Source organism: Periophthalmus magnuspinnatus, chromosome 19 (genome assembly GCF_009829125.3).
Source record: "Periophthalmus magnuspinnatus isolate fPerMag1 chromosome 19, fPerMag1.2.pri, whole genome shotgun sequence".
NCBI classification, from domain to species: Eukaryota; Metazoa; Chordata; class Actinopteri; order Gobiiformes; family Gobiidae; genus Periophthalmus; species Periophthalmus magnuspinnatus.
Genome location: NC_047144.1, coordinates 23045962 through 23155381, shown reverse-complemented (window position 1 = coordinate 23155381; position 109420 = coordinate 23045962). Strand labels below are relative to the sequence as shown.

Below are 109420 nucleotides of genomic sequence, written 5' to 3'. Positions count from 1 at the left end.
TGCACTTTTGTCTCGTCTGTGTGTTTCTCTAAATGTTCTCTGTCTCTGACCTGCCTTAGGACAACAGATGTAAAGTAGCTATTGTGCTAATTCTGGCATATTTACATTGATGCTGTTTGTTGACATGTTGATTAATATGCACTGTCCTAATTTAAATAAATAAATACATAATTTTTATTTTTTTTTATTTGCAGTGATGTAGCTAAAACACCAAAATATTAGTTGTTGTTTGTTTTGTTTTTTTATTGTGTGGCACTAGGCTACTTGTATTAACATGCATTTCACTGCTTCAATAAAATTTGAAAAAGTGAACATTGCAGTGCATTGTGGGCGATTTCAAATGCTCCACCCAGGATTCACAGGTGCATCCTGGGTAAATGAGGTGACTGGAGGAGTTGTGGCTGAGGGCATGAGGGCTTTGGGGGAGCTCTGATGACGTGGATCCCTCTGAAGTGGTTCAGATGCAGAGGATCCTGCATTTGGGACACACCCGTTAACGGTGGGAACTCCAAAATTAGCCACCAAAAAGTTACATATTGCGGTTTTAATTGAAGGTGGTGAAAAAGAAAAAAGGTGGTGAAAAGCAAAAGAAATAGATGTGCAGATTACCGTGGTCCACTAGAGGGAAGAGTTTTATTATTTTGCTGGAGTTGAGCTTTACAGTAAGAAACATGCATCTGGGGTTTTCTGGTAATGAGGCTGTGTGTCAGATGCCCTCCCATCCTCCTGTCTCCCTGTAGTGTTTGACTGAGATGGGGCAGATCAAATGTCTCTAGTTAATGTGCAAATGTTGCGATGTGTCAGATGCCCTCCCACATGTCCCAGCGGGAAAATACAGAAGGAGAATGGACCATGTCGCTGATAGAAAAGATCAAGGAAATCCAAGACAGGACTAAACCAGGACTAAAACAGGATTGAACAGGACTAAACCAGGACTGAACCAGGAGTAAACCAGGACTAAACCAGAACTAAAACAGGACTGAAACAAGGACTAAACCAAGGACTAAATCAGGACTGAACAGGACTAAACCAGGAGTAAACCAGGACTAAATCAGGACTGAACCAAAGAATAAATCAGGACTAAAACAGGACTAAACCAGGACTAAACTATGACTAAATCAGGACTAAACTACAACTAAATCAGGACTCAACCAAGGACTAAACCGGGACTAAACCAAGGACTAAACCGGGACTAAACCAAGGACTAAACCGGGACTAAACCAAGGACTAAACCGGGACTAAACCAAGGACTAAACCGGGACTAAACCAGGACTAAACCAGAACTGAACAAGGACTAAACCAGGACTAAACCAGGAGTAAACCAGGACTAAACCAGAACTAAAACAGGACTGAACCAAGGACTAAACCAAGGACTTAATCAGGACTAAAGCAGGACTGAACAAGGACTAAACCAGGACTAAACTACTACTAAATCAGGACTAAATCAGGACAAAACCAGGACTAAACCGGGACTAAACCAGGACTGAACCAGGACTAAACCAGGACTGAACAAGGACTAAACCAGGACAAAACCAGGACTGAACCAGAGAAGGACACAGTTTGCTGTTGTGTTTCAGAGTAAATCTGTTCTATAGAGGCAGAAATGACGTCTTTGAAAATTGCTAAACCTCCAAAATGAAGAAACTTCCTCTGAATAGAAACCTGAACCACCACTACTTAACAGAACCACAACAACCACCGACCCGACCAGGTGAGAACTAAACCAGGACTAAACCAGGACTAAACCAGGACTAAACCAGGACTAAACCAGGACTAACCCAGGGCTTAACCAGGACTGAACCAGGACTAAACCAGGACTAAACCAGGACTAAACCAGGACTAAACCAGGACTGAACTAGGACTAAACCAGGACTAAACCAGGACTAAACCAGGACTAAACCAGGACTGAACTAGGACTGAACCAGGACTAAACCAGGACTAAACCAGGACTAAACCAGGACTAAACCAGGACTGAACCAAGACTAAACCAGGACTAAACCAGGACTAAACCAGGACTAAACCAGGACTAAACCAGGACTAACCCAGGGCTTAACCAGGACTGAACCAGGACTAAACCAGGACTAAACCAGGACTAAACCAGGACTAAACCAGGACTGAACTAGGACTAAACCAGGACTAAACCAGGACTAAACCAGGACTAAACCAGGACTGAACTAGGACTGAACCAGGACTAAACCAGGACTAAACCAGGACTAAACCAGGACTAAACCAGGACTGAACCAAGACTAAACCAGGACTAAACCAGGACTAAACCAGGACTAAACCAGGACTAAACCAGGACTAACCCAGGGCTTAACCAGGACTGAACCAGGACTAAACCAGGACTAAACCAGGACTAAACCAGGACTAAACCAGGACTGAACTAGGACTAAACCAGGACTAAACCAGGACTAAACCAGGACTAAACCAGGACTGAACTAGGACTGAACCAGGACTAAACCAGGACTAAACCAGGACTAAACCAGGACTAAACCAGGACTAAACCAGGACTGAACCAGGACTTACATTTAGTTGCTTAAAAGTGGAACTGTATTAAATGTGACCTCATTATTTTTGTATTTTGAATTACTGGAGTAAAACGGGAAGATGAAAAAAGGAACCACAGAACTTTTTACAGTTTTGACATCCTAGAAACCACAAATGTTTGTATTATATTATTTAAATGAGTTTAAGCTGTTTTCAGAGATATGTGTTTGTAATGTTGATTTGAGTGACCTTTGATCTAAAACTAGGACTAAACTAGGACTAAACTAGGATTAAACCGGGTCGAAGCCAGGACTAAGCAAAGACTAAACCAGGACTAACCAAGCCTAGACCAGGGACTAAACTAGGGACTGATCATCACACCAATCTTCTCTCTCTCTCTCTCTCTCTGTTCTCAGTCCTCATGTCGAATCAATCCGGATGCCCTCCCGTGGGGGTCCAGCTGGAGGCCCAGATCCTGCCCCCGGTCCTGGGTCTGGATGTGATCTTAGGTCTGATCGGGAACTCTGTGGCTCTGTGGATCTTCTGCTGCAAACTCAAGACATGGAACCCAAACAACATCTTCCTCTTCAACCTCCTCATCGCAGATTTTATGGCCCTGGTGAGAACTAAACCAGGACTAAACCAGGACTAAACCAGGACTAAACTAGGACTAGACCAGGACTAAACCAGGACTAAACCAGGACTAAACCAGGACTAGACTAGGACTAAACCAGGACTAAACCAGGACTAGACTAGGACTAGACCAGGTCTAAACCAGGACTAAACCAGGACTAAACCAAGACTAAACTAGGACTAAACTAGGACTAGACCAGGACTAAACCAGGACTAAACCAGGACTAAACCATGACTAAACTAGGACTAAACTAGGACTAGACCAGGACTAAACCAGGACTAAACCAGGACTAAACTAGGACTAGACCAGGACTAAACCAGGACTAAACCAGGACTAAACCAGGACTAGACTAGGACTAAACCAGGACTAAACCAGGACTAGACTAGGACTAGACCAGGTCTAAACCAGGACTAAACCAGGACTAAACCAAGACTAAACTAGGACTAAACTAGGACTAGACCAGGACTAAACCAGGACTAAACCAGGACTAAACCATGACTAAACTAGGACTAAACTAGGACTAGACCAGGACTAAACCAGGACTGAACCAGGACTAAACTAGGACTAGACCAGGACTAAACCAGGACTAAACCAGGACTAAACTAGGACTAAACTAGGACTAGACCAGGACTAAACCAGGACTAAACCATGACTAAACTAGGACTAAACTAGGACTTGACCAGGATTTACAAAGGACTGAACCTCACCTGTTAGTAGAAAAACGTACCTGACTTGTCTGTAGTGACAAGGATCATGTAGAGCGAGTTAAAACAAACATTTCAGGTCAATATGACGAGCTGTTACTGAGAGACGGGAGACAGTTTTTCAATAGAAAGTGAACTGAAGCCAAGTTGATGGAGCTGGAAGTGCACTCATGCTCACTTCCTGGTTAGAACACAGTGGTTTTCAGGTTAGCTACGTCCAGAGACTTGTACAGTCTATGATCTAGAAGGAATAATCAGGACCAGACCAGATCTAACCCGGTCTTGGTCCCGGTCTCTGGTCCAGGTGAGTCTTCCTCTCCGCATCGATGCTCTGGTCCGGTCTTTCTGGGTCTTCGGGGACGGACTCTGCAGGATTAACCTCTTCCTCATGTTCTCAAACCGCTCGGCCAGTATCGCCATGATGACTGTGGTCGCCACCTACAGGTACCTCAAGGTAAGTCACCCTCACTCCTCATGTCTCTCTCTCCTCTCTCCTCTCCTCTCCTCACAACTCCCTCCTTCTGTGTTTCAGTTAGTCCACCCGCTCTCCTTGATCTCCCGCTCCCTTTCTCTCTTTGCCCCTCCTCTCTCTCCTCACATCCCTCTCTCTCTCTTCCACCTAGTCCATTGTCTTTCCTCGCTCTCCCGTTCTAGTCTGGACCAGAGGTTTGTGGTTGCTCCTCCCTCTCTCTCTCTGTCCCTCTCTCCTCCCTCTCTCGTCTTCACTCTCTCGTCATCTCTGCTGTGGTCTGGACTTTGATGGTTGCTCCTCTCTCTCTTCTCTCTCCTCACATCCCTCTCTCTCTCTCTCTCTCTCTCTCTCCCCACATCCCTCTCTCTCTCCTCACATCCCTTTCTCTCTCTCTTTCAGGTAGTCCACCCTCTCTCCTCCCTCTCCCGCCTCTCTCGTCTCCACGCTGTCATCATCTCCGCTGTGGTCTGGACGTTGGTGGCAGCTCCTCGTGTTCCGATGCTTTCCCTCAGCCACATAAAGGTCCTTCAGAACCAAACCCAGTGCTTCTTCTTCACATCGTACGGCGAAACGTCTGCTCTTCGTCTCGGGCTCGTGTCGTCTCATCGCATCATCACCGTTCTCGAGTTCGTTTTCCCGTTCTCCATCCTGGTCTTCTGCTCCATAAGGATCTCCAGGTTCCTCAAAGCCAGAGGAACCGTGGGAGACCAGAAGGTAGGATTTTAAAAATGCAAATGTTATACGAGGACTGAAGCACCAGTAAACCAGGACTAAACCAGGACTAAACCAGGACTAAACCAGGACTGAACAGGGACTAAACCAGGACTGAGACTTAATCAAGACTTAACCAGGACTTGATTGTTGTCGGTCGACAGGATGTTAATATATAAGATTAATATGACAAGTTTGTGGAGCCCTTCTTGGTTTAGTCCTGATTTAGTCCTTGTTTAGTCCTGTTTTGTCGTGGATTAGTACAGGATCAGCCCTGGTTCGGTTAAGGTCTGGTTTAGTCTTGGTTTAGCCCTGGTTTGGCCCTGGTTTAGTTCTTGTTTTGTCGTGGATTAGTACAGGATCAGCCCTGGTTCAGTCCTGGTTTAATCTGGGTTTAGCCCTGGTTTGATTTAGTTCTGGTTTTATCCTGGTTCATCCTTAGTCCAGTTCTGGTTTAGTGCTGGTTTAGTCCTGGTTTAGTCCTGGTTTAGTCCTGGTTTAGTCCGGGATCAGCCCTGGTTCAGTCCTGGTTTAGTCCAAGTTCAGTCCAGATTCAGTCCTGGTTTAGTCCTGAATTACCTCTGGTTTATCTCTAGTTTAGCCCTGGTTTAGTCCTGGTTTGGCCCTGGTTTAGTCTTAGTTTAATCCTGGTTCAGTCCTGGTTTAGACTTGATTCAGTCCTCTATCAGCTCTGGTTTAGTCCTGGTTCAGTCCTGGTTTAGTCCTGGTTTAGTCCTGGTTTTGTCCTGGTTTTGTCCTGGTTTTGTCCTGGTTTAGTCCTGGTTTAGTCCTCTTTCAGTCCTGGTTTAGTCCTGGTTTAGTCCAGGTTTAGTCCTGGTTTAGTCCTGGTTTAGTCCTCTTTCAGTCCTGGTTTAGTCCTGGTTTAGTCGTGGTTCAGTCCTGGTTCAGTCCTGGTTCAGTCGTGGTTCAGTCGTGGTTCAGTCCTGGTTCAGTCCTGGTTTAGTCCTGGTTCAGTCCTCTTTCGGCCCTGGTTTAGTCCAGGTTTAGTCCTGGTTTAGTCCTGGTTCAGTCCGGGTTTAGCCCTGCTTTAGTCCTGGTTTAGTCCTCTTTCGGCCCTGGTTTAGTCCAGGTTTAGTCCTGGTTTAGTCCTGGTTTAGTCCAAGTTTAGTCCTGGTTTAGTCCAGGTTTACTCCTCTTTCGGCCCTGGTTTATTCCTGGTTTAGTCCTGGTTTATTCCAGGTTTAGTCCTGGTTTAGTCCTGGTTTAGTCCTCTTTCAGTCCTGGTTTAGTCCTGGTTTAGTCCTCTTTCGGCCCTGGTTTAGTCCTGGTTTAGTCCTCTTTCGGCCCTGGTTTAGTCCTGGTTTAGTCCTGGTTTAGTCCTCTTTAGGCCCTGGTTTAGTCCTGCTTTAGTCCTGGTTTTGTCCTTGTTTAGTCCAGGTTTAGTCCTTTTTCGGCCCTGGTTTAGTCCTGGTTTAGTCCTCTTTCGGCCCTGGTTTAGTCCTGGTTTAGTCCTGGTTTAGTCCTCTTTCGGCCCTGGTTTAGTCCTGGTTTAGTCCTGGTTTAGTCCTCTTTCGGCCCTGGTTTAGTCCTGGTTTAGTCCTGGTTTAGTCCTCTCTTTTGGTTCTGCAGAAGGTGAAGCGGGCGATGCGTGTGTGCGTGGTCATCGTTGGCGTGTTCGTGCTGTGTTTTATGCCCACGAGCGTGACCACGGCGGGCATCTGGATCGTCCAATCACAGCGTCCGTGGAACTGCACCGCGTTCTACACCCTGACCCAGCTCACCATCGTGTCCTTGGGCTTGAACTTCCTGAACTCGGCTCTGGATCCTCTGCTCTACGTCTTCTCCAGCTCCAACTTCAGAAAGGCCCTGGTCCAAAGTCTGCCCCAGTGTCTCCAGAGAAGAACCAAACCAAAACCAGGACCTGGACCAGGACCTGGACCGAACCAGAGCCAGAGCGAGACCGGGTCTACAGCAGCGACCCAGAGTACCTCACAACACGAGCTAATGAGCATCAACTGAACCAGGACTAGACCGGGACTAGACCAGGACTAGACCAGGACTAAAGCAGGACTAAAGCAGGACTAGACCAGGACTAGACCAGGACTAAAGCAGGACTAAAGCAGGACTAAAGTAGGACTAAAGCAGGACTAGACCAGGACTAGACCAGGACTAGACCAGGACTAAAGCAGGACTAGACCGGGACTAGATCAGGATTAAAGCAGGACTAGACCAGGACTAGACCAGGACTAGAGCAGGACTAGACCAGGACTAAAGCAGGACTAGAGCAGGACTAGACCAGGACTAGACCAGGACTAAAGCAGGACTAGACCAGGACTAGACCAGGACTAAAGCAGGACTAGACCAGGACTAGACCAGGACTAGACCAAGACTAACGCAGGACTAGACCAGGACTAAAGCAGGAATAGAGCAGGACTAGACCAGGACTAGAACAGGACTAAAGCAGGACTAGACCAGGATTAGACCGGGACTAGACCAGGACTAGACCAGGACTAAGCAGGACTAGACCAGGACTAAACCTGGACTAGACCAGGACTAGACCAGGACTAGACCAGGACTAAAGCAGGACTAGACCAGGACTAGACCAGGACTAAAGCAGGACCAGACCAGGACTAGGCCAGGACTAGACCAGGACTAGACCAGGACTAGACCGGGACTAGACCAGGACTAGACCAGGACTAGACCAGGACTGAACCAGGACTGAACCAGGATTAAACTAGGACTGAACCAGGATGAAAGCAGGACAAGACCAGAACTAGACCAGGACTAGACCAGGACTAAAGCAGGGCTGGACCAGATCTAGACCAGGACCGAACCAGGACTAAACCAGGACCGAACCAGGACTAAACCAGGACTAAAGCAGGATTGAACCAGGACTCAACCAGGACTAGACCAGGACTAAAGCAGGATAAAAGCAGGAAAAGACCTGTACTAAACCAGGACAAAACAAAAATTAACCCAGGGCTAAACCAGGACAAACCAGGACAAAAAGAGGACTGAACCAGGTCTAAATCAGGACTCAACCAGGACAAGATTAGAACTAAAGCAGCACCAAAGCAGGACTAAAACAGGACTAGACCAGGACTAAAGTTTCTTGTGCCATTAAAGCTCATTTCTCCTTTAGTCCTACCGTAGGACTAACTCAATCTAACACATTACTGCTCATTTTGGTGCTTTTTACAATAATGATTTAGTTTTCTTTGTTGTTGTTGTTAGTTTTGACACTGGACCTGATTTTTATGATCTCACAAAGGCCTTATTCTGTTTTTTTCCCCTTAATTCCGATTTAATATTGTCGTTTCTTTTGTTTTAATTTAACCTGTTGTTTCTGAACTTATGAAGACTTTGATTATTGATAAAGTTTTATACCGTCCCTATTGTTACGACGATACTAACATTTTAAACTCGATTTTGATACTAAGGAATAGACTCGATACTTAATACTATGATGATAATAAAATGATAATAGAGACAATAGAATAAGGTTTTCAACATTAAATAGTAGTACTTTCTTTTACATTGCTAGGCGTCCTTTCATTTTTTTTTTCAATTCAATTCAATTTTATTTTTCCACAATGGTCAATGTTATATAAGGCACATACACACACAGAGCATCATGCACATTCAAAGTTATAAGTCGCACTCTTTTTCATAGTTTGTCCGAGGGTGTGACTTATACTCAGATGTGAGATGTCAGACTCTTTGACTCTCACATGACTAACACCAGACACGTGTTCAGTTCTGTCTGTGCTTCATGTAGCTGAATAAATATAAATGCGTTGCCTTATTATTATAATTATTATTATTGTTACTTGACTTTAAAGATAAAATGTGTGTTCTTGGTCTCAGATTTTGGAAAATAAATTTCCCCAAAAAAGTGTAGTCCAGTGCAACTCATATATGTTTTTTCTTCATTATTATACATTTTTTGGCTGGTGTGACTTACACTCCAGAGCGACGTATAGTCCAGAAAATACAGTATTTCTGTTTACATATGTATGCCAGTATATGAACAACACTGTGAAAAACACGGACACCCTAAGACGCTGTGTAGTTTATGAAATGAGTCCATCACCTCTGTGCATCAAACTATTTGATGGTTTGGCAGGTTGTTTTACTTTTGGCATTTGAGTTTGACACACTGGTTTATGAAAAATAAATTAAAATTATTATTTATGTAAAATAATTATATATATGAATAAAATTATATAAAAGAGAATGAAAAATATATATATATCTGTCTTATATCTGTGTAATCCCCCAGTGTCCAGTAGGTTCATAGTGGTCCATGGTTTATATTAGTCTATGTGTTTTATATTTGTTCTGATGCAGCTCAAGATCATTCTAAAACTATTCAGGAAAGGTTCATTTCTGTCCTGTGAATGTGACTTTTTTAGTATTGATTCCTGCTCAAATGAGCACATAGTTTCGATACTAGTTTTGCTATTGATTAATATCAGATTTTCAATGCTTTTCACAACTTCAGTACCTGTCAGTTTACATTTATTGACTAAATTTAAAATAGCCCACAATTATGACTCAGATAAATAAATAAATAAATACATACATACCTATTAGTTCACATTTATTGACTAAACTTAAAATAGCCCAAAATTATGACCCACATAAATAAAAAATAAAAAAACAACAAATAAATAAATCTGACAGTTAACCTTGGAAATGAGTAAAAAAAATCAAAAAAAATATTTTAAAGCGTTATGATTTAAAAACATTAAACTGGCTGTGTAATTCTCAGGTCAGACACCAGATGGCGCCCTCATCCCGGTCTGAATCTGCTGTAATTTTGTTTATTCCACTGGGAGTTTTATTTTTGAAATGTTTAAAGTTTAGCAGCTAACCACGCAGGGAATGGTTCTAAATAATCTGTTTTATCTTATTCTGCAGCACATTTAAAAAAGTTTATTTGCTAAATTTGAGGCTCCTGTGTGAATAAAACTGCTCTTTTTACATGTCACGTGGTTAAAACTGGTCTGAGGTACTGGTTTTGTCCCGGGGCTGAGTTTAGTCCGGTTTTGGGTTGTGGTTTTGTGACGGTCTCTCTGTCGGTTTTGACGCCGTGCCGAAACAGGTCAGGATTAACGGGATTATCTGGAGTCGCGTGGCCCTGATGCACCTTGTCTGGGTCTAACGGTTCTGACGCGGTTCAGATGCGGCTGTGGAGCGTCAGGAGCGGGGAATGAAAGGTGCTGGGGCGGTCCTGGGGCGTTTCTGCAACTGTTGGACTGAGCAGTGACTTGGAGAAGGGTTTGGAGCAGCGTTTTGGAGCAAGGTTTTCCTCTGCGCGGGAGAAACGTGTCCCGTCGGTCAGAGTCGCTTCAGAGTCGCTTCAGAGTCGCATCACAGTCGCTTCAGTGTCACTCGGTCTTCACCTGTCCCGTTCGTCTCTGGACTGTTCCCTCCACGCGCTGCCTCTGATTGGACCATCACAAACCGTCTCTAAAGATCATTGGATCTTTTTTGGTTGTTTTTCTGTCCTCGGCTCTGGATTGGCCGCGTTTTGGTCCGTTTTTAAAGCGTGTTATCCCTGGTGGGATGCCACTGCTGCCTCGGGACGCGGACCGCTTCGATGGGCTGTCGCTGCTGTACTGGTGAGTCCTTCTGACCCGGGCTGAACCGGGCTAAAACAGGATAAACAGCACTATAACGGGATTAAGAGCGGATTAAAACAGGGACACTATCAGGAGACTGAACCAAAACTGCACATTTGGACTAAAGACTAATAATAAACAAGAGAATCAGGCTGAGGAAATAAACATAAAACCTCAAAGATAAAACCAGGACTTGAACTGGTTTAGCCCCGGACTCAACCAGGACTTTTCACATTGGTCTTAATTAGATTTATCATAGATTTAAAACAGAACCAGCTCTGAACTAAAACTAAACAGAACCAGAAGAACAAACTAGGTCTAAACCCAGTCCAAAACAGGTCTAAATCCAGTCCAGAGCAGGTCTAAACCCAGTCCAGAGCAGGTCTAAACCCAGTCCAAAACAGGTCTAAACCCAGTCCAGAGCAGGTCCTGTCCTCTGTGTGTGTTTGGGTCTATTTAAGGCGGACAGTTTAAGGTGGACTCTGGTCTGAGGCGGTGCAGCTGTGAGTCCAGATGTTGAGACTCTGCACATCAGGGTCAGAATTATGAAAGAAATATGGCACATTTCAGCTGCCAAAACAAGGACTAGACCAGGACTAGACCAGGACTAAACAAGGACTAAACCTGGACTAAACAAGGACTAAACCAGGACTAAACAAGAACTAAACAAGGACTAGACCAGGACTAAACAAGGACTAAACCAGGACTAAACCAGGACTAAACAGGGACTAGACCAGGACTAAAGCAGGACTAACGCAGGACTAAAACAAGGACTGAAGCAGGACTAAAGCAGGACTAAATTAGGTCTAAACCAGAACTAAAACAGGACTAAATTTATTTTTATTTATTTTATTTATTTATTTAGTAGGACAATGTACAGTTACATTAAGCACAATGGCAAAGATGCTTTACAGCTACCTCAGGGACTAAAGCAGGACTAAACAGGGACTAAACAGGGACTAAACAAGGACGAAAGCAGGACTAAACCAGGACTAAACCAGGACTAAAGAAGAACTAAACCAGGAAAAAAAATGGACTAAACCTTAGACAATCTTGAATTCTGGTTTTCCTTGTTTAGTCATGGTTTAGTCCTGTTTCAGTCCTGGTTTAGTCCTGGTTTAGTCCTGATTTAGTCCTGATTTAGTCCTGGTTTAGTCCTGATTTAGTCCTGATTTAGTCCTGGTTTAGTCCTGGTTTAGTCCTAGTTTAATCCTAGTCTATCCCTGGTTTAGTCTTGTTTTAGTCTTGGTTTAGTCCTGGTCTAGTCCTGTTTTAGTCCTGTTTTAGTACTTTAGTACTTCTCTAGACCTAGATTAGTCCTGCTTTAGTCCTGGTCTAGTCCTTTTTTAGTCCTAGTGTAGTCCTATCTTATTCCTGGTTTAGTCCTGGTTTAGTCCTGGTTTAGTCCTGATTTAGTCCTGGTTTAGTCCTGGTTTAGTCCTGCTTTAGTCCTTGTTTTAGTCCTGCGTTAGTCCTGCTTTAGTCCTGGTCTAGTCCCTGTTTAGTCCTGGTTTAGTCCTGGTTTAGTCCTGGTCTAGTCCTTGTTTAGTCCTGGTTTAGTCCTTGTTTAGCCCTGGTTTAGTTCTTGTTTAGTCCTGGTCTAGTCCTTGTTTAGTCCTGGTTTAGTCCTGTTTCAGTCCTGGTTTAGTCCTGGTTCAGTCCTGGTTTAGTCCTGGTTTAGTCCTGTTTCAGTCCTGGTTTAGTCCTGGTTTAATCCTAGTCTATCCCTGGTTTAGTCTTGTTTTAGTCTTGGTTTAGTCCTGGTCTAGTCCTGTTTTAGTCCTGTTTTAGTACTTTAGTACTTCTCTAGCCCTAGATTAGTCCTGCTTTAGTCCTGGTCTAATCCTATTTTAGTCCTAGTGTAGTCCTATCCTATTCCTGGTTTAGTCCTGGTTTAGTCCTGATTTAGTCCTGATTTGGTCCTGGTTTAGTCCTGGTTTAGTCCTGATTTAGTCCTGGTTTAGTCCGGCTTTAGTCCGGCTTTAGTCCTGGTGTAGTCCCTGTTTAGTCCTGGTTTAATCCTTGTTTAGTCCTGGTCTAGTCCTTGTTTAGTCCTGGTCTAGTCCTTGTTTAGTCCTGGTTTAGTCCTGGTTTAGTCCTGTTTCAGTCCTGGTTTAGTCCTGGTTTAGTCCTGGTTTATTCCTGGTTGCTCTGATGGAGGTATCAGTATTGGATAAACTTCGTCTTAAAGTCTTTAGGTCAAAAGGTCGTCTTTAAAGGCTCTGATCCCTGTGTAGTCCTCTCAATCCATTTACACTTCAGATCCGAGCCACGATCCTGGACAGGAGTACCTACCTGGACCCTTCTCCAGAGCCTGGTTTAGTCCTGGTTCCGTGCTGTTTTAGTCCTGGTTCAGTCCTGTTATAGTCTTGGTATAGTTCTGGTTTAGTTCTGTTTTAATCCTGGTTTAGACCTAGAATAGACCTGTTTTAGTCCTGGTTCAGTCCTTCTTTAGTCCTGGTTTAGTTCTGGTTTAGTCCTGGTTTAATCATGGTTTAGACCTAGTATAGACCTGGTTTAGTCCTGGTTAAGTCCCTGCGTCTGTCCTAACTTGAAACAGTATCACGTGACTCTCAAATCTAGACGATCTCTCTCCTCCAAAACTCTGTGTCAGTCAGAACAAAATATATCACTTCTTTACCTGAGATACATAAAAGTTTAGTGCTTCTGTTGTTGACTCGTAAGCCGCCATGTTTGTTTTGACACAAATGGAGCATGTGTCTCTCTGATTGGTTAATCCACCTGTCAATCATGTTATCTGGAATCAGGGAGACAGGTCACGACTTCAGACCCACTCGTCTTTGAGTAGTTTTGTCAAAGTGTGTGGTTTTGGCCGGACAGGTAACGTTTAGTCCTGGTTTAGTCCTGGTTCAGTCCTGGTTCAGTCCTGGTTCAGTCCTGGTTCAGTCCTGGTTCAGTCCTGGTTCAGTCCTGGTTTATTCCTGGTCTAGTCCTGGTATAGTCCTGGTTTAGTCCTGGTTTAGTCCTGACTGTACAATAACAATGCGTGTGTTTAATCTGAGATAATCCTCTGAGCTGCAGCTCGTTACCTTCACGGCTCCAAAGGACAAACGCCTAAATATGATTCAAAATGTCAACATTATTTAAAGTCCTGGTGTGAACTTTACACAACAGGTTTTCATGTTTTTTAATTCTGACTTGGTTTCATGGGATCGTCCCTTTGTTCAATATTTAGAAATCAGAAAAATGGAAAAGAAAATAACAAATATACAGAACAACTGATATTGGCCATAAAAAAACCTGTATCAGTCAATCTGCTGTGTCGATATCAGGCATCGTCAGACACTTAAAGTCTAAACATTTTCTTCCTCTTGTCTGGGGCCGGGTCACAGGGTCCAAGCAGGGACTCTCAGACTTCCCTCACCCCAGACACGTCCTTCAGCTCCATCAATGGGACGCCAAGGTTGAAGCCAGAGAGACATAGTCCCTCCAGCGTGTCCTGAGTCTTTCCTGGGGCCTCCTCCGAGGGAGGCCTCCAGGAGTCCCCAGAGCCAGTCTCCATGTCCGGAGAGCCGGTTGTCGAGGCCCCGTCTTCGACTGCCGCTCAGCTCTCTTCACATTCGTCTTTCATGGATCCTTCCCCAAGTGGTGGGTCCATGGTAGGACGGCCCCACATCGCTCCTTCAGGCTGAGGCCGGCTGGGCCCTGTGGGGAAAGGCCCGGTCACCAGATGCTCTCTGTCGAGCACCCTCCAGGATGGAGCCGCAGTAACGCCGGGTGACATAACTGACCTTGATTGTGTGCTCAAAAAGAAAAGGTTCTGGACCGCTCTTAATCTGCTCCGTCCCCCTGGACCTGTTTGCCATGAGTGACCCAACCAGGAACCTGAGGCCCCGACAACAGAGCTCCCAGGATCATTCGGGTGCTCAGCCCCTCCACCACGTTCAGGTGGCGGTTGGAGGAGGGGGACACAATCGTATCGGAACTGAAAAAGTTGGATTGGTGCTTCCCACATTTATCTTGACTCCAGCGGGACATGGACTGAGCTGAAGATGAGACTGAATCATGAGTTTAATCTGCCTTTTGTTTATAACACATTGTTTCTGTATAAATAGTGTTTGCGTGAACTCCCCCTGCAGGTGTATTCTTGTGTGTGCAGTTTGGGTCAGATACACAGAGATATGGAATAGTTCCAAAGGTTTTGGCCACGCCCCCTTTTAGTCGACCAATCGATCATCAGGACACGTCTTTAATTGACCAAAGATTTACCGTCGACCACATCCCCAGTGTGTTTTAGTTTAGCTTTAAATGAAAAATCAAACCTTTTGTCGTTACTTTTGTGCTGCTTTATATTGATTTCAGTTTCACCTGAATCATGTAATAACATTTATATATTTCTCTGATTTAAATCTCAGGATGATGATGGGTCCTCACGGCGTCTCTCGGACCGTCCACAGACTCCAGTTCAGCGACTGCAGGAAAGGACTTGGTCAGGACATGATTTAAGCATTTATTTTTATCACATATACCTTTATTTTCTCTAGTACCTTTTATTTTTGACATTTTAACTTGTTTATCACATTAAAGTCTCTGTACCTGATCTTAAAAACGTGATTTTAAACATTTTTGCAGTGGTCCAAAGTCATCCCTTTTACCTTATGCGTTCTGAACATCCTAATGATTCACCAGGATGAGTTTATAAGAGCTTTTTGTACAACTTCCTGCTTCTCGGACAGTAAAATGCTTTATAATTAGATGCAGACAGGACACAGTGGACTTATTTTGACCTCAAGAGCTGTTTTTACAACATATCTGTGCTGAGGTAAGACACATTTTCCTCAAAACACATGGAAAAAATCAGGTAGAGGCTCTTTAATATTACGTAATAGTATTTTACTCATTTCTAAATACTGAAATGTTTAATTACGCTCTTTATTTATCAGAGTTTATGTTTTATTGGTTCATTTAGAAACGTTTTTACTGAGAATTGGCTCTGTGCACGACGGTAGCGGCCAATCAGAAGCTCAAACATTTCCCATTTAATGTAAATTCTGTGAGGTTTTTGCAGAGTTGCGCTAAAATCCCTAAATCCTGACGGATGAGGCAGCGCACAGGGAGCTGACAACACGTTAAACACTTTACAAACGCAGGGAAAAGAGCTTCTTTTAGAGAGGTACGGCTTTGTGTGCCAGGGCTAATGCTAATGCTAATTTCATTTGTTCACAGTTAAATAAAGGCACAGACTGAAATAATTGACACCAAAAAATAACTGGATCATCCTTACAGCAAATTCACTTCACTGGAGAATTTGGGAATCGTTTTGCTGCTCAAATCTGATACAAAATAGGTGGATTTGTGTGAAATGTTCCGTGTTCATGTGACTCTGGAGGCTTTAAAATGATTTTGTAGTTTATTGACCTTATTTACTGTCAAGATCGGCAATTCTACTCAAAAAAATACAACCAAAATGACCATAGCAGAGCTCCACAGCAACTTCTCCAAAAAAAAAAATAGAAGAGAAATGGATAAAAGTTAGCATTAGTATTAGCATTAGCATTAGCATTAACCTTGACGAGGCATGGGACGATAAACAATAATATCGTTTATCGTGATAAAAAAGGTTGATATAATCGTTCGTGGCAATTTTTATATAATCGTGATAATCGGCAACAAAGATAATCGCCTTTGCGTCACCGGAATGTGCAGAGAAAAAGAAAAAAACAACAAACGTTTGCGTGACGATCTCCTCTAGATGCTGCTGTTTTCAGTTATAACAATACGATACTTTAACTTTGCTTAAATATATTCACTCCTACAATGACAACAACATCTCCTACAACATCTTTTCCTTAAAATTGTAATTATTCATATCCGGGACATTTTTAAACTGTCAGCAACAATAGTTATCGTGAAATAATCGTTAATCGCAATTATTTTGACCGTGATAATCGTGACACCAAATTTCAGTATCGTCCCAGGCCTGTCCCGAAGAAGCAAAGTTTTCCTCACTTTTGTAAAGCGTTTACACCGACGTGCACAGATCCAATTATCCTGTTTAAGTTGTCTTTAAAGCTGCACTACGTAACATTTCTGCCACCTGCTTGTCTCCGTGGAGATGTTATAGCTTTGTCTGGATTGCCCCACACTTGTCTTTCTTGCATTTATTCAGTTACTCTTGTTTTTATTGCTCAGAAACACCTTAAAAACATGGATGTATCTGACTGTTTGAGTGGGCTCGCCTCTCCGCAGATCTGACCCGGAACGTGGCCTGGTGGAGTCCGCTTGTCTCAATGGAGATGAGTTTAAAGTCATATAGTGTGGAGTAGTGTAGTCAAAGGAATAACGTCATCATGGACAGAAGTAGGTGGCAGAGCCTTCGTGAGAAAAAAGTTCCGTACTGCAGCTTTTAATATTTAATGGTGATATTTGGAATTTTGGTTTTCCAGGTGTGAAGATCATCGGAGGGTTCAGGGAGCAGACGGGAGAGGACTTTGGAATCTACGTCAAGAGAGTCGTTTCAGGAGGACTGGCCTCTGTGGACGGTACTAAACCGGGACTAAACCAGGACTAAACCAGGACTGAACCAGGACTAAGCAAGGACTAAACCAGGACTAAACCAGGACTAAACCAGGACTAAACCAGGACTGAACTAGGACTGAACCAGGACTAAACCAGGACTGAACCAGGACTAAACCAGGACTGAACTAGGACTGAACCAGGACTAAACCAGGACTAAACCAGGACTAAACCAGGACTAAACCAGGACTAAACCAGGACTGAACCAGGACTGAACCAGGACTAAACCAGGACTAAACTCAAATTAAACCAGGACTGAACCAGGTCTCTGTTTCAGGTCGGTTGAGGTCTGGAGACTTGATTCTGGACGTGAACAACATCAGTTTAATTGGAGCCACAAACGAGAGGTGAGTCACAGAGTTTATACTCACTGTAGTATTTGAAGTGTTGGCTTATTTACTATTGATACTTTGCAATGACATCACACTGGGGGTGTTGTACATGTATGTCTGGTGGAATGTTTGGCAGCTATCACAGTGACACAATGCACTGTGGATGACACCAGCAGCAGAGTGAGGGAGGTGTGGTCATTACTGTTTTAAATATACCCTATGGTATAATTATATTTATGTATTGATTACATATTATTACTTTTTTTTTTTTACTTCCTGTTTCCAGAGCGGTGGAGATCCTGAGGAACGCGTCTCTGTCCAATAACATGACTCTGCTCATCTCCAGGGACGACCAGGCCAGGTACAGAACGTTAAAGGTTCTATTTCAAGCAAACTTGGCTCTCGTTTTAGGCGGTTAAAGTGCGGTTTCCTCATCAAAAAGAGTCACGTTTTGTTTTATTCACATATTCTTAGTCTGTCTACGTCTCCAAAGTTCAGAGATGAGCAAGTCCAGAGCTGAAATGATCCAGATGATTCTAGTGAAGGTGTGTGGAGTTTAAAAACACAGTGGTGCACTTCCTGTATCGCCACATGATGACATCACAAGGTGGAACAGAGTGTTTTCACTTTAAGAGAAAAACCTAAATATGCAGGATTTGTGTGTTTAAACATGTGTGAATGAAACAAACAAAAAAACACTCCAGGTTTTGTGATGAGGAAACAACATTAGAACAGATCAGAAACATAAACTGTTGATGAGATGGGATCCTGGTCGGGAGTACCAAGAGATCACCGGTTCTGTTTTTCAGCCTTTTTTAACACCTGTATATACTTTAAGAGGTAGTGAGTAGTATTTAGGTCAGACATGGTAAAACTACGGCCCCGGGGCCACACACCGCCCTTTGGGCTTATGAATCCGGTCCGCTGAACATGACCAAATGATATTAAAATCAGTAAGTTTGCCCACCCCTGATTTAGATTGATTCCTGCATGTTTACCTCATCCTATACTGTCCTGCATTTGAGGCTTGAGTGATCTGAAAATGTCTGTTTTCACCTACCCCTTAGCCCCGCCCACTGCTCTGGTTAAACCTGCATTCGACCCATCCCTCCATGTCTCTGGGTTAAACCTGTCAATAGCAGTGGGACCCATCTCCAGATCTTGAGCTTGTCTTGGTCAGGACTACTTCAGCTGGAGGGAGGGACTTTTCCACATAGAAAGGCCCAGGAGTCGAACCAGTAACCTCGCTGTTGTGTGGCAGATGTGGCAGATGTGGCAGATGTGGTGGTTGTTGTTGTCGTTTAGCTGCGTCATGCTCAGGTCGTTACCTTTGTTTTGCTGAGTCGCTCTGGCTCAGACCTGAATCTGTCACAAAGAGTTTAGCCGAATTTAAATCAGCAAAGTCAGAGCGACGTTTGTCCAAGAGATTTAACATCAAACTGAACCAGAACTAAACCAGGACTAGACCAGGACTAAACCAGGACTGAACCAGGACTGAACCAGGACTAGACCAGGACTGAACCAGGACTGAACCAGGACTAGACCAGGACTAGACCAGGACTGAACTAGGACTGAACCAGGACTGAACCAGGACTAGACCAGGACTAGACCAGGACTAGACCAGGACTGAACCAGGACTGAACCAGGACTAGACCAGGACTAGACCAGGACTAGACCAGGACTGAACCATGACTGAACCAGGACTGAACTAGGACTGAACAGGGACTAGACTAGGACTGAACCAGGACTAAACAGGGACTAGACTAGGACTAAACCAGGACTGAACCAGGACTAGACCAGGACTGAACCAGGACTAAACAGGGACTAGACTAGGACTAAACCAGGACTGAATCAGGACTAGACCAGGACTGAACCAGGACTGAACCAGGACTAAACCAGGACTGAACCAGGACTAGACCAGGACTAGACCAGGACTGAACTAGGACTGAACCAGGACTGAACCAGGACTAGACCAGGACTAAACCAGGACTAAACCAGGAATGAACCAGGACTAAACAGGACTGTACCAGGACTAGACCAGGACTAAACCAGGACTGAACCAGGACTGAACCAGGACTAGACCAGGACTAAACCAGGACTGAACCAGGACTAAACCAGGACTGAACCAGGACTGAACCAGGACTAGACCAGGACTCAACCAGGACTGAACCAGGACTAGACCAGGACTAGACCAGGACTGAACTAGGACTGAACCAGGACTGAACCAGGACTAGACCAGGACTAGACCAGGACTAGACCAGGACTGAACCAGGACTGAACCAGGACTGAACCAGGACTAGACCAGGACTAGACCAGGACTAGACCAGGACTGAACCAGGACTGAACCAGGACTGAACTAGGACTGAACAGGGACTAGACTAGGACTGAACCAGGACTAAACAGGGACTAGACTAGGACTAAACCAGGACTGAACCAGGACTAGACCAGGACTGAACCAGGACTAAACAGGGACTAGACTAGGACTAAACCAGGACTGAATCAGGACTAGACCAGGACTGAACCAGGACTGAACCAGGACTAAACCAGGACTGAACCAGGACTGAACCAGGACTGAACCAGGACTAAACCAGGACTAAACCAGGAATGAACCAGGACTAAACCAGGACTGTACCAGGACTAGACCAGGACTAAACCAGGACTGTACCAGGACTAGACCAGGACTAAACCAGGACTGAACCAGGACTAAACCAGGACTAAACCAGGAATGAACCAGGACTAAACCAGGACTGTACCAGGACTAGACCAGGACTAAACCAGGACTGAACCAGGACTGAACCAGGACTAGACCAGGACTAAACCAGGACTGAACCAGGACTAAACCAGGACTGAACCAGGACTGAACCAGGACTGAACCAGGACTAAACCAGGACTAGACCAGGACTAAACCAGGACTGAACTAGGACTGAACCAGGACTGAACCGGGACTGAACCAAGACTAAACAAGGTCTAGACCAGGACTGAACCAGGACTAAACCAGGACTGAACCAGGACTGAACCAGGACTAAACCAGGATTGGACCAGGACTAAACCAGGACTAAACCAGGACTGAACCAGGACTGGACCAGGACTAAACCAGGACTGAACTAGGACTGAACCAGGACAAGACCAGGACTGAACCAGGACTAAACAAGGACTAGACTAGGACTAAACCAGGACTGAACCAGGACTAGACCAGGACTGAACCAGGACTGAACCAGGACTAAACCAGGACTGGACTAGGACTAAACCGGGACTAAACCAAGGCTAAACCAGAACTAAACCAGGACTAAACCAGGACTAAACCAGGACTGAACCAGGACTAAACCAGGACTAAACCAGGACTGAACCAGGACTGGACCAGGACTAAACCAGGACTGAACTAGGACTGAACCAGGACAAGACCAGGACTGAACCAGGACTAAACAAGGACTAGACTAGGACTAAACCAGGACTAGACCAGGACTGAACCAGGACTGAACCAGGACTAAACCAGGACTAAACCAGGACTAGACCAGGACTAAACCAGGACTGAACCAGGACTGAACCAGGACTAAACCAGGACTGAACCAGGACTGAACCAGGACTGAACCAGGACTGAACCAGGACTAGATCAGGACTAAACCGGGACTGAACCAGGACTGGACCAGGACTAAACCAGGACTAAACCAGGACTGGACCAGGACTAAACCGGGACTAAACCAAGGCTAAACCAGGACTAAACCAGGACTAAACCAGGACTAAACCAGGACTGAACCAGGATTAGCCATGACTGACATAATATTTTCAAATCTAAAATACTTTCTTCTTTATGTAATCTACTGTGTGTCAGATGCCCTCCCTGTGAAGTCTAGACCTTTATAAACATGTTCTGTTCTAAATGTAGTGATGTGGACTTGTCCTTGAGTCTCCTGTGACAGAGAGGATGATGGGAAATGAAGTCCGTCTGATCCGGGCTAAAAATATCCCAGAAAAATCCGCTCAATCCCAAAACATCAAAACATCACCTTTGCATTACACAAACTGGAGAGAGGGAGGGAGGAGAGAGGGAGGAGAGGGAGGAGAGAGGTAGGAGAGAGGGAGGAGAGAGATCGAAAGAGAAGAGAGGAGAGCGGGAGGGAAGGAGAAAGAGAGGGAGGAGAGAAGGGAAAAGAGGGAGGGAGGGGAAAGAAGAGAAGGGAGGAGACAGAGAGAGAGGGAGAAGAGAAAGGAGAATAGAGGGAGGGGAGGCAGAAAAAGAAATAAGAGGGAGAGAGGAGAGAGAGCGAAAGAAGAGAAGGGAAGGGAGGAAAGAGAGGGAAGGAGGAGAGAAAGGAAGGAAGTAGAGAGAGAGGGAGGGAGGAGAGAGAGCAAAAGAAGAGAAGGGAAGGGAGGTGAGAGAGAGAAGGAGGGAGGAGAGAGCGAAAGAAGGGAAATGAGGAGAGTGAGGGAGGGGAGGCAGAAAAAATAAATGAGAGGGCGAGGGGGGGGACATAAGGAGGGAGAGAAAAGAGAGGGTGGAGAGAGAGGAAGAAGAGGGAGAGAAAAAAGAGGGAGGGAGCAAAAAGAAAGATGGAGAGAGAAAAAAGGAGAAAGAGAGAGGGGGGAGGAAGGTGAGAAATGGAGTGATGAAAGAGGGAGGGAAAGGATGAAAAGAAGAGAAGAGGAGGAAGGGAGGTTACAGGAAAAGAAGAGGGGAAGGGGGAGAGGAAGAGCGAGGCAGATGTGAGGGGTAAGAGATAGACTAGAGAGACAGAACGATGGGAGAGAGAAGGTCAATGAAAGAGAGATTAGGAAGAGAGGAAAGTAGCAAAGAAAGACAGGAATAAGGAGTGAGGGAGGGAGGAGAGAGAGAAGAGGGGGAGGTACTGAAGGGGAGAGAAAGAGGAGGGAGAGAGGGGAGGGAAAAGACCAGAAAGAAAAAGAGAGCTAAAAGGATAGAAAGAAGTCAGAGGATGCAGTGATGTCTCCTCAGTGTTTGAGCTGTGGTTTATCCATTGACCACAAGAGGGAGCCAGACTCCAGTCATTTACACATCTGTGCAGTTTTAAATAAGCATCACTGTTTCTTTAGAGCAGGGGTGCTCAGACTTTTTCAGTATGTGAGCTACTTTTAAAATGATCGTGTCTGAAAGATCTACCACCTAATACAAAAATGTTAAACATATATTGATTTGTAAATGTATTATGAATTCTTACATGTACAGTGCATTTTGATGTACTTTGCACAACATCATGAGATAATACTGCACAACACAATTTAACTTCTTACATGTTCATAATTACTTGAATGATGATTACTGCTCTGATGACACTGAATGGAATCAGTGAGGAATGCATAGTTCGGGCAGAAGCTTCTGACATCAGGCCAGGAGTAAAATTGCATTTTTCGTTTGAAAGCGATAACAGAGCTAATCATGTTGATTACGGTTTTGTCTTTTTTTTATAGCCATAAAAATCATATTAAACGAAGTATCAGAATTTACTGCATTTTTTCACACAGCTACTTCTATTTTACACATCCATCCGTATTTTTTCTTTTACGCATCGAATAAATGACTGGGAAAATCCCCGCAGCCCCGCGCTCTCATTCGTCACCTTCAGGACAACAGAGGCAGATTACTGTAAACATGGTAAAATATTTAGATAGCCCCATGTCTCCGCTTTGAGACGCCGTTTGAATTTACATGAGAGCACAACTAGTAGTTACGCTGCTGGAAAGTCCACAACCCGCTCTATCAGCGACGATAGGATCCGACGCTATAGGGTTAAACTAAGTCGCACTTGTTTCTGCGTGTGCAGCACCCATGATGTGACCTAGAGTCAGGTGTAATCTGACTGTTGTCCTGTATATTAGTCATGTGACTGGATGGATGACGGGACGTGATCTACACAAAATGCCTTCGCGATCGACGTAATGAACACCCCTGCTTTAGAGGTATATTTATTTTAATTTCAGGTTTTACATCATTTTAAACACAAAAACGTGGTATATTTCAGAATCAGAATCCTTTTACTGCCATCGTTTGTGAACACAGTTCACAAACTAGGAACTTATTTTGATGATAAAGTGCAACATAAAACATAAAACACACTGATATTATAAAGTGTTCATGAGACAAACTGCAGAGGGGAAGAAACTGTTCTTATGATAAGAGGTTCTGGTCCCAATGGACCGTAGCCTCCTGCCAGAGGGAAGTGGCTCAAATAGTCCAGGGTGTGTCAGCTGCTCTACGGCCTGCTCACCCCCGAGTCCTGGAGACGTACAGGTCCTGTAGAGATGGAAGGCTGCAGCCAATCACCTTCTCAGCAGAGGCACAATGCGCTGCAGTCTCTGTCTGTCCCTGGCCCCAGTGAACCACACAGTGATGGAGGAGGTGAGGATGGACTCAATGATGGACGTGTAAAACTGCACCATCATCTGGACCGTCAGCTTGCGTTTCCTCAGCTGCCACAGGTGGATCATCCTCTGCTGGGCTTTCTTGATGAGGGAGCTGATGGTCGGCTCCCACTTGAGATCCTGGGTGATGCAGGTGCCCAGGAAGCGGAAAGAGCCCACAGTGGTGATGGGGGAGTCCGTCAGGGTGAGGGGAGGCAGGGGGGCTGTGACTTTCCTGAAGTCCACAATCATCTCCACTGTCTTCTGGGCGTTGAGCTCCAGGTTGTTGCTGCTGCACCAGGACACCAGCCGGTCCACCTCCCTCCTGTAGGCAGACTCATCGCTGTCCGAGATGAATCCAATGAGAGTGGTGTCATCCGCAAACTTAACCAGTTTGAGTCGTATAAATATATTTGTTAAGTTATGAAAGATACGCACAAAAGAGAGACGATTCCAAGTGCTCAAAAGGTTTTTCTGTCTTAAATGAACCGTAATAAGTATAGTTTTTGTGTCTTGTTTTCTGTTTCAGGAGGGAGTTTGTGGAGCTGATGGACAAATACAGCTGTAGTCACATGACCTGTAACCCCATCGTACGCTCCTCCCCTCCGCACATCTGCACCGGTAACGTCCTAATAAAATCACAAATAAAAATCACCAAAAATCACCAAAAAAGATTCATAATTTGTTTCTCCTCAGATATTTCATATTTGTTTAATTTGTATAATTCTGAATCATATAAATATTTAAAGGTACAGGATGTGCTTGATTCCATGGAAATAGAAAGTTAAAACCACTCTTTGAAACATTCTCCATGGAAACAAGCAGGAAGAGGCTATACTCCAGGCCAAATAAGAGTAAGGTTTGTGGAGATGCAAGCCCGCTCATAGTAAGGATGCAAGATTTTCAGTGCAATAAAAACATGAAGAAAAATTAAAAAAAAAAAGACCAAAAAAAACCCTTCTGTTTATTTTTTTAGTTAAAAAGTTACGTACTGCGGCTTTAACTAAACCAGATCTTCTTCTCTTGCAGCTTCCAAAGTGACGGACAGCTCCTCATCTTCATCCAGATCTGAGTCTCCTCAACTCCTGAGTCCCAACACCTCAGTGTTCAGGTTAGTCCTGGTTTAGACCTCGTTTAGTCTTGATTTAGTCCTGGTTTAGTCCTGGTTCAGTCATGGTTCAGTCCTGGTCTAGTCCTGGTTTAGTCCTGGTTTAGTCCTGGTTTAGTCCTGGTCTAGTCCCGGTTTAGACCTGGTTTAGTCTTGATTTCGTCCTGGTTCAGTCCTGGTTCAGACCTGGTTCAGTCCTGGTTTAGTCCTGGTTTAGTCCTGGTCTAGTCCTGGTTTAGTCCTGGTTTAGTCCTGCTTTAGTCCTGGTTTGTCCTGGTCTGTCCTGGTTTATCCTGGTTTGTCCTAGTTTGTCCTGCTTTAGTCCTGGTTTAGTCCTGGTTTGTCCTGCTTTAGTCCTGCTTTAGTCCTGGTTTGTCCTGGTTTGTCCTGCTTTAGTCCTGGTTTAGTCCTGCTTTAGTCCTGGTCTGTCCTGGTTTATCCTGGTTTGTCCTGGTTTGTCCTGCTTTAGTCCTGGTTTAGTCCTGGTTTGTCCTGCTTTAGTCCTGCTTTAGTCCTGGTTTGTCCTGCTTTAGTCCTGGTTTGTCCTGGTCTGTCCTGGTTTATCCTGGTTTGTCCTGGTTTGTCCTGCTTTAGTCCTGGTTTAGTCCTGGTTTGTCCTGCTTTAGTCCTGCTTTAGTCCTGCTTTAGTCCTGGTTTGTCCTGCTTTAGCCCTGTTTCTCTGTTGCAGTGACAGTGTGATCCAGCTCATCTGTGTGTCAAAAGCGTCGGGTCTCGGCCTCGTCATCAGGGGCGGGGCTAACAGACTTGACGGACCAATGGTGTTCATCCAGGAAGTGCTGCAGGGTGGAGACTGTCACAAGGTGCATCATCTACACATGTACACCCCCCCCCCCCAAACTAAAGGTCCAGGTACTGACCACGCCCCTGACCACAAGGGCCCATAGGTGCTCACGATGCAGGCGCGCAGATGCACCGATATTTATAACCGATATTCAATATTTGTCTTGCTGCTATGTCCCATGTTTAGCTTTTAATAATGACATCATGTTTAATATAATAATGACATCATGTTTAATATAATGACATCATGTTTAACTGTCCCTCTCTCCTCAGGACGGCCGGCTGCAGGCGGGCGATCAGCTGGTGTCCATAAACAAAGAGTCTCTGATCGGAGTCACGTTTGAAGAAGCCAAAGCTATACTGTCTAAAACTAAGAGCAGGTGAGTCAGATGCCCTCCCACATGTTCAAAACTGAGAACCAGTGAGTCTCATCCATCAGGCTCAGGTAAATCAGATGCCTCTTATCCTCTGTAAAACCAGGCCAAACCCCCCGTACCAGGTGTTCCCTCTGTGTGTCAGATGCCCTCCCTGTGTATCAGATGCCCTGCCTGTGTATCAGATGCCCTCCCTGTGTATCAGATGCCCTCCCATCGTCTCCTTTTCTCTTTCAGACCAGACCCGACAGTAGAAATCACATTCATCCGTCGTCGTTTCTCTTCGGGCTCGAGCAGCGGCCCTCACAGCCCCGTGTCCTCTGCCTGCGCGGGGGCTTCGGGGACGGGCACGGGGCCGGGATGTGTGGGGGGCACTGGAGGGTCCGGAGGTACAGGGGGACCTCCTGGAGCTTTACCCCAGAACAGGCCTTTCTCCCTGGGACAGCCTCAGCCTCAGACCGCCTCCCCACAGACTCCAGTCTTCACCAAGATCAGCAGGAACCCCAACTCTGAGACTCTACCAGAGGTCAACATCAGTGAGGTACTACTACTACTACTACTACTACTACTACTACTACTAATACTACTAATACTACTGATACTACAACCTGATGTTTAAAAAAATAAAAGTGTTCAGCTCTTTTCTCATGCACAGCTGATACTTGGATGTACTTTTAGGGCTTGATAAAAAAATAAAAATAAAAAAAAAAGAAACAAACTTGAAACTCGAAGCAGAAAACTACAGACTTCACTTTAGACAATAGATACTTCTACTACTGTGACCTCATGAATACTATTTTTCTAGTCCAAATACATGTAATAATATCTGTACTCCAAGATAAAAGCTATAATGTGTCTAATGTGTCTAATTTATCTTGTGTTTTCAGGTGAGAGTGACCAGCACAGAAAAAGAGAACTTAACAAATACAAGTAAGTGAAAAATGCTGATATGTATGTAATATATAAGTTATGTGTATGTTATATATAAGTTATGTGTATGTTATATGTATGTTATATGTTATGTTCAGTCCTTCTGTCTCTCTACTCAGATCTGGAGCGAGTGGAGAGGGACCAGAGAGAGACCAGAGACCCGCAGCCTGACACTCAGGTGAGACACTGCCCCCCTCTGGTGAACATCTGCAAGTGTCACCAGCCCTGTCCATGTGTCCTCAGTGTCCACGCGGGGGCACCTCTAACTCACACAGACCTGTTCTAGTGTAGTGTCCTGGAGTTGTGTTTCATTCACACGTGTCTAACCTGACTCTCGTGTTGATATATGTGGCCCTCTGAGTTCTACACATCGATCTGGGACAGTGATTGGATGATTTGATTGGAGATTTCAAACAAATACTGCACTCTGATTGGTCAAAGTGTCTCAGACTTAAGTTAAATCCCTTTGAGAGAAAAGCACAGACATTTTTCCTCCACAAATGTACAAACTAACATCTTTCCTCCATCTGCACATTTTGCACAAACTAAATAGTTGTGTTTTTGCTAAAATAGACTGAAACGATCTGCTTGCGTCGCCATGTTTTTTTCGCTCGGTCAGCGCTCAAACCACAACGCTGCCCTGTGATTGGTCAGTCTGTCCAACACTAACACGGCTCACATGTTCCACTAATCCTGCAGATTTAGCCTCACAACATGATTTTAAAGGTGCCCTATGTAACTTTTCTGGGAGAGGGTCAACATATACTTGTTTCATGGAGATTATATTGTTTTGGTTGTAATTTCTTTGCCACAATTGACATGTATAAACTGTCAAATTGTCCGTGTGTGAGGACAGACGAGTTCGATCTCCCGTCAAAATAAACATAGACCATATTCTGTGCATAATTATATCAAAACTTTTATAAATCTCAGCTAAATCAATCCGCTTGAAGGGCCAGATACTTTGGGCTCCCCTTAAATGATAAAACAGGCAGTATCTTTAGAGTCTTATGTAATGATTCTAACACCAGTCCAGTCACATCGATGTGTTTGACTGCGGCGCTGGTGGCATCAAGTTTGGACCAATCACATCGCTCCAATGATCTCAGCTTTGTGACGATCAATAACTGTCCACTGATAGTGAGCTGCAGTCAGGACTAAACCAGGACTAAACCACGACTAAACCAGGGCCAAACCGGGACTAAACCAGGACTAAACCAGGACTAAACCAGGACTAAACCAGGACCAAACCAGGGCCAAACCAGGACTAAACCAGAGCCAAACCAGGACTAAACCAGGTCTAAACCAGGACCAGGTCTCATTCTGGGTCTCACCTCCACAGTGCCCCCTCTCAGACTCAGATGATACAGAGGAGATGGAGAGACTGAGGAAGGAGCACATGGAGGCTCTGAGGGACGTCAAGAGGCTGCAGGTGAGTGATCGACGGGTGGAGGCAGGTGTAGTGGCATGAAGTTCCTTTAATCTGCTAAACTGACTTTTCTCATTGTAACCCTGTTCTAATGTTCCGCAGTGGGCTTTAACCTTGTTTAGTCCCAGTTCAGTCCGGGTTTAGCCCTAGTTTAGTCCTGGTTTAGTCTTGGTTTAGTCCTCGTTTAGTCCTAGTTTAGTCTTGGTTCAGTCCTGGTTTAGTCCTGGATTAGTCCTGCTTTAGTTTTGGTTTAGTCCTGGTTCAGTCCTTGTTTAGTCCTGGTTTAGTTTTGGTTTAGTCCTAGTTTAGTCTTGGCTCAGTCCTGGTTTAGTCCTGGTTTAGTCCTGGTTCAATCCTGGTTTAGTCCTGACTCAGCCTCGGTTCAGTTCTGGTTTAGTCTCGGTTTAGTCCTGGTTTAGTACTAGTTTAGTCTTGGTTCAGTCTTGGTTTAGTCTTGGTTTAGTCCTGGTTCAGTCCTGGTTTAGTCCTGGTTTAGTCCTGGTTTAGTCTTGGTTCAGTCTTGGTTTAGTCTTGGTTTAGTCCTGGTTCAGTCCTGGTTTAGTCCTGGTTCAGTCCTGGTTTAGTCTTGGTTTAGTCCTGGTTCAGTCCTGGTTTAGTCCTGGTTTAGTCCTGGTTTAGTCTTGGTTCAGTCTTGGTTTAGTCTTGGTTTAGTCCTGGTTCAGTCCTGGTTCAGTCCTGGTTCAGTCTTGGTTTAGTCCTGGTTTAGTCTTGGTTCAGTCTTGGTTTAGTCCTGGTTTAGTCTTGGTTTAGTCCTGGTTTAGTCTTGGTTTAGTCCTGGTTCAGTCCTGGTTTAGTCCTGGTTTAGTCTTGGTCTAGTCCTGATTTAGTCCTGGTTTAGTCTTGGTTCAGTCCTGGTTTAGTCTTGGTTTAGTCTTGGTTCAGTCCTGGTTTAGTCCTGGTTTAGTCTTGGTTTAGTTGTGGTTCTAAGGTTTTTATGTACTATACTAAGATGTAATAATAATAACAATAATAATAATAATAATAATAATAATAATAATAATAATAATAATAATACAGTCGTGCCTTAAACACTTTGATTTTAACTCCATCATAAAAATAAACATTTATAAACCACAGATAAACATGGACAGTAAAGTAAGTAGTTTGTCGTCTTGTGGTTGCAGGAGCAGCTGAGTGAGTCTGAGAGAGCACAGCGCCACCTGGAGGAGGAGCTGGACAAACTGAGACAGGTAAAACCCTTTTTATACAATGATCATAAAGCAACAGAAACAGAGACCGGTTTGGAGCCGACGGAGGGGAGTTGCAGGGTTTACACTCTACTGGAGGAGAAGAGGAGGAGATGGAGAGGCTAAGGAGGCTGATGGTTCTGTTTCTGCGGTGGAGAAAAGAGGGAGAGCGAGTGCGTTTATGTGACTTGAGACGTGATTGGCTGAGAGGCAGAAGTAGAGGGCTGTGAATGGCTGAAAGTGACAAGAGATAGAAGTAAAAATTGTATGTGAGGTTTTGATTTTAAACTCCATAAACTTAGGTAAAGATGTTCAAATCAAATATAACTCATAACAATAACCTTGATGCGTTTCTTTTGTTCTCAGGAGGTGCAGAAGGGGGCGGAGCAGAGCCACGCCCTCAGGTCCCAGGTGGAGGAGGCAGAAGAAGCTCAGAAACAGACCAGAGCGATGGAGATGGACTATGAGGAAGTCATCCACCTACTAGAGACAGAGATCGCAGAACTAAAGACCCACAAGGACCAGGTCTGAACCAAGAACCAGGACTAGACCAGGACTGAGACCAAGGCTGAGACCAAGGCTGAGACCAGGACTGAGCCAGGACTGAGCCAGGACTGAACCAGGACTAAACTAGGACTAGACCAGGACTGAACCAGGACTAAACCAGGACTAAACCAGGACTAAACCAGGACTAGACCAGGACTAAACCAGGACTAAACCAGGACTAAACCAGGACTAGACCAGGACTAGACCAGGACTGAACCAGGACTAGACCAGGACTAAACCAGGACTAAACCAGGACTAAACCAGGACTAAACCAGGACTAAACCAGGACTAAACAAGGACTAAACCAGGACTAAACCAGGACTAAACAAGGACTAAACCAGGACTTTTCTCACACTGCTGCAGGACTCTTCGGTGTTGGACTCACATAGCGCCCCCATGTGGCTGTCTCTGTGTTTTGTTTTACATGTGCTCTGTGTTTCTCCAGGACTCTTCGGTGTTGGACTCACATAGCGCCCCCATGTGGTCGTGTCTGTGTTTTGTTTTACACATGTGCTCTTTTTTCTCCAGGAGTCTTCGGTGGACGACTTGAAGAAGACTGTGGCTGTTCTCGAGTGTCAGCTCAGAAAAAGTGACTCAACCAAAAAGAGCTTAGAGTCGTGCACCGGGAAACTGCTCAGCTTCATCGACGTAAAACGATACTTTTATATTTTTTATTTTTCTATTTTGAACCTCCATTTTGCTTTAATTTAACTTTTGTATTTGTCTTTTTCTCAGAACGTTCAAGAGTTTCTGTTGGAAAACCATACTCCTCTGAAGAGCAGCAGGTAACAGTCTGAGCTCACAGCCTGGAATGTTTTTAAAGACGCACGGTGTAACTTTTCAGGTGGAAGATCTGCCACCTGTTTGTTTCCATGGAGATGTAAGTGCTGATACAGGGACACAGGAGGACGGGAGGACATTGTAATAAGTTGACTGTAAAACCCCGTCTTGACCCGGTCTTGACCCGGTCTTGACCCGGTCTTGACCCAGTCTTGAGTCCAGAGTCCTGATGTAAACCAGCTCAGGTCCATGTGTTCTCATCTCGAGGTACACGGCTCCTTTTTCACAACATCAGCACCACCGAGTCTCCATGGCAACCCCATCCAGAGCAGAGCATCACCCAGAGGAGCAGAGGAACAGAGAGGAAGGAGGAGCAGACCTAAAGGAGCAGAGTTAAAGGAGCAGAGCCAGAGGAGCAGAGCCAGAGGAGCAGAGCCAGAGGAGCAGAGCTAAAGGAGCAGAGCCAGAGGAGCAGAGCCAGAGGAGCAGAGCCAGAGGAGCAGAGACAGAGGAGCAGAGACAGAGGAGCAGAGCTAAAGGAGCAGAGACAGAGGAGCAGAGGAGCAGAGCCAGAGGAGCAGAGCTAAAGGAGCAGAGCCAGAGGAGCAGAGCCAGAGGAGCAGAGCTAGAGAAGCAGAGCCAGAGGAGCAGAGGAGCAGAACCAGAGGAGCAGAGACAGAGGAGCAGAGTCAGAGGAGTAGAGACAGAGGAGCAGAGACAGAGGAGCAGAGCTAGAGGAGCAGAGCCAGAGGAGCAGAGGAGCAGAACAAGAGGAGCAGAGACAGAGGAGCAGAGTCAGAGGAGCAGACAGGTGGAGAGGAGAGGGTCAAGGGCAGAGCAGAGGAGCAAAGGAGGGTCAGAGGAGCAGATGTTTAACCCTTTCTTCTCCGTCTTTGTTCAGTTCTTTAGATGTGAAGCAGAGCGGGTCACTAGGGGGCACTCCTCGGGTTAAGAGAACTTCCTGGACAGCGGCGTCTTTGGCGTTGGAGGCGAAGGACCTGAGCCGAAGTGTGCGCTCTGTCATCGAGGCCGACTGTAAGTGACACCGACAGAGTAAAGCTGCACTGAGGGACTTTTCTAGTAGATGATCAGCACCTGCTTGTCTCCATGGAGATGTAATATACTGTACTGTAATTCCTTTGCCATCAGTGTAGCACAATACAATACGCAACTTATATATCTCCATGGAGACTGGGGTTGTCAAAAGTATCGAATACAGGTCAGATCTGTGGATAGGCGAGCCCATTCACACTAAGAATGCAAGTTTTTCCAAGAGTTTTTTGTCAATAAAAACAGTTTTAGTTGAATAAATTAAAGACAGATCAGAGATTAGTGTCGCCTCAGTACTAAAATTCAAACTCGATTCTGATACTAAGAAATAGACTCGATACTCAATACCGATTCCGATACCACAATAACACAAGCTTCAGGAAAGTTTCATTTCTGTCCAGTGAATGGGTCTTTTTTAGTATCGTTTAGTATTAGTATTTAGTAGACTTTTGGGTCTTTTGACAATCCTTTTACAGATTAATACCAGACTGTGTAACAATCAATAACATATATCTACATAAAGTATCCAGGTGGCAGTCCCTCTACCAGAAAAGTCCCATAATACACCTTTAAATCTCCTTTCACCCTGTTTTCTCCTGTTAAACTCCATGTTGTTTTTCCTGCATGATTTGCTCTAAAACTCGCCCGTCTCTCTCCGTTTTAGCTCTGACCTTCTGAGACACCACTGCAAAAGCATCTTCAGACTCCTCCACCCGTCTGAACCCGTCTGCACCCATCTGCTCCTGTTGTTTACAGTTAAAACTAACAGAAACTCACTTGTGTACCTTCAGTTTCGGGCTGCTAAGTTTGAGTTTGAGCGAAGGTTGAGATCTGTGGTTATCCTCGTATCAACTATGTCCATTGTTTTTCTGTTTTGGGGTTAAAAAGACTCAACACCACCCGCAAAAACGTCAATTTACACCATTTAGATTTAAAAAGTGCAAGTATTTTCTTCGTCCGCGTCTGGCTCCTTCTATTTGGTAAAGAAGAATTCTGTTCAAAGTTCACATTTTGGACGCGTGTAGAAGAATTGACAAAAAGACTCAAATCAGGGCTGACAACTAATACAAGAATGAGAACAGGTTTGTACAGGTATAAACTACAGAGTTAGATGTTTTTATGCAGAGTAAACCCCCATGGAGACACAGGAAGTGCATCTGACACACAGGGACACTTTAGAAGATGTTTATACAGATTTAAACTACAGGATTAGCAGCTTTTAATGCAGAATAAACCCCCATGGAGACACAGGGACACTTCAGAACATGTTTGTACAGATCTAAACTACAGGTTTAGCAGCTTTTTATGTAGAATAAGCCCCCAAGGAGATACAGGAAAGGCATCTGACACAGGGACACTTCAGAACATGCTTGTACACTTCTAAACTACAGGGTTAGCAGTTCTAATGCAGAATAAACCCTCATGGAGATACAGGAAGGGCATCTGACACACAGGGACACTTCAGAACATGCTTGTACAGGTCTAAACTACAGGGTAAGCACATTTCTATGCAGAATAAACCCCCATGGAGACACAGAAAGGGCATCTGACACACAGGGACACTTCAGAACATGCTTGTACAGATCTAAACTACAGGATCAGCAGCTTTTTATGCAGAATAAACCCCCATGGAGACACAGGGACACTTGAGAAAATGCTTGTACAGATCTAAACTACAGGATTAACAGCTTTTTATGCAGAATAAGACAGGATACTACTTTGTATGCGCTGCCATCTTTGTTTTCACATGTACGGACCATACCCCTCTCTCATTGGTTAATCCACCTGTCAATCTCACCCAGACTAGACCCGATCCCACACGTCTCTGTAAAATAATAAATAAGTCAGGGCTTTGAGTTTAATCACAATCAAATGGAAATGATCTCTGTGCTCAGCGGCAGACGGCGAGTTACAGTCAGAGGGATGTACTGCGTGTACTTTTGTTGTTATTTTAGATTGAACCAGTGGTGGATGAAGTATTTTGTTAAGTAAAAATAAAGATACATAGGTGAAAAGTTACTCAAGTAAAAGTACAAGTATCAAATCAAAAAATCTACTTAAGTAAAAGTATTTAAGTACCCATAAAAAACCTGTAAAAAGTAAAAGTCTTGTTAATTTATTAGTGTTAAATGTAATGATATATATATATATATATAAAAACAACAGTTCAACAGTTACAAAACAAATCAATTTCTTTTTTTTTTTCTTTATATTTATTTTTGTTTCCTTAAAGCCGAAAAAAACTCGGTAAAAACAACCCCTCAAATGATAAGAAAAGTACTTTTTACCTTTCAGTCCTGTCCAAAAATGTAATGGAGCAGAAAATCCAGATACTGCTCTCAAATGTTGTGAAGTAAAAGTACAAAGTATCCACTGTAAAATGTACTTACGTAAAGTACAGATACCTAAAAATTACTTAAATGCAGTTGTTTACTAATTTTAATGTTGTGACACTGCCTGATCTGTCACGATTCAGGGATTTCAGCGCAAATTTGCAAAATCCTCATAAATCGACAGTAGCTCAGTCGGCACGGAGTTTGTCGACTGATCCACAGGTTGACGGTGCAATTCCAGCTAGCTCCCAATGGGTGAATCGTTCCTTGATGTAAAGCTTTTTGGATGCGTTGATAGTTGAAAAGTGCTATTACCTTTTAAAGATTACTGCACATTATCGCAGAAACTTCAGAAATGGTTTCGCCGATCCTCTGTCTGACCGGAAACTGCTGTCTGCCGCTGTCCACGAAGATGTTTTTGTGGCTGAGGTTTTCGTTCGATCTAATATAAACTTTACGTATCATGAAATCGTTTATCGGTGAATCCCGTAGCCCTCCTCCTCTTATTCTTCCTCTTCCTCGTTCGTCTCTCAGTACAACCAAGTATCACAGACTCATAAAACACAATAACAGTTAAACGTGTCACGACTCACGACTCTTCTGTAGCTTTAGTTTTGCTTTAGATTCAACTTTAACCATTTCCAACTCTGCAATAATCACAATAGAAGTCAATCATCGTCGTATTTACAAAACGGAGAGTGGGTTTTTTTCAGAAGTCGGGATTTATTTTGGGTCAGGAAGCTATTTTTGTGAGAGATTATTGTGAGAATGTACGCGGACTTTGAAATATAGATTTTTTTGAAAGGTTTGGGGTAGATTTGACTTTTGTATAGGTGGATTTTTGTTGTATACATTTTGTCATAAAATGTGTGAAAATATAAACTGCAGTGTGTCGTTTGGTCTGTGTCATTTATCACTGTGTAAAACTGTCTCAACGCTTCGAATTGCACCATTTTCTGAGCGTTTAGTGAAAAAATCCTTGAGTTTTGTTTATTTATACTGACAGAAGACGTTGAACTTTGTGCCTGTTTTTGTTTCATAGACCAAGTAATGACAGAGATATTAACCATAAACCAGGTCAACAAACATGTTTAAAAAGGCGTTTTTTAAACTTCTCTGGCGCATTAACTGCTCCCACGTAACATATTTAGATCACCATGTTTCCTTTTATTGTTTTGAAAATGCTAAATTCACCCAAAACAGTCGAATTAACATGTTTTATTAGTTTCACTTTCAATCCAATCCACTTTATTTATACAGCGCATTTCACAAACAAATGTAGTTTCCAAAGTGCTGCACAAATACATTATAAATAAAAAACAACTAATTAAGTAAATCAACATTTAGACAAGAATAAAATAGCAAAATTAAAATAATAAATATGTATATAAAAGCAATAAAACAATTACCAATAAAACAATAAAATCAAATAAAACAAGCAAATAAAATCAATAGGAACAAATCAATAAAAGACAGAGGACCATACGACTCATGCAGAGTTAAAGGCCACAGAGTAAAAGTGGGTCTTAAGACGAGACTTAAAACTCTCCACAGTGGAGCTGTTTTGACGTGAAGAGGCAGAACAATCCAGAGCTTTGGACCGGCCACAGAAAAGGCTCTGTCTCCTCGTCTTAAGCACCACGAGCTGGAGCTGGCCCTCGGACCTCAGTGTGCGCGCCGGAGTATAAATTTGGATGAGGTCTGAGATGTAATCTGGGGCCGGTCCATTCAAGGCTTTAAAAACAAACAATCAAATCTTAAAATCAATTCTAAAATGAACAGGGAGCCAGTGCAAAGACACAAGAATTGGAGTGATGTGTTCATGTTTTATATTTCCTGTTAAAAGTCGGGCAGCAGCGTTTTGGACTAACTGCAAGCGATAAAGTCAGTTTTGAGGGTCTGAAGCAAAAATCCACACATGGGCCCCGTCTAATATAAATTCATAAGAAAAGGGTCCAATTCTGGGCCCCTAAAACACTGGGGCCCCCGGATAACAGACCCCTTTCTCCCCATCCCATATACGCCCCTGGTCACACAACACAATCAGATGCATCCCACTAATGAAACTACTGCACATCACATCAGGTTTGTGAAGTCGTAGTGCAGTTTTGTATCATGTTTTTGTTTATTTATGGAGGATTGTCGTGTGGGAGCGTGGGTGATGTAGGATTGTGGGCGGAGCTTTGTACAGAATCGTACAGCTAACCGTAAGAAAGGTTTGCATAGAGTCCAGGGGATATCGCTAGATTATTCAAACATGCATGGATGACGTTTAAATCCTCCATAGACATGTTTTTGATGAAGGAACGACGTTAGAACATTCGATTTTGTGTAATACCCTGTAAAATATGGTTTATCTCCTCGCTCTCCTCCTCTGGTCTTGTCCTCTTTTTCCTCTCTTTCCTGTGTTGTTCTTGTTCTCTTTATCGTTCGTAGATTCCTGGAGCGTTACGTAAGCCGCTCAAATGTGGGACAGATTTACCTGAGAAGAAAAAGACACCGTCGCCCCGGGATACGGAGGAGAAGAGAAAGAGAGAGAGAGGAGAAAATGAGGCGAGAAGAAGAAAGAGGGGGAGAGGAGCCTGGAGACAGAGAGAAACCAAGACAGAGAGAGAGAGAGGAGAGGGGGAGAAAGGGGGAAAAGAGGAGTGATGGGGTGAGAGAGAAGAGGTAGAGGAGAGGGGGAGGAGAGAGAGAGGAGCCTGAAGGTGAAGTTAAGATAGAAGGAAAGAAGAGGGAGGTGAAAGAAAAGGATGAGAGAGAGAGGAAGGATAGAGTGAACCAGGTCTAAACCAGGACTAAACCAGGACTAAACCAGGACCGAACCAGGACTGAACCAGGACTAAACCAGGACTGAACCAGGACTGAACCAAGTCTAAACCAAGTCTATACCAGGGCTAAACCAGGTCTAAACCAGGACTAAACCAGGTCTAAATCAGGTCTAAACCAGGACTAAACCAGGTCTAAACCAGGACTAAACCAGGTCTAAACCAGGTCTAAACCAAGACTAAACCAGGACTAAACCAGGTCTAAACCAAGTCTAAACCAGGTCTAAACCAGGTCTAAACCAGGTCTAAATTGGGTCTACACCAACCATAAACCAGGAATAAACAAAGACTGAAACCAAGACTAAACCAGGACTAAATTGGGTCTAAAGAATAGGAAGGAGAGAAAAAAGGATGAGAGAGAGAGAGCAAGAGAGAGAGATAGGATGGAGTGACAAGAGGAGAAGGGAGAGTGGTGAGAGGAAAAGAGAGGAGAGGATTAGGAGAAAAGGGGGAAAGAAAGAAAGGAAGGAAGGAAGGAAGAGGACAGAGGGAGGAAGAGGGATGGTAGAAGAGGAGAGGGGCAGCGGTGTATGATAAAGTACTCCAAAAATACTTCAAATATTAGAGTTTGGGGTTCAGTCCAAACATTAAGCTGGAGTAGTGGGTTAAGCATCCTCCCATGAACCAGACGGTGGTCTGTTTAAATCCTGGCTCAGCCTCTGTGGTTGTTGTGTCCTTGGGCAAAACACTTCAACCTCATGGCGTCGCTTCAGTCATATAATAAAGACACACAGGAGAGGAAGGGCATCTGAAGTAAAACTGTTTCCTGTGACCCTCAGCTCTGCCGTACGGATGGGAGGAGGCGTACACCGACGAGGGAGTCAAATACTACATCAAGTAAGACATGTCAGATGCCCTCCATGTGTGTCAGATGCCCTCCCATCCTTCTCGCTCTTATGCATCTCCACTTCCTGTTTCAGTCATGTGACCCAAAGCACTTCCTGGACACTCCCTGATCCTGAACCAAAAACTTTATCAACCAAAGAAATGACGACACTCCCCGAGAAAGAAAGGAGCTCTGTGGAGACCGAGATGTGAAGTACTACTAGAACTACTGTGAAAAGTACTACTACTACCACTGACTGCTCTTAAAGGGCCTTATATTCTGCTGTTTACTGTTCTGCTCTAATGTTGTTTCCTCATCACAAACAGACCTGGAGTTGTGTTTTGTTTCATTCACACATGTTTAACACACAAACCCTGAATATTGAACTGAGTTCTCTCTCTCTTCTCAGCTGACCTAAAACAGGAAAAGTTTAGTCTGATTTCACGTCAGACAGTGAGAAAAAAATGTGTCTTTTTATATAGTGTAGTAAACTTCTGGTTTTTACTGTAGAAATGATCCCGAGACATTTTTTTAAATATTTTACATTTTTATTTTACACATAAAAGTTCTATAAATGGGAGCAGTTTCTTCCATAATGTCCTTTGATGACAAATGTTTTACGCAGCGACAAAGCAGCTCTGGAGTCAACGTCACATTTTCATTTAAAAAAACATCTTTATTCACAGGAGCATGTGACGATACGATACAGTCCTCCCACAGCGCCCCCTACAGTCCTTTTCAGATTCAGGGCTTTCCATCAGACTTAAAGCAGCAGTTCATAAATCAGAGCTGTTACAGGTTCTTTCAGGTCAAGTCTGGCTCCGCCCCCTGGCCAGGTGAAGGTTCCGCCCCCTCGCACGGTGATGTTAGAACCTGGTCAACGAGTTTCTGAAGGTCTTTGTTCAGAAAAGAGTGTCCAGTGCCAAAGTGCTCCTGAAGGAAAGATGAGTCAATTATATTAATATTTTTGTTTTGTTTGTTAAATTAAAAAGTGTTAGGGTGTTTGGGGGTCGGGGGTCAGGGGTCAGAGGTCAGGCTGTTATTTCCTGGTTTGTCCTGGTCATTTCAGCTCAATTTCAAAGTTGTTTGAAGATTATTTCTCGCCTGTTAGCTTTATTGACCTTATTCCGGACGTTGCCGTGGGCGTCGCCATCGTCATTGAGGTCGTAATATTTTGCAGACAGCTGTCGATCTTAACAGTAAATACGTTTTATGGGGACAGAGCTGTTTAAAGCCTCAGTGTCGACATAAACATTTCACACTTGACACAAATCAACCTACTTTTTTAAAATTCTCCATTGAAATGAATGAGAATCCTGCTTAACCAGAAGTGCCACCACAAAGAAAGTGCGGTTTAGTGTCATTTACGGCAAAAGTGGGCGGGGCGGAATAAGGTCAATTGGAAAAAAGAAATGGGGGAGAAGAGCAGAGATGACACTAAGCTCAGAGAGACTTAAAATCACGACGCTGAGGCCGTACAGAGCCTGGTAAAGACGCCATGTGGTTTAAAATGTGAGTTTTTCCAAGGACCTGTTTCCTCCCAGCTGCTGATTGGCTGGACAGGCTCACCTGTTTCCTCCCGGCTGCTGATTGGCTGGACAGACTCACCTGTTTCCTCCTGGCTGCTGATTGGCTGGACACCGGGGGGTTGAAGCTCATGTCTTTGATACTGTAGTCCTCAAACAGATCCTCGGGCGGTCTGCGCGCACACACAGAGTCATGTTATTCCACTGTCATAGCTCCAAAACTACTGCAGTCATTATATTATCGTCAAGTGTTGTGTTTTAGTGTCGTGTGGCTCTCACCTCCTGCTCAACTCTGCCCTCAGGGACTTGGAGCCCTCAGTCGGGGCCCCGTGGCTCAAGTGAGAGGCCAGAGTCTGGACAGTCGGGTGGAAGTGTCTCTGAAACAAACACAAAACAGATATTTGAGCTGAAACGTCACAGCCTGTGGACATCTCTGCAGTCCTTTAGGCTTTAGGGGGAAGTTTCAGCTCAGTTTTGCGCTTAAATTTGAGGTGAGTATAGTCCTCATCGTAAAGAGACAAAAACATGAAGCGGACAAAAGTCAATCTGAACAGTGAACTGCTACTGCCTCTTCTATTCTCTGGATTTTAACAGCACCTGAGTGTCTGGTCCTCTGTGTCTTTTATAGATTTATTACATTTTTCATTATTATTTTCTAACTGGTTTGACTTTATTTATTGTTTTAGTGGTTTAATATTATTTCTTAAGCACTGGTTTTGTTTGTTTGTTTTAATGTTTTTTTTCTGTGCAACACTTCAAAACATCAGAGTTTATAAAATATGCTATCTAAATAAAATGGACTGGATTGTAACGGCGCCGCCTGGTGGTTAGATGCACGGCTAACTGCTCCTGTAGCGTTTCACCCGCAGAGCTCCGTCTCACCTGTAGAGGGCGGAGCTCCCACAGTGTGGTGTTGTGGGCATGGCAGTGCTCGGGTTCGTTGAGTTCTGGGAGGAAACAGCCGCTGCCCTGGACCTCGGTGTCGAGCAGAGCATCACAGCGTGGGAACGTCTGAGAGACAGAATTCAGGATTTAATTTTTATTTAAAAAATGAACAACACTAAAGAGACATTTGGGCCAAGAGAGTTCAACAAATGTATACTCTCTCACACACACATACCTCACACAAACAGGGCTGTGGACATATTTGAGTGCAGAAATATTTCAACCTTCTTTTTGTAAAGTCACTGAAGCTCTGAGGCTAATACATCCCAGCCCTAACTGTAGGAGACAGGTAGAGGGGTGCACAGTGTGTTTGATGTGTGTGTGTGTGTGTGTGCGCGCGATTGGTTGAGAGCCAAGGGGGCTGGGCTCACATGGGCAGGTGCGCGTGCACGTATGTGTGAAAAGGCGAGACTTGCTTGGGGCACAGGGTAGTGAGTCAGGGCTGGGTAGCCGTAATTTTTGTTGACCGCAAGCTTGGTTTCCATTTACCTATTTTGCCATAACCTGTTACCTCCTTGTATGTCAATCCATGTTCTACTTTCTCTGCTGCGCTGCTGAATCCTCCGTATGCCTGCGTGCTCGCCAGAATAAATCACCAACAAGCGCATATCTGATCTCAGCGTATTTGTCCTTAATAAACTTCCAGCGCGTCACAAATCTACAGTTCAGGACCCACTTTGGCTCTCACCGCGGCTTCAAGGTTTGCATAGGGAAGCCGCTACACTAACAGTAGAGTGATGTAGAACACTCGTTTAACCCTTTGTACCTGCAGTAACGTCCTGTTAGTGGCCAATATGGCGACACTAGCGTTGGGCAGTGTGTGCAGACTGAGCGTGCTCAGACGTTTCAGGTACGACATCACTCTCTGGAGGGTCACGTGTTTCCGTCGTCGTGGGAACATGGTGTCCACACAGCGCAACGCGATCAGCACGTCTTCGTTAGTGGAGCCTAAAAAAGAAAAAAACATTTTATGAATCCTCCATTTCTGCTCGAGAACTCAAAGGAACTCAAGGGAGAGATAAGAACGGTACAAGAGAGCGATGACAGAGTGATAACCGAGTAATAAGAATAATAACAGAGTAATAACAGAGTAATAATGGGTCTACAGTGGTCTGAAAAGCACAATCTTCAGAACAGACTTGGTATGACACGAGTATAACACATGACACAGGTATGACACATATAAAGAGGTGTAAACGGGTGGAGACCTGCGTGCAGCTGCAGCAGGACTGAGTACAGCTGAGAGTAGAACTTCAAAGGGTCGATGGTGAGGACATCTCCTGAAAAAGAAAATGTAAAAATAAAAAAACAGGATGATTAAAAAACTGAAATGTCAAATTACAAAGAAGTGAAGCAGACGAGAAAACAAGCGAGGAGGGAAGAGGGGAATAGAGGAGGAGGAGAAGGGGAGAGAGTGAGAGATCGAGAGCTGCTGACCTTGTCCTGATAAAATGGTGAAGACCGTCTGGATACAGTGGAGACTCTCTCGATTTGACAGGTCCTGAAAATAAGGGACATTATTCTGGATCCTCTGCTCCATCTGCATCCTTCAACCCTCTACACTGCATCCATATATTCTCTGTACTCCCCTGTCCCTCCTCCTCTGTCCCTCCTCCTCTGTCCCTTCTCCTCTGTCCCTTCTCCTCTGTCCCTTCTCCTCTGTCCCTTCTCCTCTGTCCCTTCTCCTCTGTCCCTTCTCCTCTGTCCCTTCTCCTCTGTCCCTTCTCCTCTGTCCCTTCTCCTCTGTCCCTTCTCCTCTGTCCCTTCTCCTCTGTCCCTTCTCCTCTGTCCCTTCTCCTCTGTCCCTTCTCCTCCGTCCCTTCTCCTCCGTCCCTTCTCCTCCGTCCCTTCTCCTCTGTCCCTCGAGTGTTCAGAGTGAATACTCACTCCTGATTGGATGAGCTGCTGCAGTACAGTGACGAGGTCATCGAAAAACTCCAGATTTATCAAATGAGCAAAACTGAGGAGAAAAAGAGAAAAAAGTGTGATTGGACAGCAGGAGTGAGTGACAACTGGATGGACCAATCAGATGGCAGTACTCACTGGGCCAGCCCCTCCAGGACGACCGGGAGCAGAACAGACTTTTGGGATTTTTTCAGAATGCGAAAATAGATGACGAAGATCACGTTTAAGACCTCAGTGTGCTGCAAAACAGGCTCTGGGTTAGACTAGGTCCTGGTCCAGTCCTGATCCAGTCCTGGATTTATAAAGACATGTCTCACCAGTTTAAGTTTCTTCTCCTTCGACTCTGTGGCCTCAGCCTCCAGCAGCTCCTTGTGCAGCTTGTCCTCTGCCTTTTTCCACTGCAAAAAGAAAACTGGATAAACCCAAAACTGGATAAACCCGAACCTCGATCAACCTGACCCTTGACGAACCCAAAACTCGACAAAAGACAAAACTCAACTAATCCAAATCAAATCAAATACCCCTAACACAAAAAACATTTGAATGAAAGAAACTAAATGTACAGAAAAAAACACTACAAAAAAAGAAAATGTTTTGTTAAAAAAACTGAAACACACAAAAGGTCAAAGTTCATGAGTCGTTCGGTTCAAAACACGACTTGGGACAAACTAAAGCTGCGTCAGCCTAATTTTGTATTAGGCTTTACTCCCAAAAGTTCAGCCACATGTCCCCTCTACACCCTTTCACCCCACCCTCCTCACTCTCCGCTATTTCTCTTCCTCTGCACCCTCTCTCCTCCACCTACTTCCTTTCCTTCCTCTGTACCCACCCCTCCTCTGTACCCTCTCCTCCTCCTCTGCTCCTCTTACCTTCCTCTGCATTCTGGACAGGTTCTTCTTTTTGTCCTTGTTGTTCATAAATTTGTGTTTTGGCGCCGTGTCCTCGATGTCTCTCTTCATCTGCACCTCTTTGATCCTGAGAGACAAAAGGGTCTGCAGCACCTGGAACACAGAAGAATCAGATGCCCTCCCAGTCTCCTGTATGCCTGAATGTCAGATGCCCTCCCCGAGTGTCAGATGCCCTCCCGTCTTTACCTCTGGTCTGAGTTCATAGTTGTGACTTTTGACGAGTCCAGAAATGACTCTGACCGCGGCCAACGAGGCTCCGCCCACTTTATCCTGAGCAAAGAGGCTCCGAAAAGCTCCACAGACCAGATCTGAGATCTGCACCAAAAACAGGGTTTAGACTCGGTCCAGTCCCGGCTTAGACCTGGTTTAGACCTGGTTTAGACCTGGTTTAGACCTGGTTTAGACCTGGTTTAGACCTGGTTTAGACCTGGTTTAGTCCTGGTTTAGTCCTGGTTTAGTCCTGGTTTAGTCCTGGTTTAGTCCTGGTCTAGTCCTGGTCTAGTCCTGGTCTAGTCCTGGTCTAGTCCTGGTCTAGTCCTGGTCTAGTCCTGGTCTAGCCCTGGTCTAGCCCTGGTCTAGCCCTGGTCTAGCCCTGGTCTAGCCCTGGTTTAGTCCCGGTTTAGTCCCGGTTTAGTCCCTGTTGAGTACCTCTCTGTCCTGGTTTAGTCCCGGTTTAGTCCCGGTTTCGTAGCTCCTGGTCTAGTCCTGGTTCAGTCCCGCTTTAGTCCCGCTTTAGTCCCGCTTTAGTCCTGGTTCAGTACCTCTCTGTCCTGATGGTTCATCAGTGGGACTAACACTACGATGATGTTGTTGTGGAAGTTGAAGTGAGACAGATTCAGGAGCAGCTCACACAGACACTTGACTGAGACCAGAGCCAGACCACGATACGAGTCCAAGGACACGGTCTGCACTCGCTTAGTCCGGCTGCCCCTCCAGTCTGGGACAGAGGGACAGAGGGACAGAGGGACAAAGGGACAGAGGGGGGAAGACACAGAGGAGCAGTCATTTGGGACAGAGACATAAATCAGTGACGCTGCAGAGTCTCACCAACACCAGCAGAGGGCGCCAAACACTATGCACCGTGTGTGTGTGAGTGTTTTTACCTGCGACGATCTGCTCGAGGTCCTCCAGGTAAAACTTGTACTGACTGAGCAGCCCCTCCTCAAACTCTCGGAGCGCCTGAGTCTCCTTTTTCACCTGAAACGATGGGGTACGTTTAACCACAGACGAATACAAAGCGGCAGGTGCAGACTAGCGCGGAGGCAGTACCTTGGCGCTCTTCTCGGTGGTGCTCAGGGGTCGGATTTTGTAAGTGGGAGTGATATCTTTGAAAACCTCCATCAGAGAAACCATCACGAGCTTCTTCACCGTCACCGCGATGGAAGGGTCGGGTTCAGAGAGCATCGATCTGAGCTCCTTTAGACGTTTAATCTGAAATACAATAAAATACAAATATTATATCGCTTTTGTACATTTGTTTTTAATCCAGCGTAATGTTCTTTTTCCTGCAGTCACTGATCTGCAAAGCTAAAGTAGACTCCATATTTACACTGGTCTTGTTTAGGGCTGGGTAACATTAAGCAGTTGCCGATACGATACACACCTCGATACATAGGACACGATACGATACACACCTTGATATATAGGCCACGATACGATACACGCCTCGATATATAGGCCACGATACGATACACGCCTCGATACATAGGTGTTATTCATCCACAGTTTATACGAGCTCCACATTTACATTTACCCAGAGACATGTGCAGTTTAACGGCTCTGAACGATCACAACATATCGACTTAAAACACAACTGTGATGCAGAGACAGAGGCAGGGACAGAGACAGGAGCAGAGACAGGTGCAGAGACAGGAGCAGAGACAGGAGCAGAGACAGGTGCAGAGACAGGTGCAGAGACAGGTGCAGAGACAGGTGCAGACTCACAGTTGTGTGCGGGTCGGCGATCACGGCCGAGGCCAGTGCTGCCATCTGCTGTTTCCTCTGTGTCAGGCGTAGCTCCCTGTGCTCTGGGCTCAGGTCTGCCCCTACAGGACAAGAGGCCACATGACACCAGGGAGTGACAGTCATGAATCATAAAGAAACGTTATGTAAAACTAAAGCATTATTCTGTTTATATAAAACTAAAGCATTATTCTGTTTACATAAAACTAAAGCATTATTCTCTTACCGGGTTGGTCAGTGACTTCCTGCTCCTGCTGTGGCTCCTCCTCCTCTTCCTCCTCTTCCTCCTCCTCCTTTCTCTCTATCACTGTGCCAGAGAGTGATAGAGTTTAGTTTTATTGATCATTGATTCTTGCTTAGATTAATGAGACGCTTGCTAAATGTAAGAAATCCTGTGGGGGAAGTAAAGTAAAAAATGAAAACAAAAAGTATTGATCAGAAACCGTGAGTATCGAAGCCAAACCAATATTCATTCTGGCATCGATGTATCAATACTTGCACCGCCCTAATTATTGATTGTTTATTATTTCATTATTTTGGTCTTAAAATGCTCATATTAACTCGCGCTACATGATCCTGGTGTTTTTATTTTGCTATTTTGTCTGAGAATCAAGATTTGAACATTAATAACAAATCAGACGCCTTCTTTCCCTGAGGTCACTCCCGCTCGCGTTAGCAACAGGTTTCATTGACAGCGTTGCTAAGCACTCACTTCACTTCAACAGCCTCACTCCGGATTGGCTCTTTGGTTGCTATGATACTCCCGTTCAAAATTCCAAATGTGTAACTCGGCTCTAAATTCGCTGCTATAACTGCTAGCGACGATGAGCTTCGCTTGACTGGAGAGCGCCACCTACAGACACTTTGATTGGTTTATACAGTCTGGGAATTTCATAACTGTTACTTAACTGGGTCAAAACTTTTCTAATGTAAAGAGATATTATTAAAAATATTAGAAAACACCTTTATTTTGTTGAAATCATGTTTAAATTGTCAGAAAAAATGTGTTTCTTGTGTAAATTGTGATGAATTTTCTGTGTGTTTTTTATCTGTGTAGAATAAAATTTTCTACTTTCTGTAATTTTCAACGTATTTTTAACTTTTCTTTAAACGATTCTTGATTGGTGTAAACTATTATTTATATTTTCTACAGGTTTCGAGTGAAAATTAAAGAATCACGTGTCGTTCATGTTCACCTCTCTCCACAGACTGAGGGACGACTCCTCTCTTGTCTTTTATCGGCAGGAGGTGAATCACTTCTTTCTCTTCCGTTTTGGCCATTTTCCGTGGGACTTTTTCGAGGTTTCGCAGAAGCTCAGACTTTCTCTTTTTGGTGCTGTGAACCGGAGCGCTGCAGAAACAAGAGGAACAAGGGACTGAGGAAGAGGAGAAGAAGGCGAGGTGAAGGACTGATGAAGAGGAGATGAAAAGAAATGAAGACAAGATGAAGAGGAGAAGGTGAGGTGAAGACTGATGAAGAGGAGATGAAAAGAGAAGAAGAGAAGATGAAGAGAAGAAGAAGGTGAGGTGAAGGACTGATGAAGAGGAGAAGAAGGTGAGGTGAAGGACTGATAAAGAGGAGATGAAAAGAGAAGAAGAGGAGAAGTACAAGAGGTGAAGGACTGATGAAAAGGAGATGAAGAGTGAATGAAGAAGGGATGAAGAGGAAATGAAGAGGAACAAAAGTGGAGGTGAAGAAGATGTGAAGGCAAGGTGAAGGACTGATGAAGAGGAGATGAAGAGTGAATGAAGAAGGGATGAAGAGGAAATGAAGAGGAACAAAAGTGGAGGTGAAGAAGATGTGAAGGCAAGGTGAAGGACTGATGAAGAGGAGATGAAGACGTTGTGGTGTCGGGTGTGGTTGTGTGGGGGTCACCTGGAGGACAGGTTGTGGATTGTGAGATTAGGATGGAGGTATGGTTGTGTGGGTGGGTGTGGAAGTGTATTGTGGGGTTGGTTGTGTGTTGTGGGGTCGGTTGTGTGGGTGTGTATTGTGGGGTCAGTTGTGTGGGTGTGGTTGTGTGTTGTGGGGTCGGTTGTGTGGGTGTGTATTGTGGGGTCAGTTGTGTGGGTGTGGTTGTGTGTTGTGGGGTTGGTTGTGTATCGTGGGGTTGGTTGTGTGTCGTGGGGTCGGTTGTGTATTGTGGGGTCGGTTGTGAGGGTGTGGTCGGTTGTGCGGGTGTGGTTGTGCGTTGTGGGGCCGGTTGTGTGGGTGTGGTTGTGCACTGTGGGGTCGGTTGTGCGTCGTGGGGTGGGTTGTGTGTTGTAGGGTCGGTTGTGCGTTGTGAGGTCGGTTGTGCGGGTGTGGTTGTGTGTTCGGTTGTGTGTTGTGCGGGTGTGGTTGTGTGTTGTGGGGTCGGTTGTGTATTGTGGGGTCGGTTGTGTGTTGAGGGGTCGGTTGTGCGTCGTGGGGTGGGTTGTGTGTTGTAGGGTTGGTTGTGTGTTGTGGGGTCGGTTGTGTATTGTGGGGTCGGTTGTGTGTCGTGGGGTCGGTTGTGCGTCGTGGGGTCGGTTGTGTGTTGTGGGGTCGGTTGTGTGGGGGTCACCTGGAGGACAGGTCTCTGGTGATGAAGGACGCTCTCTGGGCCATGTCCTTCATCTGCTGCAGGTCCTCCTCCTCCAACATGTCTGAAGGCAACTCCTCCAAGAACTGCTCCTCCTCCTCCTCATCTACAACAGAGGAGACATGAGAGCGCCTCCTACAGACACTAACAACAAACTGCACCTCCAGTGTGTGGCCACGTGTGTGCAGCCAAACCCCGTCTCAGCGCCCCCTACTGACTACATACATCTAGGTTGCCAGCTGTCGCATTCCAAACAAACAATTTGCTTTACATTTTAAAAAGATGTCCCCTCTCTCTACAGCTGCAACTTTAAAATGTTCATATTAACCCGTTCTACATGATCCTGGGGTTTTATTTCAATATTTTGCCCCTAAATCAAACATGGCTTTATCTTCATCACACTTGCCTCTGATTGGCTGATTGGTTGCTATGACGCTCTCAAAAGCTCTGAATCACGTCTCAGACCACTTCTTTATACTTCTTTATACTTCTCCATCAGCGGCCGTGAGCTGATTGGGGACATGTAAACTACAGTTACAGCGGCGGGACAGTGATTGTCTCGTACCTGGGCGTTTGGCGAAGGTGAGCAGTTCCTGAGGTTTGCTGTTGGCGGTGCTCTTTAGGGCCTTCCTCAGTCGTTTCTGTTCTTTGCGCTGTTTCTTTGCGACGTTTTGTTGCTTAAATGTTTTGTTTTTCAGTTTGTTTTCGAGCTTCACTCCCGACGTCTTCAGTAGCTTCCTGAACGAAGGACGGCGTTTCTTCGAGCGCGGCTGAAACAAGAGTTTACATTTGTATTAATCAGATATCAAAAAGAAAACAGTTCTTATTAGTCTAAACATAAAGTGATTTAAGTGCACAACAGCCTTTTCCGTGTCACCTGCAGGAGTGTGTTTGTGTGCACCAGATGAATCTCCCAAGTTGCATGGAGCAGAATGACAGAGATTATTGATCAAACTGTTCACCTCTTTACTGGGGTCAGGGTTGGAAAACTATTAAACTGTTTCTCTCTCTGTCTGTCTCGCAATAAATGCTGTTTTCAGTCTCTGCTCTGGTATCGGCTGATATCGGGCATTGGCAGATACTTAAAGCTGTAGTGTCAGAATCGGTATCGCAACTAAAACAGTTGGATCAGTGCATCCCAACTCAAAGCCTCATAAAATATATATATAGAAGTATTTGTATTTGTAGAAGTAGTAGTAGCGGTAGTAGTAATAGCAGCAGTAGCAGTAGTAGTGGTAGTAATAGTAGTATCATCTATTGACAGTGACCCATCTCTGCGCAGGTTCCTCAGCTCCAGTCTCTGTTTGTGCTTTTTTAAAGTGCATTTAGTTTCTATTCAGCGCTTTGGACAAATGACACTGCACAGACAGTCACACACAGACAGTCACACACAGACGGTCACAGACAGTCACATACAGACGGTCACATACAGACGGTCACATACAGACGGTCACACACAGACAGTCGCATACACTCACACGCATACACTCACACGCATACACTCACACGCATACACTCACACACAGACAGTCACACACAGACGGTCACAGACAGTCACACACAGACAGTCACATACAGACGGTCACATACAGACGGTCACATACAGACGGTCACACACAGACGGTCACACACAGACAGTCGCATACACTCACACGCATACACTCACACGCATACACTCACACACAGACAGTCACACACAGACGGTCACACACAGACGGTCACACACAGACGGTCACACACAGACGGTCACATAGAGACAGTCACATACAGACAGTCACACACAGTCACATACAGTCACACACAGACAGTCACATAGAGACAGTCACATACAGACAGTCACACACAGACAGTCATAGTTTGTGTTTTCACCCTCCTGACGCGTCTCAAAGCAGCAGTGATCACTAAAGTCTATGAAACAGGTCACTGACAGAGAGAGAAGATACTTAAAACAACCTGAGGAATAACCCACTGCATAGCTTTAATCATAACTCATAATAAGTGTCTAAGTGTATGTGAGCACTCACCGGCCCCATGTCTGCCCCGAGAAAGAGCCTCAAACTCCGACAAATAAGAGCAGGAAACACGAGCAAGACCCGGAGGAATATGATATGACAGATATAAAGGTGTGTATAAATATTAAAACAGATCTACAGATGTTTAAATATATTAAATCTGCGGGAGAAACGCGTGAAAACAGAGGCACCGGAACCACGAGGATCTGCTCCTCCCTGACCCGGAAACACTTCACAAACACACAGCGCCCCCAGCGGTGAGACGGGAGAACTGCATGCATCAGTTTATTTATGAAATATACAATTTATAATATTATATTCTATTTATAACATTTAAAAAACTGATGTAAAGGGACGTAAAGGTAACTGCATGCATCAGTTTATTTATGAAATATACAATTTATAATATTATATTCTATTTATAACATTTAAAAAACTATGGAAGCCCGTTTCCAAAAAATAAAAGCCCCACAGAAAGTCGAAATTACGAGTTTTAAACTCGTAATTATGAGTTTAAAACTCGTAATTATGAGTTTAAAACTCGTAATTATGAGTTTAAAACTCGTAATTATGAGTTTAAAACTCGTAATTATGAGTTTAAAACTCGTAATTACGAGTTTAAAACTCGTAATTAGGACTTTTAAAACTACTAATTATGAGTTTAAAACTCGTAATTATGAGTTTTAAAACTACTAATTATGAGTTTAAAACTCGTAATTAGAACTTTTAAAGTCTTAATTGAGCTTGTAGCACACTGCAACTGAGTGTACAGAGCAGAGGAGACAGGAGGAGGACTGTTATGTTTATCACCTACATACTTTTAAAAAATGAATAAATTAAGCTCCAGTAAAGTTTCTGGCGTCTTGAACAAATCAGTGGGCCCTGAGTGCTGTTCTGACCACTCATGAGCTGTGCTCTGTGTCTGTGAGCGCTCGTTTTCCTGGTCTGAGCAGAGTGCCAGCTGGTCACAACCCCGCTGGTTTATTGAGGAAATTATTAAAATACCAAATTCATTTAATCAAAATTGATAAGGTTCACTTTTTGTAAATGTTACATTCCCAAAATTACGAGTTATAAACTCATAATTCATACTTTTAAAAGTCCTAATTACGAGTTTTAAACTCATAATTAGTAGTTTTAAAAGTCCTAATTACGAGTTTTAAACTCGTAATTACGAGTTTTAAACTCATAATTACGAGTTTTAAACTCATAATTACGAGTTTTAAACTCATAATTACGAGTTTTAAACTCGTAATTTCGACTTTCTGTGGGGCTTTTATTTTTTTTTTTCATGGCGGAAACGGGCTTCCATAAAAAACTGATGTAAAGGGACGTAAAGGTAATAAATAAACATCTATCCGCTGGTTGTGTCACTTTTAACCTTTTACATAAACGTAAACAAATGACAAACCCAGTGCAAAGTACTTTACTGTTATCGCAGTTTACGACTTTATTTAAGTCACTTATTTATATTAACCCAATTTACAACGAGCGAATCATTAACCTTTTATGTCCTTGTTCCCCTCAATAAAACCTCAGTCCGGTGTAACGCGCAGATCTGCTCCCCGAGAGAAACACAAAGGTCAGTCTTTATTCTTTTCAACAAACATTTAATATTTGTAGCTGTAGTGTAAAAAAAAATCGACATTTAATCAACTATGATGTACTTGTTCACGACACAGACAGTACATGTTCATGGTTCTTCTTCAGAGGCCCGTCCCGCAGTGACAGGTTCCACAGGGGCGCATTTTCCTCCAGAGCACCGGGCTTATCTCCGCGCGCACGCCGAGCAGGAGTCACTTTGAGCGGCCATAGAAAACTCTCTGCTGCGCTGGAGGTTTCACACTTTTCTTCAGTCTGAGGACGGACTCCGGTCTGTGGCTGTCCCGGGACACTCTGGAGCTACACCGTTTATCTGCGGGGACCTGAGGCTCATTCATACGGTCCAGCGGTGCTTGATCCCCGCGCACGCCGACCTCAAGGAGCTGCGAGCGGGCACAGGATCCACGGCTCTCTGCCAGCTCCAACCACAGCTCCAACCTCAGCCTCTCTGAGGTCTGAGTGAACTTTAACAGAGCAGATTCCCCCTTAAGGAGTGTGCGAGCTCTGGGTTTATGCGTGAAAACTAACTGAGCCGAGCGGCGTTCAGCTGAGAGAGTGTCCGAGCAGGAGGCACTTGGAGCGGACTCAGAGCACCGCGCGTCCCCGCTGTAGCAGCGTTAGCCTTTAGCCTTTAGCTCTGTTAGCTCCAGGAAGATGCAGTGTGTGAAGATAATGAGGAAACGACCCCTGGACCTGGAGCCCTGGGACCGCTGCAAAACCGTAAGACCTGGTTTAGACCTGGTTTAGACCTGGTTTAGACCTGATTTAGTCCTGGTTTAGACCTGGTTTAGTCCTGGTTTAGACCCGGTTTAGTCCTAGGTTAGTCCTGGTTTAGTCCTGGTTTAGTCCTGGTTTAGTCCTGGTTTAGACCTGGTTTAGACCTGGTTTAAACCTGGTTTAGACCTGGTTTAATCCTGGTTTATCCCTGATTTAGTCCTGGTTTAGTTCTGGTTTAGTCCTGGTTTATCCCTGGTTTAGTCTGGGATTAGCCCAAAGTTATGTCCTCTGTTATTGTGATTAAATGCACTGTAACAGTTAATGTTCATTTTCATGTTCATGTTTTCTTGTCTCCTAATGTTTCCTTTTTTTAATTTTCACATAGCAGCTTCTTTTTTGTTTACTCTTCCCATGTGTTTCAGAAGCGCGTTTGTTTGGGGGCGGAGCTTGTGGCTGATTGTCCAATGGAAACTTGCGACAGTTCAAATCTGACCAATCAGCTGCAGCCTCAGCTGCACGTGCAGGTGAGAAGCTATGGGATTTACTTTGGGTCCAAGGCAACTCTGGGGTAGACTGAGCCAGATTCTGCTCCTACAACCTCATAATAAACACTCTTTCTAGAAAATAAATGTGATTTTCAACATTTTCTATTCGCATGTGTCTTATATCTGTGTAATCCCTCAGAGTCTAGTGGTCCAGTCCATGGACCACTAGGTTCATAGTGGTCCATGGTGCAAACTAGTCTATGTGTCTTATACTTGTTCTGATTCAGCTCAAGATCATTCTAAAACTTCAGGAAAGGTTCATTTCTGTCCTGTGAATGTGATATTTTAGTATTGATATCTGTTCAACTTTGACAACCCAACCAAGGATCCAAAAAGAAACGCATATCTTCAAATTCTTCTGTGCCATTCTAAAGTAAGATAAACTAATCTTTTCCTGTTGCAGCTCAAACCCAATTTTGGCCCCGGTCTTGGTCCTGGTCTTGGTCCTGGTCTTGGTCCTGGTCCTGGTCTTGGTCCTGGTCTTGGTCCTGGTCCTAGTCCTGGTCCTGGTTTTGGTCCTGGTCTTGGTCCTGGTCTGGTCTGTCAGCGCTGCCTCAGAGGAGAACCTGTACGGAGTAACTTTAAACATAAATTACATTTTAAAGGTGCACTGCGTAACATTTCTCTTGGAGCATACTTCACCTGCTTGTCTCCATGGACATTACTGCTTTGCCTTGAATGTCACGCAGTGTGGCATTAAACGTATCTCTCCAGCCCTTTTTATCAGAGGTGTTTTTATGCAGTCTTACTGTGAGCAGCATTGCCTCTGCATAGATCTGACCTGTACCTCTGCTCAGTGGCACCACCTTGTTTCCATGGAGGTGAATGAGTTTAATGCTATACTGTAGAATATTTTCGGAGAAGCTATAATATGCACTCCACCAGAAAAGTCACGCAGTGCACCTTTTAAAGTGCTTGTTTCCATAGAAATGTTGTTTCTGTGGCGATAATATTCCACAGGATGGCTTTTCTGTCCCTAAGGAGAATGTTCCACAGTATGGCTTTGACTTTCCAATTCCATGGAATCATGTAGTTTACTTTCCACCTCCAGAAAGTTCCATACTGTTGCTTTAATATTACAAACATTTGAACTTAATTTCAGTTTGTCCCATGTTTCCACCTCAGGGGCACATCAACCACATCCTGGGACTCTAGCCAATCAGACGACAGCTCTGAGGGACGCCACGCCAGACTGACCAATCAGACGACAGCTCTGAGGGACGCCATGCCAGACCGACCAATCAGACGACAGCTCTGAGGGACGCCACGCCAGACCGACCAATCAGACGACAGCTCTGAGGGACGCCACGCCAGACCGACCAATCAGACGACAGCTGTGAGGGACGCCACGCCAGACCGACCAATCAGACGACAGCTCTGAGGGACGCCACGCCAGACCGACCAATCAGACGACAGCTCTGAGGGATGCCACGCCAGACCGACCAATCAGACAACAGCTCTGAGGGACGCCACGCCAGACCGACCAATCAAACGACAGCTCCAGTGTGGTTCTCCTCGGCCCCAGTCCTTTGCTGATCTTCGCCTGGGCTCATTTTTACGATGTAACTTTAGTTATTTTGAGTTTAATTTGATTTCTCAGTTTAAATGAAGGGACAAACCTGAAGCCAGTGCCTTAAGAGTTCAGACCGACTGTATGAACTCAGACATAACATTATAAAGTTTTATAGAGACTGTTCTGCAGTAAAACGTTAAACCTGCAGTGTTCACAGCCGAGATCTGTATGTTTCAAATGCACATTTTAAATCCACGCAGGAGTTTAACCTGGATTTCAGTCTTTACTCACGTAGAGTGAAACCCAGACATTTAATTCCAGACATTTCAGAACATGTTTATGGACTAACTACCGGGTTAGCAGCTTTTACACAGAAGAAGACCCCATGGACACACAGGGAGGGCATCTGACATAAATTGTATATGTATTAAGATTTTATAAGATAACATGTCAAACTGTAATTTTTATTTTTATTTTAGTAAAATGCCTTTGAGAGAAAAGGCAGAAACACTGTTTACATCTGAGAAGGAATGTCCAGGGAAGAAAATCTGTTTACGATTCAAACGAATGAACTGAAAAAAGTGAACCTGAAGTGAACTAATGCATTAGTGTCCATGGCCTCTGATGTTGGCATTTTTACTTGAATATTCCTGTTCACATTGGTTTGTTATGGACTTGCACTTAAGACCTAAAAGGGAACCTCGTTAAACCTTTATGCAAATCAGAGACAAAGCTGCAGCCAATCACAGAGCAGCTTTCAGATAAAAGATTTGTGCTTTTTTGGACATAATTTTGGTGTTTAAATTAAAGTTTTTTTTAATTGTCAGACTTTGCACCGTCCAATCGCAGTCCTACCTTCCTCTGAGCTGACGCCTGATTGGCTCACGGCTGTGATGTCATTCCACACTCCTTTGATAATTTCAGAAGAACTTTGAATGTAAAAATAAATGTTAGATATTTTTGTAGATGTATATTTTTGCCTGAAGCAGCTTTGTACAAATTCAAAATAAAAGCCATGATTAAAGAATTCTTGATGTGATTCCTAATTATTATGGAATAAAACAGATTTAGTTTTAATGAATATGAATAACAAAAGGAGACTGAGTTTAGATGCTTTTTCAGATGCTGCGGTCCTCTCTTGTCTGCAGCTGTTCCTCGAGCGGCCACTAGAGGGAGACAGTGAGGCGCACAGTGTGACAGGTGCAGTGTGCAAATGATGCCACCAGAGGGCGCTGCAGTCTGACAGATGAGGCTCAGGCGTAACGTGGACTGTCAGCACATGTGTGACCTCTAACATGTGAACAGATGTGTTATTATAATATAAACACGTGTGTGCGAACATGACCATGTAATGTTTAATATTCATCCTTATTTAAAATATTATTTTGTCTTTAGGGAGTTTATCCGCCTGAGGGGGGAGAATGGTACTTATCACCGGGGCCAAACTCTCCTCAAGTGCACAGACAGAGGTGAAGTGTGCCTCCTGTCCCATTTCAGCCGTACACGGAGGAGTACCCTTCGTCGGGCGGGTACTTCAAAGGGTACAGCTTTAGGGAACTTTGAACGGTACATTTGGCGAATTGGAACACACATGTCGGATGGGTCCAGTGCATTTTTTTTTCTACGGGGACGATAAATGTGATTTTTAGTTGCATTTGACAGGTTAAACTCATTTGACTAAAAGTTAAGATTATTATATTTAAGATTTCCTCCCAAAAAAGTTAAACTTTTTTTTTTCATTTTTTGGACAATTTTCCTGTTTCAGTTTTACTTCCTGGTTGTCATTCCATATCTGTTACCTAGCAACCATGTTCTACACTGAGACAAAACCCCTCGAGTGTCTGTCCTCTCACTGACAGTATCATGTGACAAAAAATATAAGAAAAAAAGTAAGATAACATTTATCCTGTTTAAATCATGTTTAAAGGTGTGTTTAAAATGTGTTTCTTGTGTAAATTGTGCCGAACCTTTGGACAGAATTCTGTGACGTCATCAATGTGGGACTCTCTAAAATAAAACTCTACTTCCTGTAATTTACAACATATTTTTCATCTTTTCGTCACAAACAGCTTTTTGATTGGTGTAAAACTAGGCTTCATTTTTATTTACAACAGGATTTATCTCACCAACGTAAGTTCAAATTAAACTAAATGAACTCGATTTAAAAATGTAATTTCAGTTTCTCATTTTCCTGTTAAAGTTGCAGTTGTGTGCGCGTCCTGTCGGGGGCGCTGTTTCTCTGTGAGCCTCAGACTGAAGGGAATCCCCGGGGAACCCCCTCCAAGACGTCATCGGAAACGCAGAGGTTAACGCGGGATGAGAGGAAGAAGAAGAGAGGAGGAAGAGGAGTCAAAGAGAGGAGGGAGGGGGGAGAGGAGAAAGAGGGGAAGAGAGGAGGGAAAGAGGAAATAAGAAGAGGAGGAGAAAGGAGAGGTGGAGAGACAAAGGAGAGGAGGAAGCGGGGACGAGAGGAGGAGGGAAGGAGGATGGAAAAAGGAAATAAGAAGGGGAGAAAAAAGAAGAGTAGGCGAGACAAAGGAGAGGAGAAAGATGGGAAGAGAGGAGGAGAGAGGGAAAGAGGAAATTCCAAAGGGAGGAGAGAGGAGAGGAGAGACAAAGGAGAGGGGGAGAAAGGGAGAGAGAGGAGTGGAGGAGGAAGATAAGAAGGAGAGCAGTTGAGGATTTAACCAGGACCCCCTCTCTCACTGTCTAACTGTCTCTTTCTCACTCTCTCTCTCTGTCTCTCCCCTCTCTTTGTCTCTCTCTCTCTTTCTCTCTCTGTTGATTGGACGGCTTTCTCTGCTCTCATTGGTACTTGTCGTCTGCTCTTGATTGTTTTCTGGCCATGGCTCCTCCCCTTTTCTCCTCCAGTGTTTTACTTTCACTGCATCCCCCCATCATCCATTAGACCTGCTTTAGTCCTGGATTAGTCCTGATTTAGTCCTGGTTTAGTCCTGGTTCAGTCCTGGGTTAGTCCAACTTTTGGATTTTCTCAGTGACTTTGCACATGTCTCTGGAAACTGAACATTTCCAGAGGAGATCCAAAACCAGAACTAAACCAGGACTAAATCAGGACCAAACCAGAACTAAACTGGGACTACACCAGGACTAAACCAGAACTAATCCAGGACTAAACCAGGATTAAAAAACAGGATTAAATCTGGTCTAATTCAGGACTAAACCAGGAGGAAACCAGGACTAAAAGAGGATAAATTATGACTTGACTCTTAAATTTGGCCTTCCATTTCATTTTAAACTTCCTTTTTAGCCCCTCCCCCTGGCTCTCTAGCCCCACCCCCTGATGACATCACGGCTGACGTCACGTGACCCCTGAGGTTTAGTCCTGGTTCAGTCCTGAGGGTCCAAGATCCAGGGACCAGGATCTTTGGGGAAAACCTCACAGCGAGATCTCTCCGGACCAAATCGGGACCAAACCAGGTCTAAATCAGGTCTAAAGTTGGACTAAACTTGGACTAAACGTGGTCTAGACCAGGACTGTCTCTGGTCCTATTTTTGCTCTGGTTCTTGGCTCTTTTTTGCAGGGTTTTCGGGCTCCTGGGGGCCGATCGCTTGGGGCCGATCGCTTGGGGCCGATCGCTGGAGACGATCTTTAGGGACTGAGCCTCTGTGGATTTTTGAGTTGCTCCAGATTCCACTTTTTGTTTGACTTTTGGTGGACTTTTTAAATATATTTAAACATTTTAAACTCTTTTTAAATCCTGTTTTCTTTCATTTTTTCTCTGCCGAATCGTCCTCGAGGATCTGCGTCTGTTGGGACCAGGATCTCTCCGGATTTCACTTCAAAACGTCTCCAGTTTTGTTTTTTGCTTTTTCAAATTTAAAACATTTTTATTAGACTTTTTCAGTCAAATCTCTGTCTTTTTGGCATTTTTGCTTCATATTTTTGTGTCAGAATCTGCCACAGAGGAAACTGCTCAGGTCACTCTCATTTGTGGTTTTTGAAACTGATTTTTAACATTTTTTTATTTTAAACATTTGTAAAGATTCCCCTCATATTTTTCCTGTTCTTTCTCATCCAGAGCAGATTCCGCTGCGGCTGAAGAATTCTTTTGGGAAAACTCTCGCCCTCCGTCTTTTCACTCTTTTTACTTTGTCATTATTTTCATTTCACATTTTATTAAATTTCACACTTTTTATTTGAAATATATTGAGATTTTCCTCTGGAGGAGCAGCGAGGAGAAAGTTTTGTCTTATTTTCTGAGACTGTTACAGTTTTGGAAAAATAATGCTAAAATATTTTTTAATTCTTTAAAATCAGAAAAATTATGATCTGAATTTGACTGATATTTGACTTTTTTTTTTTTTACTTTCATTCAACATTTTCTCATGTTGTTATTTTAAAAGTACAGAAACAGGTCAGACTCACACAGACGTCTGCAGACTCTTAATATTCTGTGTGATTCATGTTTTTGCTTTTTGCTCAGTTTCACTTTTATTTTCCTGAGGTTTCTTTCTATTTTTGTTAATTTTTCCTTTAAAAAAATCACATATTTTTTGGACAAAATTCTGTGTCCGCTCTGACTTTTCCCCGGAGTTCTGCTACGGTTTCAGACTTTTGTCTACGGGAATTTTATTTGTGCTTTTTCCACAAATTGTTTTGCTTCTTGTTTCTTTTTCCAGAATAAAATCTACATTAAAACATTTTAGTTTTGTTCAAATGTTTTACTTTCAATATCCCTGATTCTCTCAGACGTTTCACACTTTTGATCAAATATTTTGGAGAAATTATTATTCTTATTATTTACAGTGAGATATTTTTCCTTTTGAATTTTTGAGTAAAATTCTTGGTGTCACATTTTTTTCCTTGTTTGAATTTTTCTTCTGGAATTTGTCAAATCCACATTTTACTCAAAACATTTTTCCTGTTTTTTGGGATTTTTTTTTTTTGTCTTTCTCTGGTCCACTTTTGTCTCTGGTCCTGGTCTTTAGTCCTGGTCTCTGGTCCTGATCCAGTCTTGAGATGTTTTCTGTCCCGGAGCCTGTGTCTCGAGGAGGAGTGTCGTCTCTGAAAGAGGAGCCTCTGAGCGTGCGCTCCTGGATGCACTCCAGTGGGGTCCTGGACTCCAACACAGCAGCACAAAGGTACAAATATATTATATACACTCTTATACATACATTTATATACTTATATTTATATATACAATGTGGACTCTAACACAACAGCAAAAAAGTAACAACTATTATATGTACACACATTAATAGACAGATATATATATATATATACTCTCAGACTTTCTTTTTTCATGGGCGCCCTGTTCAGATACAGGGAAAATACAAACAAAAACAAACAAAACAAAAAATAACTGCGTAGGTCCATTTAAACGTTACAAACAGGAGCAGGTGTGAGTGTAAATATCAGATTATTAAAGTGCTGCAGTGACACTAGTGCATCCAGTTTTACATGTCCTTGAAATATATTCCATTTTTGAGAAGCAAAAATAACCAAAAGCTTTTTCCCCATTTCAGTTCAAGTGTGGCCAGTTTTTAGACAAAGACATGTCATGAGATCATGTGTTAAAAGTTCAATACAGTGTCTCACTCCACCAGAGTCCTGGACTTTAACACAACCTTGAAATGTACAATCATTATATATATACACACACATTTAAATACACACACACACACACACACACCCACACGTATAGTACATATATATGTACGCATGTATGTGTGTGTGTGTATATATATTTATACACACACATATATGGATTTAAACAAATCCGTGTGAAGTTACACTTATTACACATACACACATTTATATTGTCTGCATTTAATAAATATTCTATAAACTCACACTTCAGTCGCTGTCACTGCAGGAATAAATATAAATATATAATATATTAAATATATATATAATATACACACAAGAAACATATAAAACTAAATATATAAATAATACACCTGTGTATAATCATGTCTAAACACACACATGTGATAACACACACAAGTAAACAACACACATGTAAACACGCACATGCAAGCAAACAAACACACACACACACACAGGTAAACACACACAAGTAAACAACACACATGTAAACACGCACATGCAAGCAAACAAACACACACACAGGTAAACACACACAAGTAAACAAACACACATGTAAACATACACAAGTAAACACACACATCAGTAATCAAACACACACATGTAAAAAACACACACATAAACAACTAATAATAATAATGGCTTACACTTGTAATGCGCTTTACAGTCTTGTCAAAGCCTCTCAAAGCTCTACACTATAGTCATTATTCCTTCATTTCCACACTTGGTGATGGTAAGATACTATTGCAGCCACAGCTGCCCTGGGGCAGACCAACGGAAGCGAGGCTGCCAATCTGCGCCATCGGCCCCTCCGACCACCACCTGTCATTCGCACCACAATAGACAACTACAATGTGGGTGAAGTGTCTTGCCTAAGGACACAACGACAGAACTGGAGCGGGACTCGATCCTCCGACCTTTGGGTTGGGGGACCAACACTCTAACCACTGAGCCACTGTCGCCCAACTCACATATGTAATGAACACACAAGTAAACAACTCACACATATAAGCGACTTACACATGTACACAAACAGACACGTGTTATTATGTCGTAACAGTCAGAGGAAAACAGGTTTATACGTCACATTTATATAACAGCACATTTATAACATTTAAATCACATTCATAACATTTATAACACATTCATAACATTTATAACAGCACATTTATGACACATTCATAACACATTTATAACAGTACATTCATATTGTCACATTGTTATCGTCACGTTCGTATCGTCACGTCCGTATCGTCACGTCCGTATCGTCACGTCCGTATCGTCACGTCCGTATCGTCACGTCCGTATAGTCACGTCCGTATCGTCACGTCCGTATCGTCACGTCCGTATCGTCACGTCCGTATCGTCACGTCATGGTCATATTGTCACATCATGTTGACATGACGCGACGATACGAACTTGACGTCACGTTTGTATTGTCGCGTCCGCATCATCACGTTTGTATCATCACGTCCGTATCGTCACGTTTGTATCATCACGTCCGTATCGTCGCGCTTGCATCGTCGCATCCGCATCGTCGCATCCGCATCGTCGCGTTTGCATCGTCGCGGTCGTATCGTCGCGGCTGTATCGTTGCGTCCGTATCGTCACATTCAGACTCAGCTCAAACTGCGGCTCGTGAACCCAGATCTCTGTTTTTAAACCTGATGTGGAGCTCGTGGAGCAGCGTCTGAACTAAAACATAAAGTCTGTACTCATGTTTATAATATTAATGTTTATTTATTGGAGCTACAATTAAAGAAACACATTTTACTGTTACTCACATAATGAAATAAATAATAAGAATAAAAATAAGTCAGAGCAAAGTGCCTGAGACACAAAAGAGACACTTTGCTTTTACTGTCAAAATGTAACTTTTTATAAAAATCACAAAATATTTAAATTTGAGCTTTTAAACATTTTTGTAAATGTAAAATTAAAGTGAATATTTCAGTGAATAAAACTGTAAAACTAATTCAGACTGGCCCCTGTGCACATCGTTTTTTACACTATTCTCACTGTTAAATGGACTTAGACAGTTCTTATAAAAATATATACATATAAATAAAAATATAAGAACTGTGTGGAAAAAAAAGAAAAGAAAATCTTTTAGTTTTATTTTCTGTTTTGAATAACTGAGAAAAGCTGATTCCATCGTGAGTTTATATTTCTCCTCAATTTAATTTTTTTTAATTCTGTGGCATTCGATTGAGAGAAAAGGAGGAGGTTTGTGCGTTTGTGAAGACAATACACACCTGACCCCAGAGGATCATGGGAAACAGAGTCTGCTCCAAACTCTCAGCAACAGGAGACACAAAATGAGCTCACAGTTTAAAATCAGACAGTTTAACGACATTTACATCAGCGACAAGGTCGTTCTCCCGCTGCATTTATCCAGCGCACCACGACATCTGGGAGGGCATCTGACACACCGCGACATCTGGGAGGGCATCTGACACACCGCGACATCTGGGAGGGCATCTGACACACCACTGCACATTAACTAGAAACATTTGACTTGGATTTTATAAAGACAAAACACAACATGAAATACTGACACAACACTCACACGACGCACAAACTGGACACAGCTTTTCAGAATAAAAACACCAAAACATTATTATTATTACTATTATTTACAAAAGACATCGAACAGGGTTAGTCCTGGTTTAGTCCTGGTTTAGTCCTGGTTTAGTCCTGGTTTAGTCCTGGTTTAGTCCTGGTTTAGATCACAGTCCGACCTGTTTTTTGAGACAATAATTCTCTTTGAGTCGAACAGTAAAATCCAGTGAATATTTTCTTGTTTCTGAGCCGGAGCCGAAATGTTTGTTCTGTGTCAGTAAAAATCTGTGTTTCCTTTCAGATTATTTTCAGTAGTTTAATTCTTCAGTGGGTCCGACTCAAACTTTATAAATAATAATCCTGGTATATGTCAGTACTGTGTATACACTGTGCATATACTGTGCGTACACTGTGTATACACTGTGCATATACTGTGTATACACTGTGTATATATTGTATACATAAACTGTATATATACTGTGTGTATTACATATGTGTGTGTGTGTGTGTGTGTGTGTTTAGTGCTCTGTGTGTATTACGTGTGTGTGTGTTTAGTGCTCTGTGTGTATTACATGTGTGTGTGTGTGTGTGTGTTTAGTGCTCTGTGTGTATTACATGTGGGGGTGTGTGTGTGTGTGTGTGTGTGTTTAGTGCTCCGTGTGTATTACGTGTGTGTTTGTGTTTAGTGCTCTGTGTGTATTACGTGTGTGTGTGTTTAGTGCTCTGTGTGTATTACATGTGTGTGTGTGTGTGTGTTTAGTGCTCCGTGTGTATTACGTGTGTGTGTGTGTGTGTGTGTGTGTTTAGTGCGTATATTTCCAGCAGTGTGGGGTTTGTGCTAAATCGTGTTAAATAATTTGTGTATAAATAACCCTGCACTGGTTAAATGCAGGTGTGTTTTATTTTCAGATGTGTTTATTTTTCTCCGTGTTGTGTGTTTTATTTTCAGATGTGTTTATTTTTCTCAGTGTTGTGTTTCGCTCGTGTTCACTTCTCGTTATTATAACTGTTGTAGTTTCTCATCTGTTTTCAGCGCTGTTGGTTTGGGTTTGATTTGGATGTGGGTTAGTTTTGGGGTAAATACTAATACTTGTACCTTATGTATTTCCAGCGGCGTGGGTTTGGCTCACACTCACTCTCTGGTTTAATACTGTGTATTACAGTTTTTTATTACTATACTAATACTTGTACCTTGTGTATTTCCAGCGGCGTGGGTTTGGCTCGTGCTCACTTCGAGAAACAGCCTCCGTCCAATCTGAGAAAATCAAACTTTTTTCACTTTGTTTTGGCGCTTTACGATCGTCAGGGGCAGCCGGTGGAGATCGAACGCACAGCGTACTGTGACTTCATCGAGAAAGAGAAGGTACTTCACAAGCACTACACAAGTACTGCACAAGTACTACACAAGCACTACACAAGTACTGCACAAGTACTACACAAGCACTATACGAGCACTACACAAGTACTGCACAAGTACTACACAAGTACAGCACAAGTACTACACAAGTACTACACAAGTACAGCACAAGTACTACACAAGTACAGCACAAGTACTACACAAGTACAGCACAAGTATTAGTGAAACTCATCGTTTTGAGTTTTCAAATAAATAAATAAAATTGTTTCTGTTTCAGGAGGTGAGCGGAGAAAAGACCAACAACGGCATTCACTACAGACTGCAACTGCTCTACAGCAATGGTACCTCTACTACTACTACAACTACTACTACTACTACTACTACTACTACTACTACTACTACTACTACTACTACTACTACTACTACTACTACTACTACTGATACTACTATTACTACTACTACTACTACTACTACTACTACTACTATTACTACTGATACTACTACTACTACTACTGATACTACTACTACTACTACTGATACTACTACTACTACTACTACTACTGATACTACTACTACTACTACTGATACTACTACTACTACTGATACTACTACTACTACTACTGATACTACTACTACTACTACTACTACTGATACTACTACTACTACTACTACTACTACTACTACTACTACTACTACTACTACTACTACTACTACTACAACTACAGATACAACTTCTCTACAACTTCTCAACTTCTCGATACAACTTCTCGTCTTGTGCACTGTATCACATGTACAGTTAATCATGTTTTATAAATATAAATGTGTGTATATATTTACAAAAGTGTAGATGACATAATGTAAATATCTGTATCAAACACATCATATGTGTGTACACAGTCCAGACATGTGTCATGTGTTCTGTATCATGTGTTGTGTGTCATGTGATGTGTGTCATGTGTCGTGTTGTGTGTCATGTGTCGTATTGTGTGTCATGTGTCGTGTTGTGTGTCGTGTTGTGTGTCATGTGTCGTGTTGTGTGTCATGTGTTGTGTGTCATGTGTCTTGTGCGTCGTGTGTTGTGTGTCATGTGTCGTGTGTCATGTGTTGTGTGTCATGTGTTGTGTGTCATGTGTTGTGTACACACTTTACATTATCATTTTGTTTTTAGGCTCTGTACAAAACAGTTTTTTTACTTCATAAATACGTTTGTTTCAGGCGTTCGGACGGAGCAGGACCTGTACGTGCGTCTCATCGACTCCATGACCAAACAGGTGAAAAGAATCAGAATCAGAATCACGATCAGAATCAGAATCACACTAATAACTCTGTTCATCTCAACATCTAACCCTAAGTCCAGACAAAGTTTACTCACTCTTTCTCCTTCCCTCCTTCTGGTCTCCTCTCTCCTTTTCTCTCCTTCCCTCCTTGTCTCTCCACTCCTCTCCCTCTCTCCTTGTTTCCTTCTCTCCTTCCTCCTCTGTTCTTTCGTCTTCAGCCGATCATTTACGAGGGGCAGGACAAAAACCCAGAGATGTGTCGTGTTCTCCTGACTCATGAAATCATGTGCAGGTAAATGTGACGACTTAAGATTCATGACATGAAACATTTGAACACAGAGTTTGTGTAAATGATCCCGTCACACCAAACACAAACTTTTTAAAAACATGTGCGACGTAGTCCTGGTTTAGTCCTGGTTTAGTCCTGGTTTAGTCCTGGTTTAGTCCTAGTTCAGTCCTGGTTTAGTCCTGGTTTAGTCCTTGTTTAGTCCTGGTTCAGTCCTAGTTTAGTCCTGGTTTAGTCCTGGTTTAGTCCTGGTTCAGTCCTGGTTTAGTCCTGGTTCAGTCCTGGTTTCGTCCTTGTTTAGTCCTGGTTTAGTCCTGGTTCAAACCTGGTTTAGTCCTGGTTTAGTCCTGGTTTAGTCCTGGTTTAGTCCTGGTTTAGTCCTAGTTCAGTCCTGGTTTAGTCCTAGTTTAGTCCTAGTTCAGTCCTGATTTAGTCCTGGTTTAGTCCTGGTTTAGTCCTGGTTTAGTCCTAGTTCAGTCCTGGTTTAGTCCTGGTTTAGTCCTAGTTCAGTCCTGGTTTAGTCCTGCTTCAGTCCTAGTTCAGTCCTGATTTAGTCCTGGTTTAGTCCTGGTTTAGTCCTAGTTCAGTCCTGATTTAGTCCTGGTTTAGTCCTGGTTTAGTCCTAGTTCAGTCCTGATTTAGTCCTGGTTTAGTCCTGGTTTAGTCCTGGTTTAGTCCAGATTTAGTCCTGGTTTAGTCCTGGTTTAGTCCTGGTTTAGTCTTAGTTTCTGTGACGAGTGATTTAAGTTTTAATGATTTAAAATAAACACAGATTTGTGTTTTTCTTCCAGTCGTTGTTGTGATAAAAAAAGCTGCGGCAACAGAAATGAGACGCCCTCCGACCCAGTCATCATCGACAGGTGAAATACTCATTATATTATACAGTATTTATACTACTACTACTATTACTGCTTCTGTTAAAGCCACTACTGCTTCTACTACTACTACTACTACTACTACTACTACTACTACTACTACTATCACTGCTATTCAAACTACTGCTACCACCAGTACCAGTCCTCCCAACACCATCGTGATGTGTTTGTTTTCATTCTTTTCTGATCCTACTCTCACCTATGGTCCTGGTTTAGTCCTGGTTCAGTCCTGGTTAAGTTCTAGTCAAGTCTTGGTTTAGTCCTGGTTCAGTCCTGGTTTAGTCCTGGTTCAGTCCTGGTTTAATCCTGGTTTAGTCCTGGTTCAGTCCTGGTTTAGTCCTAGTTCAGTCCTGGTTTAGTCCTGGTTCAGTCCTGGTTCAGTCCTGGTTTAGTCCTGGTTTAGACCTGGTTCAGTCCTGGTTTAGTCCTAGTTCAGTCCTGGTTTAGTCCTGGTTCAGTCCTGGTTTAGTCCTGGTTCAGTCCTGGTTTAGTCCTGGTTCAGTCCTGGTTTAGTCCTACTTTAGTCCTGGTTCAGTCCTGGTTTAGTCCTAGTTCAGTCCTGGTTTAGACCTGGTTCAGTCCTGGTTTAGTCCTAGTTCAGTCCTGGTTTAGTCCTGGTTCAGTCCTGGTTTAGTCCTGGTTCAGTCCTGGTTTAGTCCTACTTTAGTCCTGGTTCAGTCCTGGTTTAGTCCTAGTTCAGTCTTGGTTTAATCCTGGCTTAGTCCTGGTTCAGTCCTGTTTTAGTCCTGGTTCAGTCCTGGTTTAGTCCTGGTTTAGTTCTGGTTCAGTCCTGGTTCAGTCCTGGTTTAGTCTTGGTTTAGTTCTGGTTCAGTCCTGGTTTAGTCCTGGTTCAGTCCTGGTTTAGTCCTGGTTTAGTCCTCGTTTAGTCCTGGTTTAGTTCTGGTTCAGTCCTGGTTTAGTCCTGGTTTAGTCCTAGTTTAGTCCTGGTTTAGTCCTGGTTCAGTTCTGGTTTAGTCCTGGTTTAGTTCTGGTTCAGTCCTGGTTTAGTCCTGGTTTAGTCCTGGTTTAGTTCTGGTTCAGTCCTGCTTTAGTCCTAGTTTAGTCCTGGTTCAGTCCTGGTTCAGTCCTGGTTTAGTCCTGGTTTAGTCCTGGTTTAGTTCTGGTTCAGTCCTGGTTCAGTCCTGGTTTAATCCTGGCTTAGTCCTGGTTCAGTCCTGTTTTAGTCCTGGTTCAGTCCTGGTTCAGTCCTGGTTCAGTCCTGGTTTAGTCTTGGTTTAGTTCTGGTTCAGTTCTGGTTTAGTCCCAGTTTAGTCCTGGTTCAGTCCTGGTTTAGTTCTGGTTCAGTCCTGGTTTAGTCCTGGTTTAGTCCTGGTTTAGTCCTGGTTTAGTTCTGGTTCAGTCCGGGTTCAGTCCTGGTTTAGTCCTGGTTTAGTTCTGGTTCACTCCTGGTTTAGTCCTGGTTTAGTCCTGGTTCAGTCCTGGTTTAGTCCTAGTTTAGTCCTGGTTTAGTCCTGGTTCAGTTCTGGTTTAGTCCTGGTTTAGTTCTGGTTCAGTCCTGGTTTAGTCCTAGTTTAGTCCTGGTTCAGTCCTGGTTCAGTCACGGCTTAGTCCTGGTTTAGTCCTGGTTCAGTCCTGGTTTAGTCCTGGTTTAGTCCTGGTTCAGTTCTGATTTAGTCCTTGTTTAGTTCTGGTTCAGTCCTGGTTTAGACCTGGTTTAGTCCTGGTTTAGTTCTGGTTCAGTCCTGGTTTAGTCCTAGTTTAGTCCTGGTTCAGTCCTAGTTTAGTCCTAGTTTAGTCCTGGTTTAGTCCTGGTTCAGTTCTGGTTTAGTCCTGGTTTAGTTCTGGTTCAGTCCTGGTTTAGTCCTGGTTTAGTCCTGGTTTAGTCCTGGTTTAGTTCTGGTTCAGTCCTGGTTTAGTCCTAGTTTAGTCCTGGTTCAGTCCTGGTTCAGTCCTGGTTTAGTCCTGGTTTAGTCCTGGTTTAGTTCTGGTTCAGTCCTGGTTCAGTCCTGGTTTAGTCCTGGTTTAGTTCTGGTTCACTCCTGGTTTAGTCCTGATTTAGTTCTGGTTCACTCCTGGTTTAGTCCTGGTTTAGTCCTGGTTTAGTCCTGGTTCAGTCCTGGTTTAGTCCTAGTTTAGTCCTGGTTTAGTCCTGGTTCAGTTCTGGTTTAGTCCTAGTTCAGTCTTGGTTTAATCCTGGCTTAGTCCTGGTTCAGTCCTGTTTTAGTCCTGGTTCAGTCCTGGTTCAGTCCTGGTTCAGTCCTGGTTTAGTCTTGGTTTAGTTCTGGTTCAGTTCTGGTTTAGTCCCAGTTTAGTCCTGGTTTAGTCCTGGTTCAGTCCTGGTTTAGTTCTGGTTCAGTCCTGGTTTAGTCCTGGTTTAGTCCTGGTTTAGTCCTGGTTTAGTTCTGGTTCAGTCCGGGTTCAGTCCTGGTTTAGTCCTGGTTTAGTTCTGGTTCACTCCTGGTTTAGTCCTGGTTTAGTCCTGGTTCAGTCCTGGTTTAGTCCTAGTTTAGTCCTGGTTTAGTCCTGGTTCAGTTCTGGTTTAGTCCTGGTTTAGTTCTGGTTCAGTCCTGGTTTAGTTCTGGTTCACTCCTGGTTTAGTCCTGGTTTAGTCCTGGTTCAGTCCTGGTTTAGTCCTAGTTTAGTCCTGGTTTAGTCCTGGTTCAGTTCTGGTTTAGTCCTGGTTTAGTTTTGGTTCAGTCCTGGTTTAGTCCTAGTTTAGTCCTGGTTCAGTCCTGGTTCAGTCCTGGTTTAGTCCTGGTTTAGTTCTGGTTCACTCCTGGTTTAGTCCTGGTTTAGTCCTGGTTCAGTTCTGATTTAGTCCTTGTTTAGTTCTGGTTCAGTCCTGGTTTAGACCTGGTTTAGTCCTGGTTTAGTTCTGGTTCAGTCCTGGTTTAGTCCTAGTTTAGTCCTGGTTCAGTCCTGGTTTAGTCCTGGTTTAGTCCTGGTTTAGTCCTGGTTTAGTCCCGGTTTAGTTCTGGTTTAGTCCTGGTTTAGTCCTGGTTTAGTCCTGGTTTAGTTCTGGTTCAGTCCTGGTTTAGTCCTAGTTTAGTCCTGGTTTAGTCCTGGTTCAGTTCTGGTTTAGTCCTGGTTTAGTTCTGGTTCAGTCCTGGTTTAGACCTGGTTTAGTCCTGGTTTATTTCTGGTTCAGTCCTGATTTAGTCCTAGTTTAGTCGTGGTTCAGTCCTGGTTCAGTCCTAGTTTAGTCCTGGTTTAGTCCTGGTTTAGTCCTGGTTTAATTCTGGTTCAGTCCTGGTTTAGTCCTAGTTTAGTCCTGGTTCAGTCCTGGTTTAGTCCTATTTTAGTCCTGGTTTAGTCCTGCTTCAGTTCTGGTCTAGTCCTGTGTTTCTGTAAAATATATATAAAATATATACTATGTCCGTCTGCGCTGCCATGTTTGTTTTGTCTGGATGCTTCACCTTTGGCTCCGCCCACAACACGATGCAGCGCTCTGATTGGTCCAGTGAGTTTGAGAACACCCCCCTCCCAATAATGAACTACTCCTCTCCCTCTCGGCTCTCTCTCCTCCTGTCCTCTCTCTTTTTCTCCTCCTTTCCTCCTCCAACCCACCTTCCTCTCCTCCTCCTCTCTCTCTCTCTGTGTCACCTTTCTTTCTTTCTCAATTCATCTTTTGCTGAAGCCTCTTTTTTTTTTTACTTTTTAAAAATTCTAATACATTTCCGTCAGGTTCATTTAAGCTGATTTGCAGCAGCTGCTCTCGTCCAATTAGAACACGGGGATTTATTAAACGCTCGTCTTCATTAGAACTCAGGAACTCTTATGTCTTGGTTTGGTTCTCTTCTAGTCCTGGTTTAAGCCTGGTTTAGTCCTGCTTTAGTCCAGGTTTAGTCCTGATTTAGACCTGGTTTGGTCCTGGTTTAGTGCTGCTTTAGTCCTAGTTAAGTCCTGCTTTAGTCCTGGTTTAGTTTTGGTTTAGTCCTGGTTTAGTCCTGGTTAAGTCCTGGTTTGGTCCTAGTTTAGTCCTGGTTTAGACCTGGTTTGGTCCTGGTTTAGTGCTGGTTTAGTTCTGGTTATGTCCTGCTGTAGTCCTGGTTTAGTTTTGGTTTAGTCCTGATTTGTTCCTGGTTTAGTCATAGTTCAGTTCTGCTTTAGTCCTGGTTCAGTCCAGGTTTAGTCCTGGTTTAGTCCTGGTTTAGACCTGGTTCAGTCCTGGTTCAGTTCTGGTTCAGTCCTGGTTCAGTCCTGGTTCAGTCCTGGGTCAGTCCTGGGTCAGTCCTGGGTCAGTCCTGGTCCAGTCCTGGGTCAGTCCTGGGTCAGTCCTGGTCCAGTCCTGGGTCAGTCCTGGGTCAGTCCTGGGTCAGTCCTGGGTCAGTCCTGGGTCAGTCCTGGTTTAGTCCTGGGTCAGTCCTGAGTCAGTCCTGGGTTAGTTGTGCTATAGTCCTGGTTTGTTTTTGAATCATCAGTCTGGATATATTCCTCTTTCAGAGCCTGTACCTTATTTTGTCTTAAAAACATGAAAAACAGAACTAGTTCATTTCAAACAGTTTGCAGTGGTCTGTAGTTATTTCTCACTGGCCTTATGTCATTCAGAGCAGCCTGAATATTCACCATGATGAGTTTATAAGAGCTTTTCACAACTTTCAGAGACCAAAGTGGAGTTTTGTCGTTACCACCTCCAGACTCCAGGGAAGGAGAGAGTAGACGAGGAAAGGAGACAAGGGAAGAGTAGAAGAGTGAGTGTGTGTGAATAAAGAGCAGGGGGGTTAGTTATATAGTTATAATACTTTATACGACTGTGCATGTGTGTACGTGTGCACTGTATGTGTGTGCACTGTATGTGTGTGCACTGTATATGTGTGCACTGTATGTGTGTGCACGTGTGTATGAAAAGGGGTGGGGGGGTGGGGGGGATGATTTTGTGCACGTGAGAGCCGTAAATCCCAATCACATTTTCTGCCTCATGGAGCTTAATAACTCCACACCACTCCATTATAGACAGACGGAGGAGGAGCATGCACGAGAGGAGTGTGCACGAGAGGAGTGTGCATGAGGAGTGTGCACGACATGAGAGTGCACGAGAGGAGACAGACAGCGGGGACGTGTACGAGGAGACAGTGGGAGATCGTGGAGTAACTTCTTCTGTCTTATTTTTTATGGCAGGTTTTTCAGGGTTAGGGTTAGGACTAAAACAAGACTGGTCCTCTGGTCTCTGGTCTCTGGTCTCTGGTCTCTGGTCTCTGGTCTCTGGTCTCTGGTCCCTGGTCTCTGGTCTCTGGTCTCTGGTCCCTGGTCTGGTCTCTGGTCTCTGGTCTCTGGTCTGGTCTCTGGTCTGGTCTCTGGTCCCTGGTCTCTTGTCTCTGGTCTCTGGTCTGGTCTCTGGTCTGGTCTTTGGCCTGGTCCCTGGTCTCTGGTCTCTGGTCTCTGGTCTCTGGTCTCTGGTCTGGTCTCTGGTCTCTGGTCTCTGGTCTCTGGTCTCTGGTCTCTGGTCTCTGGTCTCTGGTCCCTGGTCTGGTCTTTGGTCTGGTCCCTGGTCTCTGGCCTGGTCTGGTCTCTGGTCTGTTCTGGTTTAACTTGTCTTGTTTTTGTTTCAGGTTTTTCCTAAAGTTCTTCCTGAAGTGTAACCAGAACTGTCTGAAGAATGCAGGGAACCCGAGAGACATGAGGCGATTCCAGGTACTGCACTTGTCACACCTGTCACACTGCACCTGTCGCACCTGTCACACCTGTCACACTGCACCTGTCACACCTGCCACACTGCACCTGTCACACCTGTCACACTGCACCTGTCTCTGGACTCCCAGCATGCACCTCTGTACACCACACTCCTCAGACTGTAGTGTATGTCTTTAGACCATAAGCTGCACATAGAGGACTATAGAGTCTGTGTCACATGAGGTCAACAGGGGAGGTGTCTGGGGAGAGGGGAGGTTTATCACCAATGTTTCAGTGAAGGAGAAACATCCTCTCTTTCCTCCTTCCATCTTTCCTCTCTCTCCTCTCCCATTTCTCTCTCCTCCCTCTCTTTCCTCTCCCATCTCTCTCTCCCTCTCGCTCTCTCCTCTCCCATCTCCTTCTCTTCTCCCTCTCTTTCCTCTTTCCTCTCTCTCCTTTCCACCGCCCCTGCCCCCCTCTTCTCTAACTGATAAAAAGACACTTTAAATAAATTTTTTTTCACTGTCAAACAGATCTGGGCCGTGCTCCTCCCTCTGAATAAAGCACAGATGCCTGAACTCCTCCTCTGGTCCTCCTTTTCTTCTCCCACTCTTCCGCTGCTCCTCCTGTCGTCCTCCTTTCTGTGTTTGACAGTGATGGATGACATGTGCGTGTGATCTCCTCTCTCCTCCTCTTCTCCTGCTCTCCCCTCTTTTCTCTCTTCCTCCTCCTCTCTCTCCCCCTCTCATCCTCCTCCTCTTCCTCAGCGTGTTAGCGTGTGTGACAGTGATGGATAGTATGAGCGTGTGAAGCCTTCTCTCCTCTTCTCCTCCTCTCTCCTCTTTTCTCTCTTCCTCCTCCTATCCCCTGTCCTCCTCTCTCTCCCCTCTCCTCCTCCTCCTCCTCTTCCTCACCGTGTTAGCGTGTGTGACAGTGATGGATAGCGTGAGCGTGTGAAGCCTCGTCAGGTTTAATGGAACACACTGATCTGATCCTTTTTCTCTTATCGTTTTATTGAGTCGGAAAAACAGAAAGAGCAAAAATATCAAAGACTTTAAACGACAGACGTAAAGATCAAACATGGCGTCACATGAAAGAGTTTACGCCACAGTGAGAATTACAATGGCCGACATCATGACATCGCCATAGCAACTAAAGGTCCTATAATACACAAAACTGACTATTATGAGCTTTAAGTCATGTTATAATGTCGTTATCACATCAAAAATAGACCTGGACTTGTGTTTTGCTTCATTCAGACATGTTTGAGTAACACTTTATTATTATTCTGTCTACATCTCCAAAGCTCAAAATGCTCTGTTCCACCTTGTGATGTCATCAAGTGGTACTTTTCAAGTTAACAGCTACTTTTAACCTTTTGTTCAATAGAGTTTGGCAATTCCAGAGCTGAAATGATCCAACTGATTCTAGTGAAGGTGTGTGGAGTTTAAAAACACAGTGGAGCACTTCCTGTATCACCACATGATGACATCACAAGGTGAAACAGAGTGTTTTCAGTTTGAGAGAAGAACGTAGCCTAAATACGCAGGGTTTGTGTGTTAATATGCAGAGTTTGTGAATGAAACAAAACACAACTCCAGGTCTGTTTGTGACGAGGAAACAACATTATAATATAGACTGATAGCCCCAAGTCACGACGGGGCTTATGGGTAAATAAATGTTCAACTGTTGTGACCCTAGAATCTAAGGACTAGCTTCATTTAAAACACAGAGATAACTCATATTTGAGACATTTACAGTGAACAGGCTTTTCACGTTCACATCTGAGACATTTCAGTTTTTATTTCACAATTTTGTCCCTAAATCAAGATGTGAACTTTAATAACAGGTCACTTCTGCTAGCGTTAGCAACAGGTTTGATTGACAGCATTGCTAAGGGTCAAGCACAATCAAACAACATAACACTTTAAACTACAGAAAAAAGATAAATGTCTGCTTTGTGAAGTCACATGAATAAAAATAAACTTTATCACTTTGTCTCCTGTTTTCTTTTCTGGCCTTTCCCTTTTTTTTCTAAATCTTTGTTTTGATCCAGTTTGACTAAAACTCATCCTGGACTTTAACACTAACTTTCCTCCCTTTCCTCTCTCCTCCTCCGCTCGTATGTTTCCTTGTCTCCTTCCTTGTCCCCTTCCTCCTTCTCTCCTTGCTCGTTACCTCCCCTCCTACAGGTGGTGGTGTCGACCACAGTGAACGTCGATGGACACGTTTTGGCCGTGAGCGACAACATGTTCGTCCACAACAACTCCAAACATGGCCGCCGCGCCCGCCGCCTCGATCCGTCTGAAGGTTAGATGCCAAAAACATGCACAAAACAACACAAAACACCCAGAAACATTCACTACATGCATAAAACAACCCGAAACAACTCCAAACATGGCCGCCACACCCACCGCCGTCAAAACATGAACATAACAAACCAAAACAGCACAAAAAACCTCAAAATATCACAGAACACCCAGAAACATGGACAAAACACCCCTAAACATGCATTAAAAAAAACAGGAAACACCTCCAAACATGACCACGGGCTCGACCCGTCGAAAGGTCAGACCCCGAAACTAACCCGAGACAACTAGAAATGTGCAAAAAATCCTCAAAACAGCTCAAAACCAAGACTAGGTCAAGATCTGAAGTTGTGTCCCACTGCTCCTGACAGGTTTAACCCAGAGACACTGAAGGATGGGTCAAATGCAGAGGACACATTTCTCTATTGAGGACAAGAAAATGCATGCAAAACTTAACATTAGTCCTATTGAAGTCCTGGTGCAGTCCTGGTTTAGTCCTGTTTAAATCCAGCTTTAGATCTGTTTTAGACTCGGTTTAGACCTGGATAAAGCCCGGTTTAGATCTGATTTTAGTCCTGTTCTCTGTCTCTGCAGCAGCCACTCCGTGCATTAAGGCCATCAGTCCCAGTGAGGGCTGGACCACAGGGGGCGCTACAGTCATCCTCATAGGAGACAACTTCTTCGATGGCCTCCAGGTGGTATTTGGGACGATGCTTGTGTGGAGTGAGGTGAGACCTGGTTTAGTCCTGGTTTAATCCTAGTTCCGTCCTTGTTCAGTCCTGGTTTAGTTCTCGTTCTTTCCTGGTCCAGACCTAGTTTAGACCAGGGTTGCCAAAAGTATTATTGATTGTTTATTTGTTTGCTGCAGCTGATCACGCCTCACGCCATCCGAGTGCAGACTCCGCCCCGACACATCCCTGGGGTCGTGGAGGTCACTCTGTCCTACAAGTCCAAGCAGTTCTGCAAAGGAGCTCCAGGGAGGTTTGTCTATACAGGTAAAATCCTACACCCTAACTCCCCTATTCCCTAACCCCTACACCCTAACTCCACTATCCCATAACCCCTACACTCTAACTCCCCTATCCCCTAACCCCTACACCCTCACTCGCCTATCCCCTAACCCTTACACCCTCACTCCCCTATCCCCTACACTTTCACTCCCCTATCCCCTAACCCTTACACCCTAACTCCCCTATCCCCTAACCCCTACACCCTCAATCCCCTATCCCCTAACCAATGTTCCCTCTAATTTTTCACGAGTCTGAGCAAACACACAAACTCCCTGAGCGTCCCATGGACCAGTGTGAGTGACATCAGACGTGGTCACTGTGGTCATCAGACGTGCGCACTGTGGTCATCAGACGTGCGCACTGTGGCCATCAGACGTGCGCACTGTGGTCATGCTGCATCGCATTCATCCAAGTTAAATGGTTTATTAAAAGAATGAAATTACCGCATTTACATTTCTGTTATAAGACTTTTAATTAAGTGCTTTAGCCACTTATACAATGAAAATGACAAAAATCTTGCTCATGACCTGTGTAGTATGTTAATGCTATTGGAAGTATAAATATTTCATTTTAACTATGGCAAAACATGAACTTCCAACCAAACCAAGACAACTGTAAACTCCAATGTTGAAAACACACTTAACATTTTTATGATAAAGCTCTGACTTGTATTATGAGTATAAGCCATTGTGTGAAGCTTTTGCTTGATTTTTACAACTCATGAACTAGTGACAGTCAATGACCAACACACACTGAGAGGAGTCTGTATCTGCACACCCAGCTGCTCTATTACTGTACATTTATATATCATATCAAAACACAATATAAAATGTATATTTGTATATAAAATATATTCAAAACAAGTGGTATGGGTCAAAATAAATATATATTTACAAACCACACACTGCAAACAGTGAACAAACACACACTGGAAACTAAAAATACACTGTCCATGTGACAGTGTGACAGTCATTCTGTGACAGAGGTTGGAGGATCGAGTCCCGCTCGGACCAACTTCTGTCATTGTGTCCTTAGGCAAGACACTTCACCCAAGTGGTGTGTGTGTGATGATTGGTGGTGGTCGGGGGGCGCAGATTGGCATTAGCTAATACTACTAATTACACATAATACACATTTGACCCACAATTAAGTCAATAGCAGAATAAACCACATTTACCGATCAGGAACAGCATCCAGTCCATCAAATCATAAGGTCCCTCTGCTCCTCAGTCCATCATGAGATCTTCACTCAGTTCCACAAACCGCTCCAGGTCCGAGATGCCTCTAGTTTAACTTGTACAAACATCCACAGTGTCCTCGGCCGCGTACTTCCTTTGTTTTGTCAGTTTCGTCATGTTTAAAACGCAAAACTGCTGCAAAACAGTGCGTAAAATTACGCAATTACACGCGCGTAATCTTACGCGCGGATCTTTGCCCGAGGGCGGGCTGTCGGAACGTTCAGGGGTTAAACACTTAGAATCATTAGCGAGTTTTCACTCCACATCGGTCACATCGGTCACATCGGCTAAAACTATGGTAGCGGCGCATGAGGACATAAGGACATGAGGACATAAGGACATGAGGACATAAGGACATGAGGACACCTGCCAATGATGTGGATAAGCTGCTAAAATACGTCTGTGAATCACATAATTGGCTGGAGCAGCTCGTCCCGGTCACACTCACTGACTCACATTGAAAAATAGCGCAGAATGAATTGTTGTGTGTTTATTTTATTTGCAACTCCAGTTCGATTTTTTTGTGCGCAGCGCAGATTTTCTGTGCACGGAGACCGTGTCAGCAGTGCGCAATTGCGCACGCGCGCAGCTTGGAGGGAACAGTGCCACTAACCCTTACACCCTAACTCTCCTATCCCCCAACCCCTACACCCTAGCTCCCCTATCCCCTAACCCCTACACCTTAACTCCCCTAACCCCTACACCCTAACTCCCTTATCCCCTAACCCCTACACCCTAACTCCCTATCCCCTAACCCCTACACCCTAACTCCCCTATCCCCTAACCCCTACATCCTAACTCCCCTATCCCCTAACCCCTACACCCTAACTCCCCTATCCCCTATTCCCTAAACCCTAACTCCCCTATACCCTACACCCTAACTCCTTTATCCCCTAACCCCTAGATCCTAACTCCCCCATTCCATAAGCCCTACCCCTAACTCCTCTATCCCCTACACCCTAACTCCCCTATCACTTAACCCCTACATCCTAACTCCCCTATCCCATACCCGCTACACCCTAACCCCTACATCGTAACTTGCCTATCCCCTACACACGAACTCCCCTACCCCCTACACCCTAGTTCCCCTATCCCCTACACTCTAACCCCCTTATCCTTTAACCATAAACTCTAACTCCACTATCCCATAACCCCTACACCCAACTCCTCTACCCCCAACACCCTAACTCCCCTATCCCCTACACTCTAACCCCCTTATCCTTTAACCATAAACTCTAACTCCACTATTCCCTAATCCCTACACCCTAGCTCCTCTATCCTCTAACCCTACACCCTACTTCTGTCCGCTATGCCCTATACCTCCTCACTCACTGCAAAGGAGCTCTGGAGAAGTGTGTCTATACAGGTAACACCATGAGCCCTACACCCTAACTACTCTATCCCCTACACCCTAATTCCACTATCCCCAACACTCTAACCACCCTATCCTTTAAACCTACCCCCTGACTCCACTATCCCCTAACCCCTACACTCTACTTATACCCACTACCTTCATAGGAGCTCCAGGGAGGTTTATCTACACACGCAGCACACAAAGTCCCCTAGGCCTTACATTTTTTAGAACCTAGTGTTCTCGGTTCACTTTCCTGATCCTGTACTAATACTCCTGGTCTTGGGTCTGGTCCTGGTCTGGTCCTGGTCTGGTCCTGGTCTTGTGTCCTATGTCCATGTGCATATTTTTATTTTCGGCCACAGTGGCTCAGTAGTTATACACTTAAGCTCCTCTGTGTGTATTGGTGGTGGGAGGGGCCGATGGCACAGATCGACAGCCTCGCTTCAGTCAGTCTGCCCCAGGGCGGCTGTGGCTGCAGGAGTATAGCTTACACCACTGAGCGTAGAGTGAAAGATGACACACTGGAGCACTTTGAGAGGCTTTGACAGGTCTGTAAATCGCGTTACAAGTGTAAGGAGTTATTATTACATTATTTCCATGTGATTTCTCTCTGAATATTTAACTCTGTTTAAGGTGGAATGATTTAACAGCGCCGCCTTAAAGAGCCATTAACCTCTGAATTAAATATTAGACTCTGAAACCAAAGAAGGAGAGAGGAGAGAGGGAGAGAACGAGAGAGATGAAGGAGAGAAGAAGGGGGAGGGGTGGAGGAGATGGCTCCAATTCTGAACTGAGAGAACTGTGCCTGAATCAGACAGACAGTAAACACTACTGCTCTCTCTCTCTCTTCTGCCTCTCTCTCTCTGTTTCTTCTGTCCCCCTCTCTCTCTTTTGCCCCCCCTCTCTCTCTGTCTCTCTTCTATCCCCCTCTCTCTCTGTGTGTCCCTCTCTCTTTCTTCTACCCCCCCTCTCTCTGTCTCTCTCTCTTCTGTCCCTCTCTCTCTCTTTTGCCCCCCCTCTGTGTCCCTCTGTCTTCTGTCTGTCTCTCTTTATTCTGTCCCCCTTTCTCTCTTCTGTCCACCCCTCTCTCTGTGTCCCTTTCTCTTCTGTCCCCTCCGTCTCTTCTCTTCCCCTCTGTCTCTTTGTGTCTCTCTCTCTTCTGCCCCCCTCTCCCTCTGTCTCTCTCTCTTCTGTCCCTCTCTCTCTTCTGTTCCCCTCTGTCTCTTTGTGTCTCTTTCTTCTGCCCCACTCTCTCTCTTTGTCTTTCTGTTTTCTGCCTACCTCTCTGTGTCCCTCTGTTTTCTGTCCCTGTCTCTTCTGTCCCTCTGTCTTTCTCTTCTCTGTCTCTCCCCTTATTTCTCCTCCACCCCCTCTCTTTCTCTCCTCCACCCCTCTCTCTTTCTCTCCTCCATCCCTCTTTCTCTTTCAGTCTCGTGTTCTGACCTTCTTGTTGTTGTTGACAGCAGTTTCTTGAATAAAAGACATTTACTGTGTCTTTAAGTTCACCCTTAAAGGATCAGACTCTCTCTCTCCCCTCCTCTGTCCCTCTCTTTCTCTCCTCCTTTCTTTTTCTCCTCCTTTCCTTCTCTCCTGCTCTTTCTCCTGCTCTGACCTTCTTGTTGTTGTTGACAGTTGAATCTCTGTCTCTGCTCCCTGTTTCCCTTTCTCTTCTCTCCTCCTCTCCCTCATCATCTCCTCTTCTCCCTCTTTCTCTCCTCCATCCCTCCCTCCTCCTCCTCCCCTCCATCCCTCTTTCTCTTTTTGTCTCGTGTTCTGACCTTCTTGTTGTTGTTGACAGTAGTTTGTTGAATAAAAGACATTTACGGCATCTTTAAGTTCACCCTTAAAGGATCACTGCGTCTCATCACCTCAGCGCACATTTATATGGAAATATGGATCTATAGGAAAACGGGAACGGAGAGAGGGAAGAGGAGGAGGAGAGGGGGAGGAGAGGGGGAGAGTAGCGAGAGGGAAGAGGAGGAGGAGAGGGAGGGAGAGGAGGAGAGGGAGGGAGAGGGGGACGAAGAGGAGAGGGAGGGAGAGGAGGAAAGGAGAGGGGGAAGAGGAGGAGGAGGGGGGAGGAGAGGGGGACGAGGAGGAGAGGTAGGGAGAGGAGGAGAAGGAGGGAGAGGGGTGGAAAAGACAGGAAGAGGAGAGAGAAGAGGGTGAGTAGGAGGAGAGCAGCAAGACGGAAGAGGAGGAAAGGGAAGAAGCGTGAAATTTATGAACAAAACTTGTTTTAAATCATGTTTCATATTTTTATAGTTAAATTTTTAAGGTAGTTTTTTATTTTTATATCTTTATATTTTTATATTTAATGCAGGTGTTTGTTTGTTTCAGCTCTGAATGAACCCACCATCGACTACGGCTTCCAGAGACTCCAGAAAGTCATCCCCCGACACCCAGGAGACCCCGAGAGATTACCCAAGGTACTACTACTGCTACTGCTACTGGTACTGCTACTGCTACTGCCACTGCTACTGCTACTGCTACTACTGCTACTACTACTGCTACTGCTACTGCTACTGCTACTGCTACTGCTACTACTACTGCTACTACTACTGCTACTACTACTGCTACTGCTACTACTACTGCTACTGCTACTGCTGCTACTGCTACTGCTACTACTACTACCTCTATTACTACTACTGTTTCTATTGTGGAGGAGAGGAGGAAAGGAGAAGACTGCTGAGTGTGTGGGAGGCTGGTGATCATGGGGCGGGTGGTGTGTGTGGGGCCGGTGGTCATGGGGCAGGTGGTGTGTGTGGGGCCGGTGGTCGTGGGGCGGGTGGTGTGTGTGGGGCCGGTGGTGGGGCCGGTGGAGGAGACTCAGATTGCAGAGTTCTGCTTGACTGAATCTCGATTAAAAAAGTGATAAAATCCAGAAAAACACAATCAGATTAAGATCTGATGATCTCAATATTTACCTGTTTAATCTGCAACACAGAGACCTGATTTAGACCTGGTTCAGTCCTGGTTCAGTCCTGGTTTAGTCCTGGTTTAGTGATGATTTAGTCCTGGTTTAGTCCTGGTTTAGTGATGATTTAGTCCTGGTTTAGTGATGATTTAGTCCTGGTTTAGTGATGATTTAGTCCTGGTTTAGTCCCGGTTCAGTCCTGATTTAGACCTGGTTTAGTGATGATTTAGTCCTGGTTTAGACCTGGTTTAGACCTGGTTCAGTTCTGGTTTAGTCTTGGTTTAGACCTGGTTCAGTCCTGGTTTAGTCCTGGTTTAGACCTGGTTTAGACCTGTTTCAGTCCTGGTTTAGACCTGGTTTAGTCTTGGTTTAGACCTGGTTCAGTCCTGATTCAGTCCTGGTTTAGTCCTGGTTTAGTCCTGGTTTAGACCTGGTTTAGACCTGGTTTAGACCTGGTTTAGACCTGGTTTAGTCTTGGTTTAGACCTGGTTCAGTCCTGGTTCAGTCCTGGTTTAGCCCTGGTTTAGTCCTGGTTTAGACCTGGTTTAGACCTGGTTTAGTCCTGGTTTAGACCTGGTTTAGACCTGGTTTAGACCTGGTTTAGACCTGTTTTAGTCTTGGTTCAGTCCTGGTTCAGTCCTGGTTTAGTCCTGGTTTAGTGATGATTTAGTCCTGGTTTAGACCTGGTTGAGTCCTGGTTTAGTCCTGGTTTAGACCTGGTTTAGACCTGGTTTAGACCTGGTTTAGACCTGGTTTAGTCCTGGTTTAGACCTGGTTTAGACCTGGTTCAGTCCTGGTTTATATCTGGTTTAGACCTGGTTTAGACCTGGTTTAGACCTGGTTTAGACCTGGTTTAGTCCTGGTTTAGACCTGGTTCAGTCCTGGTTCAGTCCTGGTTTAGTCCTGGTTTAGACCTGGTTTAGACCTGGTTTAGTACCTGGTTTAGACCTGGTTTAGACCTGGTTTAGTCTTGGTTTAGACCTGGTTCAGTCCTGGTTTAGTCCTGGTTTAGTCCTGGTTTAGTCCTGGTTTAGACCTGGTTCAGTCCTGGTTTAGACCTGGTTTAGACCTGGTTCAGTCCTGGTTTAGTCCTGGTTCAGTCCTGGATTAGTCCTGGCTGAGACCTGGTTTAGTCTTGATCTGGTCCTGGTTCAGTCCTGGTTCAGTCTCGGCTTAGACCTGGTTTAGACCTGGTCTGGTCCTGGTTATATATTTATCGTATGCGTGGGGGGTTTGTGAGTTATTTTATATTTATTGTCTTTTGTGTTCAGCCGAATGCAGTCGTTTTATTTGTCGATGGATCGAGATAAAGATCCAATCAGCTTCTGCTCAGCTGTGACCGTCCAAATACTGCGCTCTGATTGGACGAAAACACATTCAAATAAAACACTGCACTTCATTAGAGACTCCAGAACAAACATGGACTGGATCTGTACCACAGAGAGTCCGGATTTAGATTTAGGCCGGGTTTAGACCAAGTTTAGACCAAGTTTAGACAAAGTTTAGACCAAGTTTAGACCAAGTTTAGACCTGGTTAAGACCCAGTTTAGTCCTAGTTTAGTTCTGGTTTTACTCCTGGTGTAGTACTCGTTCAGCCCTGGTGTAGTCCTGGTTTTAGTCCTGTTATAGTCCTGTTTTAGTCCTGGTTTAGTCCCGGTTTACACCTGGTTTAGTTCTGGTTCAGTCCTTGTTCAGTCCTTGTTCAGTAAAAGTGCAGTTGATTAAAAGTCTTTGTTTGAAGAGGTTTAGAGATTATGGGATGTCACTGAACCAATTATTCGCTCCAGTCTGACACACGTGCACACCCACGTGCACACCCACATGCACACTCATGTGCACGCCTAGTACATACTCACACACGTGTACACACTCGTGCACTCACATGCACACACACGTCTGAGCTCCTCCAGAGTCATGTGACACAGTGAGGAGGTGATGAGTCCAAGAGGAGCTGATCCTGGTTTAGGCTCTGGTACCACTGCAACTCTGAAGACAGAGCAGAGTCTGAAACATCAGTCCCTGTTTAGTCCTGTTTTAGTCCTGGTTTAGTCCTGGTTTAATCTTTGTTCAGTCCTGGTTTAGTCCTGAATCAGTCCTGGTTCAGTCCTGTTTTAGTCCTGGTTCAGTCCCGGTTCAGTCCCAGTTCAGTACTGGTTTAGTCCTGGTTCAGTCCTGGTTCAGTCCTGGTTCAGTCCTGGTTCAGTCCTGGTTCAGTCCTGGTTTAGTCCTGGTTTAGTCCTGGTTTAGTCCTGGTTCAGTCCTGGTTCTCTCTGTGTGTCCCTGCTCTCGGCCCCTCCTCCACTCACTCAGGACTTTATCTAAATTAAACTCTTAATCTGCTTTTTCATTAAACACTTTTAATTAGACCTGTTTTAAATTAACTCTCAGCCTCCACTGGACTGTGACCTCCCCCACAGAGCCACAGAGTCTAACCCACAACCTCTGCCTCAGCAAGACACACACAGAATCTAACCCACAACCTCTGCCTCAGCAAGACACACAGAATCTAACCCACAACCTCTGCCTCAGCAAGACACACACAGAATCTAACCCACAACCTCTGCCTCAGCAAGACACACAGAGTCTAACCATCTCCACTTTCCTTGGTCCCTGGTTTCCTTGCTCCCTTGTGTCCTTGCTCCCTGGTTTCCTTGCTTCCTTGTATCCTTGGTCCCTGGTTTCCTTGTGCCTTCGTTCCCTTGCTCCGTCTCTCCTTCATTTCCTTGTTCTCTCTTTACCTTGCTCCCTTGTTTCTTTGCTCCCTGGTTTCCTTGCTCCCTTGCTCCCTATCTCCTTCATTTCCTTGTTCTCTTTTTTCCTTGCTCCCTGTTTTCTTTGCTCTCTTGTTCCCTTGCTCCCTCTTTCCCATGTTCCCTTGCCCCTTAGTTTCCTTGCTCATTCATTCCCTTTCTCCCTCATTTCCTTGCTCCCTTGTTTCCTTGCTCCTTCGTTTCCTTTTTCCCTTTTTTCCTTGCGCCCTTGTTTCCTTGCTCCTTCATTTCCTTTTTCCCTTGTTTCCTTCCTTCCTTGCTCCCTCGTGTTCACCCTCTTTTCTCTGTCTGGGCAAGATACACACCTAGAAGTTTAAACCACAACCCCTCAACCTCAAACCTAATGGTTTAGCTATGTCCATTTACACACACAGTCTATGAGTGTAACCCACAGCCTACTGAGAGGATAACCACTCTGTCACGAGCAGCCATGTTTGTAGTCTTTTGGTTGAAGTGTGAGAGGAGAGGATAACCACTCTGTCACGAGCGGCCATGTTTGTAGTCTTTTGGTTGAAGTGCTGTTCCGTGTGTGTCCTGTAGGAGGTGCTGTTGAAGAGAGCGGCTGATCTGGTGGAGGCGCTGTACGGGATGCCCCACAGCAACCAGGTACCTCGACCTCCCTCTCCCTTGTTCCCTTACTCCCTTGTTTACTTTCCCCTCCGTTTCCTTGCTCCTTTGTTTCCTTGCTCCCTCATTTCCTTGCTCTTTCGTTTCCTTGGTCCCTTGTTTCCTTGTTTCCTGGTTTCCTTCCTCTCTCATTCCCTTGCTCCCCCTTCTCTCTTATTTCCTTGCTCCCTTGTTTCCTTGCACTCTCATTCCCTTGCTCCTTCATTTCCTTGCTCCCTCGTTTCCTTGCTTCTTAGTTTTCTTGCTCCCCTGTTTTCTTCCTCCTTGGTTTCCTTGCTACCTTGTTCCGTTGCTCCCTCTTTCCGTTGTTCCCTTGCTCCTTAGTTTCCTCGCCCCTTCGTTCCCTTTCTCCCTTCTTTCCTTGCTCCTTCGTTCCCTTGCTCCCTCTCTCCTTTGTTTCCTTGCTCCCTTTTTCCCTTGCCCCCTTGACCCCTTGCTCCTTCGTTTCCTTGTTCTCTTGTTTCCTTGCTCCCTCATTTCCTTGCTCCCTTCTTTCTTTGCTCTTTCGTTTCCTTGCTCCCTTGTTTCCTTGTTTCCTGGTTTCTTTCCTCTCTCATTCCCTTGCTCCCCCTTCTCCCTTATTTCCTTGCTCCCTTGTTTCCTTGCACTCTCATTCCCTTGCTCCTTCATTTCCTTGCTCCCTCGGTTCCTTGCTTCTTAGTTTTGTTGCTCCCTTGTTTTCTTCCTCCTTGGTTTCCTTGCTACCTTGTTCTGTTGCTCCCTCTTTCCGTTGTTCCCTTGCTCCTTAGTTTCCTTGTTCCCTTTCTCCCTTCTTTCCTTGCTCCTTTGTTCCCTTGCTCCCTCTCTCCTTTGTTTCCTTGCTCCCTTTTTCCCTTGCCCCCTTGACCCCTTGCTCCTTCGTTTCCTTGTTCTCTTGTTTCCTTGCTCCTTCGTTTCCTTGCTCCCTTCTTTCCTTGCTCTTTCGTTTCCTTGCTCCCTTGTTTCCTTCCTTCTTTGCTCCCTCGTGTTCGCCCTCTTGTCTCTGTCTGGGCTCTTTGTTGTTGTCTTGTAAAACTGATCAGATTAAGTCTCTTTCCTCGTTTCTTCATCTCCTCCTCGTGTCCTCGTCTCTTTGCTTGTCTCCTTTCTCGTCTCCTTGTCTCCTTCCGTGTCTCCTTGTCTCCTCGGGTTGTCTCCTTGGGTTGGTGGGAGGTCAGAGTTGTGTGGGGAGATTATCAGATCAATGTTCTGCTGCTTGTTTACAAACATCTCTCCCTCTCTCTCCTCTCTTCTTTCTCCTCTTTTTAGGAGATGATTGTTAAATGTGAGGCTCTGTGCTCTGCTCCTCTGTCTCTCCTCTTCCTCCTTCACTCTCTTCTTTCTCTTTCTCATAGGAGGTGATCCTTAAATGTGCCGCAGATATAGCAGAGGCTTTTCCCTCTCCTCTCCTCTATCCTCCTCTCATCTCTCCTCTCTCCTCCTCTCACCCTCTCCTCTCTCCTTCTCTTACCCTCTCCACTTCTCTTTCCTCCTCTCACCCTCTCATCTCTCCTCCTCATCTCACCTCCTCTCATCTGTCCTCCTCTCCTCTCATCTCTCCACCTCTCACTCTCTCCTCTTTCTCACCCTCTCCTCTTTCTCACCCTCTCGTCTTTCTCACTCTCTCCTCTTTCTCACCCTCTTCTCTTTCTTACCCTCTCCTCTTTTTCACCCTCTCCTCTTTCTCACCCTCTCATCTTTCTCACCCTCTCGTCTTTCTCACTCTCTCCTCTTTCTCACCCTCTTCTCTTTCTCACCCTCTCCTCTTTCTCACCCTCTCGTCTTTCTCACTCTCTCCTCTTTCTCACCCTCTTCTCTTTCTCACCCTCTCCTCTTTCTCACCCTCTCGTTTTTCTCACCCTCTCCTCTTTCTCACCCTCTTCTCTTTCTCACTCTCTCCTCTTTCTCACCCTCTCATCTTTCTTACCCTCTCCTCTTTCTCACTTTCTCTTCTTTCTCACTCTTTCTCCTGTCTTTTCTTTTGTAGGAGATGATTCTTAAACGAGCCGCAGACATCGCAGAGGCTCTGTACTCGGCTCCTCGGAGTCACGCTCAGATTCCGGCTCTGGGAAACTCACCCCACGGCATGATGGGAGTTCAGTCCTTCAGCGCTCAGCTGCCCAACGACAACAACCAGGGTGATGTATAAATATATGTCATATATGTCATATGTAGAACCAGGAAACAGTATATTTATGATGTACATGTGAAACCAGGGTCTGAATAATCACACAGAGCTGGACAACGACAACAACCAGGGAATGAAAATATACGTGATCTTATACTTGATCTTATACATGATCTTATACTTGATCTTATACATGATCTTATACATGATCTTATACTTGATCTTATACATGATCTTATACGTGATCTTATACTTGATCTTATACGTGATCTTATACTTGATCTTGTACGTGATCTTGTACGTGATCTTGTACCTGATCTTGTACCTGATCTTGTACCGGTACGTGATCTTGTACGTGATCTTATACTTGATCTTATACGTGATCTTATACGTGATCTTATACTTGATCTTGTACGTGATCTTGTACGTGATCTTGTACGTGATCTTGTACGTGATCTTGTACCAGTACGTGATCTTGTACGTGATCTTATACTTGATCTTATACATGATCTTATACGTGATCTTATACTTGATCTTATACGTGATCTTATACTTGATCTTATACGTGATCTAATACGTGATCTTATACTTGATCTTATATGTGATCTTATACTTGATCTTGTACGTGATCTTGTACGTGATCTTGTACGTGATCTTGTACCTGATCTTGTACCTGATCTTGTACCGGTACGTGATCTTGTACGTGATCTTATACTTGATCTTATACGTGATCTTATACGTGATCTTATACTTGATCTTATACTTGATCTTGTACGTGATCTTGTACGTGATCTTGTACGTGATCTTGTACCGGTATGTGATCTTGTACGTGATCTTATACTTGATCTTATACATGATCTTATACGTGATCTTATACTTGATCTTATACGTGATCTTATACGTGATCTTATACGTGATCTTATACTTGATCTTATACGTGATCTAATACGTGATCTTATACTTGATCTTATACTTGATCTTATATGTGATCTTGTACGTGATCTTGTATGTGATCTTGTATGTGATCTTGTATGTGATCTTGTATGTGATCTTGTACCGGTACGTGATCTTGTACGTGATCTTATACTTGATCTTATACGTGATCTTATACGTGATCTTATACGTGATCTTATACGTGATCTTGTACTTGATCTTGTACGTGATCTTATACGTGATCTTATACATGATCTTACACATGATCTTATATACGTCATATATGAAATAGATGCATAAACATATGAACCTCGTATAAGTAACGTCTAAATCATGATGTTCCAGACTCTGCACCAAAATGTCAAGAATAAATAAATGACTGTATTTCTGATTTTTATCAAATTACACTTTCTTCATAAACCATCAGTCTCCATATTTCCACTTTTATTTGGTTAAAAATCCATTCAACAGAAATAAACTTTGGACGAGTTGAAAACTAAAATAATAATTTGGCGCAAGCGGAGAAGTTTTGACTCATGTTTTGATGTGAATTTCCTATAGACACAGCAGCATCTAACAGCATCTCCTCCTGTACTTGTGTGTAGTCTGACTGTAGTTGTACTCATGTTTCATGTATATTTTCAGGAGGATACACTCGTGGGTCTAACAGCGTCTCTCCTCTTGTAGTTTATGTGTAGTTTGTGTGTAGTCTGACTGTAGTTGTACTCATGTTTTACGTATATTTTCAGGAGGATACACTCGTGGGTCTAACAGCGTCTCTCCTCTTGTAGTTTATGTGTAGTTTGTGTGTAGTCTGACTGTAGTTGTACTCATGTTTTATGTATATTTTCAGGAGGATACACTCGTGGGTCTAACAGCGTCTCTCCTCGCGGTTATGCTCCGACTTCAACTCCTCAGAACTCAAACTACAGCGGCAGCGTCAACGGCTACAACAACAACATGAGCCCGGGGTTTATCAACGGGAACTCCTCCTCTCCTTACGCAAGTATGAATCTGTCTATACCTCCATCTATCTATAGTGGGGCAAAAAAGTATTCAGTCAGTTCATCTCAAACTTTCAAACACTCCAGGACGTTGAAATGCTTCTTTTAAAGCCACTCCTTCGTTCGAAGCTGTGCTTTACTAATAGTTAAATACAAGAAGCCTGTAGCTCAAAGGAATATCCACTGACACGTGTGCACAGGTCTGTGTTGAGCGGGGGCGATACTCTGCTGTCAGACGCCTTCTCCCTGTGGTGTTTATCTGCGCCTCATCAAACTACGACAAAACTGCAACACGTGGAGACAGATTTTCCCCACTTTTTTTAAAATAGCCCAATTGTGCAACAAAACCACGGACCTGGCAACTGTGATCTGTACCTTTATCTGTCTATTCATTTATCCATTATTGTATGTACATGAGCCCAGGGTTTATCAACGGGAGCTCATCCTCCCCTTACGCAAGTACCAACATCTATCTGTCTGTACCTCTATCCATCTGTCTATTATATACAACAAGCCCAGGTTTATCAATGGGAATGCTGCCTTTCCCGATGCAAGTGAGCAAACATCTATACCTCTCTCTATCCATATATCTATAACCTCCTCCCTCTACGTCCATCGATCCATCTCTCTCTCCAATGTCAACTCTTCTTCTCCTTAGGCAAATGAGGAAATATCTATCTATTCATCTATCTCTCTCTCAGGGTTCCTCGTCTGACACTCCTCTTTTTCCACATGAGAAGTTAAACATGACACAAACTCAAACCTGAAAAAAAAAAACCCAGCAAGAATCTGTCAGATGCCCTAAAGCTAACCCTGAAGCTAACCCTGAAGCTAACCCTGAAGCTAACCCTGAAGCTAATCCTAAATCTGATCCAAACATGACCCGAGGCAGGAAGCTCAGACACAGTTTTCTCTGTCCGGGGCGTTAGAGTTTAGGGGTTCTCACTCTCCTCTCTCTTTTTTCCCTCTTTCTAACCCTCTCTCCTCAGCGGTGCCCTCCAGTCCTCCGACGGCTGTGTTTCCCCCCTCTCTCCTCTCTCTTTCTATCCTTCTCCTCCCTCTCTCTCCTCCCTCGTTTCACTAACTTTCTCCTGTCCTCTTTCTCCTCCCTCTCTCCTCAGTGGTCCCCTCCAGTCCTCCGATGGCCGTGTCAAACTGCTCCTCGTCTCACGGAGTTTTCTCATTTTCGGTGAAACAGAAAAGCGCCTTTGCTCCCGTTGTCAGGGCGACCGCATCACCTCCGCCCCCCCAGGGTTGTCCCGGCAACGGAGCCAACAGCAGCGCCGCCATGCAAGGTACCAGACCTGGTTTAGACCCGTTTTAGACCGGGTTTAGACCCGGATTAGACCCTGTTAAGACACAGTTTAGACCCATGTTAGACCCATGTTAGACCCATGTTAGACCCGGTTTAGACCCAGTTTAGACACGGTTTAGACCTGGTTTAGACCCGGATTAGACCCTGTTAAGACACAGTTTAGACCCATGTTAGACCCATGTTAGACCCGGTTTAGAACCCGGTTTAGACCCAGTTTAGACCCAGTTTAGATCCAGTCTAGACCTGTATTAGACCCTGTTCAGACCCGGTTTAGACCTGGATTAGATCCAGATTACACCCTGTTTAGACCCAGTATAGACCCAGTTTAGACCTGCATTAGACCCTTTTCAGACCCAGTTTAGACCTGGTTTTGACCCAATTTAAACCTGGTTTAGACCCCGATTAGACCCTGTTTAGACACAGTTTAGATCGATGTTAGACCCGGTTTAGATCTGATATAGACCCGGTATAGACCTGGTTTTGACCCGGTTTAGACCTGGTTTTGACCCGGTTTAGACCTGGTTTTGACCCGGTTTAGACCTGGTTTAGACCCGGTTTAGACATGGTTTTGACGTGGCTAGATCCAGTGTTCCAAGTGAAGAGGAGGAGAGGGCTGCAGATGAATATTTCAGGTCAGAGCTGTTCTGGGACGCCTCCTGAATAAAACATGTGCAATGTATTTGGTACTACAAAGTACTACATTCAGTACTACAGTGACTCTTATGGTCAGTCCTACAGTCAGTCCTCCAGTCAGTCCTACAGTCAGTCCTCCAGTCAGTCCTACAGTCAGGTCAGTCCTACAGTCAGGTCAGTCCTACAGTCAGGTCAGTCCTACGGTCAGTCCTACAGTCAGGTCAGTCTTACGGTCACAGGGTGAGGGTCTGTGGTTAACACTGTGCAGTATCAGATCAGGAGCTGTCCGTGGTGCTGAAGTCTGAAGTTATTTCAACTACTACAACTATTACTGCTGCAGCTGTGATTCTCCACTGTCACTGTGGTTAAATATCGATTCAAAATATAACAATGACATTTCACATTTTTGAAGTTATAAGATTCTAAAATGACTTGCAAAAAACTGGTTTCCTTCTGACCGCGGTCCCTCTGATTTCTGTCATTTAAATCATCTTAAAGGTCCAGAAATCAGATCACAATCAGATTTGGTGTATAAGTGAACAAAGCCACTGGTGCATTCTGGGAAAGTGAGTCTCATGGAGCTTTCAGAGGGTAAATGTGTTGCTTCATTTTATTGTCATATTAGATACTAAAATATACAGAGGGGATTTTGGATCTTATTTACTATTTGAGTAAAAAAAAACTAAATTCAAATGAAAAATGTCCTAAAAGTTCACATTTTGCCTCATTTTTTGGAGTTAAAACTTTAATAAATCAGACTTGGTATCAGATATCCAAAAAAATCCTGGACTTTTTTTTGTCAAAATCTTGTTAAGTTCAAAATTGTAAAAAATTAAATATTAAAACATTTTCCGGTGCAGATTTTCACATAAAAGTTTCTCTTGTTTCTCTTTCAGCCATGTCGGGTTTGGTGCCGCAGATGTGACACGCCCCTTTTTTCCCCTGACCCGTCCAATCACGTCTCAGATCCCCACATCCTGCCCCGCCCCCTGGCCCAGCGCTGAGTCCTGATTGGCTGCTGTGATCGTCCATCGTCTTCAGTGTCGTCTGTGCTCCACTTTTGTACAAAACACGTTGTTATGGTTATGTTTTTTGTTTTGTTTTTTAATTTTACTGGATTTTCTTCATGTAAATAAACACTTTGTCGTTATCGCCATGGAAACGAGGAAATGCTGTAACGAGAATAAAACTCACTTTGGTCTGAAAATGTTTGAATGTTTCACACGAATAAACCAAACCTGAAACAACTTCTGGACTCAGTTTGTACCAGTAACTTATACAGTAAATAGTCCTCCATTTATAACAGAAAAAGAAAGTTTTATCAGAGTTTAGACTTTTTCTCACTCTGTAGAGTCGATTAAAGAGTGCAGATCTATGGAGAGAATGGGAGTCAGGAGCTGGGGGAGACATTCGGACACAGCCACAGGGATAGTGAAGTTTAAGTCTAATGTTGATGAGCAGCTGAGAGTTTTGTCTTTGGCTCAGAAAAAGACAAAGGAGCTGAGGAGAGAGAGGGAAAGAGAGGAGGGGGAGAGGTGGTGGGTGGATGGGGGGTGGAGGAGGGGAATGTGCGGTTGCCATGGAAACAGGGGCCCCTGGGGACCCTCTGCAGCTCTGCAGACTCCAGACCATTTCACCGGCCCCTAATACAATCTCTCTCTCACACGGATCCAACAACCAGCAGTGAAGAGAAAAGAGGAGAAGAGAAAAGAGGAGAAGACAGGGGGAGGGTGTGTAACAGGAAGAGAGTGAGAGTCCAGGGGCCCCGGGGACCAGCCTCTCACATCAGACATGAAAGCATTTAACTGGCCCTAATACAACTGCATATATGCACACACATATGTGCACACACACATGTGCACACACACACACACACACACATACACACACATGTGCACCCCCACACACATGCACACACACATGTGCACACACACACAGAGAGTCTACATGAGGAGGGCCCCTGGGAGCCCACTCACTGTTCCCCTAATGCACTATCAGACTGCACACAGAGACACTCCACTCTGAGGGGCCGGGGGGGAGTGAGGGAGAGAGGGAGGAGTGTGAAGAGTCCAAACCTGGGCCCCAGGGGGCGCTCTCTGTCAAAGGCTCAAACACTGGCCCCTGAACATTATAATCCTCTGATATAATCCAGTAGCACTCACAGGGGCCAAAACACACACACACACAGACACACAGACACACACAGACACACACAGACACACACATTCTCCATGGAGACAAGTGGGTGAAGCCACCAGGCCAAGTTACAGATCAGATCTGTGTAGAGGCAAGCCCTCTCACATAGCAGTAAGGATGCATGTTTTTAGATATTTTAGCTACAAAAACAAGTACAACGTGATGAGCTCACCTCCTCACACAGAGTGAGACCTCCTCACACAGAGTGAGACCTCCTTACACAGAGTGAGACCTCCTCACACAGAGTGAAACCTCCTCACACAGAGTGAGACCTCCTCACACAGAGTGAGACCTCCTCACACAGAGTGAGACCTCCTCACAGAGAGTAAGACCTCCTCACACAGAGTCAGACCTCCTCACAGAGAGTGAGACCTCCTCACACAGAGTGAGACCTCCTCACACAGAGTGAGACCTCCTCACACAGAGTGAGACCTCCTCACAGAGAGTAAGACCTCCTCACACAGAGTGAGACCTCCTCACACAGAGTCAGACCTCCTCACACAGAGTCAGACCTCCTCACACAGAGTCAGACCTCCTCACACAGGACACGGGGCAGATTCATTTAGATCCTCCTGATGGAGTCAGTCTCATTAGGACCAGACTCATTAGACCCAGTTACAGTCGTGATTTACATTAATCTGCTCCTCTGTTTTTGTGGAGCTTTGATAAACTCTTCCTCACTCCTCATCCTCAGACACAGAACAGGAGACAAACACATTTAAATCTTTATGATTGACTCAGACTCATTAGAACCAGAGTCTGAATTAAACCAGGCTTTGTCCAGAGCCACAGAACAAAAGGACCATCACGGAACATTATCTATAAAACACGACAGGAGGAAAAGACAAAAGAGCTATCATGAAACTTTATCTTCAAAGCAAAACAGGACAAATGAAAAGTGCAGGACAGTAATGAGCTGATGTGTTTTTATGATTGTGTGATTGTGCTGCAGTGCTGCGCTCAGGCTGCAGGGGGCCCAATCGAGCCATAGACTGTACACATCTCTGGACATAGCTAATCTGCTGCCACGTTCCAAACAGGAAGTGACCATGGACACACTTCCGGCTCCATCAACTCTGGCTCCAATTCACTTTCCATTGAAAAAACGTTGCTAAAATGTTGTTTTCGTCATCATAAACAGACAGACTGGAGTTGTGTTTTGTTTCATTCACACAAGTTTAACACACAAACCCTGAATATTTAAGCTGAGGTCTTGTCTCAAACTGAAAACACTCTGTTCCACCTTGTGATGTCATGTGGTGATACAGGAAGTGCTCCTTCACTAGAATCATTTAGATGATTTCTGCTCTGGAATTGCCAGTCTGTACTGAAAACTACTACTTCATGACATCACAAGGTGGAACAGAGCATTTTGAGATATGGAGATGTAGACAAACTAATAATAAAGAGTCACTCAAACATGTGAATGAAACAAAACACAACTCCAGGTCTGTTTTTGAGGCGGTAACAACATTTTAAACCAGTGGTGCAGTTGGGACGGGGCGTTACCTCGGACATCCTCTGGTCTCCTGTTTGACCCTCGGCGCTGCGCTGATGTTAAATCCATAAACTCAGAGGAGAGTCTCCCAGTACGACTCTTTAGACAAACCTTCAGTCAAAGAGAAAGAGTCTGAGGGAGTTTAGTCCAGACACTTTACACTTTTAGTCGAATCAACGAGGACAGAGCAAAGCTGTGGCTCGTTTGTCTCTGGTGTTTCCTCACAGCGATGAGGTACATGACCTAGAAAAAGTCCTGGGAAAAGTCCTTGAAAAGCCCTTGAAAAGTCCTTGAAAAATCCTTGGAAAGTCCTTGAAAAGTACTTGAAAAGTGCTGGGAAAAGTCCTGGAAAAAGTCCTTGAAAAGTCCTTAAAAAGCCCTTGAAATGTCCTTGAAAAGTCCTTGAAAAGTACTTGAAAATTCCTTGAAAAGTGCTGGGAAAAGTTTTGTAGATTTTTTTGTATGAAGTTTTGTAGATTTTTTTGTACGAAGTTTTGTAGATTTTTTTGTATGAAGTTTTGTAGATTTTTTTGTATGAAGTTTTGTAGATTTTTTTGTACAAAGTTTTGTAGATTTTTTTGTACAAAGTTTTGTATATTTTTTTGTACAAACTTTTGTAGGTTTTTTTGTACATTGTTTGGTACAATAATTTGTACAAAGTTTTGTATGAAATTTTGTGCGATGTTTTGTACGAAGTTTTGTACAACAACTTTTGGACACACCTCAAACAAAAGTGAAAATATGAGTGTAGACTTTTGACTGGTTATGTAGATGGGTTAGGTTTGGGGTCAGAGGTCAGGGTCAAAGAGATGAGGTTGATTTTCTGAACACTTTTACAGATCTCCAAACTCTCTCACATCTTGAAGGATCTGACTCATTTCACTAAAACACACTTAACATCATTAGATCTAAGATTTTACAACAAAGTTTTCTCTAGTTTTGTCATTTTGTTGAAATTTATAATGTTACTTCCTGGTTGGACACAGCTACATAGATTTCATAACTGTTACCTAGCAACCGTAATGTAAACAAGTGACAGAAAACAGCGCTACTTCCTATATTTTTGGACTTTATTTTAATACAATTTGTATCTTAAATAAACCTACATCAGCTCAGGTGGAGAAGTTTGTTCAAAGTGAAAGGTTAATGTCCCGGACGTGCTGCAGCCGAGCCCTGCACTCTGATTGGTCGATTGGAGGTGGTGACATCATCGACCACACGTATTGATCGTGGCTAATGGGAGCATCCGTCAGAGGGAAGAGGGGTCCCTGTGTGTCAGATGCCCTCCCTGTGTGTGTCAGATGCCCTCCCTCTGTGTGTCAGATGCCCTCCCTGTGTGTCAGATGCTCTCCCTCTGTGTCAGATGCCCTCCCTGTGTGTGTCAGATGCCCTCCCTGTGTGTTAGATGCCCTCCCTGTGTGTGTCAGATGCCCTCCCTCTGTGTTTCTCTTGTGTTTCTCTCGTGTTTCGTTGTTTAAGAATATTGACTCTTTGGTTTTGTGTTGTTTGAGGAAATTGAGCGTGTTTTGTGTTTTTGTTGAACGAGAGTTTGTGGTGTGACCCTGAGCTCCGCCTGACCTCGTTAAACCTCGTTAAACCTCGTTAAGCTCGTTAAGCCCTGTGTGTAAACAGATCTTTATGTTTGTCTTTAATCAAACAAAATGGCCACTGCTCATGTTTACACTCTGCTCTCCTCCTCTCCCTCTCTCCGCTCTCTCTCTCGCCTTTTTCACCACTCTCTCCCTCACCGCTCTCCTTTCTTTTCTGTCCTCTCTCCTGCTCTCTCTTTTCCTCCTTCTCTCTCTGTCCCTCTGTCCTCCATTTCTCCCCCTGTCTACTCCCCTTCTCTTTTTCTCCCTTCTCTTCATCTCTCCTCCCGTGTTCTCTCCTCCCTCTCTCCTCTTTCTCTTCTCCCTCTCTCTCTCTCTCCTCTTGATCTCTCTCCTCTGTCTCTGCTCCCCCCCACTTCTCCCTCTCTCTCTCCCTCATTTCTCCCTCCTCTATCTTTCTCTCCTCTCCCTCACTCCTATCTCTCTCCTTCATTCCTCCCTCCTCTCTCTTTCTCTGCACTCCCTGAATCCTCCCTCTCTCTCTCCCCCTCATTCCTCCCTCTCCTCTTTCTCTCCTCTCCCTCAATCCTCCCTCTCTCTCCCTCACTCCTCCCTCTCTCTTAATTACTCCTCCCTCTCCCTCTCCTCCCTCTTTCTACTCTTGATCTCTTTCTGGCCTCCGTCTCTGCTCTCTCTCTCCCTCACTCCTCCGTTTCTCTCTCCCTCACTCTTCTCTATCCCACTTCTTCCTCTTTCTCTTGTTTCCCTCTTTCTCTCCTCCCCTCTCTCTCCCCCTCACTCCTCCATCTCTTCCCCCCTCTCTCTCCCTCACTCCCTCCTCTCTTTCTCTCCTCTCCCTCCCTCCCCTCTCTCTCCTCCCTCTTTCTACTCTTGATCTCTTTCTGTCCTCTGTCTCTGCTCTCTCTCTCCCTCACTCCTCCCTTTCTCTCCCCCTCTCTCTTCCCCATCTCACTTCTTCCTCTTTCTCTTGTCTCCCTCTTTCCTCCCTCTTTCTCTTTCTCTCCTCCCCTCTCTCTCCCCCTCACTCCTCATCTTTTTCTCTCCTCCCCCCTCTCTCTCCCAAACTCCCTCCTCTCTTTCTCTCCTCTCCCTCCCTCCTCCCTCTCTCTCTCCCTCCCTCCTCCCTCTCTCTCTCCCTCCCTCCTCCCGCTTTCTCTTTCTCTCTCTCTGTGGATGTGAGACAAACACATTTCTCTTTTCGTCCTCAGAAAATAAATCAACTTGTTTAAAGTCGTGTTGTTTTGTTCCACCGGGGCGTCCGAACCACAGTTTGAGAAACACTGAAGGAGACGAGAGAAGAAGAAGACAGGAGAGAGGAGGGAAGGAGACAAGGAGAGAGGGGAGGACTGACAGAAGATGAGGGAAGGAGACGAGGAGACAAACGTGTGAATAATTGAAGCTAAAAGTGTCGAACTGAATAAAACAAAATGTGGTAAATAAAATATCACTGTGTTTATAACGAGGAGCTAGGAGACAAGGAAGGAGACGAGGAGATGAGGAGGTGAGAAGAGAGGAGATGAGGATAGAGGAGACAAGGACACAAAGAGATGAGGGGAGGAGAAACAAGGAGGTGAGGAGACGAGGAGATAAGGAGACAAGGAGAGAGGAGGTGAGGAGAGAGAAGAGAGGAGACAAGGAAGGAGAGAAGAAGACACAGAAAGAGAAGACAAGGAGAGAGGAGATGAGAAGACAGGAGAGGAGGGTAGACGAGACAAGGAGAGAGGAGACAGGGAGATGAGGAGAGAGAAGAAACAAGATAGGAGACAATGAAGGAGAGAAGGAGACACGGAGAGAGGAGACAAGGAGAGAGGAGTAGAGAAAGGAGACAAGAGAAGGGATGAGGAAAAGAGGAGATGGGAGAGAGGAGACGAGGAGACGAGGAGATAAGGGGACAGGGAGAGAGGAGACGGTGAGGAGAGAGAAGATTGGAGACAAGGGAGGAGAGAAGAAGACATGGAGAGAGGAGACAAGGACAGAGCAGAGGAGGAGACGAGAGAGGAGAGGTGATGAGGAGACGAGGAGAGATGGAAAGAGAGCTGAGGATTCACTCTTCCCCAAATCATCACACAAACTCTAGGAAAACAGGAGATGTGGCTAGAATAGGGAAGGAGGTATAAACTAGGAGTTAGGAGATAGGAGCTAGGAGTTAGGAGTTAGGAGTTAGGAGCCAGGAGACAAGAAGACGAGGAGACAGAGGTTAAGATTTACTCTGTCCCATTTCATTACACACTCTAGGAAACAGGACATGACAGGCTGGAATCGGCGAGGGAGTAGGAGGTAGGAGACAGGAGTGAGGAGTTAGGAGCTAGGAGACAGGAGGTTGTATAAATAATGCAGCAGAACATAATGGATCCATCAGACGTGACCCACAAACACGGAACAAGCTCCAGGAACCGCCACCCTCTGTCACAACATGTCAACATCTGGAACGAGACGAGCCACAAAACATCTGTGAAGAGAAGAAACCACAAAGAACATCTGTAAAACATCTGCCCCCGTGAAGATCTGGAACTAAACATCTGCCCCCATGAACATCTGGAACTAAACATCTGCCCCCGTGAACATCTGGAACAAAACATCTGCCCCCATGAACATCTGGAACAAAACATCTGCCCCCGTGAACATCTGGAACAAAACATCTGCCCCCGTGAACATCTGGAACAAAACATCTGGAACAAAACATCTGGAACAAAACATCTGGAACAAAACATCTGCCACAAGAAACACTGACCCTGAATAAACTCTGTCACAACATCTCTACATCTGGAGCAAGAAGATTAACCACAAACAACATCTGCACAAACATCTGCACAAACATCTGCACAAAGAACTGCACAAACATCTGTACCAGATTTATCTTCATTTGTTTAAGGAGGAGTGGATGAGGAGGAAGAGAGAGGGAGGAGATGAGGAGAAGTGGCAGAGAGGCAAAGGAGGAGGAGCAGAGGAGGAGGAGAGGAGGAGCAGAGGAGGAGGAGAGGAGGAGCAGAGGAGGCATTCACACTTTCATTATTTGGTCCTAGATTGAGCACAATTTAAATCCTGGTGTATAATTGGTTTGATCCTGTTCTAGTCCAGGTTTAGTCCTGGTTTAGTTCTGGTTTAGTTCTGGTTTAGTCCTCGTTTAATCCTGGTTTAATCCTGGTTTGGTCCTGGTTTAGTCCTGGTTTAGTCCAGATTTCGTCCCAGTTTTTATGTGGTCTAAGTGTAAACACACACTTAATTAACTCAGGTTCACTTTTACACCTCAAATGAGCCAAAGTTTAATGAGGAATCAACTCTGTGTCTCCTCCATCTCTCCTCTCCTTTCTCTCTCCTCTGCTCTTTCTCTCTCCTCTGCTCTTTCTCTCTCCTCTGCTCTTTCTCTCTCTCTCTCTCTCCTCTGCTCTCTCTCTCCTCTCTCTCTCTCCTCTCTCTCCTCTGCTCTTTCTCTCTCTCTCCTCTGCTCTCTCTCTCTCCTCTGCTCTTTCTCTCTCTCTCTCCTCTGCCTCTCTCTCTCCTCTCTCCTCTCCTCTCTTCTGCTCTCGCTCCTCTCTCTCTCCTCTCCATCTCTCTCCTCTGCTCTCTCTCTCTCCTCTGCTCTCTCTCTCTCCTCTGCTCTCTCTCTCTCCTCTCTCTCTCCTCTGCTCTCTCTCTCCTCTGCTCTCTCTCTCCTCTGCTCTCTCTCTCCTCTGCTCTCTCTCTCCTCTGCTCTCTCTCTCCTCTGCTCTCTCTCTCTCCTCTGCTCTCTCTCTCCTCTCTCTCTCTCTCTCTCCTCTGCTCTCTCTCTCTCTCCCCTCTCTCTCTCTCCGTCTCTCTCTCTCTCCGTCTCTCTCTCTCTCTCCTCTCTCTCTCTCCTCTCCTCTCTCTCTCTCCTCTGCTCTCTCTCTCTCCTCTGTTCTCTCCCCTCTGCTCTCTAACTCTCTAACGTACTTATGAGACTGACCCCTCTCAGCCTCCGTACTCTGTGAAATGGTAAAGTCCTGGTTTAGTCCTGGTTTAGTCCTGGTTTAGTCCTGCTTTAGTTCTGGTTTGGTCCTGGTTTAGTCCTGGTTTAGACCTGGTTTAGTCCTGGTTTAGTCCTGGTCTAGTCCTGGTTTAGTCCTGGTTTAGTCCTGGTTTAGACCTGGTTTAGTCCTGGTTTAGACCTGGTTTAGTCCTGGTTTATACCTGGTTTAGTCCTGGTTTAGTCCTGGTCTAGTCCTGGTTTAGTCCTGGTTTAGTCCTGGTTTAGTCCTGGTTTAGACCTGGTTTAGTCCTGGTTCAGTCCTGGTTCAGTCCTGGTTCAGTCCTGGTTTAGTCCTGGTTTAGACCTGGTTTAGTCCTGGTTTAGTCCTGGTTTATACCTGGTTTAGTCCTGGTTTAGTCCTGGTCTAGTCCTGGTTTAGTCCTGGTTTAGTCCTGGTTTAGTCCTGGTTTAGACCTGGTTTAGACCTGGTTTAGTCCTGGTTCAGTCCTGGTTTAGTCCTGGTTCAGTCCTGGTTTAGTACTCGTTTAGACCTGGTTTAGTCCTGGTTTAGACCTGGTTTAGTCCTGGTTCAGTCCTGGTTTAGTACTGGTTTAGACCTGGTTTAGTCCTGGTTTAGACCTGGTTTAGTCCTGGTTTAGTCCTGGTTTAGTCCTGGTCTAGTCCTGGTTTAGTCCTGGTTTAGTCCTGGTTTAGTCCTGGTTTAGACCTGGTTTAGTCCTGGTTCAGTCCTGGTTCAGTCCTGATTCAGTCCTGGTTTAGTCCTGGTTTAGACCTGGTTTAGTCCTGGTTTAGTCCTGGTTTATACCTGGTTTAGTCCTGGTTTAGTCCTGGTTTAGTCCTGGTTTAGTCCTGGTTTAGTCCTGGTTTAGTCCTGGTTTAGTCCTGGTTCAGTCCTGGTTTAGTCCTGGTTTAGACCTGGTTTAGTCCTGGTTTAGACCTGGTTTAGTACTGGTTCAGTCCTGGTTTAGTACTGGTTTAGACCTGGTTTAGTCCTGGTTTAGACCTGGTTTAGTCCTGATTTAGTCCTGGTTTAGTCCTGGTTTAGTCCTGGTTTAGTCCTGGACAGGGTTTGACTTCAGTCCTTGCTCCAGTTTCAGACCTTTGACCTTTGACCCCTCTCAGCCTCCGTCCTGTGAGAAAAGGTGAAGTTAAAATGATTTAATATTTACAGATTTGACTCATTTAAATTTAAATGTGTCTCAAATATGAAGATTTAAAAACATTTAAAACATTTAGACCATTAAACCTGAAAGTGACTCAGATGGTGACACGGATCATCTTTAAGAGGCTTTAAATATGAACCTCCACCCCTCTCCTCCTCCTCCACCCTACTCCTCCTCTCCTCCTCTCCTCCTCCTCTCCTCCTCCTCTCCTCCTCCTCCTCCTCTCTTTCTCCTGTCACATGTTGTAGTTGAATAAACCAGTTTGTCTGAATTATCTCGAGTAAAATAATAAACACTAAAAGGTTTAAATATGAACGTCGATGCTCTCTCCTCTTTTCTCTCCTCCTCCTCCACTCCTCCTCCTCTCTCTTCTCTTCCTCTCCTCTCTCTTCTTCTCTCTCTCTTAGACACATGTTGTGGTTGAATAAATCAGTTTGTGAGTTTTGTCTGAATTATCTCGAGTTAAATAATAAACACTAAAAGGTTTAAATATGGACGCCTCTCCTCCTAAACCCTCTCTCCTTTTCTCTCTCTCCTTCTCTCCTCTCCGTCCTCCTCTCCTTTCCTCTCTCTCTTTCTCTTTGACACATGTTGTGGTTGAATAAACCTGTTTGTGTGAATTATCTCGAGTTAAATAATAAAGACTAAAATGTTTTTGTCCATGTAATATTTACACGTCTCCACGGCGACGCTCAGAGTCACTTTTATAAAAACATCAAATATAAATCACATTTTTTTTTCAGACGCTCAGGCCAAAGTCAATTATGAACTTTATGTGTTTAGGTGAGTGAGGAGGTCTGAGGAGGTCAAAAGAGGTCTGAGGAGACATGAGGAGGTCTGAGGAGGAGTGAGGAGGTTTGAGGAAATGTGAGGAGATGTGAGGAGGTCTGAGGAGGTCAAAGGAGGTCTGAGGAAATGTTAGTAGATGTGAGGAGATCTGAGGAGGTCTTAGAAGATCTAATGGGGTCAAAGGAGATCTGAGGAGGTGTGAGGAGGTCTGAGGAGATGTGAGGAGGTCTGAAGTTATGTGAGGAGGTGTAAGGGGGTTGAGGAGAAGTGAGGAGATGTGAGGTGTGAGGAAATGTGAGGAGAAGTGAGGAGGTCTGAGGAAGTCTGATGATATGTGAGGAGGTCTGAGGAGATGTGAGGAGAAGCGACGTGTTCAAATGTCTCATTTTACATTTAATATTTATTGTGTTTATGAATCATTTATGTTTTACTCTGATCCACTCAGTCTGACAGCTCCAGAGCCAGGACTGAACCAGGACTGAACCGGGACTAAACCAGGACTGAACCAGGACTGAACCAGGACTAAACCAGGACTAAACCAGGACTGAACCAGGACTGAACCAGGACTAAACCAGGACTGAACCAGGACTGAACCAGGACTGAACCAGGACTAAACCAGGACTGAACCAGGACTGAACCAGGACTAAACCAGGACTAAACCAGGACTAAAGCAGGATTGACAGGTGCAGTTGTGTGACAGGTGCAGTTGTGTGACAGGTGAGTGACAGGCGCAGGTGTGTGACAGGTGCAGTTGTGTGACAGGTGTGTTACAGGTGCAGGTGTCTGACAGGCGCAGGTGTGTGACAGGTGTGTGACAGGTGCAGGTGTGTGACAGGTGCAGGTGTGTGTGACAGGTGCAGTTGTGTGACAGGTGCAGGTGTGTGGCAGGTGTGTGACAGGTGTGTTACAGGTGCAGTTGTGTGACAGGTGTGTTACAGGTGCAGGTGTGTGACAGGTGCAGTTGTGTGACAGGTGTGTGACAGGTGCTGGTGTGTGACAGGTGCAGGTGTGTGACAGGTGTGTTACAGGTGCTACAGGTGCAGTTGTGTGACAGGTGCAGTTATGTGACAGGTGTGTGACAGGTGCAGGTGTGTGACAGGTGCTGGTGTGTGACAGGTGCAGGTGTGTGACAGGTGCAGGTGTGTTACAGGTGCTGGTGTGTGACAGGTGCAGGTGTGTGACAGGTGTGTGACAGGTGCAGGTGTGTGACAGGTGCAGGTGTGTGACAGGTGTATTACAGGTGCAGGTGTGTGACAGGTGCAGGTGTGTGACAGGTGTGTTACAGATGCAGGTGTGTTACAGGTGCAGTTGTGTGACAGGTGTGTTACAGGTGCAGGTGTGTGACGGGTGCAGTTGTGTGACATGTGTGTTACAGGTGCAGGTGTGTGACAGGTGCAGTTGTGTGACAGGTGTGTTACAGGTGCATGTGTGTTACAAGTGCAGGTGTGTGACAGGTGCAGTTGTGTGACAGGTGTGTTACGGGTTCAGGTGTGTGACAGGTGTGTGACAGGTGCAGGTGTGTGACAGGTGCAGGTGTGTGACAGGTGCAGGTGTGTGACAGGTGCAGGTGTGTGACAGGTGTGTTACAGGTGCAGGTGTGTGACAGGTGCAGGTGTGTTACAGGTGCTGGTGTGTGACAGGTGCTCTGATGTGTCTTTAGTCTCTTTCTGTTTAAACATGTTTCACTGAGTTTATTCATATTTTATATTTGTGTGTTTTATTTATTCATATTTAATGTTTGTGTGTTTTTGAGGTCAAAACTTCACTGCACATCACAGCAGAGACATGAGGGACATGAGTCCAGACACATGAGGGACATGAGTCCATCAGAGACATGAGGGACATGAGTCCAGACACATGAGGGACATGAGTCCATCAGAGACATGAGGGACATGACTCCAGACACATGAGGGACATGAGTCCAGACACATGAGGGACATGAGTCCATCAGACACATGAGGGACATGAGTCCAGACACATGAGGGACATGAGTCCATCAGACACATGAGGGACATGAGTCCAGACACATGAGGGACATGTGTCCATCAGAGACATGAGGGACATGAGTCCAGACACATGAGGGACATGAGTCCAGACACATGAGGGACATGAGTCCATCAGACACATGAGGGACATAAGTCCAGACACATGAGGGACATGAGTCCATCAGACACATGAGGGACATGAGTCCAGACACATGAGGGACATGAGTCCAGACACATGAGGGACATGATATGAGTCCAGACACATGAGGGACATGAGTCCATCAGAGACATGAGAGACATGAGTCCAGACACATGAGGGACATGAGTCCATCAGAGACATGAGGGACAGTCTATCAGAGACATGAGGGACATCGGTCCATCAGAGACATGAGGGACATCAGTCCATCAGAGACATGAGGGACATCAGTCCAGAGACATGAGGGACATCAGAACATCAGAGAAAAGAGGGACATTAGTCCATCATAGACAAGAGGTTGGAGACATGAGGCTGGAGACATCACAGGGACGTCAATCCAAAGAGACAAGAGGCCGGAGACACCAGTCCAGAGACATCAGTCTCTTTAGGATTAGACCTTTTTTAGTCTAGTTCCAGTTTTGTTCTGATATCGTCCTGGTTTAGTCCTGCTTTAGTCCTGGTCTAGTCCCGGTCTAGTCCTGTTATAGACCTAGTTTAGTCCTGTTTTAGTCCCGGTCTAGACCTGTTTTAGTCCCGGTCTAGTCCTGTTTTAGTCCCGGTCTAGTTCTGTTTTAGACCTGGTCTAGCCCTGTTTTAGTCCTATTTTAGTCCTGTTTAAGTCCCGGTCTAGTCCTGTTTTAGACCTGGTCTTGTCCCGGTCTAGTCCCGGTTCAGTCTGAGATGTGTCAGATTGCTCTTATTGTCTGTCACTCTTCGCTCTGGTTTGGGCCTCGCTCCGTGAGGCGTTCAGGGCCGCGCTGATAAGAGGAAATGGAAGAGCTGTTTATCTGCGACGGGACATGAGCCAAAATCATAGAAACCAACGAAAAAAAAAAAAAACGATTTAAAGGAGAAAAACACAAGAGGACGAGAGAGTTTATCATGAAATTACATCACTGTGAAGAGAGAGGGGAAAGAGTGGAGAGAGGAGAAGAAGAGGACAGAGAGAGGAGAGGAAAGAGTGGAGAGAAGAGTGAGAGGAGAGAGAAGAGGACAGAGAGGAGAGAGAAGAAGAAGAGGACAGAGAGAGGAGAGAAGGAAGAGGAGAGAGAAAAAAGAGGACAGAGAGAGGAGAGAGAGGAGAGGAAAGAGTGGAGAGAGGAGAAGCAGAGGACAGAGAGAGGAGAGGAAAGAGTGGAGAGAAGAGCGAGAAGAGAGAGAAGAGGACAGAGAGGAGAGAGAAGAAGAAGAGGACAGAGAGAGGAGAGAAGGAAGAGGAGAGAGAAAAAAGAGGACAGAGAGAGGAGAGGAAAGAGTGGAGAGAGGAGCGAGAGGAGAGTGAGAAGAGGACAGAGAGGAGAGAGAAGAAGAAGAGGACAGAGAGAGGAGAGAAGGAAGAGGAGAGAGAAAAAAGAGGACAGAGAGAGGAGCGAGAGGAGAGTGAGAGGAAGACAGAGAGGAGAGAGAAGAAGAAGAGGACAGAGAGGGGAGAGAATGAAGACGAGAGAGAAAAAAGAGGACAGAGAGAGGCGAGAGGGAAGAGGAGAGACAAGAAGAGGATAGAGAGAAGAGAGAGGGGAGAGCGGGAAGAGGAGAGGGAGAGAAGGGCAGTGAAGAGAGAGAGAAGGGGAGTGAGGAGGGAGCGAAAGGGAGTGAGGAGAGAGGGAAGAGAAGAGAAAGCGAAGGGGAGAGAGCAAAGAGAGAGTTGAGAGAGGGATGGTGAGTAAGGAGAGAGAGAGAAGGGAAGAGAGAAGAAAGAGAGAAGAGGAGAGAGAGAAGGGGGGAGAGAGAAGGGGGGATAGAGAAGGGAGAGCAGAAAGAGGGAAGAGGAGAGAGAAGAAGAGGGCAGAGAGAGGAGAGAGAGTGGAGAGAGGAGAAGATGAGAGAAGGAGAACGGGAGAGAGGGAAGAGGAGAGACAATGAGAGAGTAGGGGGGAGTAGAGAGAGGAGAGAGAAGGAGAGAGCAGAGATAGAGGAGAGAGGAGGGAGAGAGGAGACAGGAGAGATGGAAGAGGAGAAACAGGAGAGAAGGGGAATAAATAAATGGGAAAAATTAAGAAAAGGTGAAAGAAAGAAAAAAGGGAGATGGAAGAGGAGAGGAGAGAGGGGGTGTAGCGGACAGAGATGAAAGAGGAGAGACGGGGGCAAAGGAGAGAGAGGAGAGGTGAGAGAAAGGAAAGAAGAGAGATTTAAGAGGAGAGAGAGGTGAGAAGAGGAGGGGAACGAGAGATGAGTAGAGGAGAGGAGAGAGGGGTATAGAGGAGAGAGAGATGAGTAGAGGAGAGGCGAGAGGGGTGGAGAGGAGAGAGAGATGAGTAGAGGAGAGGAGAGAGGGATGTGGAGTAGAGAGAGATGAGTAGAGGAGAGGAGAGAGGGGTATAGAGGAGAGAGGGGTATAGAGGAGAGAGAGATGAGTAGAGGAGAGGAGAGAGGAGTGTGGAGTAGAGAGAGATGAGTGGAGGAGAGGAGAGAGGGGTATAGAGGAGAGAGAGATGAGTAGAGGAGAGGAGAGAGGAGTGTGGAGTAGAGAGAGATGAGTGGAGGAGAGAAGCGATAGCATCAGGAGCACTTTACACTCTCTCTCCAAATTATCTTTAAAATAATAAGCTCAGGTTTATCTGAGGAACTGTCACAAACTCCCAATGTTTGAAATAAAATCATTTATCAAAGCGATGCAGCCGTCACCATCCGTTTAAAACACGGATCAGGAAGTGTCAGGACGTATCGGGAAGAGTCTCAGGAAGAGTCGGGAGGTGGGATAAACCGGGAGAAGTTTGAGGAGATCCGAGCGGAGGAGCACGACCGACTTTGATTTGACTCATGATTCTGATCAGACAAATTTAAAGTTTAATAGAAAAATGACGGATGTGTTTCTGTGGAGGAGGGAGTGGCCTGTGGCTCCTCCCCCTCACGCCGCTGTTTCAGAGACGAGACCAAAGACTGACCCGGGTCTAATCTGGGACTAACCCGGATCTGATCCGGGACTAACCCGGGTCTGATCCGGGACTAACCCGGGTCTGATCCAGGGCTGACAGTAAAACATGTCCCAGGATTTAGATGAGCCTGAGATGTTATTACAGACTGAAATATTTGAGCGAGACTGAAGTTTATTCTGTCAACTCAAGGTTTAGGCCTCGGTTCAGCTGTGGCTCCTGTGTGGGACATGTGCTGGTGGTGTAGTGGTGGTGTAGTGGTGGTGTAGTGGTGGTGTAGTGGTGGTGTAGTGGTGGTGTACTGGTGGTGTAGTGGTGGTGTATTAGTGGTGTGGTGTCTGTCCTGCTGCATCTCCACCTTTGTATCTGCTCACATCATAACTATTCATTTAAGGGAAAGTCTGCAGTTGGATCTGGTGTCTGGCAAAAATAGAATCCGGAGCACAGACTGTTGTACTGTAGTATCAGTCTGTAGTACTGTTGTATCAGTCTGTAGTACTGTAGTATCAGTCTGTAGTACTGTAGAATCAGTCTGTAGTACTGTTGTATCAGACTGTAGTACTGTAGTATCAGTCTGTAGTACTGTAGTATCAGTCTGTAGTACTGTTGTATCAGACTGTAGTACTGTTGTATCAGACTGTAGTACTGTAGTATCAGTCTGTAGCACTGTAGAATCAGTCTGTAGTACTGTTGTATCAGACTGTAGTACTGTAGTATCAGTCTGTAGTACTGTAGAATCAGTCTGTAGTACTGTTGTATCAGACTGTAGTACTGTAGTATCAGTCTGTAGTACTGTAGAATCAGTCTGTAGTACTGTTGTATCAGACTGTAGTACTGTAGTATCAGTCTGTAGTACTGTTGTATCAGACTGTAGTACTGTTGTATCAGACTGTAGTACTGTACTATCAGTCTGTAGCACTGTAGAATCAGTCTGTAGTACTGTTGTATCAGACTGTAGTACTGTAGTATCAGTCTGTAGTACTGTAGTATCAGTCTGTAGCACTGTAGTATCAGTCTGTAGTACTGTTGTATCAGACTGTAGTACTGTAGTATCAGTCTGTAGTACTGTTGTATCAGACTGTAGTACTGTAGTATCAGTCTGTAGTACTGTAGTATCAGTCTGTAGTACTGTTGTATCAGACTGTAGTACTGTTGTATCAGGCTGTAGTACTGTAGTATCAGTCTGTAGTACTGTAGAATCAGTCTGTAGTACTGTTGTATCAGACTGTAGTACTGTAGTATCAGTCTGTAGTACTGTAGTATCAGTCTGTAGCACTGTAGAATCAGTCTGTAGTACTGTTGTATCAGACTGTAGTACTGTAGTATCAGTCTGTAGCACTGTAATATCAGACTGTAGTACTGTAGTATCAGTCTGTAGTACTGTACTATCAGACGATAGTACTGTAGTATCAGTCTGTAGTACTGTTGTATCAGACTGTAGTACTGTTGTATCAGTCTGTAGTACTGTACTATCAGATGATAGTACTGTAGTATCAGTCTGTAGTACTATTGTATCAGACTGTAGTATCAGTCTGTAGTACTGTATTATCAGACGATAGTACTGTAGTATCAGTCTGTAGTACTGTAGTATCAGTCTGTAGTACTGTTGTATCGGACTGTAGTACTGTAGTATCAGTCTGTAGTACTGTTGTATCAGACTGTAGTACTGTAGTATCAGTCTGTGGTACTACAGTATTAGACTATAGTACTTTAGTATCAGACCGTAGTACTGTAGTATCAGACAGTAGTACTGTAGAATCAGTCTGTAGTACTGTTGTATCAGACTGTAGTACTGTAGTATCAGACTGTAGTACTTTAGTATCAGATCGTAGTACTGTAGTATCAGACTGTAGTACTGTGGTATCAGTCTGTAGTACTGTAGTATCAGACTGTACTACTATAGCATCAGTCTGTACTACTACAGTATCAAACTGTAGTACTTTAGTATCAGACGGTAGTACTGTAGTATCAGTCTGTAGTACTGTAGTATCAGTCCGTAGTACTGTAGTATCAGACTGTAGTACTTTAAACTCCTCTTGTCCATATATCTCAGACTATAGTACTTTAGTATCAGGCTGTAGTACTTTAAACTCCTCTTGTCCATATATCTCAGACTGTAGTACTGCAGTATCAGGCTGTAGTACTTTAAACTCTTGTGTGTGACTATAATCCCGTCTAGGTCTGATCTAATCCCGACGTTCCATATTCAGGTCCATCTCTGGAGTCGGACTTTGTTTCTGTGGATCTCTTTAGAGTCGGGTTCATTTGATCTGAGCCCAAACTCTGACTCTGTTCATCTCATTTTCACTTTTCTGTTTCATATAAAGAGGTTTGCACTTCCTGTGGGACGGACCGCGTTTCCCATCAGCCCCGGCGCTCCCACATAAACTCTTTATTTAAACACAGTCGCTTCATTTGGGCCCAGCTTCAGTCGGAACATTTGAATAATTCAGGAAATGTGATCAAAGTTTATGAAATGTGTGGAACAAAAGGAGCTGAGTCTCACACGAGGAAAGAACACGGATGAATAGAACACGGATGAAGGGAACATGGATACACGGAAGACGGATGAAAGGACGAACAGAACACGCACAAGCAGAACACGGATGAAGAGAACATGGATGAACAGATGAACGGAACATGAATGAAGAGAACATGGATGAATGAAACACAGATGAACAGAACAAGGATGAATGGAACAAGGATGAATAGAACACGGATGAAGAGCACACGGATGAACAGATGAACGGAACATGGATGAAGAGAACACGGATGAACAGATGAACAGAACATGGATGAACAGAACACAAATGAACAGAATACGGATCAACAGATGAAGGGAACAGGGATGAACGGATGAACAGAACATGGATGAAGGGAACATGGATGAAGAGAACATGGATGAACAGATGAACAGATGAACAGAACATCGATGAATGAAACACGGATGAACAGAACAAGGATGAATGGAACAAGGATGAATAGAACACGGATGAAGAGCACACAGATGAACGGATGAACAGAACATGGATGAAGGGAACGCGGATGAACGGATGAACAGAACATGGAAGAATGGAACACGGATTAACAGAACATGGAAGAATGGAACACGGATGAAGAGAACATGGATGAACAGATGAACAGGTGTAAAGACAAAATACATAAAACAATAAACATTTATTTTAGACTCTCTCTGAACCAAAGCTCTCTCTCCCCTCTCCTCTCTCCTCTCTCCTCTTCCCCTCTCCTCTCCT

General features: G+C 44.6%; 5 protein-coding genes across 5 annotated transcripts; 4 read left to right on the top strand and 1 right to left on the bottom strand.

Annotated features, from left to right (window-relative positions):
- The first annotated feature begins 2896 nt into the window (after window positions 1-2896).
- LOC117386928 (hydroxycarboxylic acid receptor 3-like) lies at window positions 2897-8856 on the top strand. The gene is made up of 4 exons (XM_033984302.2): window positions 2897-3106; window positions 4130-4279; window positions 4697-5011; window positions 6599-8856. Exons 1-4 carry the CDS (start codon window positions 2909-2911, stop codon window positions 6986-6988), a joined length of 1053 nt encoding a protein of 350 aa, XP_033840193.1. The 5' UTR covers window positions 2897-2908; the 3' UTR covers window positions 6989-8856.
- A 1519-nt stretch (window positions 8857-10375) lies between these two features.
- stxbp4 (syntaxin binding protein 4) lies at window positions 10376-38244 on the top strand. The gene is made up of 20 exons (XM_055229413.1): window positions 10376-10596; window positions 14973-15046; window positions 17004-17099; window positions 17411-17480; window positions 17752-17826; window positions 24349-24440; window positions 24849-24940; window positions 25554-25748; window positions 26002-26108; window positions 26340-26643; window positions 26990-27032; window positions 27131-27210; window positions 28375-28464; window positions 29607-29672; window positions 30036-30194; window positions 30744-30863; window positions 30951-31000; window positions 31897-32030; window positions 37986-38043; window positions 38127-38244. The coding sequence occupies exons 1-20, from the start codon at window positions 10541-10543 to the stop codon at window positions 38242-38244; spliced, it is 2079 nt and encodes a 692-aa protein (XP_055085388.1). The 5' UTR covers window positions 10376-10540.
- Window positions 38245-38565: 321 nt separating this feature from the next.
- Window positions 38566-50116, bottom strand: noc3l (NOC3-like DNA replication regulator). The gene is made up of 21 exons (XM_033984874.2): window positions 49867-50116; window positions 48408-48612; window positions 47825-47948; window positions 46475-46629; window positions 45505-45585; window positions 45261-45361; window positions 44586-44747; window positions 44420-44513; window positions 44078-44253; window positions 43503-43631; window positions 43278-43409; window positions 42726-42806; window positions 42547-42647; window positions 42391-42463; window positions 41941-42004; window positions 41712-41783; window positions 41270-41451; window positions 40441-40569; window positions 39838-39935; window positions 39641-39731; window positions 38566-38965 (listed from the first exon to the last, which is right to left on the bottom strand). The coding sequence occupies exons 1-21, from the start codon at window positions 49873-49875 to the stop codon at window positions 38837-38839; spliced, it is 2388 nt and encodes a 795-aa protein (XP_033840765.1). The 5' UTR covers window positions 49876-50116; the 3' UTR covers window positions 38566-38836.
- Window positions 50117-51393: 1277 nt separating this feature from the next.
- LOC117387376 (E3 ubiquitin-protein ligase HUWE1-like) lies at window positions 51394-55249 on the top strand. The gene is made up of 5 exons (XM_055229585.1): window positions 51394-51436; window positions 51537-52176; window positions 52596-52697; window positions 53122-53286; window positions 53844-55249. Exons 2-5 carry the CDS (start codon window positions 52111-52113, stop codon window positions 53871-53873), a joined length of 363 nt encoding a protein of 120 aa, XP_055085560.1. The 5' UTR covers window positions 51394-51436; window positions 51537-52110; the 3' UTR covers window positions 53874-55249.
- Window positions 55250-57673: 2424 nt separating this feature from the next.
- Window positions 57674-90907, top strand: LOC117387215 (transcription factor COE3-like). Its single transcript, XM_055229576.1, has 16 exons — window positions 57674-59334; window positions 63569-63725; window positions 63997-64060; window positions 64935-64990; window positions 65215-65288; window positions 66074-66142; window positions 71668-71749; window positions 73921-74038; window positions 74632-74765; window positions 74906-75032; window positions 79980-80068; window positions 83868-83933; window positions 85921-86071; window positions 87848-88000; window positions 89120-89293; window positions 90843-90907. The coding sequence occupies exons 1-16, from the start codon at window positions 59213-59215 to the stop codon at window positions 90869-90871; spliced, it is 1665 nt and encodes a 554-aa protein (XP_055085551.1). The 5' UTR covers window positions 57674-59212; the 3' UTR covers window positions 90872-90907.
- Window positions 90908-109420: the final 18513 nt, after the last annotated feature.

Bases quoted from the DNA above. Each gene is read 5' to 3' on its own strand.
- LOC117386928 (XM_033984302.2), top strand. From the start codon at position 2,909: ATGTCGAATCAATCCGGATGCCCTCCCGTGGGGGTCCAGCTGGAGGCC. The intron at 4,280-4,696 runs GTAAGTCACCCT...TCTCTCTTTCAG, and splicing joins CCACCTACAGGTACCTCAAG to GTAGTCCACCCTCTCTCCTC. The intron at 5,012-6,598 runs GTAGGATTTTAA...TTGGTTCTGCAG, and splicing joins GAACCGTGGGAGACCAGAAG to AAGGTGAAGCGGGCGATGCG.
- stxbp4 (XM_055229413.1), top strand. From the start codon at position 10,541: ATGCCACTGCTGCCTCGGGACGCGGACCGCTTCGATGGGCTGTCGCTG. The intron at 17,481-17,751 runs GTGAGTCACAGA...TCCTGTTTCCAG, and splicing joins ATTGGAGCCACAAACGAGAG to AGCGGTGGAGATCCTGAGGA. The intron at 26,109-26,339 runs GTGAGTCAGATG...TTTCTCTTTCAG, and splicing joins CTGTCTAAAACTAAGAGCAG to ACCAGACCCGACAGTAGAAA.
- noc3l (XM_033984874.2), bottom strand. The intron at 42,464-42,546 runs GTGAGTACTGCC...TTTTCTCCTCAG, and splicing joins GTCCTGGAGGGGCTGGCCCA to TTTTGCTCATTTGATAAATC. The intron at 38,966-39,640 runs GTGAGTCTGTCC...TCTTTCCTTCAG, and splicing joins CAGCAGCCAGGAGGAAACAG to GAGCACTTTGGCACTGGACA.
- LOC117387376 (XM_055229585.1), top strand. From the start codon at position 52,111: ATGCAGTGTGTGAAGATAATGAGGAAACGACCCCTGGACCTGGAGCCC. The intron at 52,177-52,595 runs GTAAGACCTGGT...CATGTGTTTCAG, and splicing joins CCTGGGACCGCTGCAAAACC to AAGCGCGTTTGTTTGGGGGC. The intron at 53,287-53,843 runs GTACGGAGTAAC...TTTCCACCTCAG, and splicing joins GCTGCCTCAGAGGAGAACCT to GGGCACATCAACCACATCCT.
- LOC117387215 (XM_055229576.1), top strand. From the start codon at position 59,213: ATGTTTTCTGTCCCGGAGCCTGTGTCTCGAGGAGGAGTGTCGTCTCTG. The intron at 64,991-65,214 runs GTGAAAAGAATC...TTTCGTCTTCAG, and splicing joins TCGACTCCATGACCAAACAG to CCGATCATTTACGAGGGGCA. The intron at 75,033-79,979 runs GTAAAATCCTAC...TGTTTGTTTCAG, and splicing joins AGGGAGGTTTGTCTATACAG to CTCTGAATGAACCCACCATC.